Source organism: Balaenoptera ricei, chromosome 16, assembly GCF_028023285.1.
Source record: "Balaenoptera ricei isolate mBalRic1 chromosome 16, mBalRic1.hap2, whole genome shotgun sequence".
Classification (NCBI taxonomy): domain Eukaryota; kingdom Metazoa; phylum Chordata; class Mammalia; order Artiodactyla; family Balaenopteridae; genus Balaenoptera; species Balaenoptera ricei.
Window position 1 is genome coordinate 36,925,984 of NC_082654.1, and position 144,179 is coordinate 37,070,162.

Below are 144,179 nucleotides of genomic sequence, written 5' to 3' on the forward strand. Positions count from 1 at the left end.
AATACTATTAAGTCTATAGTATTTGATTTTATGTCTACAAAATCTTATGGAAAAACCCGAACGAACTCTGTGGCCAACCCAATACTTCACCAGCACTCTTGCTCTTGCTTCTTTCCTTAGTTTAGAGCTTTACTTTGTTTCAACGCCAGCGACTTCTCCTTCATGACTGAAGTTTCCTGGAACCTCGTAAAGTGCCTGATACCTATAAGCTCTCAATAAATGACAGCTTTTACAGGGAGATTTTATGATAAATATATAGATTGCAGATAATGAAAATGAGATTTACAGTGCTGAGTGAACCAGTCTAAGGTAATAAAATTAAGAAAGAGTGTAGCTTAGGCTTGTATCCAGACCTTGAAACCAAAATCCAAGGCACTTTCCAATACGTTGAAGATTCTTGAATGGACTCTTTGGTTGCCTAGAGTTAAGTCTGATCCAAGCACCAGTACTTCTCAGTAGGAATCTAATTTCCAGACCTTGATCTCTCCTAAACTGACCTTCCTCGCAGCTGACCAATTCCTGAATTTCCTATACTGAAAACAAGATGGTGGACCAATGTAAACTGAACTTATCTGTCATGACCTCTCCAGTTAACAGGAAGATCATAAATATATATTCGGGAAAGCTAGAGTTCTGGGAATAATTTAAAGTCCACAGAGTTAGAGCTTAATTACATGATCTAACTATTCATATGAGTTTTGGTTGAATTTGTCACTGACTTTAAGCTCCCACCATAATAAACCACTTGTAGCTCATTCAACATGTTGTAGTAGACAGCTACTATTCCAATTTACCCTACATTCTTGTTCCCTTTCTTTTGGTAGAAAATCTCTCTTTTTTTCCCAAATTAATGGGCACATGACCCCAGCTGGGCTAATTGATATCATTCACCCCAAGAGCTTAGTTCAGTGATTGAACATTTGACTCAAAATAGACCAATCAGAATATTTTCATGGCATTTTTTCCAAACTGGAATCAAGATGGAAAAATATTTTTCTCTGAAATGCCATGATGTATGAGCCCAGGGCAGGTAGTGACCAGATCCCCTGCCCCATGGGGAAAGCTGCTCTCAGAGAATAAAGCCAATAGATTGAGAGAGAGAGAGTAGAGAGACACAGAAGATGGAGAATCTGGTTCCAGTTATACCTTCCCTTCTTGAGGCTTGATTTCCCAGCTTTTCCTTCAATTAAATTTCAAGTAAACTAAGTTTCAAGTAAATTTCTGCATTAGTTTCCTATTACTACTGTTACAAATTACCACAAACTCAGCGGCTTAAAAAATTTATTATCTTTCATTTCTAGAAGTCTGAAGTCCAAAATGAGTGTTACTGGGCTAAAATCAAGGTGTCAGAATGGTTGCATTTCTTTCTAGAGGTTCTAGGGGAGAATTTGTTTCCTTGTCTTTTCCAGCTTCTGGGGACTTCCCATTTTCTTGTCTCATGGATCCCTTCCATCTTCAAAGCCAGCAGTGGCTGGTTAAGTCTTTTCCATTCTGGTTCTTGTGTTTCTGCCTTCCTCTTCTCCGTGTAAAGACCCCTGTAATTACAGTGGGCCTACTTGGATGATCCAGGGTAACCTCATCTTAATTAAATTTAGTTTATTACCAACATTAATCCATCTGCAACCTTAATTTTCCTTTGCTGTGTAACACAACATACTTACAGGTTTCGGAAGTTAGGATGTAGACAGTTTGGGGCTGTCATTATTCTGCCTTCCTACTGTTATTTCCAATAAAAATCCCCTTTTCTTCTCAAATCAGTTTTTCTGATTTTTGTCACTTTCAACCAAGAGATATGAAAAAACACACATGTTGTGCTATTTTGTGCCTCCCCTGACTATAATGTTCTCCTTGGTCTACCTTGAAATGCCTATTAATCATTTTTTTTTAAACATCTTTATTGGAGTATAATTGCTCTACAATGGTGCGTTAGTTTCTGCTGCATAACAAAGTGAATCAGCTATATGTATACACATATCCCCACATCCCCTCCCTCTTGCGTCTCCCTCCCACCCTCTCTATCCCACCCCTCCAGGCAGTCACAAAGCACCGAGCTGATCTCCCTGTGCTATGCAGCTGCTTCCCACTAGCTTTCTATTTTACATTTGGTAGTGTATATATGTCAATGCTACTCTCTAGGCATTGGCCTCCTATTAATCGTTCATGAACCTACTTAAGCCTTATCTCCTCTGTATGTGTATTCCCTGACTTCTCCAGGTAGAAAAAAGTAACTCCTTTCCCCCCACACTCATCATACCTTGTTTTTACTTACCATGCTCTATTGAAATTATTTCCTTACCAGAATATCTCTGTTATGAGCCCATGATTTACTTGCGGGCAGGGACTATGAATTATTCATCACTACATCTGCAACATCAAGCTCATAAAATCTTACTTGGTTCTTAATAGTGTTTGTTAAATGAATAAGTTATCTATGGTTTTCTACCATAGTCTTTAAGGCTAGTATTTTTCTCACTTTATGAGAAAAATAAAATAGCTGCAATGTTAGATAGTAGATCTGCAAATATTTTGTTTTGCCCAGAGAAATATATTTGTATATTAATTAAACAACCATAATTCCCCTAAGACTTTGCCTAAGTGCACGATAAGATTAGTCAGTCTTATGCTGGTCACTGCACTATTGATCAAATGGCAAATGGCTAATCGGATCTAGTCATTTACATGATTAAAATAGCTAGACTGTGTACAGGGTTGCTAAGGTTACAGCATCAGGCCACTTAGTGATCAATTCTTATTTAGTAATTGACCATTATGGTGGCTGATGAAACCAAATTGACAAACATAGAAATCGATTGATTATGCTGAGAAGCAGGAATGAAGTTATGCACAGAGATAAAGGTCATCTCTTTTCTATGATTGTCTCCATTCCAGGAGGAACACAATGTTCCATAATAAAACAACGTAAACACCTTCACATACAAATATGATGGACAAGTGTGCTCTGGACCTGTGTGGCTAAAACAAAATGAATCATTTCTTAAAGAACAGAGATAAAAACTCCTAGACACATAGCAGACAAATATAGTTGTGGGCACTTGTGTAGTAAATTCAAATTAGTTTAATGCGATTTATCAAAATAAGTGAAATAAATTTCAAATATACTTTTTAAAAAGTCTTTTATGGTGGACATCCTACTTAGTGTCAACTTCAACAATTTAGAATACTAGCTGCAGGGTTATAAAACTTGGATCTGTTGTGACAGTGTGAGTGATGTTTTAAAGTCAACTTCCGAAAAATAGCATCTCTTCAAGGATCTAATGCCCAGTGGTCTATCATGTCATCAAAGAATAAGTTTCAGCCATCTGGATGATTTGTCTTCCAGGAGTATTCTGGGTGAAAATATGACATCTATTTTGTTGGGAAGCAAAACTGTATTATTCTGGAGAAAGCTGCCCTGTGGCATTAAGGTATCATTGGCTGCAGATCATCATGTCAACGGTGCTTGTTTGTATTGACCTAATTTCAAATATTTTAAATAGAATGTCTTCTGATCAGTTAGCATTTCCACTGGGTTATTTGTAACGTAGGATGAAATGAAGTGCCCTATACATACAGAGCTGTTTTTTTAAAAGTCACATTGTGCAACCTAATATATACATTTTTTGTCAGTCATATCTCAATAAAGCTGGAAAAATATAAATAAATAAATAAGAAATTCCTTTTCTCCCTTAAGAATTAATGACTATTCCAGTGGTTCTTAATTCAAACTGAGCAATAAAATTAACTGGAAGTTTTTAAGATATTGATGCCAGGACCACACTTCAGATCATTAAAGTCATAACCTCTGGTGGAAACCCTGAATTAGTTGAATTGCTCACATGTTTATGCCACCCATAGTAGAGGCACTGAATTGCCCATCAAAATTCATGTTCGCTTTTCATGCAAAGCAACTGCCCAGCCAGGAACCCCATTTCTCAGCCTCGTGTATCTAGTTGGGTCACATGACTAATTGTCATCAACGGATGGTGAAGGTGGTTAAGGTGTCAACGTGACTTCATTCTTTCTTTCTTGAGGCTGGATAGATGAAGAAGGATCTGAGCCTCTAGAGGATGAAACAGGTATAATATGGGAAGAGCATCAATTCCTGGAAATTCCACATAAAGGAAGGTCATCTGCCACCCAAAATACCCGCATTCGACAGATATGTGAGGGAGAAATAAATTCTATTTTGTTAAGCTACTTTACTGCTGGAAATTATGTGATATAGCAGAGAGCGTTACCCTAATATATGAAGCACCAAGTTTCTCTCTCAGGATTAAGTTGCCTCTTGGTACCTAAGCAACTATAAATATGTACTGTTAGTCTCAAAAATTGTATGGCACCTCAAGTATGTTCCATGCAATGCTACTTCTGCAAATGCTCTGAAAAAAGAGGATCATATAGACAAATAAATTTGAGAATGCTATATACATCAAGATAATAACCACTTTGAGAATATACAATTTAATTTTGTTTAATATGGGACTCCCATGGAACACACCTACTTTATAAAATTCCTAATTAACCTTTCAAGCTCAAGACTTCCAACCAGTCTTTTTTAGTGGTAACAACATAACAGCTTCCTGCAAAGTATACCAAGTTTTGCTTCTTGATCTTAAGGATATGTGAAATTGACTTCTTTTTCTATGTTGACTAATTTCCAATTCCAGATAAGTTATTACATTTAAAATATTGCTTATTATGAGAAATGTCAAATATACAGAATAGCAAAGTGGATAGTGTAATGAGCCCTAGCTTCAACCAATTATAACACTTGGACAATCTGATTTTATGTATACTTCCACCTACTTCTCTCCAAACCATCAGGTTATCTTGAAGAAAATCTCAGATCTCATTTTATCTATAAAAGTTTTAGCAAAAATTTCTAAAACTCTTTAATCTCTAAGACGCTGTCAGATTTATTGAGGTATAATTCACATACAGTAAAAGTCACCCTTTTAAATGTACAGTTCCATGTTTTAGGGTATGTGTATAGTCATGTAAACACCATTAAAATTAAGACATGGAACATTTCCATCACCCCCAAATTTCCATTATGCCTCTTTGTAATTAATCCTCCCACTAACTCCAGCATTACTCATCTGCTTTCTGTTGCATAATTTTGTCCTTTCCAGAATGTAATGTAAATGGAGTCTAGCTTCCTTGACATAGCATAATTGATATTCATCCATGTTGTTTTCCTCATTAATAGTTTGTTCCTTTTAATTGCTGAGAAGTATTCTGTGTTATGGATGTATCACAGATTGTTTATCTACTCACCAGTTGAAGGACTGGGATGTTTCAAGTTTGGGTGATTATGAAGCCACTATCATCATTTGTATTCAGGCTTTTGAGTGAACATAGTTTTCATTAGACTTGGGTAAATGCCAAAGAATGGGATTAATAAGAGCCTATGGTAGGTGCATGTTTAACTTTCTAAGAAACTACCTAACTCTTTTCCAGAGTGACTGGGCCATTTTTTGCCTTCCATCAGTAATGTAAGAAAGTTCCAGGAGGCTTTTTAAACATGTGACTGCCATTATCACATGTGAAAATAATTGAGAATAATTATTTATTTGTTAGTTCTCATGTTTTTGCTTTCTAAATGATTACTTTTGCAGTTTTCTTTGACATTTCTTACCTTCTGTTGTCTTTCAGTTTAAATTTTTTTTAACTATTTGAGTTGGATAGTTAATTAATTTACTGGCATTTTAGAAATCTTTATTAACATAAATTATTTAAGGCTATGTGTTTTCCTCATACCACTGCTTTGATTGGATATAACAATTCAGTAGGGGTGTTGGGTCTTTTTGTTATTGGCATCCATGTTTGTTTGGCTTGGGTTTTCCTAGAACAGCAGTATTATAGGAGTTTGAGTGGTTTACCTGATTTCTGGTGGTTTAAGAATGCCTTCTTCTATTGCTACAGTGGGGTATAATTTCTTTAATAAGTGACATTTTTTTTGGTCTGTTTTCTTCTGAATCTTTGATTTTATCATGTTAAGTTGTGGCTTTTACCTTCAGATGCTTCCTTCTTTCCCTTTACCTCCGAGTCACCAAGAGACACTTGCAGATTCTGTGGTGGTGCCACCTTTTTCCCCAGAAGTGGTGCCTTCCTACAACACTCACTTTCTAAGCCTCCTTCTTTAGACTCCTTAGTAGCCAGGGCTCCTATCCACCAGGTTTCTGAACCTACACTTCATATTATTTCTCCATTCAGAGTAAGACCCAGTCCTTTTGGGGATAAACTTCAACTGATATTATCTGTGTCATAGTGACACTCAGGCACCACTGCCCTCTCTCCAATTCTACAGAATTCCCATCTGATTCTTGACTCTTTTGGACTTCTGAGCAGACTTCACTGTTTTTAGACATGTTCTTTCACCTACATGCAAATTGAAATTTTTGGTATTCTTTTGCCTACTAAAGCTGTAGCTATGAGCTATGGGAGATTTAATTTCCTCTTCTTTTTATCCTTTCTGCATTTTAGAAAGCTAGGTAGAGAGGTTCTAATTTAAGCAGCCTCCATTATCTTCTCCAAAACCCAGAAGCCTCCCCTGGTTGAGTTTAAACTCCATGAATGGACGGTGTTTGCTTTATTCACTAAAGTGTTCTCCACGCCTAGCACAGTGCCTGGCTTATAGTCATCATAGTTGAAATAATACAGTTCAGGTAAGAAAACTGAGAAGATCAACTAGACTTACCTAAATTTACACAGCTGCTAAACAGACTAACTGAAATTCAAATGCAGGCAGACTGGCTCCCCTAGGCAGTCAATATTTGTCAAACGAATGAATGGATAGATGATGCCTTTTAATTCTAGAGGACATTAGTTATGATATTATACAATGGCAGTGTTAACGCAGTGTGTGTCCTGGTGCGTTTGAAATCCTGGAAGCCAAATTCTTTGAGATCTCTTGTCCTAAACATGAGAATAGGTGAGAGTTGAGGGAAAACAATGGTTCAAATAGATTCCACAATATATGAAAGCCACATATGACCTTGAGGATTTCTGCTTAGCACTGTGGCATTTGGAAACTTCTCTACATTAATGCCAGGCAGGAAAGCAGGCTCAGCAGAAACCACACATAAAAGCTCAACTGACAGCTTGGACCACAGAGTCTACCAACTTTTCCACTGCTTTATACCAGGACAGGCAATCATGGAAAACAGCACCTCCATGGGGGGAATTCTGAGAAAATACTCCCAATGCTTAGAACTGTAATCTGGGAAGAGGTATTCTAAAATGTCTGAAGTTCAAACAGCAATGTGAATTAGAGCTGGAAATGGAAATTTTTATGAAGATGCCAATTATTTCTCACATTTCAATTTACACAGAAACTCAGTCACAGTTCAGTACCTCTCTGACAGTTCTGATTTGTGTTAGAAGAAACATTTTGCGCAGAGACAGAGAGACTTAAAGTTAAATAAAATTCTGCATCTATGCTATTTTTGAAAAAAACCCAGACACTAAGTATATGTACTAAAAGTTGAAAAGTCTCCATGAGGCCTATCTTCATGGAGAGTTGGCTACTATTAAGCTTGAGAGTCCACCCAGAAGGGAGATTTTAGTTATGGTCATTGGAAAATCCAGCTATGAGAGTACATAACAGAGGGTAAAAAGATAGCCATCTAGTCAGTTGAAAGTGAGCTAAGAAGAGCAGAGCCAGCTTCTAGTTCTCCTGATATAAAGGATGATATATATTTATATAGAAGACAGTATGTCTAATATGTTTAATTTTAAAAACAGTAATGCAAATCAATAATAAAAATATTTGATAAATTGGCAACTGACATAAAGAGATGATTCAAAAACCGTGCACTAATAGTAAACTTGGAAGATTTTTCAAACTCACGTATCATTAAGAAAATAACTCTATGTATTTAAATCTATAAATATAGATAGATATACTATATTAGTAAATATTTGTAAACAATCAGCGAATATTTTTTAAAAAATTAAAACCATGATGGGTCATGCGAAATCATCATTTTCATATATTGTTAGCCCTCCGAATCTGCAGGTTCCAAATCCGTGGATTCAACCAACTGCAGATTGAAAACATTTTTTTTAATTCCAGAAAGTTCCACAAAGTTCCAAAAAGCAAAACTTGAATTTGCTGCACCCGCCAGCAACTATTTATATAGTATTTACATTGTATTTACAACTATTTACATAACATTTACATTGTATTAGTATTATAAGTGATCTAGAGATAGTTTAAAGGATGTGTGTAGGTTATATGCAAATGCTATGCCATTTTATGTAAGGGACTTGAGGGGGGTTCCCAGAACCAAAACCAAAACCAAAACCTTGTGGCTATCAAGGGACGACTGTATTTCTGGGGGTAGCAATTTGGCAATATATTATTTCTTATAAATATCTCTTCTATCTGACTTAGTGATTCCAATTCTGTGAATTTGTCCTAATAAATCAAAACATGCAGAAATATATAACAGGAAAATTAATAGCATTGTTTATGATGGCAAAAAAGAAACATAAATGATCCAAGATAAATAAATGGTTAAGTAAACTGGTACATTCATTTAATTAAGTCCTTGACAACAGTGTTTATGTTGTGATTTTAATATAACATTAGAAAATCCAACTACGTTAAATAAACAAAGCTTATCCATAGCAAAAAGGCTGAACGTAAATACAGAAAAATTACTAGTTGTTTGTTAGATGAGAACTATGCATTTTTTTCTGTACAAATATCTGTACTTCTAACTTTCTACAATCAACTACATTACTATTATAATTGAAAGAAATTTATCTTTAATGCTACATCCCTTACTGCATTGAAATTACTAAAAAAGAAATACAAACACAACATAAAGTCAAAATGGTATATGTGTATTCCCAGCTCCTAAATTTCTCTTGTCTTCAGCAGAAAATCTACCTACTGATATAGACATTCTGCTCTGATCTGGGCACAGTCTTTGTGGATGGAGACAGCTCTGTCAGTACTTATGTTGTGACTAGTCAGTTCCGTTGATCAGATCAAAATCATAGTTCAGTCTCCACACAAGCTTGTCACTTTAGTTCTTTTCCCTGACAATCAACTCTGCTTCTATAATGGTAGATCAGGCAGGAGATCATCACCCATCACCACCACCACATGGATTATCTTATTATAAATTCACAACCTTGTGTAAGTTGGATGCTATTTTTATTGCCATTTTATAAATAAAGAAATTGACGCATAGAGAAGTTAAATAATGTTCTTAACATGCATGGTTAGTTAGTAGCCGAGCTGGGATATAAACTCCCATCTATTGATCTTAATGACCTTATTCTTAACCTCTAAATGAACATGACCTTAAAATATAACACTTGCCACAAAACGAGCCTTTACTGTGCCAGACACTGCTCTGTGCTTTGCATAAATTATCTCAATTCATCTTTGCAGAAACCCTGGAGATATTCTTTGTCCTCTTCTATAGATGAATGTTCAGTGATTCCTCAGAAACAAATCTTCAGATTTCAACGCCTTAACACAACGCAGGGTTGTCACCACAGCACAGTCCTATGTGGGTTGGGTGGCTTTCCTGTGTTAGTCTTCTCCAAAGAGTGGTTCAGAGATCCATACTTCCTTCAACTCCTGCTTTGCAGAAGAGAAGAAAATGAGCCGAGGATCTCGGGGCAGATTTAAGGGGCCATGTCTGGAAGTTTCCTATCCCCGCAGATAGGACAGGAAGAAAATCCTATAGCCAGAATCTGTCTCAGGCCTCACTCCAACTGCAGGTGGGGTGAGTAAATATAGAGAAGCATGTGGATTTTTCTTTGATATTTCATGAGCAGGGAATAGACTCTGCCAGAGAAACTGAGGCTCAGAGAAGTGAAATGACCCACCAGGTCACAAAGGTAATAAACAGTACAGCCCAGATTCCCATCCAGGACAGTCTGAGATCTGTGTGCCCGAGTCCTTAACCTCCAGCCTCTCTATATAATGGACTAGACACAAGTTTTAGAAATGTTATCCCACAAGGCCTTTCATTTTCAAACTAACACGTCCCTGCCACGTTCCTCATTTTGACTCTGTCCTCTCTATGTCCCAGTTCAAGGACTATGGTCCATTATATTATTGTTCCCAAGTATTCATTCACTTCTGTATAAGAAGAGTACATAACACTACCCCAGCCTGCACGTGACTTTCAGGGCTTCTGTGTTGGTGGCAGATACTTCCTCAGTCTAATATCAGGCTTAGTCAGATGATTTGTTTTGGCCAATGGAATGTAAGCAGTTGTGACATATGCCACGTCTGAAATGAATCATAGCAGTGAGTTTGTGTTTAAATATTGCTTCTTGTGTTTCCTTTCCCACGAGAACGCCATGTCCCAATAAGTGCTTCTCCTTCAGCCTGGATTTGCAGTAAAGGGATGTTGAGACAGAGCTACAGCTGACTCACAGCTAACATGAAATGCGCATAAGAAATAAGCATTTATGTTTGGAAACCATTGAGATTGAAGGGTCATTAATCACCACAGCAAAGCTGATAACTACGACGACAGACTTCCTGCCTCAGGTCCTCTCACTTTGGCACAGCTGAGAGCCCTCTCTCAGGCATCTCCACCAGGCTCTGAGACTTGGGTCACACCCTTGAGGATGTGAGGTGCCAGTTCTTTATGAGGATGCCTTCTTGGATGATGATGACATCAGTTGGGTTTGATTATTTCTTAACAAACCTGAAATCCTGTTGATTACCTCTTAATTAAATACTTTTCCTGTATGTAATTGCTTGATTAAATTCTCAGAGTTTTATCACAGGCTACTATATTTAGTGTGCAATTTCTCAAGATTTGAGAATCTGTTTAACACAACACATCCACGGTTCCTTGTTCATATTTTCTGCCATTCTCACTTTATAAATCTTTGTTCTCAGGTTATATGTCGCAATTCATTATCTTGTAATCATCAGAGCATGGAAATGAGCAGAATCTTATATTCATTTTTATGAAGGGCAGCCAGGTGATTTTGACCTAACCAGCTCTGCATTTGCCCAATCTGCACATTTTTTTTTATGAAAAGAAGTTAAGTGACAAGCAAACATGTTAATATCTGGTATTAATTTTAGAAAGAATTTTCTAGGGCACATGCTCAGGTAGCTAAAGATTCAATGTAAATAGTTTATCTGCTATCTTTTTTTATAGTGCATATAGAAAACTGATATTTAAACTAATTAAATTTTATGCTTTTTCATATCAAGGAAAGCAGTACATTCATTTATTTAATTAAAATACATAGAGTGACTTCTATATATAGTCACTGGGTTAGGTGTTGGGTTTTTAATGGTGAGACTGATTACCATGAAGGTCCTTCCAGACTTGGGGACATAAAGAGGTAAACAGGGAATTTTAGTCCAAAATATAAGCGCTGGGATGAAAGATGTTTACGTCTCAAAGACGTATCAGAGAGGCAGGCAGCACTCTTGGATAAACCCGTGGTGAAGCTGATATCTGAAGGATGGATATGAATTAGTCATGCAATGGGATAGAAAGTGTAGAACGGGAAGACAATGGTCCAGTCAAAGAGACAGCAGGTGCAGAGGCCTGGAGGCCAGGAAGTAGCCAGAGGCTTCTGCAACCTGAAAATCATTTTTCTAATTAGAGGATAGACTGAAGGTGTAGAGATGATGCACGTGTGCCGAGTGGGATTGGGATATAGAGAAGGCTGATGATGTATGACCCTGAAAAGTAAGTATGGTCTAGACCATACTGAAAAGTTTGAATTTTACCCTGAAAGAATAGCCATTGTTCTAAGCAGAGGAGTAAAATTATGAACTTCTCTTTTTAATAATCTCTGCAATTTCAGAAGGAAGAGTGAATTAACCAGGGGTGGGGAAAATAGGGCTGAGTCCACATACACGTATATTCCAAAGATAAATTTTGATAGGCCTTGGTGCTCATGAAATAAGTAAATAGATGGAGTTTGAGCCACATGAAGATTCTGAAATTCCCCGTGACTGTGAAAGATAAGATTAAATGATGTGTTATATAGTGCTTGTGATTTTGCTTAATTTCTGGAAATGTATCATATAATTACCAGTTAACCAGAATGGTCAATTAACTGTTAGTGTCCATTCCTTAATTATTGTGCCAAAATGAGAGTTCACTATATATGTGTGAGCTGAATAGTAATATATGCAATTAATGGAGATTCATGAAGTGAAATAGTTGTGGGCAATCATTTGCAAATGATTTAGCTAGGGAAAGAAATCTGTTTACATTCTAATAACACTGTTTGATTAAGGAGAAAGACTTATAATGGGGAAGGGGAAAGGAAGAAAAACTTATGTAAATTGAACCAACTGAACATTTATTTCCAGTCATTCATGGAATAGAATCCATGGACTAATTTCACAAATATGTACCTTAAAAATATGCAAAGCGCATAGTAAGTGCTCAAAAGACATGGCATTGAAGTAAACAATTCATGTTCTACCTGTCCACAGGTAGAAAAACCTATATTAGTAACATTTGCTTCTGTTTACCTTATATTACTGGACCCAAAGTTAGCAACAAAGCTGGAAGAGTCTATTCTGTTTTAGGCTTGACATCTACTGCACAAATCTGGCCTCATGTAGCAGACTGAGCAAATGGTTTTGGAAGTTGAAAGCTCTTTTCCTGCCATTCATTTTTAGCTTCTTCCACATATATGCATTTACGCCTATGCAGGGGCAATCACTATTCACTCAATTGTACTTTGAAGAAGGTAATAAGCAAAATTCGTTGCAAGAGTAAGAATAGAGCATCAATTGCTTTCTTTGTTCACTCCCTAAGAGCGTCATCTTGCAGACAAAATTATAGGCCTCATACAACATTCAGAAACTGAAGAAGATGAAATTCATGCATCCTGGATTGATCTTGATCATTTCTGCCCAATTCTCCAATCAAGAGAAGGATAAAAAGGTAGCTGACTTTGTGAGTCTGCAATTTGCTAGCTGTTGTAGGATGTCTGACTTTCAAGTTCAAATTGCTGCTCTATTTTCAACCTTTAGAAAACGATTTTTAAAGAAATAGTGACTCTGGTATGCATCATATGTTAGGATATTGTACTCTTTGGGAGTACAAAAGTACACTGATGATTTATAAATATATTCAAGGAAAGAAATAGTTTTTATTCCTTGAGTGTTACTCATGCATAGAGTTATTCTTTACAGCCCCTTTAGAGGTGAATAAAACATTCCAAACAGTAGTCTTGACCATATATACCATAGAAATAATAGATTATTTCTATGACATCCAAATAGTTTAAAGTCATCAGTGTGAGGACATAGGACACCATCGATGTTTGAGCTGCGTGTCATAGAATTCATCAAAATTAAGAACACTTTCCTCTCTGACCATGGTCTTACTTTGACTCCTATAATCACTGTGAAGAAAAAGTTTTCCTAACCCTGTATTTCCTATTCAAGACACTGCAGGGAAATATTCAAATGCCCACACTGCTTCTAAGACTTAACCAAAGTTGATTTTTTTACTTTCCCAAGACCTGACCATTCCCAGATCCTTGGCTGCAATGTTGCACGTAGCATTCAGGTAGACTTGTTCAGGGCTCTGCCTATGACACAAAGCCAAACTCTGTAAGCAAGAATGTAAGCAAGAAACCAACTGTTTCTAAGAGGGGAGATGCTCTGTCTCCTTTTCTTAATCCCAAACTGGGTAGAATTTGTGTTCCTGTGGTAGGGGGACCACATGATTAATATTAAAAACACAGATACTTTTGAAAATGATAAAGGGAGTCACTATTAATAATTACAGCAAAACAACAGGTAAAGACGAGGCCATCCTGGGCAAATAGAGACATTTCATCACTTTCGTCTGAATTGATATCCAGTCATCATTCTCTTACCTCATTTGGGATACTAAAGGAAAAGTTCTTCTGCCTATTCTCTAAGTATAGAAGACAATAAGTGTTTTAATCGGTGACATCCCTATATAGATGTAAAGGCAAATTTATTATGACTGCTTGTTATAATTTCTCTCAATTCAAACAAATGGAGCAATGAAGGGGCCACAGATCATACAGGCAATCTTCCATGAATTTTGTATAGTTTAGCTTTGGATAAAAACTCAGGCACTAGATAATGTCAAGTTATTCCTCTGAAAAATGTTCAGAGTTACATGTATTCTGTATTGCTGATTCTGGACCATCTTTGGTCTTTAAAAACTGGTTGACAATAAAGAGGTTGATCTCTTCTCAAAATTAAGGCCCCCAATCAACACTTCTGTTTGTGTAGAGATTACTCTACCTTTGTTGGTTGGTGGGAATTATTCAGACAGGAACATTGCATAACACAGGAAAGAGTTATAAGTTAGCACCAACAGAGAGTGAATGACTATACAAGACTCAGGTCTAAACCATAGAGTATGATCACAATGATGATTATAGCCCAGGCAATTTTAATATGGAAGTCACCAATCATCCTTAGATTCACCAAAGAAAAACCTTAATGGTGAACACATCAAACTATCTTATTTGGAGAAATACAGCTTTCCAGGATACATTGCATTATGAAATATTCTAAACGACCCAGCCCTAGAGAGTTGGTAGTATAACTCAATGATATTCTCAAGTTGATATCAGGTTTGAGTGATTGAACCCCAGCAATTCTTTCTGTGGACCTTCTTTAGATAATAAAGTGAATTTATTTGTTAAATTTCTAACAAAAATATCTTATTAGCTTAGAGGAAATATTTGGTATCTATTCTCATCATTCCCAAGTAGCTTCAAATTATTAAGAAATAAATTAAAAAGAAGGGAAGCCAGAATAATAACTGCCTTCTATTTCTCAAAATTATTAGCTTATCTGTCCAGGGATAATTTCTGATGGTTGTTTTTCTTAAGACCATATTAAGATCCACCCAAAACAAATGGTCTCATCTAGATTAGCTGTCAGCTCTGCATTTACTTGCATTATCTCCAGAACACAAGCTGTTACTTGGTCGATTCAGTCAAACAATGAATTATTTGAGGAAAGAAAGAAAATCAGTCAACCTGGTTAAGGGAAATGAGTAATTGAAATGACCAGGAAATGGAGTGGTAATGAATAATCCAGGGGTCCCACATGCAAACAGCCTCCATGAATAAAAATTGCCTAGTTGCTGTGAATACCAGACAACAATGATTTAATGTAGCTGCAACTCTGTAAGTAGCTAGAAACTTGTTTTATATTATAAATAATTTGTTTGAATTTGGGAGGCCATTTTGATTTTTTTTTAATTTCAAGGAATGTTTGCCATTATAAATTCTCAGTCCTATTTATCTCCACATCATATAGGGCTGTAGTGTTTATGTGTGCACGTGGTTAGGAAAATAGGAGGGCATGTAACATAAAACTTAGTGGAAACTTCCCTAGAGTTCAGAGACTGGGAAAAATATGGGCCATAGAGCAAAGTTTTTCAAACTGTGGGTTGTTACCCAGTAATTGATATGAGATCAATTTATGGGGTGAATTGTGTCCCCCACAATATTCATGCATTGAAAGCTGAATGCCCAGTGTGATGGTATTGGAGATGGGTCCTTTGGGAGGTAATTAGGTTTAAATGAGGTCATGAGGTACTAGTGTCCTTATTAGAAGAGATGCCAGAGAGCACCAGAGAACTTTCTGTCCCTCTCTCTCTCTCTCTCTCTCTTTCTCTTTCTCTCTCTCTTTCTCTTTCTCTCTCTCTCTCTCTCTGTCTCTGCCATAAGGACACAGTGAGGAGGCAAGCATCTGCAAAGCCAGGAAAAGGGCCCTCATGGGGAACCAAATCTGACCACCCCTTGATCTAGGACTTCCAGCCTCCAGAACTGAGAAACAAATTCCTGTTGTTTAAGCCATCCAGTCTATGGTATTTTGTTATGGCATCCCGAGCAGACTAATATAGGTGGATGTCACTATTTAAAAAAACTAGAATAGACTAGAAAATACATTTTGCATATGTTAAGGGTAATAAACATAAGTGATATTTTTCAGCTTATGTTAATGCATAGGTAAATGAACACAGGATTATAATGGAAAATGTATTTCTTTCTGTGGGATATATTAAAAAGTGTTTGTGCACACTGATAATACTGAAGCATATGGTACAGTAGATACAGAGATGAAGAGGGTGATAAAGGTCCTTTCCTTTGTTATCCACATGGTTCAAATAACCACAAAGTGACTTTTGTCAATAGACTCTCCAGTGCAAACAGGTTAAAATTCTAATAAAATATCATAGGAAAAGGGAGCTGTCACATTAGAATGAAATGAGAGAGGGAGGGAGGAAGAAACAGAGAAAGGGGCAGCTCCCCTTTTCAGCAGAATTCTTAACATTGTATGTGAAATAAATGAAATAGAAAATCATTATTTTCAAAGTCTATAGTATTAATTGATTCAAGGAAGAATCATTACAGATATTTAAACCATTGGCTAAAATGTTTATTTGGGAACAAGATACTTCCATAGTCTAAAAGTATCTCCTCACATATTACTATATTAGATACAATAATATACTTAATAGAGTGAAATAAAGCTTTTATACTATCCTTCATTCTCTTTTTACTGCCAAATCCTGCACAGGATTCATTTTTAACCATATGATCAAAGCTAATGTCACCAATAATGAAACAAAATAACATCACAAAATTCCAGATTTGATGTGCTGAGACGGACACAACATTACTTATGTAGAATTTCTGCAAAAAAAAAAAAAAAAAAAAAAAAAAAAAATTTTTGCCTGGATCTAATCATAAGGAAACCATCCTACAAACACAAACTGAGGGACTTTCTACAAAACAACTGGCCTGTACTCTTCAAAAATGTCTAATTCAATTCAACGAAAGGCTGAAAACTGATCTAGATATAAGGAGACTGAAGAGAATTATTACTATGCTGAGTCTTGAATCAAAAAATATAACTTGTTATGAAGGCCATTACTGGGACAAGTGGTGAAACTTGAACATGGATTATATATTGAAGAATATTCTCATATTTGTGTTGAACTTCTTGATTTGATCATTGCATTGTAATTCTGTAAGGGAATGTCCTTATTCCTAGGAGTGAAGGATTGTGGCACTACAACATTCTCTCAAATGATTCAGCAAAAATTATACATATAAACTTTTCTGTGGGTTTGAAGGTTTTTTTTTAATAAATAGCTTTGTAATAAAAACCTAGTTAGGTCTGAGCAATTTTAGATTAAAGATAGGTATTTTCTTCTTCATTTCTTAGACTCTCTTTACTTGTACTGTCAAACCTGCCACTTCTTTCATCTTCAAGCACCGACCCTGAATTTGTGTGACTGAAATAAACTGGCTTTCACCTGATTTTCATATAATAAGTCAAGGAAGATGGCAAGATATTTCAGCTCCAGCAAAGCAAGAACTACCAAGCTCGGAAGCAGAGAGTCATACGGTGGTCTGGACACTAAGTTATACAAGATAGGCAGAACCAAGCAGATGCTCTGAGTCCAAGCCTGAGACCAGATGCCTCCCTGCTATGGAGGTGACACTGGTCTCCTTTGATAATCCAGTTTTGTGTTTGCAGCCTGGGCTAAGTGCAGCCCCAGACATTCACAGGTCTGCAGAGGAATTCTTCAACCTAAGGCAAGGGCAAAGAAGTATGAACAAACTTTCATTGGGCAAATGCCTCTTCCTTGATGTTCTCTCTACTCCCCTTTCTTGGACACTTTACTTCTATAGCAATAAGTCCCTTCAAGATGGCTATGAAGTTTTGGAGCTCTTGTGTTTAGGGAAAGAAACATGTTTGGGTACCCTGCCAAGGCCTTCCCTGGCCAGGCTCATGGCCGTCTGTGGGGACACAGCATCAATTGATGACAACTCAGAGAAGGAAACAGATGAACAGTGTTTCAGTACCAGGCTGAGTTGAATAGGCATATTCAACACGCACTATCTGTTGTGAGCCTGCCTTTTTGCTCAGTCTACAACTACAAACTCTACTTGGGAATCACTGAGCCAGCCTCCATCACTAATCCTACAGCTTTCAGTTGAGCTTTTCTGCTCTTGTTCCCTAATCATAGGCTGCATCTTATTCATGGTTCACAGGCTTGCTCAGGATCTGCCCTGGTAGCTTACAGGAAAGCACTATAACATTTAATAAAAAATTTTAAAAATCAACTATGTTTTTAGTTAATTATAGGGGTTGGGTGTGTGAAAGAATAGTGGATAGCTCTGTAAGGTGCCCCTGAACAAGCACACAAAAATGATATACAGTCTAGAAAGACAGATGTAAAAAATTTTTACTGACAAAGTATTTTGAAATTATTTTCTCTTGAAAGAAATGAAAGTGACAGCATGCCAAAATAAATATATCTGCTGTATAAATTGCAGGCATTCTGTGAAATTTCTTCAGGAAGAAAGCAAAACAAATAATGATGCGTGTAAGAAATATTAAGTCAAGAAACAAATAAAGGGTAAGAGGAAAGTTTCAGGAAAAGAAATGTCTCTCTCCTCTCTCCCTTTCCCCCATAAGCATATTTGTGTAGTGTACACCTATAAAGGTGTGTGTGCATGTAGCACAAAACTGGGTCTTTGCTCCCAGTATCACAGCGCTTTCAGCCCTGCCCTATCCCTAACCATATCCCAACTATTTCTGGTATTCTGCAAAAGTATTCCACAAGTGGTACTAAATGATTCTGCTCCTACTGGCATCATTGCCCTTCCTCCAGAATCATTTTAGCTCTAAAAAGGAAAAGAAGTCCCTTATTGAGTATTGTTAAAGGATAGTCTTCCAACAAATATAAAATTCTGACTCTCATATAGATATAAAATGAACACGTGTCAAAAATATTTTTGACACATTAAGAAGGGAACAGGGGCTTCCCTGGTGGCGCAGTGGTTGAGAATCTGCCTGCTAATGCAGGGGACACGGGTTCGAGCCCTGGTCTGGGAAGATCCCACATGCCGAGGAGCAACTAGGCCTGTGAGCCACAACTACTGAGCCTGCGCGTCTGGAGCCTGTACTCCGCAACAAGAGAGGCCGCGATAGTGAGAGGCCCGCGCACCGCGATGAAGAGTGGCCCCCGCTTGCCACAACTAGAGAAAGCCCTCGCACAGAAACGAAGACCCAACACAGCCAAAAATAAATAAATAAATTAATTAATTAATTAATTTTTTAAAAAAAGTAACAAATGTTCAAGTACAATTGTTGTCTTAAAAAAAAAAAAAAGAAGGGGACAGGTAAGGTGTTAGAACCGGTCCAAATGAGGATTTGATTTACAGAGATTTATATTCTCTACTGAAAAAAATTCATTTGCATTGCCATGAACAGGAATCATTTGCAGAGCTTTGCATTACCATCCATTTTCTACTAGTTAAATAACAGCCTAGTGAAAGACAACGGTTCACATCCCTGTAAGAGCAGACTATCCGGGGACTCTGGCATTCTGCTGAATAGATATCTAGTAATCCTTTTTCCCTTTCTAAAGTCTTAAATTTTTCCTTACAGAATAATGAACAAAAACAGGTAGATGATAGATAGATAGACAGATAGACAGACAGACAGACAGGGTTGTTTATTTTTTTTAACTCAGGGATTGCTGATAGAATTTTACCTTCAACTGTTGATGAGAATGAACTCACTTCAATCTTAAAGTCAGGTCTCAAACACCTGTGCAAGCAATAAGAACTCTACATAAGTCCTGCCCCTGACCAAGGCTCAGTGCTCTCTCATCTTGAGTATGATTTTTTATTTTTCTTTTTCCAAGGAGAATCAAAGACATTGATTTCCATATCCTTTAGGAACCTCATCATATCCTCATTCCTTTCACCATCTCTTAGATGCTTGAGATTTGTGTCCTTGGTAAGCTAAGACAGTGAGCATTTTTGTTTCATTTGGTTGTATCTGACATTATAAAATCTGAAACTGGTCATATATTTGAGAAATTATAATTAGGAAAAAGAGAGTGAAGCTCAGAAACCTTAGTTAGTCCTGAAAAATAAAAAGAGAGTAATAACCAGAGATTCATCTAAAGGCTGAGCAATGGGGAGAAGCACAGAAATTATGAACCAGTCACAGAAAGATCTGGCTTTGCCTGGCACCAGTTCACATCTGATCATGTCTACATTCAAAATGGATGACAGTGACCAATAGACTTCTCTACTCTATCCCTTTAAATCAGCATCTACTCTATATTATTTTCAGGGAAAAATAATATTAGTTTTAGTTCTGTCTTTTGCATGGGTTCCTTCCAAAATCCAAGTTAAATCATTTTAGATGCTACATTAAAAACAACACAGTGGTAATGATATTTTACTAGCATGATTCCTTTTTATGAAATTACCTCTGAATTACAAATTATCTCTATGCTAAGGAACTCTACCTCTGTAGTTTTAAAAATACATCATACCGGAATCTTCTCTGAAAGCCTGTGGTGGATTTTAGTCCACAGCAACAAAAAAATCTGAGGATATGACTACAGAATTGATCCACATTTCGAGCAATGAGAAGTGATTTATAGGAGAGTGACAAAGAGCTTTTAATATGAGAATAAGAGTTCAGTTCTTCATCCATTTGAAAGTAGAAAGAGGTTTGCAATATTTTAGCATCTTTTCAAAAATTCTTATGAAATATTTCTCCCCTTTATCAGAATCTGGCTTCTTCTATAATGGAAGCAATCAGTATTATTTGATAGTAAATTGCATGTGTGATGATAAGTGTCTTTTCAGATGCCTAACATTTCTCAGCTTCTCTCCAGTTACTAATCCATCTCAATTTATTGCTTCATATGATTTTAAAAATATAGTTAAATGTGATGTTAATGTATCCTAGTTTGACTATCTTGTATTTGATCTATGGAATGTCACTTATTTTTCTGGAACTGATTATAAATTAGGCATAAGTGCCTTTTCTGAAGTCACAGAAACTTTGAAACTCTCATGTTTGATTAGTGGTAAGTGACAGGTTATATTTCACTAGCTGTCCTGATTATTAAAAGAAATCAGTCAATCTCCCTATTTCTCTTCTTTATGGGGCAGAGATTTTGAGAACTGGCCCAAGATGTGATTACAATCGCCAGTCTACATTTCCACGTGGAGCAATAACTTAGATAGCTATGCATGAGCACGCTCCGAGCCTCGGGGCCTGCCCACATACAGAGCACCTCTGTGAAGCCCACATGCGGGGGGGGACATAAGAGCATGGAGTGCTTCCTGATGCATGTGCACAACTGTGACAGACAGTAAGTGTGCACACTCACACGGATAACATCACTCAGCGGGCCTAAGTCAGAGGACGGACAGTGCAGGAGAAGGAAGCTATTTCTGGTGTAACTGGTGGTTATAGTTGGCTGGTTATAGAGTGTGTGTTGCAAGAGGGCCAACCTTCCTCTTGTTCTTTTACCAAGGAATGGTGTCAGTTGAATTTGGGAGAGCCAGATTCAGCCCTCTGTGGAAAGCATGCACTTTGAGCAACTCTGGAAGGAGAGAATTCTCTGGAGAACAAAGACTAATCAAAATGAAGTACCCATTTTGACAGAGACAAGCATGGGAAATGGAATGAGCCGGGACGAGGATCAATGAAGGATGGAGAACATGGATGGCATGGAAAGATGAGGACACAAATGAGGCAGGGTCAGAAGCATTTCTCCCAATCCTTGGGAAGAGGGATGGAAAGTTAGCACTAAACCATATTATGCATTCCATGTAATTTGCTAGGTTAGTTAGATGGAACGCAGCATGTAACTCATACCATAGAGAGGGTTTAGTCTCTCTTAGCAAATACTTTTATTGTTCTCAGTGGAAGATTCACAACTGACTGTGGTTCTGGTTCCCAATGAAGGTCAATCACAGTGTTAAAAATAGATAGACTCTTTCCTGCCTGGGGGTGGCACACAAGTTCATAGCCCATAATGGCACCTGGAACAGGAGAAAAGAGGTAGAGATGACGAGACCCCCTGGTTACAAGGGAGTCCTGGAGCAGGTATGCTCCCAGGAGTGATTGGTAAAGTGATGGTCAGCACTGAAGAAATGTTAACACAGCTCATTCAAATAAATGTCATTGTTTCCACTATTAATCAGAACAATTATATACCCAGTAGAAATAAAGATGTGAAGAGAAGCTGCAGAAGGAAAAAAAGAAGAGGGGCCTTTTAAAAAATGTAGCAAGTTGTGAGTACTAATAATTCATGTTTTATTAAGAAACAGTAATAGAATTTGTCCTGCTTGACTTATTACACCAACAAACTGATGATTCATCCAAATATAGGGTTTCAAAAATGTGAAATTAAGAGAGGGAGGAAACAAAACAATAACAAAAATGGTCTCCTTTTCCCTTCAGTTCCAGGAAAGCTCAAGGGAAAATATTGCATGTCACACAAACTCAGTGAAGCCATAGGTCTTATACAGATGATTTTTTTTTTTTTTTCTGTTGGAACTAAAGAAATTGCCCAACTTGTGTAACTGTGCAATCTTTGAAGATGCCCTTTGGAATATCTGTCTCTTCCTTATGTTTGTCTTGCTTTGGGTGCTTTTATTTTTACACTTTTGGTTCCATAATTTTGGGAAAAAAAATTTATTCCAAAGTTACACACACACACAAAACCCAGCAGGAAGCACAAGTCTTGGAGTCTAGAGTAGGCTCCTATGACATTCTTTCACCTTCTCTTTGCATCCAACTTCTTTTTTTTTTTTTTAATATTTTATTTATTATTTATTTATTATTTTTATTTTTGGCTGTGTTGGGTCTTCGTTTCTGTGCGAGGGCTTTCTCCAGTTGCGGCAAGTGGGGGCCACTCTTCATCGCGGTGCGCGGGCCTCTCACTATCGCAGCCTCTCTTGTTGCGGAGCACAGGCTCCAGACGCTCAGGTTCAGCACTTGTGGCTCACGGGCCCAGTTGCTCCGCGGCATGTGGGATCTTCCCAGACCAGGGCTCGAACCCGTGTCCCCTGCACCGGCAGGCAGACTCTCAACCACTGCGCCACCAGGGAAGCCCCATGCATCCAACTTCTGCTTGCCTCTGGTTGCTTTGCTGATAAATGCTCCTAACTAAAAGGTTGCTCTGCAGAAAGGGAAGTGGCCGGGCCAGCCACAGATGAACTGAAGAGGGAACACAAAGTCTTAGTTCATTTGCCTCAAAGCAATATCTCAATCTGAGGCTTCATCTAACATTGCACCCTTGTCTGTTTCCTTGCCCATCCCTATCCTGCTTCCCTGCTCCTGGGAACACTTTCTTCTTCATCACTTGTACTCAAACTTGGCTCAGGGTCTGCTTCTGGGAGGAAGTACTTCAAGTAGAGTCAGGAAACCCTGACTTACCAGCTGCAAGGCCTTGAAACCTGTCATTTAATCTGGAGGTATGTCAGTTTCCACCTCTAAAAAAAATTCCACAACTCTTATTTTGCTGGGTTCTTGTGAAGATGAAAGGAGGGTGATATATGGGAAGTGCTTAGCATGGGCCTTAGTGTACAGCTGGCACTCAATAAATGTTAGTTGAATGTGACTATTTACTGGCAAGTCTTGGCTTCCACTATTTTAAAATCGACAGTATCATTTTTAGTTTCCCACTGCTCCTCACCAGCTGGTGTGCTAGATTCATACTGATTGCACAGAATTTGTATATCTTTTTCCTGAGTTACTCAGCTCTTGTTGCCTTGTTTATTCATTGTGTTTAGCCGACTTGAGTAGAAGACAGGATTCTATAGTCACAGGCTGGTGGCTTTGACCCCAACATGTGGCTGGATTATGTGAATGGCCTCATCACTCAGCTCATGCTGAACCATAAAATAAGTTAATAAATGAACTAAAGAAATCCAAAAGGTGCTTTTGTCTCAAAAAAATGATGGCTGTATTTCCTTACACAAAATGCAACAAATATTTGGACAATTATCTGGGAAATTCAAGACCAAGAAAAGCTAACATGCTGAATTTCTCTTTAGTTTTCTCTAGTTCCTTACTTGCATGGACTGTGCCTTTTGAAAAAATATTTGTATAATACGGTCTTTGATACCCAGATAATTTTGTTTTGGGGAATAGTGTAAAACCCTCCTATATTTTTACACTTGGCTTATGTTTTGAGCTTAAAACCCTGGGAGCTGAAATACACTCTGAACTGAGAACTTTCTTGGGGGAAAAATTAGAGATCCGTTTTCCACTCTTTGAGGAGATGCATCTAACATAAAATATGGGCATCTGAACAACACTTGTGGTTTGTGATCCTTTTAGCAAGTTGCCCAGGCTTGTTTGCATAATTGTCTTTCCCTTTATTCCTGGAATAGCTACGGACAAAAATCAAAAGAAATAATTATTTAATATTCTCAGGTCATATAATTTGGAAGGGCTTAAGACATCCTAACAGCTTTGAAATGTCACTGTCCTTAAAATAATAACGTGTTTTTTTTTTTATAGCTACTTTATTTATTTATTTATTGGCTGTGTTGGGTCTTCGGTTCGTGCGAGGGCTTTCTCCAGTTGTGGCAAGCGGGGGCCACTCTCTTCATCGCGGTGCGTGGGCCTTTCACTATCGCGGCCCCTCCCGTTGCGGGGCACAGGCTCCAGACGCGCAGGCTCAGTAGTTGTGGCTCACGGGCCCAGCCACTCCGTGGCATGTGGGATCTTCCCAGACCAGGGCTCGAACCCGTGTCCCCTGCATTAGCAGGCAGATTCTCAAGCACTGCGCCATCAGGGAAGCCCTAATAATGTGTTTTGAATATGGGTTTTTAGACTGTGTAGGGGTTTGACGGCATTGATTTTTCAATTCTATTATAAACATTCTTCCCTTTATGAATTTTATCAGCATACATTATTCAAATGTTATTTTTATTTACCTTCAGCTGTTGACAAAGAACATTAGAAAAGAAAGGTTTATGAACATAAAATTGTATTTAAATTGTGATACAAGCAGTAAGTAATAATGTTCCCTTTTGAAAAGATAAAAACTTTATATTTCAAAAAAATTATCCCAAGGCCCAATTACAATGGTTAAGTGGCCTTGTCTTCTGTGATGTGATTCAAAACAAGTGCTAGAAAACAAGCATTTGAGGATTGGTCATTATTTTTCTGGCTTACCTCAATCTTTCACATCACACACGATTGATGAGGCATGTGATTTGACCATTTTTCTTTACTGTGCAGGCAAATTTCCAGATCTTCTCCTGGGGCTGGAAATAGCTGGGTATGACCTGAGGTCTGCCCATCCAGACCTCACCACCTTGGCTTGACCGTCCTAGTCTTACTCTCTTCTTATAACGAGGCAGTTGAGCTGAGTGATGACACAAGGGGCTGGTGACATCATCCAAAGTCAGGATGGAGAGTATGAACAAGGGATGGGGGACTGGTTTGGAGGAAACCAAGGTCTTGAATCCTCAGGGAGCACTCTAGGAGTCTATGTCCACTTAGGAGAGCCATTGCCCTTGCCATTTTGATTGTAGTTGAGGAGAAATGGCTGTGACGTCAGTGGCGAGTGAAATCTAGTGGTTATCTCTCCTTCTGTGCAGGGTGGTGCAGGGTGGATGACATTGCTTTATAGAAAGGGCATGGTCTTCAGAATTCAAACAGGTCAGAGTTCAAATTGCACCTTTGTCCATTCCCAGTTGTATGATGGTGAGCAAATTACTTGAGTTCTCTGAGAGTTTCTATAAAGATTAAATGAGAAAAACATAAGGCTCTTAGCAGAATAATAAATGTTTTGAACTCCATAAATATATATGTTGATGTAGTTGATTTTCTCTGCTCAACCAACCCAATAAAGATGGACTTTTCAATATTACTGTGGCAAAGGAAGAGGTTATTCAGAATGTCTTGAATAGACCTCATTTTAATTTTTTCGGATATAAAGTAAGCAGACCTTAGCTGTACTAGATGCGTTCACAGAGATAACCTTCTTTTAAACTTGGGAAGAGAACAGGAGGAGGAGATGATAATGGCAGTGTTTAATACAGTAATTAATAACTTAAAATTTACTGAGCACTAACTGTCATATGCTAGTCACACATCCCATGGTATTTTTTATTCCCAATACCACACACACACACACACACACACACACACACACACACACACACCTTAAGTAGATACTATTATAATATTCAATTTAAAGACAAGAAATTTGAGGATCAGAGAGGTCAAGCAACTTTCCCAAAATAACACAGCTAGAAAGTGTCAGAGCAGGGATTCAAATAGAACTGAATGAACACAGAGACAAATTTTTGTGCCAGGAGGCTATGCTGCCTGCCTCCTTAAGTGCAGGATCGCCACCAGCCTCATCTGGAGGTGCTGATGATGATTTGGAGCTAGCCAGAACATCAATAGCAAGTTGCCTGCACTATTAGGATTTCCTATGAGTAGAGTATGCACTGAGCAAAAATGGGTTCATGCTGTATGGATGAGTGGAGTATAAATGTCAACTGGATCACATTTCACAGAACAGTGTTCATAAATCAAGACGCTGCCAACTCAGATCAACAACTTGGATGGATTTCTAAAAATGTGACGTAAAATTGCCTGGCATCATAATGACTGGAAACTATAGCTGTGGAGAGGGGGTGGTAGCAAACCTGTGAAGAGGTGATCAACTTCCCTAAGAAGGTCAAGCATGGACCAAGAATAATCTAATTAGTGAAGTACAGTGACTCTCAAAATCTCTTGTCCACCCATTATCAAAGAGCGTAGCTTCCTCTTGAAAGAAACATGAACATTTTTTTCTGAAGAGAATATTTAAATGTGTATAGTATCCTCTCTCATATTCCACTTTCATGGTAGATTTTTAATTGCAGAGGCCTTATGGGGAATAAAGTTGCCGTAATTTCCGTTATGAAAGCCTCAAGTTCCACCTAAAATATTTCCACACTTCTTGGTGGTATGGGGTCAATCAAATGAGAATCACTGGGTAATGGAAAGAGCACTTGGGGTAGGGAAATCTGGGTTCTCGTCCTAGTTCTGACCTAAGCTGGCTTTGTGGGGAAAACCACTTTCCCTCTTGGTATCAATTTTGTCATTTGTCAAGGGAAGAGACAGGTGAATTATATGACCTCCAATGTCCTTTCAATGTTTAATACTCTGTGGTTCTTGGGTATCTTTTCCAGAATAATACTCATCAAAGTAAAAGCTCCTTGAAAGGCTCAAGTTGGTATTTTGTATGTGTTACTACTTACAACTAGGACCAGTGGAGACAGAACTGACCCTTTCTTCTAGGAACCTGCAGCAGAATTTATTAAGGTTGAGGCTTTGATGTAGAACTAGAAGCTTCCAGCATCTGAAACACCAACCAGAGCTGGGAAGGCAGAAATCAAGGTGAGGTTGAAAAAGAACAGGAGAAGAAAGAAGAGGAACCAAAAGGAATAAAGTAGGAGGGGGTAAAAGGAGGAAAAAGGAGGGAGAAGGAGAGAAAGAAGAGGAAGGGGAGGAGAAGGGGAGGATGGAGAGAGAGAAAACAAGAAGAGGAGAAAAGATGGGAAAGGAAATTGAGAGATAAAACAGGTGAGGAGGGAGAAGAAATTGATTCGGGAGGAATCTATGGCCCTACAATCAAGGCCCTAGATCCTTGGCCTCTGAAGTGGATTTGCAAGAGGCCAAGGGCACCTGGCAGCTCTTGTCTAGACCTCCAATAGTTAGCCCTGCCTCAAAGGTGAGCCCCTGCTTCTTAGCCAAGTCTTGACAGGCAAAGCACTTGACATACAACAGGCATTAAATGAATGCTTGTTGAATGCTACAAAGTATTTGCATAAGAGGAATAAATGGTATCATGCCCACAAATTCACTGTAGGCTAACATTCAACAAATATTCCTGATAATATCCTGTGTGTCAGTTATTGCGCTAGGGGTTGTCATGCATACCTCATTGAAGCAGAGGTTTCCACTCTCTTCACTCCGCGCACTCTGGGAGAAATGGTCAGAAGGTACAACTGCCCACTGTACACCCACTGCCTTCCTAGTGGTGGCTGTCTCCCAAGTTGATTTACACAGTGACCTATTTTAATCTAGACAGATTTACGATGCTTGGATTCTAAATTCTGTACATACCTCGTATTATTTAAGGCAACTCTAGCTGCTGTAAAAAAATAAATACCAAAACCTCAGTGGATGAACACAATGTAAGAGGTACTTCTTTCTCATGCAGCAGTCCAGTGTGGATATTGGGTGGATACCTTCCAACAGGTGGCTGATGAACATTCGCTCATTCCCTTTTATGGCTCTATCATCTTCAGCACAATGTTTCCAGGCACATTGCAGAAGGGGGGGAGTGGAGAAGGCAAATGGGCTTCTTCTTTTTTTATTTAATTTTCATTTTATATTGGACTATAGTTGATTTACAATGTTGTGTTAGTTTCAGGTGTACAGCAAAGTGATTCAGTTATACATATAAATATAACCACTCTTTTTCAGATTCTTTTCCCATATAGGTTATTACAGAATATTGAGTAGAGTTTCCTGTGCTATCCAGTATGTCCCTGTTGATTATGTACTTTATATATAGTAGTGTATTTACATTAATCCCAAACTCCTAATTTATCCCTCTCCCCACCACCTTTCCCTTTTGTTAACCATAAATGTTTTTGAAGTCTGTGAGTCTGTTTCTGTTTTGTAAATAAGTTCATTTGTGTCAATTTTTAGATTCCACATATAAGTGATATTATATAATATTTGTCTTTCTCTGTCTGACTTACTTCATTATTGTGATAATCTCTAGTTGCATCCATGTTGCTGCCAATGGCATTATTTCATTTTTTTATGGCTGAGTAATACTCCATTGTATATATGTACCACATCTTCTTTATCCATTCCTCTGTCGATGGACATTTAGGTTGTTTCCATGTCCTGGCTATTGTAAATAGTGCTGCAATGAACAGTGGGGTGCATGTATCTTTCCGAATTATGGTTTTCTTGGGCTATACGGCCAGGAGTGGGATTGCTGGATCATACGATAGTTCTATTTTTAGTTTTTTAAGGAACCTCCATACTGTTCTCCATAGTGGTTGTACCAATGTACATTCCCACCAACAGTGTAGGAGGGTTTCCTTTTTTCCACACCCTCTCCAGCATTTATTGTTTGTAGACTTTTTAATGACGGCCATTCTGACTAGTGTGAGGTGCAAACTGGCTTCTTAATCCCAGTGTTCTGGAACACGGGGAACAAACATTTCTTCTGCTCACAGTTAATTGGCAAGAACAAGTTGCACAAGTTCATACTCAGATGCTGGTGGAGAAGGTGGAGTCAGAGGTGATTGGTGAGAAATGTAGTCCCTGGCTTCAGCTCCTTCCCCAAAATGGCTCTACACCGTGTAAGGGGAGCATGAATCTTGGTGGACAGCTAGCCATTTCTTCCACCCACCCATGTCAGTAAAGAGAATAAGGCTGTGATTTTCAACCAGGGGTTGGAGTTCTACCAAAAGATAAACATGGAAAATTTACTTTATGAGGTCATTTTTCCCTATTAAAACAAAGATATGTTCTAGATTAGAACAAAATTTTCTCTTACACTTTTAAACTAAAACATGAGATTTCAAGCAAATGACGTTTCCATCATCACTTACACACACACACACGGACGAGCATCCATCATCCTTGTTGTAAGCGGAAAGGTTTGAGGGAAATAACTGTTGAAAAACATAGATCATAAATTTTAGCAGTCTCCTTTCCTCCTTTTAAGTATTTCTTCTCTTCCTTTGATAATGTAGTCTTACAACAGATTTCAGAAATGAGAGATTGCCTCCTCTTTTCCTCTTCTCTCAAAGAGGAAGCTCTGCCCAGAGCTTCCTATTGTAGGGAGAGTGGTTCTTCCTTCCTTTTGTCTAAAAGTGGACAGCCGTCATAAAGAAAGGAATAAGATGACAATCCAAAAATCTCAGGGCATTGCATGTAAGTAACTTACAGTCCTAGACTGACTTACAGTCTAGAGGTAGAAGAGAAAAATGGGAGGCAATGGGGGAAGATGTTATAAGACAAAAGGATAGACGTGGAGAGGTGAGCAGGCTGAAGCCTGGGAGTGCACCCCATTGGGGAGGGGATGGCAAGCTGCCCTGGGGGAGGTCACACGGAGGCAGGTGGGGGACTGAGGACCCCAATGAGCCTCTTATTCTTTCTCATCAGCTGCAGACAACTGTGGTATCTGGGTATCTCCCACCTCAAGAGAATACGTTAAATTCCTGCCTCACAAGTGAGGTGTACTCACCTGTAAAACCTGGGGTAGCCAACATTCGTCTGGAAAAGAAAATTTTCTCAAGAGAGAAGAGGGATTTTCAAAGTTCACCTAATTTATCTCTACATATCACAAGAGCAAGGCTTGGCTAGGAGTTGTAGTGTAAACAAGCTGTGATGTGGTGTGAGGGAACCGCCACCTCACAGCAAACAGGTGAAAAGCTTTCTGGTTCTAGAGCCTGGGGAGCCTTATGCAAGTCCTCCTCCTTTCTACATACGCTTCTGAGAGAGAGGAAATGATATAGCGGGCCCAGATATGTCGCAGCAGAGGGAGAAGCTGAGTCAAAAAGAATCCGTGTCCCTCTTCCTGAGAGGAGCCAGCCTCAGAGGATGCAGCCACACAGAGTTAAATGGTGGTGGTGGAGGCGCAGGGGTATTGGGTAGAGAAAGGGCTGCAGATAGGGCACCAGAAGCACCCGTGGCCTCACAGGAGACAGTCAGGTAGCCGGTGACTCTGGTCCAATAAGTGCACTGAATGAGGGCTTCGAGGCAGATGGGCCAGGCCTCGGCTGGTCAGCACGGAGATGGCGGAGCTCCCAGGGAATGTTGCCTGGATTGAGAGAATAGGACATGAGTTTCACCAGCCACGTACCTCAGATAAGAGCCGGTCACTCAGTGGACAAGGACATCTCAACCAGAGGTCAGTAACTCAGCCATTCAAAAGAATGAAATAATGCCATTTGCAGCAATGTGGATGGACCTAGAGATTATCATACTAAGCAAAATAAGTCAGAGAGAGAAGGATAAATGCCATATGATATCACTTATATATGGAATCTAAAATAGGACACAAATGAACTTATCTATGAAACAGAAACAGACTCACAGATATAGAGAACAGACTTAGGGTTGCCAAGGGGAAAAGGGGGTCGGGCAGGGAAGGACTGGGAGTTTGGGATCAACAGATGCAAACAAACTATTATATATAGAATGGATAAATAACAAGGTCCTACTGTATAGCACAGGGAACTATATTCAGTATCCTGTGATAAACCATAATGTAAAAGTATATGAAAAAGAATGTATATATGTACAACTGAGTCACCTTGTTATACAGCAGAAATTAAGCACAACATTGTAAATCAACTATACTTCAATAAAATTAAAAAAAAAAAAGAACTACAGGATGACACAAGGACACATACACCCAACAGCTGCCTCTGTCCTCCAAAGGACGTGAGTGATTTGCCATCCTTACAGATTCCATCTTGGGGAGGCACGGAGGGAGACAATATGAGATGAACACTTGAAAGGGAAACACAACCTGGTAGGGAGATGAACCTTGAACCCAAAAGAGACTGAACTAAACAAGAGGAAACTATTTAGTCCTAGCAGAGACGGAGATACATTGAGTTGTCAAGATGGTTCTTCCAACAACTCTCAGCCCCTCTGGAAGGAAATCTTTCTGATTAATATATATATCAACTCTTTTTTAGACATCTGAGTACATTGTATAAAAAAATGTTGACCCCATGATATCTGCATAACGTACACCTAGCAGAAGACTTATCACATAGCATATGCTCGGAATATATTTGCTGTATAAAGATTTCAGACATAATGCAGACTCCTCTATTTACTTAATCCAAAAAACAAGTTAACACCATGTTCCATCTCTGTATATAGAGGTAACTTTCATAGTCATATGTATATGCATAATATATTTTTTAACTTAAGTCGAAAGCCAAAAATATTTTACCACAACTGATTAAAAGTACTTACAACGACCAAGTCAAAACATTCAGTGTGAAATAATTAAAGTGATATCTGAAAAGTAAAGACCCACACCTCATACTCACCTCAATTCTGCAACTATTTTGAGAAGACTGTAATATTTTGTCCTATATTTTCTGCTCCTTTTTTCATTTCTCTGATTTATTTTGTTACTCAGGCTTGATGAGCCCCAAGGCAGTTTTGAGTCTCGGCACTGATTCTAAATAATGGGATCAAAAGATTTTTTTTAGGTAAAAGCAAAGGGCAAAAGTGGGTTAAGTATATGGAGGCAGTAGTAACTTTTATATTTAACATGTTAACTGCAATCAGCTGGCTTCTCCAATTCCTTTGCAAAAGAAGAATGAATTTCATGCAGGAATGGCTTGAGGATTTTAATATTTACACAAGCATACGGCAATATTTTTACAAAGATAAAACAGAAGTTGATAAAGGTTATCTACACCATAAAATATCCAGTAGAAAATTTAATATTATAAACAAAAGCTTTTGCACACACACAGAAAATAAGAGAGGCTGAAGTTCTCCTGACAAACAAAGCAATTTAAATAAACTATAGAAAATAACAGCTCTAGCAATGGACTTCTGTCTTGACCCATTAACGTACAAGGACAAGGTTAAATAAAATGAAGCTCACAAATAGCACAATAATCTTGAACTGGTTGTTGGTTTGGTTGGTGCGTTTGTTTTTGCAAAATGTTATTTTCCCCTGGTAGCACCAGGCAGGACGTCAGCCCCATTCTATGCCCATACTGACAGAGCAAAGCGGGAGACTGTCGGGTTATCTCATCCATAAAATTGCCCCAATTCTTAATTTTACTCTAGTAGATTATCATTAGTCTTCCTGCTGTAAGGCTCTACTGCATTATGATTCAAGTGTTATAGTGGACTTTTTCTAAGGAGAAAACTGCTTCTCTTTACATATTTCAACCTTATCAACCCATTGGAAGGGTAATTTAGTTTCTCCCCTGTCTAAAGTGATCCATCAGAGCCTGAACTGTTGACACTCTGTGCTGTCAAGTTATTTAAACCGGGTTAGTAATGGGGCCAGCTTGCCAGTGTGGAAGCGTCCATTGACTGCTTGACAATTTTCCTCAGTAAGCCTCCAAATGATCAATGTGCTATCCTGCTGAGAAAATCTATAAAAATCTCTCGTCAGTTGTATAACTCTGATGTGGCCATATGGGCAAGTGAGAAGGATGGAGAGCATAATTTGGCACTTGAAGTTCCTCACGTCCTACTGCACAGATTTTCAGCAGCCATCCAGGATCTTCAAAGCAACTGTGAACTAAATTCCTATAAGATCTATAAGCCTACAGAAGATTTGTTTTTCCAAAGCGGCCTCTCGTGATTCTTTTCTGTTGCCACTCTGTCCTCGTGTTCTCCCACATTCTTGACTATGAAAATAAGAACTTCTGACTAAAGTGATAAAGACATGCAGCCTCATGACAACACAAGAGTCCAAGGGACAGATAAGAGAATTTTTCGGGGCTGCTCAATAAGAATGTTATACAGAAATTCTCTTACCTTTGACTATGAGGATTAGAAGGGACTTCAAGAGTCATATGATCACCTGGAAAAGGAAACCCAAATCCCCTCAATAATCCCTGCTTACTAGAAGTGTCCAGGCTTGAGTCACTCAAGAACTCGCTTTCACTAGAGACAGTGCAATCTTGAGACCTTTCTCACTATTAGGAAACTATTCATGAAACCCGGATTTTCTAGGCATCACCAGCCAACGGAGAGTACAAGTGAAATGCATTTACATTAATTCCATAAAACTCCTGCCCTTAAGACTCCCCATTTGCTCTTTAGTTAGAAATGCTCTTAGCCAGAGAGGAGGGTTGACCTTCCCCAAATAGTTCTGAGATTCCTCCAAAACACGTAATTCAAACGTTTCCCAGGTCTCAGAAATTATGGGTCCTAGATACGATCACTTTCCCTTTTGAAGTCTCCACATCATCAGGTTGAAGGAGGCAGTGATGTCTCAGCATATAAACCAAACTACTGCAACTGCTTCTGTCATGTTCCAGGTCACCTGGAGTCATTGATGACCTCTTCCAGATCACTAAGCTATTTTCGCTGGGTCTGGGAAGGAGAAACATGACTTTGCTTCTTAAACAGTACCTCTTTCAGAGGGAGTTCCTTCAGTAGAGCCATTGAAATCTTACTGATTTAGCTCTTTTATGCCATTACCCCAAGGGTTGGAGGGCTAGATCCTGGTATTGAAGGACGTTAGGCAGTGGAAGAAGCCAGCAAGTACTTCTTTCTGGCATAACTACAAGGGACATCCCTATGGGTTGAGGAAGAGCTCTTTGTTAGTAGATGTTATGGAATGAAAATGCCTGGGTTGCAGGTTACATCACCCTGTTATTTACCCAAGATGTGTCAGGTTTATGTTTGCACAAAATTACAAATTGTGAAAGCTGAAGCTGCTGATGTGTGGAGAAGCTCCATCACCAAAGGAGGATATCCCAGGCCAGCCAGGGTGAGCTCAGCTGAGGCTGTGTAATCAGCTGTGAATGACAAAGAAGTTCTGGATCACCTCTGGCTCTGAGGCAGTCTGTCCCTAGTGCCTGGTTGGACAAACTCCAAACTCTTTTCCTTCAAACAACTCACATCACAGATGGGCAGTAAGGGCCTGGGGAAGCTGACTGGGAGGCAGTCCTCCTTCCGACAAACAAACTTGGTAGTGAGTCCCTCTGGGGGGCACAGGAGGCTTCTCTGCTAACTGTCCCCCTAAGTCCATTTGAAAATATTTAGATTTGTAAGACCAACTACTGCACATTTTTGTTGTTCTAACTGCCTGTGATAAGCACATTTCACCCTGTATCTGTAACCAGAGCACAGAGTACCCGCTGATTCCAGGCCCTGCTCTTCTCTCTGCCCACCTGACGGTAGCCTTTGGCTGTGTGTGTGTGTGTGTGTGTCTGTCTGTCTGTCTGTGTGTGTGTGTGTGTGTGTTTCCCATTCAGCTTTCCATCTAGGAAAGGATATCAAGTCCCTTCCTCACTTTGATCTCTATTTCTCTCAGATCTGCTCCTTGCCCTTTCTCTGCTCTGCTGTGTCTCACTTTGTTTTGCAGGCTCTTGTGTCAGCTGGTTTCTGGCTAAGTTTGGCCTGTGGAAGAACAGGCAGGTGATTGTGGAAAGGAAGGAAGGAAGGAAGGGAGGGAGGGAGGAAGGAAGGAACAGATTTTCCCTTCTCCTTCCCTATGTCGGGCATTGTCTCAGCAATAGCAGTGTCACTTCCATGGCTCCAGCTCCTGCCAAGAAGCAGGAATTCTACTTTCTGCCTGGTGACTCTAGTCCTTGGGCTATAGTAACCCCAGCTCCTTTCTCTGCCCCCACCCCACCCCTGCCTAGGGTTGTCAGCAGCTTCTTGCTATTGCTAATCTCTGAGTTATCTTACTGCTCCCTATATACCTCTTTAGATTCACCACTGGTGATACCCAGTCGCTCTGTTAAATCTTAAATACTTAGAGTATTTTGTTTTCTGGTTGGATCATGACTTATGTCAACGGTAGTAGCTGGATGGAAAACTTTAGGAGGAAGAGTCAATAGAACTTTCTATTTTATTGCATATAGGAGCTGAAGACAGTGACTAATAAAATACGACTCCAATATCTTTGTAATCAATCAATTTCAGTGCCAGAAAATGAACTTGAGAGATAGAGCAGTGATTAAGAAATGAAGACTGCTGTAGGTTTTCCACTAAGAAGTTGGTGTGAGAGGTGGATGGACCTAGAGTCTGTCATACAGAGTGAAGTAAGTCAGAAAGAGAAAAACAAATATTGTATGCTAACACATATATATGGAATCTAAAAAAAAAAATTGTTCTGACGAACCTAGGGGCGGGACAGGAATAAAGGCGCAGACGTAGTGAACGGACTTGAGGACACGGGGAGGGGGAAGGGTAAGCTGGGGTGAAGTGAGAGAGTGGCATTGACATATATACACTACCAAATGTAAAATAGATAGTTAGTGGGAAGCAGCCGCATAACACAGGGAGATCAGCTCAGTGCTTTTTGACTACCTAGAGGGGTGGGATAGGGAGGGTGGGAGGGAGACTCAAGAGAGGGGGGATATGGGATTATAAGTGTACATATAGCTCATTCACTTTGTTATACATCAGAAACTAACACAACATTGTAAAGCAATTATACTCCAATAAAGATGTTAAAAAAAAAAGAATGAATATATGTACATGTATAACTGAATCACTTTGCTGTACACCTGAAACTAAAACAACACTGTAAATCAACTATACTCTAATAAAAATTCTTTTACAAAAGATATATTTAAAAAAAGAAGTTGCTGTGAGTCTAGGGCAGGTTTCAGACCTATCACAGGCCATCAGACCAATCCTTTGAGCAAAATTTTGGGGGGTGAGGGACATCATGGTTGATGACGCTGTAAATTAGTTCAATAAATGTAAAAATAACTGGGTTCTCAAAGTTAATATAAATGAAATCAGAAGAGTGGGGGTGAAGAGAAATGGCATAAGACATAAGGGAGGAAAAGAAGAGACTCAGCAGTGCTGGAAACAATAACCTTTAGACCAGAGGTGGCCAAACCACAGCCCACAGGCCAAATCCACTGGCTGCCTGTTTTTGTCAATAAAGTTTTACTGAAACACAGCCATACCCATTTATTTACACATTATCTATAGCTGCTTTTGAGCTTTAACAACAAAATCGAATAGTTGCAACAGGTAACTATATATCTCTCAGAGCTTAAAATGTTTCCCTTTGATCCTCCACAGAAATTTGCCAATCTCTGCTTTAGTCTCACATGTAGCAGTCCACAAGCCCTTCCTGATGAAGTCCCAACCTTCCAAAGCAGAATTAAACCCACTTGCATCTGTGCTTTCATGGCTCTTTTTATATACAGTGTCATAACACCAATCACATGGTAACTCGAGTCACTGCTGAGATTGTGTTTGCCGTCACCCATCTCCCCATGGGTTAGAGCAAAAGCCAACTTCTTGACCCAAATCTATCTAGCCCCTGCACAAACTGCCAGAATAATCTTTTAAAAACATGAGTCAGGCTATTTCAATTTTCAACAACTCCCCACCACAGCAGCTCCTATCACACTTAGGATAAAATTTCAATGCTTTACCGTGGTCTCGAGGTCCCTGCCTACATCTTTGACCCCATGTCCTTCTCTAGCCACGCTGGCTTGCTTATGGTGTCTCCAACATGCCAAACTTGTTCTTCTCTCATGCCAAACTTGTTTCTTTTGAAATTGTTGCTCCCCTGCATGGAAAACTCCTCTTTCATACACTCACAGCTGGCCGCTTCCTCATATTCAGATCTCAGCATAGATGTCACCTACTCAGAGAAGCTGTTCCTAATGATCCCAGAAAAGTACTATGCTCCCTAGTGTGTCATCTGTATCAATTCACCCACTTTACTTTATTCATAGCTCTCATGGCCATCTGAAATTATCTTGTTTGTTTACTTATTCATTGACTGTTTCCTACAATGCAAGCTTACCAAAGCAGGAACCTTGTACCTTGGGTTCATTGTTGCATTCCCAATGTTTAGAATAATTCCTGACATTTACGTGCTCAATAAAGATGTGTTGAATACATGAATGAATGATTTGCAGAAGCATTCATTTATTTGTATTTTGCATCAAGCCAACATCAAGCTCTTAGAGGCCAGGGATCATACAATTGTTATATGTTCAGCACATAATATGCTGCCGGGAATTGAATTAATGCATTTAATAAATGTTTGTTGAACAAATCATTTACTTATTGAGTGAATACTTAAAGACAATGAAAATGCATGCAGCCATAGAAAATTGGTGTTTCATCCTTGAAATATACAAACTACAATTGAGTTAAATATTAAGGTATTCTTATAAAATGACAGGTATTGATATATTGAACTTTACAAGTTTTGAAAAATTTCAGAGAATGGTAATGGTTCCAATTTACCTAATTGGCCAATTATTTTTGCCTTTAAACTACAACAAATATCTGCAAACATCTTTTTGCAGATTTTTGGTTTGTTTGCACTAGTATGTGCGCATCCATAGGTAAAGCTGACAAATTCTCTCAATTGGTAATAGAAAAGATTGCAAACCTGGCATCTTCTAAAGTGGTGCATTTCAGACCCAGTCATGGAGTTAGATGTCTGACAGTATTGCAATGAAAAAAATAAGAAAAGAGTCTATTTCTCTCTAAGTTCTGTCTTTGATGACACTAATCATGCGTGCTTTTTGTTAGTTCAGGTTTGGTTCAAAATGAATAGGGAATAGAGTAGACAGCTGAATGTCATACTCGTTTTCTTTCTAAGGTAATTTACCCCCTGAAGAAAAAGAAAAATCAGTTTTTGCAGGTGCAAATTCATTCAAAGTCAGCTATCCAAAATCCCAGTGTTATAACTAAAGATACTCTGACTGAGGTTCAGATTCCAGCCATTGAAATGAATTGCTAATGAAAAAAGAAACTGGTCCGAATTCCGTAAGAAGTGGAACCTTAGACGCATCCTACCTTCTATCTGCTCACATGCACGTGTGTCCGGATCTGATGCAGTTACATGCCAGGACACTGAGGTTGGAGAAGGGGTAAATGTGTCATCTGGAGAGGCAGCTGTTGGGCCTGGCAGGGCGCAGTCACGTCTCAGGGTCACAGCATTCCAGCATCTGTTCCTCAGCTTTGCAGATCCAGAAAATGGAATGTGTCAGTGTGCTTGTAGTTGATTAATCCCTGGGAATTTACAAGAGACTGGGGTACAAAGCAGAGTGCCAATTTAGCAATTTATACTAAGAAATGTTACTGCCAAGTGGTTCCAAATGTTTATGTCAGCAGGAGAATGCAGCCTGCTAAAGACAAGAGGAGGTAAATCATAATCTGAAGTTTGCTGGGTGAGCATGGACTTGAGGCAGGAGGAGGAAGTTGGATGGCCTTAAGAACTGGTGTCATTAAGCCTGACACACCCATCTCCAAATTGAGATTGACCTGCCAGGAAGGCACGACACTTGGATTCTCTGGCCAGTGCTGGAAACAGATTAACAATACTTGCTCACTGGCCTTCCTTTGTCTAGATTCCTTGCTGGACACCCGCATATTCTGTCTTCACCTGCATTAATGCCATTGAAGAGCGTCTGTCTTTTTTCTACATTCAATGAGTCCTCATTATTAATAGTCATGAGCTAATATTTATTAAGTGGTAATAAGTGGTGGATGTATGCTCACTCCGCAGTCCGTTCTGCTTAAATGCTTGTTTTGAAAACACAAACTTGTTCCAAAACAATTGATATATTAGGGAACGATTGGAACATAATGAGAATTCATTTGCTTATACACTATTTTGTCTGCAGGAACCTCTAGGCCAAAACAAAAACTCTACTCTGCTGTATCCAACTGTTATGAACACACAAAGCACATACATATACATACATGTAACACCTACCAGCTGCCTCAGTTCCCCACATGTTATGAGTCAACTCAGCCATATCCAGTGTCACAACTTTCCTTCCAATTTCAGGTAACCCTCCATCCACCGCTCCACGATAACCCACAAGCTGCAACACTTTGGACACTCAGTTCCACAGAAAACTCCAGGTCTTTTTCCCCATAAAGGGACATATTTATTGTAGTAGCTATATATTTCTTAACCACTTATCATGTAAAATTGCACTACCATTTTCATTAAAGTGTCCTCTTCTTCTTTTTTGTTGTGTTTCACCGATGTTTTAGTGAAACTCGTCTTTCCTGTAAGCTTGTGGTTTTTATTTTGTAATTTTGCATAGTACAGTGATTTTAGGGAATGCATATGTTATGTTACAGTAGAACTGACTGTATTATTATTATCTTGTTTAATTCTTACAAAAATTATCATTTTTCATAGCAGGACATTGAGATTTGAGGAGTTTGAGTAAACTACCCAAGAACAAAGAGCCGGCAAGTAGTTAAGCAAAGATTCAAACTATCTGCTCTAACATACTCTGAAAGCCTTGGGATCCTGATTTGATAGAAGAGCCAGCCTGTCTTTTAAGGTGGTTTTCACCAAGAATAATAGCTATAATATACTCAGAGGCAGTGCGGTAAAATATGCTTTTTGGAGCCCTGCTGCCTGGGTTCAGATCCTGGCTCTGTCACTTACAACCTGTATAAGAATGGGCGAGTTACATAATATGGCCAATTGTTTCAAAACAGCCCTAAGACTCTCCTTCTTGTATCCTCACCCTTTGTAACATGATTTTCCATCAAGAGGCAGATTCTATTTTCCTCACCCCATGGCTCTCGGCTGGCCTTGTGACTGGCTCTAATGAACAAAATACGGCAGAAATGACATGGTACTAGTCCCAAGGTTAGACCTCAGGAGCCCTTCAATGCTTCACTCGTTCTCCTGGAATGCTGCCACCACCATGTGAACAAGCCCAGACTGGCCTGCTAGGTGATGAAAGATGACATGGCCCAGTCACCCCAGTATCCCCAGATAACAACTCATCAACGGCCAGAAGTGTGAGTGAGTGAGGCCACTGCAGATGCCCCACCCCTCAGTGAGCCAACAGCTACTTACAGATGCATGAACGAGGCCAGCTAAGATCATTTCAGCCACACCCAGATCAGCAGAATTATTATTTTATGCTACTAGATCAGGGGTTATTTGTTACACAGAAAAAAAAACCCACCTGATGCATTTAACTTCTCTCTACATCAACTATCCAATATGTAAAATAGGAAGAATAATAGAGCTAGGAGGATTAAATGAGTTAAGCATACAGAGAGAAACTTAGAACAACACCTTAGGTGTTAAGCTCTGTTCTGGTATAACAAAAATAATGCCTTAAACACCAATAATTTATTTATTATTATTACTATTTCTCAAGGTTCTGAGGGTTGACTGGGCTCAGTTAGGTGGTTCATGCTGGGGGTCTCTCAGACAGATGCAGGTAGACAAGGGTTAGGGCTGGGATCGTCTTGAAAGCTTCTTCACTCACATGGCACCTGGGCTAGAAGACTCAGAAATTGGGCACTGGACCAACTGGAGCTCAGACACCTCTTTCTCTCTCTTTCTTTTTCTTTCTCCCTCTCTCTTTGGGATCTCTCTGAATAGTGAACTTGCATTAGTTAGGCTTCTTACTTGGCAGGTGAAGATTGCCAGAATCCCAGGAGAAGACAGGCAGAAGCTGCATGGTCTTTTCCAACCTAAACTCAAAAGCCATGCTGTGTCCTTTTACCGCATTCTCTTCATCTAGGTCATCACAAAGTTTTGTCCAAGTTTGAGGAGAAGGGACATACACTCCAAGTCTGGAAGGGAACTGTGAATTTGCAATTATGTTTTAAAAACACCATGATCTTTTTTTTTTTTTTTTATCTTTATTGGAGTAGAGTTGCTTTACTATGTTGTGTTAGTTTCTACTGTACAGCAAAGTGAATCAACTATACGTACACATATATCCTCTCTTTTTGGATTTCCTTCCCATTATGTCACCACAGAGCATTGAATAGAGTTCCCTGTGCTATACAGTAGGTTCTCATTAGTTATCTATTTTATACATAATATCAATAGTGTATATATGTCAATCCCAATCTCCCAATTCATCCACCCCCCCTTTTCTCCCTTGGGATCCATTTACGTCTGTGTCTCTATCTCTGCTTTGTAAATAAGGTCGTCTATATCAATTTTTTTTCAGATTCCACATATATGCATTAATATACAATATATGTTTTTCTCTTTCTGACTGACTTCACTCTGTATGACAGTCTCTAGCTCCATCTATGTCTCTACAAATGACCCAATTTCATTCCTTTTTATGGCTGAGTAATATGCCATTGTATATATGTACCACATCTTCTTTATCCATTCATCTGTCAATGGACATTTAGGTTGCTTCCATGACCTGGCTATTGTAAATAGTGCTGCAATGAACATTGGGGTGCATGTGTCTTTTTGAATTATGGTTTTCTCTGGGTATATGCCCAGGAGTGGGATTGCTGGTTCACATGGTAGTTCTATTTTTAGTTTTTTAAGGAACCTCCATACTGTTCTGCATAGTGGCTGTATCAATTTACATTCCCACCAACAGTGTAAGAGTGTTCCCTTTTCTCCACACCCTCTCCAGCATTTAATGTTTGTAGATTTTGTGATGATGGCCATTCTGACCAGTGTGAGGTGATATCTAATTGTAGTTTTGATTTGCATTTCTCTAATAATTTTTTTTCATGTGTTTGTTGGTCATCTGTATGTCTTCTTTGGAGAAATGTCTATTTAGGTCTTCCACCCATTTTTTGATTGGGTTGTTTGTTTTTTTTGATATTGAGCTGCATGAGCTGTTTGTATATTTTGGAGATTAATCCTTTGTCAGTTGCTTCATTTGCAAATATTTTCTCCCATTCTGAGGGTTGTCTTTTCATCTTTTTTATGGTTTCCTCTGCTGTGCAAAAGCTTTTAATTTAATTAGGTCCCATTTGCTTATTTTATTCTCATTACCCTAGGAGGTGGGTCAAAAAAGATCTTGCTGAGATTTATATCAAAGAGTGTCCTGCCTGTTTTCCTCTAAGAGTTTTACAGTATCTGGCCTTACATTTAGGTCTTTAATCCATTTGGAGTTTATTTTTGTGTATGGTGTTAAGGAGGGTTCTAATTTCATTCTTTTACATGTAGTTGTCCATTTTTCCCAGCACCACTTATTGAAGAGGCTGTCTTTGCTCCATTGCATATTCTTGCCTCCTTTGTCATAGATTAGGTGACCATAGGTGCGTGGGTTTATCTCTGGGCTTTCTGCCCTGTTCCATTGATCTCTATTTCTGTTTTTGTGCCAGTACCATACTTGATTACTGTAGCCCTGTAGTATAGTCTGAAGTCAGGGAGCCTGATTCCTCCAGCTCCGTTTTTTTTTTTTTTTTTTTTCCCCCCCAAGATTGCTTTTGCTATTTGAGGTCTTCTGTGTTTCCATACAAATTGTGAAATTTTTTGTTCTAGTTCTGTGAAAAATGCCATTGGTAGTTTGACAGGGATTGCATTGAATCTGTAGATTGCTTTCTGTAGTATAGTCATTTTCACAATTGATTCTTCCAATCCGAGAACATGGTATATCTCTCCATTTGTTTGTGTCGTCTTTGACTTCTTTCATCAGTATCTTATAATTTTCTGCATACAGGTCTGTTGCCTCCTTAGGTAGGTTTATTCCTAGGTATTTTATTCTTTTTGTTGCAATGATAAATGGGATTGTTTCCTTAATTTCCCTTTCTGATCTTTCATTGTTAGTGTATAGGAATGCAAGAGATTTCTGTGTATTAATTTTTTATACTGTGACTTTACCAAATTCATTGATTAGCTCTAGTAGTTTTCTGGTAGCATCTTTAGGATTTTCCATGTATAGTATCATACATCCATAATTAGATCCTTCTCACAGCAACACTAATAAGGTTAGTAAAAACAGTATATCCATATCTTTTACTGTTTGAAGACTTATTTTTACACAGCTTTAGGTTCATAGCAAAATTGAGAGAAAGGTAGAGACTTCCCATAAATCCCCTACCCCCACACATGCACAGACGCCCCCATTATCAACATCTCCTACCACAGTGGTACCTTTGTTACAACTGATGAATGGAGATTGACACATCTGTGTATCCATTTTTAACATGAGGAAATCCTGACTCAGAAAGATTAAATAGTTTGCTGAAAGTCACAAAACTGGACATTCTCAGAGCTTTCACTCCACCCAGGATGTTTTTACCCAAAGATACTTTTAACCCACATGTGATACTACTAATCTCACTTATCACATCTAGGTTTCATGACCATCACATTGAGTGAGCACAAAAACCTTTGAGTTGAGAAAAAAGCAACTGTCACTCCCACATGGAACACCGTATATACTAATGGACACATAAATAGCTAATCAAGCCCTTTTTCTGGACCTTCCTCACAAGCCTGTTTATACTCTGCTGTCACAAAAATTGTTAGTTTCCTAGAAAGATGAAGAAGAAAGCTGTGAGGCATCAAACTTGAGAATTCTTTCTTCCTTCTAACGGAGAGGCTCACATATCTCCTACCCACACAGTCTGATTCTTTTTGGACTCTTAACCCAAGCTTATGCCCTATAAACATGCGGGAAACATCTGCACGGGGGTCAAAATTACAAAACTACTGGTTTACTACAGATAGAGAAGCATCAAACAGTAGACAGTTATGAATTTAGAGACAGAGGAAGCAGAAGAGACAGGGCAAAGGTAAAAAGAGGCAGCCTAGTATAGATAAAATTAACACAATATAATTCCTTATATTTATACTAGTATTTTAGAAGTCAGGTTTACATGGATTATTTCACTTACCAGCAACGAAAAGAAAAGAAGGCGATATTATTTTATTCAACATCTGTGAATGGACAAAAATAAATCTCATAGGCACACAGATGGTAACGACAGAGCTGGGTCTGTAACTCAGGCATTGAATCCTAGTCCTGACCACTGCCTACTACCCACAGGGTGGGGTTGGGGTAACTCATTCTAGTCTTGTTGGATGTGCCATTTAACTTCTTCTGCCCGAGTTTCCTTGTCTTTATACTTTGAGGGGGTTGTTCCAAATGGCTTTTAAGGTCCCTTCTCTGATATTGCATATGTCATGATGAAAGTGTCATGGTGTGCTCTGATGCCAGCAGAAGGTAAGAATGAGCCTGATCAAAATTATCCTTAAAAATCCCTAAGTAGGGTGCCATATTGGAAACTGATACACATCACTCTTTAAGAGCAGTTTTCTTCCCTGTGTTTTTTCCTGTTGGGGTTTCCTTTGATGAGCCCTAGATGAAGTCAATGACTTCAGCTAAGGGTTAAGGGTCCATTTGAAATACATTCAACATAGAGACGTGCTCAGCGTGGAAACTGAGACTAGCAAAAGGGGCAATTGATTCATTTCTCTATGTAACAGTCACAACCTCAATGGAGTGGCTGGCAGATAAAACTATAGTACGAAATTGCTATTTAACATTGGGTTATTGGATTTTCATTTGTTTGTTGTTTTTTCCTTTTGTTTGTTTTTGTTTTTTCTATTTTTTTTTTCTCTTAAAGGGGGGCTGAGCACATAGAGATCACTTAAGTATCATTCAATACTATTATTAAGTAAATATAAAGAATTATGAGCCACCGTTAGACAGAAGAAGAATAATCTATCTATATACATGGAGCATATGAACTGAGAGATAAACACCTAGATTCAAAATCAGACTCTTCTTCTAATTCCTTGGTAATCTTGGAATTGGAATCTGTAAAACTGAAACAACAACACCTACACGTGGGCTTGTAAAGAGAAGTAAATGAAATAATATGCATAAAGTGCTTAACACAGAATCTGGCATACCATAAATGCTCAGAAATGTCACTTAAAATAATTATTTTTATATTATCACCAAAGGGCGAGAATTTGGGCAGGAAGTAGCCCAAGGAAAGAATATTGTAGAAGCCATAAATAAGCCTAGGGATATACAAAAATGTATCATCCCATCAAGAATTATCCTTTCAGATGGGGTAAGCAAATGTTTCTGTGAGTAGATATTTTGGGAAGATGGTACTTGAGTGTGTGTTGCTGATGTCTTATTCTTTCCAAGTCCCATTCTGCATTATCTCCAAAGCAAAACAACAACTAAAATGGGCACCCTGGAATAGCCTTTATGACACACCTGCTATAAAGTTAAAGGCAAGAACAGAACTTAGTTTACCTCTGCATTAGGCAGGAGCTACAGTCCCAGAAGTGGAGAGGCCTAGGGCAAGCATTTGAAGGTTGAAGTTCTTTGAGAGGGTTGGCCATCAAAGAAATATCCCTGGGAATTTGTGTAGCTGTGTGTGTTTGTGTGTGTGTGTGTGGTGTGTATGTGTGAGAGAGAGAGGAGGTTTTCTGACCCCTTGGGAACTCCAAGGGATCAGAGAAGTTATGCATTTGAGCCAAAAACTATACTCCAAACCTGAGGCTAAGGAAAAGCAAATCCTACAGCATTGCAATTGGAGAAACAGGGAAGCAGAGAAACTTTTCCCCAGTGTTTCAAGAGGGGACAAATTCATGCAAATTAATATGACTACCTCACAGGGGCAAAGAATAATGTGCCTTCTACCACTCTAGGGTTTGCTGTAGCTAGAAGACCCAATACCTTGATCTGACCACTTCTCATAACAGAACTTCCAGTATTATGCCAACAGATCCTCAACCATTTTTCATTTTTACCCAAGACCTCAATCAAGGAAGGAGTGAGATGCGGTAGAAGAAAAAAGAGAGTGAGAGGGGAAGAAATCTCCCACATTCAGATTGAACAGCCCACTAGGAACTAGTCTGTTGAATACTGTATTTATCTGGGTCATGAAGACCATGTCACATATGGTGCAGCGGTGGAAGAAGATTTATCTTAAGAGAAATGGGTAATGCCAGTGTCAGTAAGGCTGAGGTGAAAATGGGTTGTCTTTATCCTAGGAAAAAGGAAAAGAATCATTAAACTCTGCAATCCAAAGGATGGTACCCTCTGACTACAAGATAAAAAGGTGTGGAAGTATGGCATTAGAAGGAGAAACAACACTCTAATACAGGGGTCCCAACCCCCGGAACTGGTCTGTGGCCTGTTGGGAACCAGGCCACACAGCAGGAGGTGAGCGGCAGGTGAGTGAGAGAAGCTTCATCTGTGTTTACAACCGCTCCCCATCACTCGCCATTACCGCCTGAGCTCCGCCTCCTGCCAGATCAGCGGCGGCATTAGATTCCCATCGGAGTGCAAACCCTAGCGTGAACTGTGCATGCAAGGGGTCTAGGTTGCGCACTTCTTATGAGAATCCAATGCCTGATGATCTGAAGTGGGGCTGAGGCGGTGATGCTAGCCCTGGGCAGTGGCTGCAAATACAGATTATCATTAGCAGAGAGGTTTGACTGTACAGAGACCATAATAAATCAATTGCTTGCAGACTCATATCAAAACCCCATCAGTGGGTGGCAAGTGACAATTAAGCTGCATCTTACGGAGCAGACTGGACATAAGCAACACACTTCGGGTGTCACTGTCTCCCATCACTCCCAGATGGAACCATCTAGTTGCAGGAAAACAAGCTCAGGGCTCCCACTGATTCTGCATTATGGTGAGTTGTATAACTATTTCATTATATATTACAATGTAATAATAATAGAAATAAAGTGCACAATAATTGTAATACACTTGAATCATCCTGAAACCACCCCCCCACCCCCACCCCGCCAGTCCATGGAAAAATTGTCTTCCATGAAACCGGTCCCTGGTGCCAAAAAGTCTGGGGACCGCTGCTCTAATACATGGGATCCTGTCAAGAGCTAAGGCTCTAGAGTTTAGGGTCAGTGACTACTTAAAGCAACCATTTAATATGACAGGATAAGTTATTCTCAGCCCTATACTTGTGCTCTTCACATGCATTCATTTAGGTTGTATTAAGTGGCCTTTGCTATGTGTGGTCAGCAATGGAATTGTTTGCATATATTCCTATTCTATGACCCGGTGTCAGGATCGCCCTTCTCTTCCCGCTTTGAGGTTAGATGTGGTCCCATGACTTGCTTTTCAATTATGAGCAGAACTAACACGTGTCACTTTCTGGCAGAAACTTTAAGAAAGATGATTTACTGCATCATCTTTCCTTGCTTTGGTGACTATAAAAACATGTATCAAGATAGAGCCTCCATCACCCTGTGTCCCTAAGTGGCTACAATGAGCGGGACACGCCTGCTGACCTGAGATGGATATGTACTGTGAATGACAAGTAGGCATTTACTATGTTGGGTCATTAAAATGACTGCTCATTATCTCCTCCCCATTTCACAGTTGTGAGATTGCTTTAGAAACCACCACTTGTGCAAGTCGCTAAGACTAGTGTGTATTGCATCTGAAATTAAAACTTAAATCTTATTTCCTCTGGCTCACTAAATCTCCCTTCCTCCCACAAATGCCTTCAGATGGGTCAGTTGCCAAAATCCTGTGAGTTTATGATGTCCATGCCTCAAATCCATTGTCTTCGGTTAGCAAGTCTAAATTTAGATGGTAACTTACATTTGCTTCCATTATTAAAAATAAAAGTGAACCTCAAAAAATTATGGAATGAACTCCACATACAGCTGTCTAAACCTTTACCCTTTCACCAAAGAGTCTTCAAAACCATGACCTCCTTACATTATGCCTTTAGTGAAAATTTCGTCCACACAGAACCACAGGTGACATCTAAGCAATTACATATTTTTCAGTGCTTGTCTTTTCGATGTTCCCATCTTCAAGTTCTTTTCTTGTGTCAAAGCTGATTTTCTGTTTCCCTGTTCCTCCCACATGCCACTTTAGGAAGCTTTGTATTAAAGGCTGCTTTCCAAGCCATGGAAGAGGAAGCAGGACAGTTTCCACCCCTTTAGACACATGGAAGAATCCTCTTGCACTTCACGCGTCTTCAGAAAGGAGTCTTAAAAGTCCAAAAGAATAGTTTAAAAGCTTTGCCAATTGCTAGTGACCATGACTCTTTCCATCTAATTTATCTCAATCTGCAAGGCCTGCATTAGTCTCTATTCCTTAATCCAGCGCCTTAGACCGCTCAGCCACGCTACCTCCTAGTCTCTATTCCTATAGCAAAGTAACAGACTGTCTTTAAGGCTTTCATTTCTTATTTTTATATTATTTTCTCTCTCACAACACTTTTTTCATTTTCCCTAAACCTTTTTTTCTGTACACTTCTCCAACTCTACAGTCATCTTGACAAGAAACAGGGAAGTAACTTGGAGGAAAGAAGGACAAGGAGAAAAAGGGAAAAGAGAAGAAGTGGTTACCTGCTTTCACCAAGAGAAGTAACAGCACATTCCCATCTGCGTTTGCCTGGGGATGAAGACACTTATGAATCAATGACCAAAACTGAGAGAAGTATTGCTAATAGGAATGAGAAGAACAGGTAAACTCTAGATTCCTCTCAATTATATTGAACTATATATAGTGTATATAGTGTGTATCTATTGCTATACTGGACCCACAGAATGGTTTGAGGTCGAATATGGTTTTTAAAACAATCTTACACAATTCAAAAAAACACTTGGGCATTCTACTCCAACAAATTCTTTATATATACAATTCAATCTTGAATAGGTGGGGGTTTTTTCATTGAAATATAGTTGATTTATAGGATTGTGTTAGTTTCAGGTATAGAGCATAGTGATTCAGTATTTTTGCAGATTATATTCCATTATACGTTATTGCAAGATAATGGGTATAATTCTCTGTACTATAAGTAAATCCTTGTTGCTTATCTATTTTAGATATAGTAGTTTATATACTTTATTCCCATATTCCTAATTTATCTTTCCCCCCGCCTCCCATTTGGTAACCACAAATTTATTTTCTATGTCTGTGAGTCTGTTTCTGTTTTACATATACATTTATTTGTATTGTGTTTTTAGATTCAGGTGGATTATTTTTACATCATTTAGTTATTCACCGAGAAAATTGCCTAACAGTCTTATGACTGTACATATCACAAAAGGTCATCAGACCATGGAATTACAAACCTGACTGTGCACAAGAGCCACCCGTGGAATTTTTTTTAAATTTTGACTTCCAGATCCTTCCCCCTTTATTTTTAATGAGTTCCATGTGTGATTCTGATGTACATCCAGCTTGAGAATCACTAGTTTGGTCTATCTCTCTCCAAATTGTTCATCTTCAGTCTTGAAAAATTAAAATTCCCAAAGTGTGAATGCTTATAGTATGAATCAACTTCTTACTCATCATATTAGTATTTCAGTTTAAGAACACAAAAGCTCTCCTTGATGACTGTAAGCTGTCTAGATCATTTTATGAGTGTAAAGTACGTTACTAGAACAGTTGTTTATTTTACCATTTTTTTTAACATCTTCATTGGAGTATAATTGCTTTACATTGTTGTGTTAGTTTCTGATGTACAACAAAGTAAATCAGCTATATGTACACTTATAATCCCATATCCCCCCCTCTCTTGAGTCTCCCTCCCACCCTCCCTATCCCACCCCTCTAGGTAGTCACAAAGCACTGAGCTGATCTCCCTGTGTTATGCGGCTGCTTCCCACTAGCTATCTATTTTACATTTGATAGTGTATATATGTCAATGCCACTCTCTCACTTCATCCCAGCTTACCCTTCCCCCTCCCCGTGTCCTTAAGTCCATTCTCTACATCTGTGTCCTTATTCCTGTCCAGCCCCTAGGTTCTTCACAAACTTTTTTTTTTTTTTTTTTTAGATTCCATATACATATGTTAGCATACAGTGTTTGTTTTTCTCTCTCTGACTTACTTCACTCTGTATGACAGACTCTAGGTCCATCCACCTCACTACAAATAACTCAATTTCGTTTCTTTTTATGGCTGAGTAATATTGCATTGTATATATGTGCCACATCTTCTTTATCCATTCATCTGTCGATGGACACTTAGGTTGCTTCCATGTCCTGGCTATTGTAAATAGTGCTGCAATGAACATTGTGGTACGTGACTCTTTTTGAAATTAGAACGTTCCCTAACACCATATACAAAAATAAACTCAAAATGGGTTAAAGACCTAAATGTAAGGCCAGACACTATAAAACTCTTAGAGGAAAATTTAGGAAGAATACTCTATGACTTAAATCACAGCAAGATCCTTTTTTACCCACCTCCTAGAGAAATGGAAATAAAAACAAAAATAAACAAATGGGACCTAATGAAACTTAAAAGCTTTTGCACAGCAAAGGAAACCATAAACAAGATGAAAAGACAACACTCAGAATGGGAGAAAATATTTGCAAATGAATCAACTGACAAAGGATTAATCTCCAAAATATACAAGCAGCTCAATATCAGAAAAAACAAACAACCCAATCCAAAAATGGGCAGGAGACCTAAATAGACATTTCTCCAAAGAAGATATACAAATGGCCAACAAACACATGAAAGGATGCTCAACATCACTAATCATTAGAGAAATGCAAATCAAAACTACAATGAGGTATCACCTCACACAGGTCAGAATGGCCATCATCAAAAAATCTACAAACAATAAATGCTGGAGAGGATGTGGAGAAAAGGGAACCCTCTTGCACTGTTAGTGGGAATGTAAATTGATACAGCTACTATGGAAAACAGTATGGAGGTTCCTTAAAAAACTAAAAATAGAACTACCATATGACCCAGCAATCCCACTACTGGGCATATACCCTGAGAGCAGTTGCTTATAAGCTGCAGGGCCCCATTTTGTATGATGGTAAGTGTTTTAACTACTCCTTAAACATAAATTGCTGGGTAAATTTCACTTTTAAAGAATTGTATTCACTCTTTCAGATCAGCTGGATACCACCTAATAAAGTTTAGCATCCCTGGTCACGGTCAAAAATGTAACATTTTCCCCCAAAACAAGTTGAAATCAATATTTTGAGAATAGTGAGTTATTAAATATCTGGTCTCTAGCAGGAAGAGAGGAAATGGAGATTCTCCTCCACATAAGGAGAGTAAAAACATAACAGGAAATGCACAGGCAGGAGAACAGTCCACTTAGATCTCAGGCAGAACTTGTCAATCCCTTGAATCCTCTTTCTTCTTCCCACAGTTGCACTAAAATCATTCCCCAATCACACTGCATTCTCTCCCACTCCGATGCCTCAGAACAGACTGTTCTGTACTCCTTGATGAAGTCCTGGTCTCTTAAGACCAGCTGAAATGTTACCGCTTCTGTGGAGGTTTCTTCAGTTCTCCAGGTCTGTCCTCTGCCCCCTCAAAGTCTCTATTTAGCTTCCATGACAGTGTAACTATCTGGTTTGATGTCAGTGTCCCCTGTTTGGCTATCAATTACATGAGAGCATTTCTGAATTTCCAGTTCCTAGCACAGCGCCAGACACCCAAAACCTGCTCAGTAAATGCTCACTGAATAAATATGAAATAATTTGCTTAATTAAATTTCCATTCTACTGGATCTAATCTGACCTAATTGTCTCTTAAAGTGGCAACTAGAAAGGGCTAGTTGTCCCCTAGGGTTCCATGACACAACAGTAAATCCGCTGGCCTTTTGAAACAATAGACAGAAGTCCCTGTCTGGCAGCTGCATTCAGCAACTTGCCAACAGAATTCTGTGACTGGATTGCTGTGGTTTGGACCCAGGAAGAGACAGATGATAGATGATAGAGGAAAAACCTGGAGTGAAAAAGCCAGGAGTGTGTAACCAGGTGAGACAAATGAGCAGTTTGAAAACCGAGGAATATCAGCTGTATTCTGGCAGTAGGTATTGAGAACTGTCCCAAACCAAGAGGAGGACAGAGATAAAAGGTCAGGGACATAGCCATGGATCCCAAGTCCCTGTATAGGTTACAGGGACTAGGGAATGATGATCCCGGTTTACTAGAACTAAAAGACTATCAATAGCCAGGACCCTAGAGTTACAAGTGATAAAAATCAGAAAATGAATGTAACTGCAAAAGAAGATATGGAAGAAGATATGTCCCTCCACTAGAACCTCAAAGCCCTCTCTGGTTGTCCTTACAATGTATCATATTGTATTATCACCCTACCAGACTGTGAGCCCCTCAAGAAAAGCCATTTCAACCTATTCTTCCTTCTGTTCCCAACACCCACTAGGAACCCAGCATGTCTGATGCTTAATTTACACCTAACATATTTTGCTGTTGAACTGACCTCTAAAAATGGAGAAGTGTCTAACTTACACCCACCAAGTCCTAGAGCTAAAGACAAGATTTTAACCCAATGTGTTTTACTATATGAATTTCAGGCTACTTCAGGAGTTCCTTGATTCTGTCATTATGAGACATTTTCCCCCTAAATTACATGTGATGACTAGGGCTTCATACATTATAGAAATAAACAGATATGAGCAGAAGAGGGAAAATACACAGAAAGAAGGTACTTTTTCTTAGTAATGATACACTCAAACATTTCTAGTGCCTGAGAAAGTAAAAGCTTCTTTAATTCCACTGCAGTTTTGAAATGAAATCTGCCACTGTACTGACTGTTCGTTGCTCCAAACAAGCTTGGGTGTGCTGGCTGATATTTGGTACAGCAACTCTGATACAGTGTAAGATTTCTGAGTGACAGAATGATATCAGCCTTTTGCAGAAGTTAGCTGCAATTTTATTGGAAAAAAAGTTATCTGAGGAGATTGAGCAGTAACTGAATATGCATATATATGCCCCAGCAGTCAAAGAGCTGTAAAGTATCCACTTTTTCAAATTGACTTATGCAATAGAGAGAAAAACTCCTATGTTTCTTCAGGCCTTATACATCATGAAATGGGCACTATAAAACATTGCTTTCCTTTCTTGCTTTTTATCACTACGAGTCCAGACATAAGGTTATTTTAACAGTAAATGGACATTCTATCCTATGCTTTCTTCACAAGGAGAATGTCAAATTTTTAGTTATTGAAACACAGCACATCCTGAACTCTCCACAGGCTGGCCTGTAACTTGCAACACTGTGCCTTCTAGAATTGCACTTCCTCTGCTATTCCCAAGTAAACTCAAGTTCAGAAACCCCATTGAAGGCTCTGGCCTAGAGTTTTCTCTTGTCCTGTCTTTGCCACCCGACCAAAAACTGGAGCTTCCTCTGTGGGCCTGCATGGCATGCAGTGGCTCCCCTCTGGGATCTCCATGTGGCTGACGGTCTTGGTGCTCCGGCCGGGTGGCAGGCCTACGACTATGACATGCGAGAGCCAAGTTGAGGACATTGGACAACCAGAGACCTCCAAGCCCCACGTAATACAATCGACGAGAGCTCTCCCACATATCTACATATCAACGCTAAGACCCAGCTCCACTCAACGACCCGCAAGCTCCAGTGCTTGACACCACATGCCAAACAACTAGCAAGACAGGAACACAACTGCACCCATTAGCAGAGAGGATGCCTAAAATCATAATAAGTTCACAGACACAGCAAAACACACCACCGGACGCGGTCCTGCCCACCAGAAAGACAAGATCCAGCCTCATCCACCAGAACACAGGCACCAGCCCCCTCCACCAGGAAGCCTACACAACCCACTGAACCAACCTTACCCACTGGAGGGAGACAACAAAAACAATGGGAACTCCAAACCTGCAGCCTGCGAAAAGGAGACCCCAAACACAGTAAGTTAAGCAAAATGAGAAGACAGAGAAATACACAGCAGATGAAGAAGCAAGGTAAAAACCCACCAGACCAAACAAATGAAGAGGAAATAGGCAGTCTATCTGAAAAAGAATTCAGAGTAATAATAGGAAAGATGATGCAAAATCTTGGAAATAGAATGGAGAAAATACAAGAAATGTTTAACAAGGACCTAGAAGAACTAAAGAGCAAACAAACAATGATGAACACCACAATAAATGAAATTAAAAATTCTCTAAAAGGGATCAATAGCAGAATAACTGAGGCAGAAGAACGTATAAGTGACCTGGAAGATAAAATAGTGGAAATAACTACTGCAGAGCAGAATAAAGAAAAAAGAAGGAAAAGAATTGAAGACATTCTCAGAGACCTTTGGGACAACATTAAACGCCCCAACATTCAAATTATAGGGGTCCCTGAAGAAGAAGAGAAAAAGAAAGGGACTGAGAAAATATTTGAAGAGATTATAGTTGAAAACTTCCCGAATATGGGAAAGGAAATAGTCAATCAAGTGCAGGAAGCACAGAGAGTCCCATACGGCACAAATCCAAGGAGAAACATGCCAAGACACATATTAATCAAAAAATCAAAAATTAAATCCAAAGAAAAAATATTAAAAGCAGCAAGGGAAAAGCAACAAATAACATACAAGGGAATACCCATAAGGTTAACAGCTGATCTTTCAGCAGAAACTCTGTAAGCCAGAAGGGAGTGGCAGGACATATTTAAAGTGATGAAAGGGAAAATCCTACAACCAAGATTACTCTACCCACCAAGGATCTCATTCAGATTTGATGGAGAAATCCAAACCTTAACAGACAAGCAAAAGCTAAGAGAATTCAGCACCACAAAACCAGCTTTACAAAAAAGGCTAAAGGAACTTCTCTAGGCAGGAAACACAAGAGAAGGAAAAGACCTACAATAACAAACCCAAAACAATTAAGAAAATGGTAATAGAACACACATATCAATAATTACCTTAAATGTAAATGGATTAAATGCTCCAACCAAAAGACATAGACTGGCTGAATGGATACAAAAACAAGACCCGTATATATGCTGTCTACAAGAGACCCACTTCAGATCTAGGGACACATACAGACTGAAAGTGAGGGGATGGAAAAAGACATTCCATGTAAATGGAAATCAAAAGAAAGCTGGAGTAGCAATTCTCATATCAGACAAAATAGACTTTAAGATAAAGACTATTACAAGAGACAAAGAAGGACACTACATAATGATCAAGGGATCAATCCAAGAAGATGATGGAACATTCTCCAGGATAGATCATATCTTGGGTCACAAATCAAGCCTTGGTAAAATTAAGAAAACTGAAATCATATCAAGTATCTCTTCTGACCACAACGCTATGAGACTAGATATCAATTTCAGGAAAAAAAGTGTAAAAAATACAAACACGTGGAGGGTAAACAATACACTACAAAATAACCAAGAGATCACTGAAGAAATCAAAGAGGAAATCAAAAAATATGTAGAAACAAATGACAATGAAAACATGATGACCCAAAACCTATGGGATACAGCAAAAGCAGCTCTAAGAGGGAAGTTTACAGCAATACAATCCTGCCTCAACAAACAAGAAAAATCTCAAACAACCTAAGCTTACACCTAAAGCAATTAGAGAAAGAAGAACAAAAAACCCCAAAGTTAGCAGAAAGAAAGAAATCCTATAAAACAGATCAGAAGTAAATGAAAAAGAAATGAAGGAAACAATAGCAAAGATCAGTAAAACTGAAAGCTGCTTCTTTGAGAAGAGAAACAAAATTGATAAACCATTAGCTAGACTCATCAAGAAAAAAAGGAAGACTCAAATCAACAGAATTAGAAATGAAAAATGAGAAGTAACAACTGACACTGCAGAAATACAAAGGATCATGAGAGAGTACTACAGGCAACTATATGCCAATAAAATGGACAACCTGGAAGAAATGGACAAATTCTTAGAAAAGCACAACCTTCTGAGACTGAACCAGGAAGAAATAGAAAATATAAACAGACCAATCACAAGCACTGAAATTGAAACTGTGATTAAAAATCTTCCAACAAACAAAAGCCCAGGACCAGATGGCTTCACAGGTGAATTCTATCAAACATTTAGAGACGAGCTAACACCTATTCTTATCAAACTCTTTCAAAATATAGCAGAGGGAGGAACACTCCCAAACTCATTCTATGAGGCCACCATCACCCTGATACCAAAACCAGGAAAAGATGTCACAAAAAAAGAAAACTACGGGCCAATATCACTGATGAATACAGATGCAAAATCGTCAAGAAAATACTGGCAAACAGAATCCAACAGCACATTAAAAGGATCATACACCATGATCAAGTGGGATTTATCCCAGGGATGCAAGGATTCTTCAATATATGCAAATCAATCAATGTCATAAACCATATTAACAAATTGAAGGATAAAAACCATATGATCATCTCAATAGATGCAGAAAAAGTGTTTGACAAAATTCAACACTGATTTATGATAAAAATCCTCCAGAAGTAGGCATAGAGGGAACTTACCTCAACATAATAAAGGCCATATATGACAAACCCACAGCCAACATCGTCCTCAATGGTGAAAAACTGAAACCATTTCCACTAAGATCAGGAACAAGACAAGGTTGCCCACTCTCACCACTATTTTTCAACATAGTTTTGGAAGTTTTAGCCATGGCAATCAGAGAAGAAAAAGAAATAAAGGAATCCAAATCGGAAAAGAAGAAGTAAAACTGTTACTGTTTGCAGGTGACATGATACTATACATAGAGAATCCTAAAGATGCTACCAGAAAACTACTAGAGCTAATCAATGAATTTGGTAAAGTAGCAGGATACAAAATTAAGGCACAGAAATCTCTTGCATTCCTATACACTAATGATGGAAAATCTGAAAGAGAAATTAAGGAAACATTCCCATTTACCATTGCAACAAAAATAATAAAATACCTAGGAATAAACCTACCTAAGTAGACAAAAGATCTGTATGCAGAAAACTATAAGACACTGATGAAGGAAATTAAAGATGATACAAACAGATGGAGAGATATACCATGTTCTTGGATTGGAAGAATCAACATTGTGAAAATGACTATAGTACCCAAAGCAATCTACAGATTCAATACAATCCCTATCAAGCTACCAATGGCATTTTTCACAGAACTAGAACAAAAAATTTCACAATATCTATGGAAACACAAAAGACTCCAAATAGCCAAAGCAATGTTGAGAAAGAAAAACGGACCTGGAGGAATCAGGCTCCCTGACTTCAGAGTATACTACAAAGCTACAGTAATCAAGACAGTACGGTACTGGCACAAAAACAGAAATATAGATCAATGGAACAGGATAGATAGCCCAGAGATAAACCCACGCACATATGGTCACCTTATTTTTGATAAAGGAGGCAAGAATATACAATGGAGAAAAGACAGCCTCTTCCATACGTGGTGCTGGAAAAACTGGAGAGCTACATGTAAAAGAATGAAATTAGAACACTCTCTAGGGCTTCCCTGGTGGCGCAGTGGTTAAGAATCCGCCTGCCAATGCAGTGACACGGGTTCAAGCCCTGGTCCAGGAAGGTCCCACATGCCGCGGGGCAACTGAGCCCGTGTGCCACAACTCTGAAGCCCATGAACCTAGAGCCTGTGCTCCACAACAAGAGAAGCCACCACAATGCGAAACCCACGCACCACAACAAAGAGTAACCCCCACTCGCTGCAACTAGAGAAAAGACCACGCGCAGCAACAAAGACCCAATCCAGCCAAAAATAAAATAAATAAATTAACACTCTCTAATACCATACACAAAAATAAAATCAAAATTGATTAAAGACCTAAATGTAAAGCCAGACACTATAAAAATCTCTTAGAGGAAAACATAGGCAAAGCACTCTATGACTTAAATCACAGCAAGATCCTTTTTGACCCACCTCCTAGAGAAATGGAAATAAAAACAAAAATAAAGAAATGGTACCTAATGAAACTGAAAAGATTTTGCACAGCAAAGGAAACCATAATCAAGATGAAAAGACAACCCTCAGAATGGGAGAAATATTTGCAACCGAAGCAACTGACAAAGGATTAATCTCCAAAATATATAAGCAGCTCATGCAGCTCAATATCGAAAAAAAAACAACCCAATCCAAAAATGGGCAGAAGACCTAAATAGACATTTCTCCAAAGAAGATAAACAGATTGCCAACAGACACATGAAAGGATGCGCAACGTCACTAATCGTTAGAGAAATGCAAATAAAAATTACAATGAGGTATCACCTCACACAGGTCAGAATGGCCATCATCAAAATATCTACAAACAATAAATACTGGAGAGGATGTGGAGAAAAGGGAACTCTCTTGCACTGTTGGTGGGAATGTTAACTGATACAACCACTATGGGGAACAGTATGGAGGTTCCTTAAAAAACTAAAAATAGAACTACCATATGACCCAGCAATCCCCCTACTGGGCATATACCCTGAGAAAACCATAATTCAAAAAGACACATGCACCCCAATGTTTATTGCAGCACTATTTACAATAGCCAGGACATGGAAGCAACCTAAGTGTCCATTGACAGATGAATGGATAAAGAAGATGTGGCACATATATACAATGGAATATTACTCAGCCATAAAAAGAAATGAAATTGAGTTATTTGTAGTGAGGTGGATGGACCTAGAGTTTGTCATACAGAGTGAAGTAAGTCAGAAGAGAAAAACACATACTGTATGCTAACACATACATATATGGAATATAAAAAATAAAAAAAGGTTCTGAAGAACTTAGGAGCAGGACAGTCATAAAGACACAGATGTAGAGAATGGACTTGAGGACACGGGGATGGGGAAGAGTAAGCTGGGACGAAGTGAGAGGGTGGCATTGACATATGTACACTACCAAATGTAAAATAGACAGCTAGTGGGAAGCAGCCGCATAGCACAGGGAGGTCTGCTCGATGCTTTGTGACAACATAGAGCAGTGGGATAGGGAGGGTGGGAGGGAGACGCAAGAGGGAGGGGATATGTGGTTATATGTATTCATATACAAATTCAAATTCAAATCCATGAAGTAGAGCCTAAAACAAATTTACTTTCTGAAGGAGTGATTCCAAGCCCTAGATGTTCCCAATTATGCAAAGAGTTATCACAAGAGATATTCAAATAAATTTATAAGAATAAATATATTACTTTAAAACATTAACATGTATAATATCGTATTTTTAGGAAGTATATATTTAAGACATATAAAAGATATTGTGAAATGAGAAAGTGATAAGATGTTACAACGGCGAAATCTTTAGATTCTAAAGAGATTCCAATTCCACATTCTAGAATAAAGATTCTAGTTTTGCCCAGGATGGTTACTGTGGCTATTTTGAGGTGAACGGGGAGGCTCTGAGCCATGTCAAAGTGGAGGAGTGTGGGCCAATGGGAAACTTTATTATATTGATACAAGCAACACACATTCATTGTAGAAAAAGTAGAGAATACCAGGAAGCAAAAGGATTTTTTTTAAAAAAACCCTATAACCCCATAACTTATTATATAACCATATTAGTAAGCTTTTAAAGTATACTTTCTAGAATTTTTTCATATGCTTTAGTTGCAAAAAAAAAAAAAAAAAAGGAATTATACCTACATATAATACTTTTGTAACCTGTTTCCATTGACTTCACAGTACATTTCAAGCTGAGTGGTATAGCATTGTTGAAATTTATACCATGATTTATTTAACCAGTACTATAAGTACCCTATTGTTGGCTAGTTTGATGGCTTCTGATTTCTCTCTATCATAAATAATTTTACAATGAAAATCTTTGTAAATGAATCTTTACACACATCCTAAATTCCATTAGGATACATTTTTAGAAATGGAATTGAGGAGCGAAGGGATGGGCACATTTTTATATTTTCTCAAAGTATTCCCAAATTTTCCTACAGAAAGTTGGTATCAGCAAAGTAGGAGACTGCTCATACCCGTAGGCTGTTTATTTGTATTCATGGATGCTATTTTCTTGTACTAACTTGTGTCACTCATAGTGCCACAATATTCCAATAATGACTGAAGGGATCTTGGACATTCCAAAGCTCACCACAGCAGTAGAGAGTAAGGTTCATTTCCTTGGAAACCTCTTTCTTTTTCCTGAGTAGTTACACATGGCTATCACATGATCTTTTTCAGATATCCCCAATCAGTTAACAACAGTTTAACACAAATGAGAGTATTTCACTTATAGATGATCATTACAATAGGCTACAATTTATGCTAAATCACGTGTGAGATTTCTCAATGAGAAAAATGTATACTGAGAACAGATCTTGAATGATTTAGTATTTGAACACCAGCACTCACACACTGCACCATGTAGATTATGCAAAATTTTGGTTCAGGAGAGAGATGCTTGAAAACACTTTTGTTTCTCTTTGAGGCCAGTAGTTGAACGTGTTTTAAACACTTATTTCATTAAAATCAATTAATTGGTTAATTTCCCTAGCCCCAGAAGGAAATGTTGAGAGGAAAAGTCAGTTTCAATCTGTGGGGAAAATGATGGCAATGCCACTTTTAACAACTAATCATAGGAATTGTCTTCTAGAACCCCTGGGCTGCAGTCTCGAACTAGATTCCTTCTGCTGCTTTTTATTCTTTTCTTTTGATTGTTTTTTAACAAGAAAGAAGAAATTACAACAGGCAATTCTGTCTAAGAAAAGGAAAGGATTAAAAAAGAGAAGGCTTCATTTTGAAGCATCCACAGGACACCATGGAAAGCTCCCAAGCACTAGAAAAGAAAATCTCATTCCACAGACATAAATAAGAATAAATCCTTCTGGACAGAGCTTAAGACAGGAGGTGGGGGTGATAAAATTACAGTGCATTTTTAAAGCATGGGCTTTGCAAGCTGCATGTCCTCAAGAAAAAACTAACTTTAAGGAATTGAGGTGAATTCAGCATGTGGAGATTGTGTCACTTCCTACTATTGTTCTATGGTCTTTTAATTATGGTAGGATCTGGTGTCTGGCCCGGGAATGCATAGGTTCTACTGTTTGATGAGACATTTGTTCCTCATATGCATTCTGACCCAACAGCTACGGATGCAGGTACCATGACCCAGGACTGAGCTGGAAGGAGGAGACTGTACAACCATTGGTAACACAGCCAGTTTAACAGGATTGTCAGTCCTCTGATTTTCCAGCGACAGTTCTTGAATCATTCTATAAGCAGCTTGCTGAACCACAAACGTATTTCAAGCATTTTCTCTTTGCCAAAAGGGTTCTCTATTTTCAAACTTTCACAGACCTCAATTTCAACTTAAAGTCATAGTTTTAATTATATTCCACCAAATTAAATTTTAATTTATAAGTCTTCCAGAAAAAAAGCATCTAAGATCTATCAAATAGATAACACAATTCAGTGTCTTTACAAAAACGCTTTTAAAATTCAGCATAAAAATCAACACCACATAAAATAAGTCCTTTTCATTTCTAAATGGTTCATAAGAGAAAACAGTACAAATAAATCACAAATGCAAGTACATTTTTTCCTTCAATGCATCAACCATCTTTTACCTGCAAAATTGCCTTTACTTCTTTGGGAGAAAAGTCAGGTGATACAACAAAAAGAATAAACTACTTTTGATTTGCTAGTTATTTTGCTGACTCTAAAGATATCAAATATCATTTCAAAGAGAAAATGGTTTGTTGCAGAGATAACAGTAGTAGTCACCATCCTTTATATGTGTGTTATGTTAAAATGTATAACTTAAACCTGCTTATTAGCTACTTAAGCTGGTAACAGTTCTTTGAAGCATTATGTTTCCCATTTTACATGAGTAAACAAGCTCAGAGATGTTAAATTATTTGCTAATATGTGACAGTCATATATGAATTAAGATATGGCTCTGAAATGTGTTACAGCTAATGTGTCACAAAGGCTATGTCACCAAACTTTCTGTCGTGTCTCAGTTTTTCCATGGTCACCTCAGCCTTCCTCTGAAAATGGTGATGCAGTTTAGAAAACATCCCAGGTCCTTCCTTCTCACCTATCTGTCTAGTTATAAATTCATTTCTTCAACAGATAATTAATGATTACTGTATTTGGCACTGTAGAAACAAGAGGACTGATTTTATGGTCACGACCTCCAAGATCTCAGTTTGGTGAGCCAAATATACAGATTTAAAAAAAATTAGTTAAAAGAGCCTAGGATAAGTGAATGTGATGGTAGAAGGTACTATGAGAGCCCAGAGAAGAGGAGGAATACATTTAAAAGACAGGAAAACCTTAACCAAGGAGACATTGATTTTGCTGAGTTTTAGACCATAAATAAGGGTTTGTTGGTATTTTCAACCTCCATTCCTTGCCTTTTACTTAATTCAGTATGTAATTGGACAAATTCAGAATATCCTTCACAAGTGGTGTCTTCTTTATGTAAGCTTTAAATCACAGTTTCAGTGGGTTTCCTTTGGTCATTCAAAGGAATGGAAGAAAGACAACTTGTTCTAGAGAAAATATTAGAGTTCTTTAGGCAGTGTCTGTTGATAGTAAAAGAAAAGGGCATTTCTTTCTTTCAGAGAAGGCTGAGGGCCCTCGGTTTGAGCTGAAGTTTGGGGGGTTTATTGTTGATGTATGTTTTGTTTTGTTTGTTCGTCTAGGGTTCATTATTAGTAAAGTCTGGTGTCCTTAATTTCAGAGTAGTTGTCTATAGAGTTAAGACTAAGGAATGCATCAAATCTAGAGAGGGTAAGAAATGTGGAGTTTCTTTAACAAAGTTGCATTTTGTTCTTTGTGTCTTTTACTCTAGTTGAAACTATTTGCATAATGTTTCCTGTTAGAAGAGGGGAAAGGTGTTTTGTTTATTTGTTTGTTTTTGTAATGGATCTGCTAACCAGGAACTCCAAAAGATGTAGAGACCCTGTCTTTTTCAAGTCTTTACTGCTTTGCAGTGGGCTTTGCAGTGTGGGTGCTTGCTAAACGTAGGGTGACCAAACAGGAGATCCCAACCCAAGCTCCCTCCTTTCAGATTTTATTTCCACTCTCAGACAAATTTGCTTCCCCTGCCACCTATTGGCAGGAGGAAACATCGTCTGGCTTAGCTCATCCTAAACACACAAACCTCAACTCAGATGAAGATTATTAACCAAGAAACTGATGTCACTGTACATTATCCCCTCCTCTGGATGTGTTATAGATCAGGAGAAGAAAATATTGATGGCAAAAGTGAGTTTTGGGTTTGGAGAATTAACCTAGCCATTACTTCTCTGTGCATTATATTTACAGTACTATACTGAGCACCCTCACCCTGATTTTTCCTCCAGTAAGTGCTTCAGCTTTTATGAGCCTCAGTTTCCTGCTGTATCAAAATAATATAAGGATATCTTCACTGGCCAATTCACAATGAGGTTTGGAGACAAATGTGATAAAGTTATGTGACCGCTGAATTATATAGCCCCATGGATTTTCCCCTCTTCACCTCCCCTCTAAAAAAAAATTCTTGGAAATAGCGGTTAAGTTCATTTGCTTCATTTTCCAGAGGAGACAACAGAGCCCCAGAGAGATGATGCTCCATGGCATTTTAGTGAACTTGAAGAGATAAAGGATAGGTCTGGCCTAATGGTTAGAACTGAGAAGTAGCTTAAAGACCCACAACAGAACAGCTGCAACCCCTCACATTTTGTATCTTTATTTGTGGCTCATATAACATTCTGAGCCATGGTGCGTATGTGTGTAGCCCTTATAGAAATGTGTCTTCTACACACTGCAGAATTGGGCACTTTATAAATATTAAATGGATGAACTGGTGAATGCAATAAGCTGAGATTATTTAGCACAATACATTTACTATGTAGATGGGTCAACTGAGGCCCCCAAAGTCTCAGTGATCTGTTCAGTATGACAGAGTAAATCAGAACTGGGGCCAGAAGTCACTCTGAGGTTCTGATTCTAGGCCCTTTACCTTTTCCCCCATTGTTCCTCTCTTCCAGTGGGAACTCCAGACTGCCGACATCTTGAAGTAGATTGGTCTCCTCTGGTCCTCTGAAGTTCTGGAGACTGTGGTCCTTTCTTTCCCCAGAACCTATATGAATCAGTGCAGGCTGTGTTGGAATGGGGTGGGGCGGGGGAGGTGCTTCAAGAGTAGAAACTGATGGGATTCAAACTAGTATAAGATGAGATGGGCAGAAACCAAGCACAGGGGTCAGCCAAACCTGCAACTGGCTGAAGGCAGTGGGATTGGTTTGTACAGGACCAAGCACAGCAAATATGATGACCTATGTTGGACATGACAATCTTTGGTCTGGATAAATCCAGCTCTGGGAAGGTAACACATTTGGATATAATTGCTTGTAAGAGTAGGGATTAGTTGAAACAGTGCAGGTTGTTTCCCACAACATATGTCTACCATAAGAAAGATAATTCAGGGAGCATCTTTTCTTAGGCATAGCCATATCATCTGTGTAAGAAACAACTTTACTATATGTATAATGCTGGTGACAGCTCAGGGCCTCTTGGCTAGCTTTATTTCTGAAAGGTATACACAACGAAAACCAAATTTGATACATTTTATTGGTGGTTAGGTAAATGTACTATTAATAATTTAGGGGTCAGTTTGGTTATTGCTTATATATCTCTGAGCACAAATTATATTTAATATTATTTAGGGCAATAAATAGCATTGTGCTAAATACTTATGCTTTATTTAATCATCACAACAATCGTATGTGGTTGACATTGCAGATGAGGAACCTGAGGTTCAGATACGTCAAAGGATTTGCCTGGGGATGTACAGGTAGGAAATGATAGAGACAAGCATAGACTATCTGCCGACCCCTTGCCCTTAACCAATATCCTGTCAAATCCAACTTTAAGTTTCTGTTACCTGTGCACTTGACTTATCCCTCCCACTAGACAGCAAGATCTTAGAAACCAGGTCTTACTGTGTTCCCTCAGAAAGCATCTGTCACAATGCTTTACAGAAATGTGTCCTAAAATGGCAGGATGGTCAAACACAGAGATTTTGCAAGTTGATGCATAGACGGATGGATGGATGGATGGATAGATAGATATAGGAAAGGTTCAATTATTTGGGGAAGGGGAAATGAGAGAAGGAAGAGAATCAGTGGACTAGCAAAGGGAAGAAAAAAAGACATTTCAAATTTAATACTTGAGTTCTAACTTATATCAGCCAACTCTAGTAATAAAGTATGTCCTTGCAGAGAAATGGCTAACATCTCTCCTGATTTACACATAAAAGGATTTATTGCTGTTCTTGCCTCTGTAAAGCAATGTTAAGATCAACAGGATTAGTGGCATTATACTGTGCTCTCTGCAGAGTTTAATGCCATTTCAAGCTGTTAAAAATTTATAGAAACAAATAAGAGAGTCCAAAATCAGCTGAAGAGCTAATCCCCTCGAAGTAAAGGATTGTTCCTAGGTTACCATTTCCCTTGCAAATGTAAACTCAAGTGATTGCAGTTTGCAGATAACATTACCTTCCTCTTCAGCCAAGGCTGGGCATTCGTGGAAGAGTGACTGAAGGCAGTATAGTGTATCCGTCTGCCTCATTTCTTTATTAAGTCCATACGTATAGCAAGCAAGGAATACAGGGTGACAGTAAAATGATCCTTCCTATCCAAGCGTGAAAGGAAATTGGACACCCGAGAAATTATCATCTCTGGTGCGATGATAGGTATAAAATCATCCCACCAGAGTGGATAGGTGAAGTCCCTTGAAGGAGGCACAGTGACTTCTAGGCCATTCATATTTATTCATTCACCCATTCATTTGTACATTCATAAGTTTAGAAGATAAAATGTATCTCTCAGAAAGGAGATTCATAAACAATGGAAGGCTAGAAAACCAAGTGTTTCTAAAATAAGTATGCATGGTGTCCCACATAGGGAGCAGGAAATCTGTCCCAAAGACTGACGGGTCTGGTCCCAGTGGCACTTACACCTTAGCATGGACAGAGATGCATCAGGTCACTCCAACATGTGATTCGTTTGATTCTCTCTACTTATCATACATCATAGAATGTAAGACTTAAAGAATCAGTTCAAAGATGTATTCTATTTTATATACCACTAAAGAAAAAGAAGAGCTACAATTACGCTAAGCTATACTTTTTGAGTTTTATTTTAACTGAATATAGTTGATTTACAATATTGTGTTAGTTTCAGTTATACAGCAAAGTGATTCAGTTATTTTTTTCAAATTATTTTCCATTATAGGTTATTATAAGATATTGAATATAGTCCCCTGTACTATACAGTAAATCCTTGTTGCTTATCTGTTTCATGTGTAATAGTCTGTATCTGTTAATCCCATACTCCTAATTTCTCCCTCCCCAAACCCTTTCCCCTTTGGTAACCATAAATTTGTTTTCTATGTCTGTGAGTCTGTTTCTGTTTTGTATATAGATTCATTTGCATTATTTTTTAGATTCCACATGTAAGTGATTTATGATGTTTGTCTTTCTCTGACATCTCACTAAGCATAGAATTTTCTGGGTCCATCCATGTTGCTGCCAGTGGCAGTATTACATTCTTTTTCATGGCTGAGTAATATTCAATTGTATAAATATATACCACATCTTCTTAAACCAATTGTCTGTTGATGGGCAGTTGGATTGTTTCCACGTCTTAGCAATTATGAATACTGCTGCTATGAATATTGGGATGCATGTATCTTTTCAAATTAGAGTTTTCATCTTTTCCAGATATATGCCCAGGAGTAGGATTGCTATATCATTTTCCATAGTGGCTGCACCAATTTACATTCCCACCAGCAGTGTGGGAGGGTTCCCTTTTCTCCACACTCTCTCCAGGGTTTATTATTTGTAGATGTTTTGATGATGGCCATGCTGACCAGTGGGAGGTGATACCTCATTGTGGTTTTGATTTGCATTTCTCTAATAATTATTGATGTTGAGCATCTTTTCATGTGCCTGTTGGCCATCTGTATGTCTTCTTTCAAGAGATGTCTATTTAGGTCTTCTGCCCATTTTTTTTATTAGAGTTGATTTACAATGTTGTGCCAATCTCTGCTGTACAGCAATGTGACTCAGTTGTACACACAGAGACATTTTTTTATATTATTTTTCATTACTGTTTATCCCAGGAGACTGTATATAGTTCCCTGTGCTATACAGTAGGACCTTGTTTATCCATTCTAAATATAATAGTTTGCCTCTACCAACCCCAAACTCCCAGTCCATCCCTCTATGTCCCCCACCCCTGTTCTGCCCATTTTTTTAATTGGGTTGGGTTTTTTGTTTTGTTGGGTTTTTTTGATATTGAGTTGTATGAGCTGTTAGTATATTTTGGAAATTAATCCCTTGTTGGTCTCATCCTTTGCAAATATTTTCTCCCATTTCATAGGTCATCTTTTTGTTTTATTGATGGGTTCCTTTGATGCAAAAGCTTTTAAGTTTGATTAGTTGCCATTTGTTTATTTTTGCTTTTAATTCTTCTGCCATGGGAGGCTGATCTAAGAAAATATTGCTATGATTTATGTCAGAGGTGGTTTTGCCTGTGTTCTCTTCTAGGAGTTTTATGGTGCCATGTCTTATATTTAGGTCTTTAAACCATTTTGAGTTTATTTTTTGTATATGGTTTGAGGGAGTGTTCTAATTTTATTGATTTACATGCAGCTGTCCAGCTTCCCCAACACCATTTGCTGAAGAGACTGTCTTTTCTCCGTTGTATATTTTTGTCATAGATTAATTAACCATAGGTGTATGGCTTTATTCCTGGGCTCTTAATTCTGTTTCATTGATTTATGTGTCTGTTTTTGTGCTAATACCACACTGTTTTGATTACTGTAGCTTTGTAGTATTGTCTGCAGTCTGTGAGGGTTATGCCTCCAGCTTTATTTTTTTCCCTCAGGATTGCTCTGGCAATTCTGGGTCTTTTGTGATTCCATATAAATTTTAGGATTATTTGTCCTAATTCTGTGAAAAATGTCATGGGTATTTTGATAAGGGATCACAGTAAATCTGTAGATTGCTTTGAGTAGTATGGTCATTTTAAAAATTCAAGAGCATGGGATTTATTTTCATTTCTTAGAATCATAGTCAATTTCCTTTGTCAATATTTTAGAGTTTTCAGTGTATATAGGTCTTTCACCTCCTTGGTTAAGATTTGGTTAAGATTGTTCCTAGGTATTTTATTATTTTTGACAATTTTAAATGGGATTTTTTTTTAACTTTCTGATATTTAATTGTTAGTATAAAGAAATGCAACAGATATCTGTATATTAATCTTGTATCCTGCTACATTGCTGAATTTAGTTATTAGTTCTAATAGTTTTTGTGTGGAGTCTCTAGGGTTCTCTATATAGAGTATCATGTCATCTTCAGTGACAGTTTTACCTCTTCCCTTCCGATTTGGATACCTTTTATTTCTTTTTCTTGTCTGATTGCTGTGACTAGGACTTCCAATACTATGTTGAATAGAAGTGGTGAGAGTGGGCATCCTTGTCTTGTTCTAGATTTTAGTGGGAAGGCGTTCAGCTTTTCACCATTGAGTATTATATTGGCTGTGGGTTTGGCATAAATAGCTTTTATTATGTTGAGATATATTCCCTCTATACCCATATTGTTGACAGTTTTTATCATGAATGGATGTTGAATTTTATTGTTTTTTTTTTTCTGTGTCTACTGAGAATGATCATATGTTTTTTGTCTTTTGTTAACGTGGTGTATCACATTGATAGATCTGGGTATGTAGAACCATGCTTGCAACACTGGAATGAATCCAATTTGATCATGGTATATGATCCTTCTCATGTATTGTTGGATTCAGTTTGCTAATATTTTGTTGAGGTTTTTTGCATCTGTAGTCATCAAAGATATTGGCCTATAATTTTTTTTTTTTTTTGGTAGTATCTTCTGGTTTTGGTATCAGGGTGATGGTGGCTTCATAGAATGAATTTGGGAGTGTTCTCTCCTCTTCAATCTTTTGGAATAGTTTGAGAAGGATTGGTATAAGTTCTTTGTATATTTGGTAGAATTCCCCAGTGAAGCCATCCAGTCCTGGACTTTTGTTTGCAGGGAGTTTTTTTTAATTACAAATTCTATTTCACATCTAGTGACTGGTCTGTTCCAATTATCTATTTCTTCTTGACTCAATTTTGGCAGGTTGTATGTTTCTAGAAACTTGTCCATTTCTTCTAAGCTGTCCAAATTGTTGACATATAGCTGTTTATAGTATTCTTTTATGATTTTTTTGTATCTGCAGTATAGGTCGTTATTCCTCTTCTTTTATTTCTTATCTTTATTTGGTTCCTCTCTCTTTTCTTCTTGTTGAGTCTGGCTAGAGGTTTGTTGATTTTATCTTTTCAAAAAATTAGCTCTTGGTTTTTTCTATCTTTTCTATTGTTTTTTGATCTCTAGTTTATTTATTTCCTCTCTGATCTTTATTATTTCCTTCCTTCTGCTGACTTGGGGTTTTGTTTGTTCTTCTTTTTCTAATTCTTTCAGGTGGTAGGTTAGGTTGTTTATTTTTCTTCGTTCTTGAGGAAGGCCTGTATTGCTATGAAGTTCCCTTTTAGAAGCGGTTTTGCTGCATCCCATAGATTTTGTAAAGTTGTGTTTTCATTGTCATTTGTCTCGAGGTATTTTCTGATTTCCTCTTTTGATTTCATCATTGACCCATTAATTTTTTAGTAGCATGTTGTTTAGTCTCCATGTGATTTTTTTTTTCTGTTTTTTTTTTGTGTGTGTGTGTGTGTGTGGTTGATTTCTAGTTTGATGACATTGTGGTTAGGAAATAATGCTTGAAATAATTTCTATCCTCTTAAATTTGTTGAGGCTTATTTTGTGTCCTAGTATGTGGGCAATTCTAGAGAATGTTCCATGCACACTTGAAAAGAATGTGTATTCTGGCTTTTTTGAAAGTAGTGCCCTTTAGATATCAACTAAGTCTCACTGTTCTATTGTGTCATTTAGGATCTCTTGCTTTATGTCTGGAAGATCTGTCTGTTGATATCAGTGGGGTGTTAAAATTCCCTGTTATTGTATTCTTGTCAATTTCAATTTCTCCCTTTATGTCTGTATTTGTTTTATATATTTAGGTGCTCCTATATTGGGTGTAATATCATCCTCTTGTATTGATCCCTTTATCATTACATAGTGTCCTTCTTTTTCTTTCTTTATGGCCTTTGTTTTAAAGTATGTTTTGTCCGATATGAGTATTGCTACCCCTGCTTTTTTGTCATTTTCTTTGGCATGAAATATCTTTTTCCATCCTCTCACTTTCAATATATGTGTGTCTTTCACCCTGAAGTGAGTTTCTTGTAAGCAGCATATTGTATATTCTTGTTTTTTTAATCCAATCTGCCACTCGTGTTTTGATCAGAGCACTTAGTCCATTAACATTGAAGGTAATTATTGATATGCATGTATTTATTGCCAAACCTTGTTGTCCAGTTGATTTTATAATTCTTTCTTCATTTGTTCTTTTTGTTTTTCCTTTCATGGTTTGATAGTTTTCTTTTGTATTATGCTTGAATTCCTTTCTTTTTGTTCTTTGTGAATCTACTGTATGTTTTTGATTTGTGGTTACTCTGGTTTTCATGTATATTAACCCATAACTATATCTATTTCTTTAGACTGATGGTCATATAAGTTCAAACGCATTCTAAAAGATCTACATTTTCTTTACTCCCTTCCCCCACATTTTGTGATTTTGATGTCCTATTTTACATCTTCATGTTTACTTTCTGCTGTTAATTGTGGTTACAATCACTTTTACAAAAAAAAAATTTATTGGCTTTTAATCTTTCTACTGACTTATTTGATACTCAATCTTTTTTATCTATTTGCCTTTCCTATTGTGATTTTTCCTTTCCTATAGATTCTTACTTCTTTTCTATTTAGAGAAGAAATAGAATATTTCTTTTAGGTTAGGTTTAGTACTGCTGTAATCTTTTAGTTTTTGCTTGTCTGAGAAATTCTTTCTCTCTCCTTCTATTCTAAATGATAATCTTGCTGGGTAGAGTATCTTAGGTTGCAGGTTTTTCCTTTTCAGGACTTTGAATATATCATGCAACTCCCTTCTGCCCTGCAAAATTTTTGCAGAGAAATCAGCTGATAGCCTTATGGGAATTCCCTTGTAACTGACTCTTTGTTTTCTCTTACTGCCTTTAGAATATTTAACTTTTGCCTTTTAAATATAATATGTCACGGGACTTCCCTGGCCATCCAGTGGTCAAGACTTCGCCTTCCAATGCAGGGGGTGCAGGTTCGATCCCTGGTCGGGGAGCCAAGATTCCACATGCCTTGTAGCCAAAAACATCAAACAGAAGCAATATTGTAAGAAATTCAATAAAGAGTTTAAAAATGGTCCACATCACACACACACACACACACACACACACACAAAAAAAAATATATATATATATATATATGATATGTCTCAGTGTGGGTCTGTTTGGGACCCTCTGTGTTTACTGTACCTGGATATCTGTTTTCTTCAAATCCATTTTTAATCCCTTTCTCTCTCTCATCTCCTTCTGGAACACCTATTATGCAGAGGTTGGCATGCTTTATATTATCTCATTAATCTTGTATGTTGCTTTCTTTTTTTTCCATTTGTCTTTCTGTTGTTCTGATTGGGTGCTTTCCATTATCCTATCTTCCAGATCACTTATTCGTTCTTCTCTGTTATTTAGTCTGCTATTCATTGCTTCTAGATTGGTTTTTATCTCAGTAATTGAGTTGTCTAATTTTGATTGGTTCCTAGAAAGATAGTTTCTAGTTCCTTGTTACACTGATCTGAATTTCTATCAATAATTCTTAATTCCTTTAGCATTTTATTACTTCCTTTCTGAACTCAGGGTCTAGTAGACTGGCAAGGTCATTTTCATTATTCTTTTGGGGTATTTCTCTTGTTCTTTTAATTGGAAGTAGTTTCTCTGCTTTTTCATTTAACTTAACTATTCTTCCTAAATTCATAGAAACAGAGAAAGTTATCTACTATGGTCTTAAAGTGTTGTTATTATGTGGGAGTGTCCCTGTATAGACTGTGTTTGTTAGTCCAATATTTTTATGCAAGGGCTGTTTTTGGTATGGATGCTGCCACATCTTTCCTCAGAGTATGATGGCTGTTATCCCCTTGATAGGGGATGTGATTGATGTTGTGGTGTCTAGAGCCTGCAATGGATACTGGGCGGGGTCTCCTCTTTGTTCCATGACTGTCACAGCCCTGGCAGGGTCTGTGCTCCAGTTGTTGAAGTAGAAGCCCTGAGAGTCAGGTTCAATAAGGGTCCCTTAAGTGTGTGCTTAAGTGTGTGTTCTGTCCCCAAGGAGGTTAGTGCTGAAGCAAGTGATGCCCATGTGGTCACAGTGAACCTGTGCAGCACCTGTGCAGGTAGCCACAGTTCTGCCCAGAAGCAGCCCAAGGTCATATTCCTTTCTCTACTGTGTTCATTCCAGACCTAGTTCTGGGCTGGCACCAGAGCCTGGGGCATGGCGCCTGCAGGAATCAAGGCAGTTTTGCTGTTGCCTGAGACCTGAGCTGCCTCTCTGTTAGGGCTTTCCCAGGACCTGTCTGCCCCAGATCCATCTCCAAGCTGCAGTGTGAGGTAGGTGGAACCAGAGTGTTCCCACCAGGAAAGGAACCCCTGCATACTCCTCTCCAGGGGCTTTCCACTGGACTTGTGCAAATCTGTGATGCTGTCGACTACCCGGTGTACATGCCAACAAAGTCCACAGGTGCTGGACCCACCCTCAGATCTCCCCTCTGCCCCAAGTCTGTGAGTGCTGATAATGGGCTCAGATGTCAGCCCTGCCCCAGCCATGTGCATGCTAACAAAGTCTGCCACCTCAGGAGCCGTGCCCTGCTCTAGGCACCTTGACAATGGGCTCTAAGGTTCAGCCCCGACCACAGGGTTTGTCTGCCCAATTTTCAGCACGTAGGTGCTGTGTGTATTAGCAGCCCCACAGGGCTCATGTTTGGGGCTAGGTGGCAGCCATCAGCACTGGTCTCTCTGTACCCTGATTGCTAGCAAGCTAGTACACAGGCACTCCTCGTGGACAGAGTCCAGGCTCCTACAACCCCTCTATCTGTCCCAGGCTACAGGGAGGCTTCCCAGGATGAGGGCCTGCCTGTGGGGACCCTCCCTCCTTCACACATCCCTCCTAGGGATGTCAGTCCCATCCTGAAGCCTTTTTTTTTTTTGCCTACCTGGATACATGGCGGGGTGGGGGTTGTCTTTCTTGCAGCTTTGGTTGTATAAGAGATCTTCTGCCAGTTTCCAGCTGATTTTCTGTGAAAATTGTTCCACTTGTGGATTGATTTTTGATGTGTTTGTTGGGGGGAGGTAAGGTCCACATCCTCCTACGTTGCCATCTTGATCCCATCCACTGTTGAGTTTCTGTTGTTACCTGTACACTTGACTTATCCCTTCTCCTAAACTGCAAGCTCTTAGGAACCAAAGATTAAGTAGTCTTATAATTGAGCTTTGTTTTTTATTTTATACTAAAGCAGAGTGCTGATTAAGGCTTTATTTTGTATATCTTCCTGTTGCCCACCACCACTCCAAAATCTACTCCTCACCTTTCTCCATGCTGCCTTCTGACCCAGGGGAATGATCTGGATAGGCTACCTCAGCAGTTCTCAAAGTATAGTCCCCAAACCCCTGGGTTTCCTCAAGACTTTTTCAGGAGGTACACAGGTCAGAAATATTTTTATAAGAAAACTAAGACGGTACTTGCCTTTTTCAATTTGAATTGATGGTGCAAAAATCAAAGGTGGATAAAACTTCTGGAGCCTTAGCAGGAATCAAGGCAGTGGCACCAACCGGCTGGTAGTCACTGTGTTCTTCACTATCCCAATTTTTTAAGAAATGCCAGTTTCATTTAAGAATGCCCGTGACAAAACAGCAAAAAAACAGTATTAATTTCACTCAGTCTCACATCTTTTGCGTCCATGTCTTTTTAATATTCCATGTAATGAAATGGGAGTATGCATAAAGCATACTTCTGTGATATATCAAAGCATGATGGTTATTTCCAAGAAAAGCATCGACAGGATTGTTTCAACTGCAGGCTGAATACCTGCTTTTCTCATGGAACACCATTTGGAAATAAGACTAACAGATAAACTGTAGTTATTCAGAATTGGCTTTTGGCAGGTATTTTCTTGAAAATAACACAAGTGAGTCTGTCATTTTGAGAAAGACATATTTGTTGCCAATGATAAAACTTGAGCTTTTAAGCAAATATTAGAATTTTTGAAACATATCTGCCACAGTGAGATGGACAATTTCCCAAAGTTTAGAGATTTTTCAGATGAGATTGGTGGTGATGTTAACAAATGTTATTTTTTTTGATATTGTATATTCAAATGTGTCAATATGTAGTAGATCTGCCTAATTCACTAAACCAATATTTTCCAAACGACCAAGGACCAAAGCATAAAACTACAAAATCATGCATGGGTAAAAGGTACATTCAAAGTGTAATACAGACCAATGGATTTTAATGTAACCAAATACAAAAAGTTCATTGTTATAATTTCAGATTCCACATTTCACTAACCTTTAAGAAACTACTTGCTGAGCTTTGGTGCATTATTAAAGTAGACTATACATGATTTTTGGAAAAGATACTTAAAAGATCCCTTTTCTAACTGCATGTAGGTATGAGGCTATACCTTCTTCATACACTTCAATCAAAATAATATGTCACCACATTCTGAATGCAGAAATCAATATGAAAATCCAGCTGTCCTCCATGAAGCCAAACATTAGCATTTCTCCAAAATGTAAAACAATGCCACATACTCACTAGTTTTTGAAACAAGGAGCTGTTTTTCATTGAAATGTTTCTTATATTAACATACAATGGGTTTATTATTTTTTAATTGAATTAATAATTTTTTTTAGTTTCTTAGCTTTCATTTCTAATATGGTAAGTATCAATGGATATAAGCTACATAAACAGAAGTTCTCAATAATTTTTAAGAGTGTAGTGGAGTTCTGAGACCAAAAAGCTTGAAAATTGGTAGGTTACGTAAATGGATCCTCTTACCTCCGACTTCCAACTGGGTTTGACCAATGGGGAGCCCCTGCAAGAGATCAGAGAATGAGGGAGAGAGAGGTGGGGATGTTTATTCCCCCAACTCTCTCCCTGCAGGGTCACTTGTGCTGCTTGTACCCCTCCTCCTAAGCCCTGTCTCACAACTCTCTCACTCTGGCCTCTAGTTTGCACCCCAGCCCTTTGCCCAGTGGTGGCAAAGGCTTTGCTGTTACCATTCCCAGGTCACAGTACTATTCCACTACCCCTGTGTTTCCCTACCGCATGTGTAAATAGCCTCTTGTTGAGTCTTAGCTGATAGAAACTGATTTAGGCATTTTTATCTTCTACCCACATAAATTGAAAAATATAAGTGAAATAAAAACTCTTTTTGAGATTTCTTCACAATGCAAGCCTGATTCTTCCTAAGCACTTTCTGTGTAAGAGCCACTCATGTTCTTTTCCACCCCCTGTGCCATCAATGTCATGGCGAGTTCACATTTCTTAAAACAGTTATTCACATTTGTCTCCAGATTTTCTCCCAAGGTGCTAACCTATTTTGCAAGTTTTTTGGTATTTTTAATTGGGATATAGTTGCTTTACAATGTTGTTAGTTTCTGCTGTACAACAAAGTGAATCAGCTATATGTATACATATATTCCCTCCCTCTTGGACCTCCTTCACTCCCCCACCCCACCCATCTAGGTCACCACAAACCACCAAGCTGAGCTCCCTGTGCTATACAGCAGGTTCCCACTAGCTATCTGTTTTACACATGGCAGGGCACATATGTCAATCCCAATCTCCCAATTCATCCCACCCTCCTCTCTCCACCATGTCCACATGTCCATTCTCTACATCTGTGTCTCTATTCCTGCCCTGTAAACAGGTTCATCTGTACCATTTTTCTAGATTCCACATATGTCCATTAATATACCGGTATGTTGAAAAGGGAACCCTCTTGCACTGTTAGTGGGAATGTAAATTGATACAGCCACTATGGAGAACAGTACGGAGGTTCCTTAAAAAACTAAAAATAGAACTCCCATATGACCCAACAATCCCACTACTGGGCATATACCCTGAGAAAACCCTAATTCAAAAAGACACATGCACCCATTATGCAAGTTTTGATGCTGGCACTTTTGACTTTATGTGTATGCAGATTTTAACAAGCCACATCTCGACTGCTGCCTGGCCAGCATGATAATAAGACACCATTGTCTAATACATATCATAATTTTAGAGATATTAAAATGTGATAATATATGTATCTTAGAAGTAATGAAATATAATCGTTTAATTCCATGCTCAGCCAGCAACCTCTAATTATTTGGCTTCATATGAAACATCATCCACTCCCAAATCCTTCCATTATTGCAACCTTAGTTCACTCATTTCACAGGTGCTTTAGAAATGAAGATCAACTTGCAAAATTACAAGGAATTTTGAAATTCCTGGCTCTAGGGAAAGAGGGAGATTACTAGTCCATAGCTGTCACCAACTTGTGCTTAGCATGTTTTTACAGGTGAGCAGGACTTTTCAGTTTGAGGCTATTTCACTCCCAGAGAAGATAGGACCCGTCTTCCCTGAGCTTTGAGGATGCCTGGTCCTTTCTGGTGAGATCTGGTGTGAGTCTCCTGTCCCAGGCACAGCTTTAGGCCGCTAAGTGGGTTGCTCAACCCTCAGGTATCCATACATCCAACAGGATTCCATCCAACAGGAATTCCTGGTCCCTCTCCACCGCAGCTATGCACCCTAGTCCTAGGACAGATTCCACAGGGAGATTTTCTCTTTGAATTTTTCTCACTTTTTACCTCATTTTTTCTTCTGACTCTTTCCTCTTTTTTTTTTTTTTTTTTTTTGAAAAAACGCTTGTCATTCTGGACAGCCCGTCCAACTGCTCATCTTAATTAAATTTACTCTGTTTACCTCAGGCCTTCTCTTCATAATTAGTTTGCAATTTCTGCTTTCCAATAGCAGTCAGTCACCTTTTCTCCCTATTCCTCGAAATCTAAGATGCCAAATCCTTGTTTTCCAATTTTTGTCAGTACATTTCTGGTCCATCATAAAGCCATCATTCACAAAGCCCCATTTTTCATCAACACGCATAAACTCATTTTTCAGATAATGAAGAAAGGGACTGGCTACAGTGGGCATAGAATGCAACAAGAAGCAACATAGTTCTTAACATTTAACAAACATTGATCCAGGCAACAGGTATTATTATGCTGAGAACTGTGTGCGAGTTTATCATATAATCCTAAAAACAAACAACTAATAATAAACTCTGAAATTTGGAGAGGTTGCTAATTCATCCAAAGTCACATAGCTAATGGGTCCAGCAGCCCAGACTGTGTCTGTGTTTCTGGACACAGAGCCTAGGCTTTTTTACCTGATTTCCTGAACACCTGATTGACAAGACACCGTTCTAGGCACCGAGAGGGAGACAGAAAAGCAGGGAGAAAGTGATCCCTCCTCCCAGGCAGTTTACGTTCCAGCAGGGGAAAACAGACTATGTATAATAATACCAGTGCCTGGTAGAATGCAGTCTGCACCCAGTGAAATCCAAACCAAACACAGAGCACAGAGAATTCCAACTGCACAGACAGGAGGGCTTCGAGGAGAAACTGGCAATTGAACTGCACTTGAGTGATGGGTAGAATATAATGAGAAAGCTGTTAAAAGGAGCAGAAAGTAGGCTGAACGCCTAAGGGTCTAGGGGAGGGAAGAAAGGGAAGCTGGGCAAGAGTTATTTATTACCGCCTGTCACTATTTGTGATTCTGCTTCTTAGGTTCACGGTCAGTCCAAAGTCAAGCTCGGCGAGGACAGCCCGCCCCTCCCACCAGCCAGTCAGGTAGGTCTGTGAGCTGCTGCCTGCCATTCCCCAAGCAGCGGCAGCTCTGCCCTGGTGCCGGAGGCTGTCAATGAATTCTTAAAAGGTTTCTCCTGTCTCCCTGCCTGCGATCCCCACTCTGGCTGTCACTTCGTTCTTCACACTTGCCTAGCCTGAAAGAGATGGTCTGTGCTAACAATGGAATTATCACCACGGAATGACAGAACCGCGGGACCCTGCAGGATCACTGGGACCAGGGGTTATACAAAGAAAAACAAAACACCTGACAGCCTCTGGGCAAATCTGACCCCCACTGCTCAGCTGGCACAGAGTATTGAAAAGGTTGGTATGCCTCAGGTGGGGCAGGGGCTCTCCATTCCCCGAAGTACCCACCTCTGCCTTTGTCTTACAGAGTTCCTTGGACCCCTGAAAGCACTGAGCTCTGATTTCTGAACTGATCAACACTTGACTTTTAAAAGAACAAATGCCCCAAAGCCCTGATCAAGGTAATACTGTTAGTTGACACCAAAGCTAACAATTAAAGCCCAGAATTTCCTCTCACTCCAGTGATCTTCCCAGCTATACCGCCCCTATCCACCTTGTAAGGGAAGCAGGGTCTTACAGGATTTGCAGAGAAATTTTGACATAATATTCCAATGGCCAGAGAGCTTACACAAGGAATCAACAAATACATACCTCTGTCCTTTTGCTTGTGTCGACCTGCCACCCTACAGACAGCAGCCACTTATTTATTGATATCCAGTTATATTCCAAAAAAGATTTACATTATCTATCAAAGACATATATGTCAAGATAAGAAATTAGAGATAGATGATGACGATAAAGCACAGGAATACAATAGTAATGAAATGAGGCTGATATAAAATACCTTTCATGAAGCACTATTTGCCCGTTATAGGAAAGTGGCACATTTGCCTCCAAATTTTCTAACGGTTAAATTTTTTTGCCCATCATATGATTCTGCTTCCCAAAGATAAAATCAAACTATTTGCCAAGAAGAAAAGCAATAGTTTTTCATAAATAAAGTGAAAAATTTCACTGAAGGGGTCTGGCATTGTGTGACATAACAAACCAGGCCCTCAGCCCCCTCCAAGAGATGTTTTTGTTTTTCATCTGGTGATCGCACAGCATAATTTACTTAGGTTACTCTGTGACTTCCAGCTTCTGCACAACAAATTCCTGGGGAAACTTAAAGTTTTTGCAAAGGTAGTGCCCATATATTTATGCCATAAATAATTGTCTCACTCACTGATATATGAACAATGTTCAAATATGTATAGATATTATTATGATTGTAAAATGCACTTAAATTTGGTACAGAATTCGTGGAGGCTTGTTTTCTCATTCTCTACTTGACAATAGACACTAGAAGTAAAATTATTATCATGTGGAAATGGTGGGAGAGGGGCTCCACATGACTTCACAATATGCAAACAAACTCCATCTTCAAAGACACAGCCCGTATAGTATAGTCCTTTACAGCCACAATCCATCCCGACTGGTCAGTGCAAGTGCTGTACCAGGTGTCAAAGAGCAACGTTGTTTTTAATAAATACTAATTTTATTATCTCCCTTGTTAAAGAGAAATTGAGAAGCACTCATTTGGAGGACTTAATAGATTGTCTATCCTACAAGCCCTTCTCTACAAATATTTTTCTCTTGACTAAGTGTTTGAATAGAGCTCAAGAGAATTCAGATTTGTAATCCTTGACAATTACCTGGCTTGGGCACTTTAAACTTGCAGCTGAGTTAGAGGATCAGTTGACATTCTTTTGTGAAATTTGAGAAGTCTAACAAGGATATACATCTCACCTCCATTCTGCGAGGGGATTCAGGCAATATGTGGGAAGAAAGTTGAGTTTGTATTCATCTTTATATCTGCATCCCTCTACCTTAACCTCACAGACTAAAAAGCAATCTACATTCCAGAAGGCTCTAAATAGAATGGCCAGAATTGCTTAAGCCAGAATACTCCACAGCCAAATGACTGCTCCACCATTTTAAAATGTCATTCACGGAATGCCTAATTTTGAGAAATGTTATTTCCTGCTATTTCTTACATGAGAAACATGGACCAAGAGCACTGAGGTGACTTGCTATGCAAAATTATTAAATATGAATTAATTAAAAAGTAATTCTCGGGCTTCCCTGGTGGCGCAGTGGTTGAGAATCTGCCTGCCAATGCAGGGGACATGGGTTCGAGCCCTGGTCTGGGAAGATCCCACATGCCGCGGAGCAACTGGGCCCGTGAGCCACAACTACTGAGCCTGTGCGTCTGGAGCCTGTGCTCCACAACAAGAGAGGCCGCGATAGTGAGAGTCCCGCGCACCGCGATGAAGAGTGGCCCCCACTTGCCACAACTAGAGAAAGCCCTCGCACAGAAACGAAGACCCAACACAGCCATTAAAAAAAAAAAAAAAAAAAAAAAAAACAGTAATTCTCTGCAAAATAGTTTTCCTTTTAGGATACACAATCTGTAGTTTTTCTCTTCTGTAATAATTAGATGGCATGTTAGGTTGTCTACTAAGATCTCTCCTAGATCACAATATTGAAAACACAGCAGCCTTACATAAAAGAATGTTCATCCCAGTGTGTTATCAGATGATAAGAAACTAATTAAAATGAAGGGAAGTCAGGACATAGCCATGCTTTGTCTCACTGAAAAAGCTTGCCTATTTGATTAAGGGGCACCCCTACTCACTTGGAGTCTTGTGGAATATTATTTTCAGATTCTTCATAAGCATCAGTAGGTGAGCATTGGGGGAGAGAGAGAGAAAGGTATTTTGAATTGATTTAATCAATTTTTTGTTCACAACCAAAAGCTGACTGAAGGTCAATAAAAATGACAAATAGTTCTATATTATTCCTGATAGAATCCTGTATGAAGTGACTATTATCCCCATAGAACAGCAGTGGCTAAATCCCACAGGCCCTTCATCTAAAATATTAGCTTGAGAAACTCATAGTTTCAAAAAGTAAAGTGGCCAGTATTTTGAACGGAATGTGTTTTAAGTAACAGGTTTTAGTTAGGAGCTGTAATGTTTATCTCTTCAAAAAATGTAGTCTATTATACTTTGGTCATAACCAAATTGTGCCATATCTATAATCTATCAAAGGCAAATAAATCAGCAAAAAACACGGCACCATTCAGCACATGCTCTGAACTTAGGCTGGTGCAGGCGGCATTTCCTAGGTGATTTATTTACTTTGAGCTTCATGATCACAGGTACTGGGGAAGAAAAGTGGGTCAGCAATTAAGTAACTTCATTTTTCTTAACTGTTTTTTTTTTTTTTTTTTTTGCAGTATAGTTGATTCACAATATAATAGTTTCAGGTATACAACATAGTGATTCAAAGATTTTATAGATAATAGTCTAAAATATTGGCTATATTCCCTGTGCTGTATAGTATATCCTTGTAGCTTATTTATTTTATACATAGTAGTTTGTACCTCTTAATCCTCTACCACTATCTTGCTCATCCCCACTTCTTTCTCTCCACTGGTAACCACTAGTTTGTTCTCTGTGAGTCTGTTTCTGTTTTGATATATTCATTCATGTGCTTTATTTTTTAGATTCCACATATTAAATGATAACATCCAGTATTTGTCTTTCTCTGTCTGACTTATTTCACCAAGCATAATACTCTCCAGGTCCATCCATGTTGTTGCAAATGGCAAATTTTCACTTTTTATGGCCATGTAGTATTCCACTGCATATGTATACACATCTTCTTTATCCAGTTATCTGTTGATGGGTACTTAGATTGCTTCCATATCTTGGCTATTGTAAATAACACTGCTATGAACATTGGGATGCATGTATCTTTCTGAATTATTGTTTTTATTTTCTTTGGGTATACACCTAGGAGTGGAATTGCTGGATCATAGGGTAGTTCTATTTTTAGTTTTTTGAGGAACCTCCATGCTGTTTTCTGTAATGGCTGCACCAAATTTCTTTCCCAGTGTACGAGGGTTCCTTTTTCTTCACATCCTCACCAACATTTGTTATTTGTGGTCTTTTTGATGATAAGTCATTCTGCAGGTGCGAGGTGCATATCTCATTGTGGTTTTGATTTGCCTTTCTCTGATAATTGGCGATGCTGAGCACCTTTTCATGTGCATATTGGCCATCTGTATGTCTTCTTTGGAAAAATGTCTATTCAGGTCTTCAACCCATTTTTTAATCAGATTGTTTCTATTTTTCATATTGAGTTATATGAGCTTTTTATATATTTTGCATATTAACCCCTAATCTGTTATGTCATTTGCAAGTATTTTCTCCCATTCAGTAGGTTGTCTTTTCATTTTGTCCATGGTTTCCTTTGCTGTGCAAAAGCTTTTACGTTTAATTAGGTCCCACTTGTTTATTTTTGCTTTTGTTTCCTTGCCTTAGGAGGCAGTTCCAAAAAATTACTGCTGTGACTTATGTCAGAGTGTTCTGCCTATATTTTACTCTAGGATTTTTATGGTTTCCAGTCTAAAATGTATTTACTCCATTTTGAGTTTATTTTTATATATGGTATAAGAAATTGTTCTAATTTCATTCTTTTACATGTAGCTGTCCAGTTCTTCCAACATCACTGATTAAAGAGACTGTCTTTTCTCCATTGTATATTCTTGCCTCCTTTGTCACAATTGCATTGGCTTATTTCTGGGCCTTCTATTCTATTCCACTGATCTATGTGTGTATTTTTGTGCCAGTACCATAGGGTTTTGATTACTATAGTTTTTTTTAGTATACTCTGAAGTCTGGGAACATGATACCTCTGGCTCTGTTCTTCTTTCTCAAGACTGTTTTGGCTATTCAGAGTCTTCTGTGTTTCCATACAAATTTTAAAATTATTTGTTCTAGTTCTGTGAAAAATGTCATTGGTATTTTGATAGATACTGCATTGACTCTGTAGACTGCCTTGGGTAGTATGGTCATTTTAAAAATATTAATTCTTCCAATCCATGAACACAGTATATCTCTCCATCTGTTTGTGTCACTTCAATTTCTTTCATCAGTGTCTTATAGTTTTATAGTTTTCCAAGTACAGGTCTTTTACCTCCTTAGTTAGATTTATTCATAGGCATTTTATTCTTTTCGATGTGATTATAAATGGGATTGTTTCCTTAATTTCTCTTTCTGGTAGTTCATTATTAGTGTAAAGAGATACAATGGACTTCTGTATATTAATTTTATATCCTGCAACTTAACTGAATTCATTGATGAGCTCTAGTAGTCATTGATGAGCTCTAGTAGTTTTTGGTAGCATTTTTAGGATTTTCTATGTATAGTATGATGTCATCTGCAAACATTGATTGTTGCTTGGACTGAGGTGTCCCAGTACTGCTGCCTACAGCCTGGTGGGCAGGGGTGGGTCTGGGTCCTGAGGCTAATAAGCTAGAGGGAGGATTCCAAAATGGTGGTTGTTAGCACCAGTGTCCTCCTGTTAGAAGAGCACTCAAAAAGGGCTGCCACCAGTGTCTATGTCCCCAGGGTGAGTCCCACTTGCCTCCTGCCTCTCTGGGAGATGCTCAAGATCGGCAGGTGGGTCTGACCCAGGCTCCTTTCAAATCACTGCTTCTGCCCTGGGTCCCAGAGCATGTGATATTTTGTGAGCCATTTAAGAGTGGAGTCTCTATTTCCCACAGCTCTCTGGGCCTCCCGAAAGTAAGCCTCATTGGCCACCAAAGCCAAACGTTCTGGGAGCTCTGCCGGCTGGTGCAGGAACCCCAGGCTGGGGAGCACGGCGTGGGGCTCAGACCCCTCGCTCCTTGGGGAGAACTTCTGCAATTGTAGTTATTCTCCCATTTGTGGGTTGCCCACCTAGGGGTATGGACCTTGACTATACTGCGGCTCTGCCACTCCAGCCTGTCTTGTTGTGGTTCCTTGTTTATAGCTTCATTTGTAGAAGGTCTTTTCTGGTAACTTCCAGTCTTTCTCATCAATAGATTCTCTGTAAATAGTTGTAAGTTTGGAGTGCCTGTGAGAGGAAGTGAGCTCAGGATCTTCCCACTCTGCCATCTTGAGAACTCTCCAAGTAACTTGCTTTAGATGGACCTCATAACTGCAATGTAGAACTTGCCTCTTCTGGGATATAGTCAATGGCTAAATTTCCAAGCAAAAGTACCCTTCCTATTCCTTGCTTCCCTTTGCTCTATCGAATATACAGCACTACCACAATGAGATACCACTTCATACAATTAGCATGGCTAGTATCAAAAACAAAAAAACCCAGAAAATAACAAGTGTTGGCAAGGATGTGGAAAAATTGGAACCCTCATGCACATCTGACAGTAATATAAAATGGTGCAACCTTCATGGAAAATAGTTTTATATTCCCTCAAAAAGTTAAACATAGAATGACTGTATGATCCAGCAATTCCACTTCTGGATATATACCCAGAAGAATTGAAAGCAAGGACTTAAAAGATACTTGTACACCAATATTTATAGCAACATTATTCACAACAGAAAAAGGCAACGACCCAACTGTCCATCAACAGGTGAATGGATAAACAAACGGTAGCATATCATATAATGGAATATTATTTAGCCATAAAAAGAAATGAAATTCTGACACATACTATGACATGGCTGAACCTTGAGAACATACTAAGTGAAATAAGCCAGACACAAAAGGACAAATATTGCATGATTCCACTTATATGTGGTAATTAAAATAGGCAAATTCAGAGAAACAGAAAGTAGAATAGAGGGTACTAGGGCCTGGGAGAGGAGGGAATAGAGATATTGTTTAATGGGTACAGAGTGTCCATATGGGATGATTAGAAAGTTCTGGAAATGGACACTGGTGATAGTTACATAATTTTGTGAAGTATTTAATGCCACCAAGTTGTACACTTAAAAATGGTTCAAATGGTAACGGTTGTTATGTATACTTTACCACAATTTTTTTTTTAGAAATACAGCACTAGAAGCCACTATGCCCACTCCTGACTCTCCCCCATGCCAGATATTGTACAAACCATGATTCTGTTAGCATTTGCTGCATCCTATCCGAGGACCACTGAAAGCATCCCAAACTGTCTGTGCTGGGCAACCCTGATAAATCCCCTGTGAGGACAAGCATGTCCCTGATAGGAAATACTGGGATGGTTTCAGGAGGCCACTGCGCTCCTGGGCCCTGCAGTTTTAAACAAGTTATTATGAAACAATGGCTTGAATTGTGTATTGGCAAGCATTGTATGACCCTTCAAATTCAATGGGTTTAATTAGGTTATAAGAGAATTAGTATTATGAGTATACACCTGATAGAATAATTTAAATCTTTAAAGCATTTGAATGTTACTGGTTGAAAAAGTGGGCATTTGAAATAGAACCCCCACTGCCAGAAAAATTTGACCCTAAGGAAAAAGTTATCCATTAATAAATGAAAGCTTCCGTCAAGGAGCTACATTGGCCTAAGCAAAACGATGCTTTAAGCACACCTGGAAGGACAGGTAATGAGTGCCTGAATCTAAAGAAAAATTCTCTGCTATCATCCAATTTATCATCCAACTAGCAGTTAGAAACAAACCTTATCCCTCAGACAGGTGACTGCTCCACCTCATTCCTGCCACAGATAAAACAGTTCTATCCTCTCTGCCTTCCCCATTTCTCCTCATCTTGAGGTAAGGGGCAACGTCGAAATCCAGGAATCATAATAGCAAAGCACACAAAAGTGCAATGGAACTACTGGCTACTGTGCTTTCCTTTGCCATGACAAAGGAGGTTTCCTGGTAAGACACTAGGTAAGTAAGAACCTAGTGACTCCCTCTAAGGTACAGAAACATCCTCGTGCAAATTAAAGTATTTACCACCCAAGTGATAACTCTGTATCTTCTACCTCTCTTGGCCACAGTGGTAGTTGAACCAGGAAGAACTCCTCAGCACCTGCTGTGCTCTGAGGTGTCCCTTACTCCACGCATTAGCTTTTCTCAATGGGTAAGAAAATACCTGGAAGCAATAACATCACCAGTACTGGAGTAAGATGACCAGAAATCAACCATTCTTAGAACCAGGAGGACCTCTAAGCCTATGTGGTCTAACTCTTTCATTTTACAAATGAAGAAACTGAGGCAAGGAAAATTGAAAAAACCTTCCTGGCGTCATAGTTTTCATTAGTGATGGATAAGGGACTGACCTTGAAAGGTCCCCACTCTTCATTTGATGAACTCACCTTAAGAATAGGTTTCTGTTGCAGACACGATAGAAGCCATCCAGTTCTGGAAGGTAGTCATGACGTGGGTAGGTTCATTTCATTTGAATAATGGCTCCAAGTAGAGAGAAAATATGTTTTTCTCTCTTCAAGCTATTTACTCTGAGTCACTGCTCAGGACGGTGGCCTCCCTCTGAATGATTCATGTCATGACAGCCACTACAGACTTGAAACTCTTAAAATGTCATTGGGCCTATGATGTATTGGATTTTACTTAAAACAGGGAAAATGCAAGTTGTTCAAAAGTGATATTTTTCTATCCCTCTGTGGCTGGGATTTGGTGAATAGCACATAAGAAATTCCAAATGGCAGCTTTCAGTTTTTGGGGTTTTTTTTCCCCCCTACTAGCACAATTTGACTAGTGATACAGATTTGGCTTTCTAGTTTGTTTTGTAAATTATTAAAATATGGTCACAATTGAGTTTGTGGCCTAGACTCCACCAGTTTACCAATGCTCTATGATTTGTTTCTTATCCCAATGGACAGCCTTCTCTACAAAGTCTCATATGTTACCAAGAAGAAAAAGACTAGATTCAAGTCCAAGTTTTACCTCTACCACCCCCTGCAGCCTTAGAAGAACCATCAGCTTTTCTGTATCCTGGGTTTCTCATCCCTGAATTTTTGATAGCAGTTCTGATCTTGGGCTACGTCATTAGGGATATTGTATAGGCTAGCTGAGATTAACACATTCACATTAAAATCCCAATTTATTTCTGATCTGATTCTTGTACTTAGTCGCCAATACCAGAAATGTTGTCAGAACATGACCCTTAAATCTGGCCTTAGGTAACAACTTCTTTACTTATCAGGACACTGAGTTTTAAAAGTCAGAAGCCCATTTAAACATGGAAACTATGATTGTGGCAGCCTTTTCTGCTGACTTCAGCTGACTCCCTCTGTCCCAAAAATAAATGTACTTTAATCAATACATTAGGCAGATATCATTCAGTTGCAAGATACAGAAGTCAAACTCATATTGACTGAAAGAAAAAGTATTTTATTGGCTTCCTAACGAAACTGTGTGCTGGGGAAGGTCATGGAAGCGAAGAAAGATGTGCAGGAATCAGGATCTTAGGCTCTATCTGAATTTCTACTTGGCTTCCTGATTGGCTTCATCTATAGACTCTCTGTGAGACAGTAGACGAGATGGCTACCAGTGGTCTCAGACCCAAATCCTCTGATGTGATAACCCATTAGGAAAAAAATATGCTTTCTTCCAATTTCAATCCTGGTGAAAAGTCATAGCTGGTTAGTCCTGGGTTCTGTTCCCACTCCTCTGGTGGTTATGGGGCAAGTGGAGGAGAAGAGGGACAGAGCAGGTTAGCAGAAGAAGGATTAAGGGAAAGTTTGTTGGACAAATACTTTAGCCACCACTGTCCACTGTATTCACAAAACTCATCAATCAATTAGCCACAACTACACAGTAGAAAAGATACTGCTGTCTTTCACAATTAGAAACAGACATTGCCACAGAGCAATGTCTGGTGAGATTTTCTGAACTTCAATAGGACTTTAAATACCAAAGCAAAGCCTGAACCCCCATCACAACTTCCTATCAGTTATTCATTCATTCATTTATTATTTTATTCAACAAATATTTGTTAAGTGGCTACCATCTCCCAAGCATTGAGTTAGGTGCTGGCTGTGCATCAGTAAGCAGCATAGCCGTGATCTTCACCTTCATACAATTAAACAAGTAATCCCATTAAGTGAAATAAGTGGTCTGATAAGTAATGTACCTTATTCTACCAGACGATACTTGGGCGGTGCATAACATATTTTGGGGTTGAGGATGGAGGTGAAGTATTCAGGGAAGACTTCTTGGGAGAAATAACATTTAAAATGATATCTATATGATGAGTAACAGTTATCCAAGTCTGAGGGGCAGAGTGAAGTCCCTTTAAACATGCAAATGTCCTGTGTCAATAAGGTCATGACACGTGGAAAAATGAACAAGTTAAAGACAGCCAGCCTTTCTATTTCCATTCAGTAGCATTGTTTTCACTTACTTTCTTCTGAGAAGGATAAAACACCCCAGCACATTTCTACTTCATTGCTTTCCCTCCAGGTCCCTTTTTATTATCCCTAAAGCTAGAAGTGGGCCAAATGGGGAAATGCTGCAGTTTAGGAATCAGTGGAAGTGACCAAACAGGTTTCTTTTCCATTCACCTTCAACCCATAATTTCAAGCAATATCCTACTGCCTCTAAGTGTCACTGCTCCTCCTGTCCCATGAAATGGCCTCTGAGAGAATAACAGACAGGCAATAACAGCTGGCATTTTCCCTAGAAATAGTTGGCCTTGCCTCAAATGTGATTTTTCCTCATGCAGCTTGACACTCATAAGAGCAGTTGACCTGCATCAGAATTATGTCCTTGCCTGTGTCTTCTTGTTAGATGTGAGATGGGCTGTTACTAAGCTCTGTCCAAGTAATGGGGGCCATGCATAAAAAATAAATAATTGAGCATGACTAAAATGAATAATCTATTATCAAGTATTAAATATTTGCATATTTAAGCTTGCTCCAAAAAATTGGCAGAGCACAAACCAGCAAAATGGCATTGCATAATATCGACCACAAAGCCCTGGAATGTGATTCTAGCAAAACACAAGGAAGTCAAAGCTCTGTGTGTACAGATTAGATAAACGCTTCAGCTCAGTGACTGGAGAACAAACAACATGCTTAGAATTTTTTTTAATGTAGCTTCTTCTTTTCATTCAGAATAATAGGACTTCTGACCAAGAATGGAGGCTTGGGAGAGGCAAATTATACCAACAGCAAGAAGCCAGGTTGGTTGTCAGAAGACCTGGGGCCTAGTCTCAGTTGCATCTCTGATGTGTTTCTGATGTCCTCTAGCCAGACACATAGCCATGCTTTGCTTCCACTTCATTTCTAAAATGGTGTAGCAGTAGATTCTCCACCTACCTAATGGACTATAAAAAGCACAAAGAAAGCACAGAGATATCTGCCCTGGCTCCCATCCCACTGTAGGAACACAAGCAGCCTCTGAAGGCCCACATCTTCACCCTGGAGTTGGTGGTGGGCATGCGTTTGCTGTATGCTCTATGGCAATTCATCTTGAACTGGAATAGTTGTCCTTCTGACCTTTCCTCTGCCTGCTTCTCATATTGGAGAGAAGCATCAGAACCAGCAGCAAACAAAGGCCTAGGGCTCTAAATCAGTATTTCTTTTAAAGGAATTTCTAAGAGGGAAATACAGTTGAGAAAGGCTGTGTGGTCTCCTCTAATAACCTAGAAAGGCAGAAGTTGGAAAGTCAAGGAGTAGTTATCAGGGTATCCTAGTATTGACAGAAAAACTATCAGCTTAAAGAAAACCCCAGACTTCTGTTTTTTTCTTTTCAACTTCAGCCTTTTTACAACACCAAGAAGAGAAAGCAGGCCACAGGCCAACATTTATATTGCCACGGTTCCTGTTTGGTTTTGTGAGAAGAAATTCTACTCAGAAGCATGATCTATCAACGACATCTGTCACACACTGGTTACCAGGCTGATTTAATTTCTCTCTCCTTTCTCATGCTTCCTACTAAAGCTGCCTTCTAGGTCAAAGAAGACAAACTTCTGAAATAATGAGGACCAAATTCTATCAATATCATATGATATTCACATGTCACTAATTTAAATGGCACCATTTTATTTATTATACTCTGCTAGGAGGCCTCAAATCAGTTAAAATGGCTTCATAGAGATCATTTCAAAGGCCTTCTTCAATATCTGATGAAATTCAATTATCCAAATCAAGTTGTGGTCTCATGGAGTGGAAATGTATGTCCTTCAGTAGGGTGAGTAACTGTTGGGGATATTGCAGTAGACCTAAGTGAAGAACAAGAAATGAGAGAGTGGAGGGCAGTGATGACAGAGAGTGGGGGTCTGTTCAAACCATGCAGAACCCTGGGGTGAGGGGGGGCAGAGTCAAGGTGGGAGGAGCCTCTTCCATGGGACCAGAGATCAAAGGTCTGCACTGTGAGTCCTTCAGAGTGAGACTGTCTCGTTGAGAGTGAGAGAGTCTCTCAGGCGCCTCTGTGTCAGCCTCTTAAAAGTGGCCAGCAAGATACAACTGAAGAATTGGAATGGGAGAAGTAAGAGTAGAAAAGGAGAGGTGAATGTGAGAAAGATGGGAAAGAAAGAAACTAACATCACTGATTTCTCCATCATGCCTTTCCTACCAGCTACAGGAGTTGAGAAAGAAGGCAAAAAAAAAAAAAAAAAAAAGGGAAACCTCTTGCAGAGAAGGACACCATTATATAAAGATTCACTGGGATGATCTAAATAAAAAGGGATACAAAACATTGCCTGGCACGTTGTTACATGGTAGAAATGCCTATTATTGATTTCACTAGGATGGACCCAAGAGACCCGCTTGCAGCAATTCAAATCTCTGGAAATAAGTGATTCAGTGTGAGCCACAAAGCATTAGAAAATTTGGATTTTGAAGAGTATTAAAAGAAAAAGAATGAGCCAGTGAGAGAGCATACTTTGAAAGCTAAGATTAAAAACATGTTTTTTTCTCTCCAGGGAGGAAACAATTGCTGTAGGAGGCATTGTGATTGTTTTCAAAGGCATTATGATGGACCGGCAGTCTCAATAAAAGGAGTGGCAGACTTGAAGTCTGAACTTGGAAACGAAAAACTGAAAGGCAACAGTGGAAAATATTCGCCACATACTTTCATCTTAGGGGTCCAATATTAAAGCTTTATTAAGGACAGTAAATATATGCTAGAGCTGGGGCTTGAAGAAAATCTGAGAGCTTTGTACGGACAGGAAAAATGTTTCTGGTGTAAAAATATTCCTTCATGTTTGTACAAAATTCCTTCTTTCCTTGACACTCTTAGATTCCAGCTATTGCACCACTTACCCTTTCTCATCTCCGATCTGTTGACCCTCATGGTCTACTCACTATGTTCACTAAAGACCTTGCCTGTGGCTCATGATCTTTCTATGTGCCTCATGACTCCTCTATCATCCTGAACAACTTCAATCCCTCCAGACACCTACGAGGTAGACAAGTCTTTGGCCTTCTCAATTCTGGTGACTTTCAACTCCACCTCTATTCTGCCACACAGAACCATAAACACACCATGGCTTTTACTGTCATTGGAATTTTCTACCTGTGAAATTTCAATCTTTCATTTACTCATTCATTTTACAAATGCCTACTGAATACCTTCCTTGTGCCGACCACTGTGCTAGTCACTGTAAAAGTAGTTGCAGTTAAAAAAGACAATATTTCTTCCTTTGTGGAACTTACAAACTAATGAAGGAGACAGAAATTACAATAGACAATTACAAGAGGCAATTACAATAGAATGACATAAATGCTTTGCTGGCAAAGCCACAGGAAGAACATCTGATCTGGATATAGGTTATCATGCAAGGCTTCCTGTACAAGTGAAGTCTAAGCTGAAACTTTAAGAATGAGTATAAGCGCTAATTATTAGAGAGATGCAAATCAAAACTACAATGAGGTACCACCATTAAAAAGTCTACAAATAACAAATGCTGAAGAGGGTGTGGAGAAAAGGGAACCCTCCTACACTGTTGGTGGGAATGTAAGTTGGTACAGTCACTATGGAAAACAGTATGGAGGTTCCTAAAAAAACTAAAAATGGAGCTACCATGTGATCTAGCAACCCCACTCTTGGGCGTATATCCAGACAAAACTCTAATTCGAAAAGTTAAATGCACCCCTATGTTCATAGCAGCACTATTCACAATAGCCAAGACATGGAAACAACCTAAATGTCCATCGACAGAGGAATGGATAAAGAAGAGGTGGTACATGTATACACAGGAATACAACTCAGCCATGAAACAGAATGAAATAATGCCACGTACAGCAACATGGATAGACCTACAGATTATCATACTAAATGAAGTAAGCCAGAGAAAGAGAAATACCATATGAGACCACTTATATGTGGAATCTAAAATATGACACAAATGAATTTATCTATGAAACAGAAACAGACTCACAGATATAGAGAACAGAATTGTGCTTTCCAAGGGGGAGGGGGTGGAGGAGGGATGGATTGGGAGTTTGGGATTGACAGATGCAAGCTGTTATGTGTGGAATGGATGAACAACAAGGTCCTACTGTATAGCACAAGAAACTACTTTCAATATCCTGTAATAAACCATAATAGAAAAGAATATGAGAAAGAATATATACATATGTATAATGGAATCACTTCAGAAATTAATACAACATTGTAAATCAATTATACTTCAATAAAATAAAAGAAGAAAAAGAATGAGTATGAGGAGGCCAAGAGGAGGGACAGGATCCAGATCAAGATGGTGGAGTATGGAGATCCTGAGCTCACCACTCCCCACAAACACATCAAAACTACAACATCTATCTCTGAAAATGACCTGAAGAACAGCAGAACACATTTTTAAAACTAAGGATATAAAGAAAAGGCCACATCAAGACAGGTGGGAGGGACAGAGACATGGTCTATTCAAAACCCATACCCCTGTTGTAGCAATTCAGAAGCAGAAGGGATATCACAACCATGGAGGTCCCCCCTGAGGTATGAGGGGTCCAAGCCTCATGTAAGGCTCCCCAACTTGGGGGACCTGCACCAGGAAGATGAGCCCCCATAATGTCTGGCTTTGAAAACCAGTGGGGCTTACATCCAGGAGAGCCAGAGGGCTGTGGGAAACTGAGATTGCACTCTTGAAGGACTCTTGTACAAACTCACTCATTCTAAGTCCCAATGCAGAGGCTGCAGCTGAGCCATACAAGCACCTGGGCCATGCAAGAAAATTTACTGACTAATTTTAGGGTGTGTGATAGAAGGATAGTGATCTGGCAGAAATTCTTCCAGAGACAGAAGCACTAGCAGGTGACATTTTCTTTTTTTTTTTTTAACTCTTCTTTCACCTAGCTGGTCCTGCACTGGCAGGTGCCATTTCTGTCATTCTCCATCAAATTAGCTAACACTGGACACCTTGTGTTCCCCTGAGAAATAACCGACTCAACCCAGCCAGCCCCTCCAAAGCGACTCCCACCCTCCTCCACCCAGTGGGCAGCCCTGGCTGGCACTGGCACCTCTCCAAAGTGGCTCCTGCTCTGAGATTCACTTCAGATCTAATGACACACACAAGACTGAAAGTGAAATAATGGAAAAGATATTCCATGAAAACTAAAATTTTTTTTAAAAGGCTGGAGTAGCAGTAATTAACATCAGACAAAGTTGACTTTAAAACAAACACTATAACAAAACACATATATAAGTGCATTACATAATGATAAAGGAATCAATCCAACAATAAGATATAACACCTGTAAATATCTATGCATCAACCTAGGAGCACCTCAATACTTAAGAAAATATTAATAAACATAAAGAGAGATACAAGAATACAATAATAGTAGGGGACTTTAACCCCACTTACATCAATGAACAGATCATTCAGATAAAACTCACTAAGAAAACGTTGGCCTTGGGACTTCCCTGGTGGTCCAGTGGCTAAGACTCTGCGCTCCCAATGCAGGGGACCCAGGTTCGATCCCTGGTCAGGGAACTAGAGCCTGCATGCTGAAGCTAAGAGATCACACGATCCTGTATGCCGCCACTAAAAAAGGTCCTGCGTGCCACAACTAAGACTCGGTGCAGCCAAATAAATAAGTAAATATTTTAAAAAAAGAAAGAAAGAAAACATTGGCCTTAAATGAAACATTTGACTCAATGGATTTAATAAATATAAACAAAACCTTCCACGCCAAAACAGCAAAATACACATTATTTTTGACTGCACATGGAACATTATCTGGAATAGGTTACATATTATGCTACAAAACAAGTCTCAATTCATTAAAAATATTGAGATCATATCAACCATCTCTTCCACCACAATGGTATGAGACTAGAAATCAAGTGCAAGAAGAAAACTGCAAAAACCACAAACACATGGAGGCTTAACCACATGCTACTAAACAGCCAAAGGGTCAACAAAGAAATAAAAGTCATAAAATACCTTGAGACAAATTAAAATGGAAACAAAATGTTCCAAAATCTATGGTATGCAGCAAAAGAAATTCTAAGAGGGATGTTTATAGCAATACAGGACTACCTCAAGAAACAAACAAAAATCTCAAATACATAATCTAACCTTACACCCAAAAGAACTGTAAAAAGACGAACAAGCAAAGCCCAAAATTAGTAGAAAGAAGGAATAATAAAGATCAGAGCAGAAATCAATGAAATAGAGACTAAAAAAGTAAATAAATAACAATAAAACCAGAAAAGATCAATGAAAGTAAGAACTGGTTGTTTGAAAAGATAAACAAAATTGATAAACCTTTAAACAGCCTCATTGAGAAAAAAGAGAGGATCCAAATAAATACAATCAGAAATGAAAAAGAAGTTATAACCAATACCACAGAAATACAGAGGATCAAAATGCATCACAACAATTATATGCCAACAAGTTCAACAACCTAGAAGAAATGGATAAATTCCTAAAAACATACAATCTTCCAATACTGAAACAGGAAGAAATAGAAAAGCTGAACAGATCACTAGTAATGAAACTGATTCAGTAATCAAAAAACTCCCAACAAACAAAACATTAAGACAAGATGGTTTTACATGTGAATTTTACCAAACATTTAAAGAAGACTTAATACTTATCTTTCACAAACTATTCCAAAAAATTGAAGAGGAAAGAATGCTTCCAAACTCATTCTACAAGGCCAACATTACCCTGACACCAATACCAGATAAAAACACTCAAAAAAAAAAAAAAGAAAAATCATGGGCCAATATCCCTGATGAACATAAATGCAAAAATCCTCAACAAAATATTAGCAAACTAAATTCAACAATACATTAAAAGGATCATAAACTATGATCAAGTGGAATTTATTCCAGGTAGGCAAGCAAGAATGACTCAATATCTACAAATTAATTAACATGATATATCACATTAACAACACAAAAAATAAAAATCATATGATTATCTCAATAGATGCAGAAGAAAACATTTGACAAAATTCAATATCCATTTATGATTAAAACTCTCAACAAAGTTTGGATACAGGAAACATACCTCGACATAATAAAGGTCATATATGACAAACCCACAGCTAATGTCACACTCAATGGTGAAAAGCTAAAAGCATTTCCTCCATGATTAGGAACAAGACAAGGATGTCCACTCCCACTACTTTTATTCAGCATAGTATTGGAAGTCTTAGCCATGGCAATCAGAGAAGAAAAAGAGATAAAAGCCATCCAAACTGCAAAGAAGTAGAACTGTCACTACTTGCAGATGCCGTGGGGCAACTAAGCCTGTGTGCCACAACTACTGAGCTCACGTGCCTCAACTAAAGCCCACGTGCCACAAACTACAGAGCCCATGCACTCTGGAACCCACACACCACAACTACAGAGCCCACGTACCCTGGAGCCTGCGCTCCACAGCTAGGGAAGAGAAAACCCGCACACCACAAGCCCGTGTGCCACAATCCTGCATGCCTCAACAAAGATCCTGCATGCCGCAGCTAAGGCCCAACACAGCCAAAAATAAATAAAAATAAATAAATAAATAAATAAATAAATAAATAAAAAATAGATCTTTTAAAAAAAAAAGACTTATGCACCTCTATGTTCACTGCAGCATTATTCACAGTAGCCAAGTTATGGACAAAACTTAAGTGCCCATTGATAGATGAATGGCTAAAGAAGATATGGTTGATGCACATGCACACGCGCACACACACACACACACACACACACACACACTGGAATATTACTCAGCCATAAAAAAGAATGAAATCTTGCCATTTGCAACAACATGGATGGATATGGAGGGTATTATGCTAAGTGAAAATAAGTCAGACAGAGAAAGACAAGTACCATATGATTTCACTTTTATGTGTAATCTAAAAGATGAAACAAATGAACAAACAAAACAAAAGAGAATGTGACTCATAGATGTGGAGAATAAATTGATGGTTACCAGAGGGGAAGGGGGTGGGAGGTTAGGCAAAATGGGTGAAGGAGTTTAAGAGGTACAACTTACAGTTATAAAATAGATGTCACCAGGATGTAATGTACAGCAGAGAGAATATAGTCAGTAATGTTACAATGACTTTTTGTGGTGATAGCCAATTACTAGACTTGTCGTAGTGATCAATTCACAATGTATATAAATCTCAAATCACTAGGTTGTACACCTGAAACTAATATAATATCGTATGTCAACTGTAAGTCAATTAAAAAATAGAAAGAAACCAAAAAGTGAGTATGAGTTAGCCAAGCTAAGGTGGGTAATGTGTGAGAGAGGAACCCTGTTCCAGACAGAGGAAATAAACATTCAGAGATAAAAGGAGTCACGGGGGCTTCCCTGGTGGCGCAGTGGTTGAGAGTCTGCCTGCCAATGCAGGGGACATGGGTTCGAGCCCTGGTCTGGGAGGATCCCACGTGCCGCGGAGCAACTAGGCCCGTGAGCCACAATTACTGAGCCTGCGCGTCTGGAGCCTGCGCTCCGCAACAGGAGAGGCCGTGATGATGAGGGGCCCGTGCACCGTGATGAAGAGTGGCCCCTGCTTGCTGCAGCTGGAGAAAGCCCTCGCACAGAAACGAAGACCCAACACAGCCATAAATTAATTAATTAATTAATTAAAAAAAAAAAAAAGGAGTCACGGCATATTTAGGATTTTGAAAGTTGTTCAGAATGGCCAGACTTGGTAACTGATGGATATATATGTTTGTTGAGGGACAGGATATACTAAGATGTTCCCCAACTTTTGGATGAACAGTTAGGTGAGTGTTGGTGTCATCTACTGAGGAGGGAATGGTAGAAGAAATGCAGAACTAGAGAAAAAGATAAGAGTTTAATTTAGGATATGTTGAGTCCTATCAGTATGACATCCATGTGGAGATGTTGACTCTTACTCATCATCACGTCCCACCTCCACTCACCTCTACCTGCCAATACACAAGAACACACAAATACTTCATTACCTGCCTATGTCTTCTCAACAACTAAAACTCAGTTTAGATGGTACCATTTCTAGAAAATATACTATGATGACCACTGCACATTCATGCCATCCCACGTTTACCTCTGTTGTATCACACTGTGCTACAGTTTGCTCTTTGCTTATCTGTCTCTGCTACTAGTCTGTAAATTCTCTAAGCAATGGAAAGGTTGTTGTTGGTGGTGGTGTTTTTCAAGCAGTAGCCTTAACAAATGTGATTTCTTTCTTTTATCATTCATATTTTAGTTTTATTTTTTAGCCCTTATGCTAGCGGGAATTCCTAAAGCTATGAGACAATTCATTTCTTTCCTTCTTATTCTAAATCTTCCTTCTTAATGCAATAGATACGAAATCATAACACATAATAGCTAATAGCACCACTTAAAAAACTATTTGACACAATTTTTGCCTTTCTTTTGCTTCACCATGTTTAATGGACACTAAATAGGTACTTGTTAAAGTTTAATGAATGAATGATTACTTGCATAAACAAAGCAGAGTGAATAAACTATCATTTTAATAGCTTTTTAGGAGGGAACTATCTTTGGGTAGGAAAAGTGAATCTACACGTTACACTTTGGAAGGCTGTACTGCAACAAAGAATTAACTAAACTGCTGTCCAAATGAATCAAACAGGAATTGTGGGTTTCAGAACAGAGAGGAGGAGATAGAGTAAGAAGAAGAGGACACAGCTGAGGCACCTGGTGGGAGAAAGATGCCCAGTGAGGAAATTCTGAAGGTGGAGTGACTGGGTATTTTTTAAAAAATAGAACTATCGACTATATAATTTTGATTTATGGCACTGATATAGTATACAATTTCTGTTTCCCATCCCATCTGTAGGTCTAGCTATCTTCAAATGCCTTATGTGAATTTGCACAAAAAAGGTTCATTCTTTCTCTGTATCAGCGTGGAAGAGAAGTTAAAAAAAAAAAAAAAAAAAAAGTAAAGAGTTCATTGAGAACAAGACCTCAGATCCATAAAACACCAAGGGAAGGTGAGTCCTGAGGGATTCACCAGGTCTTGGATGCCTACCAGATATGGATGAGCAGTTGAGGTAATTTTATTGAACTCTCTGAGATGGCTAGTTTTACGTGTCAGTTTAACTGGACCACAGAGTGACCAGATATCTCGTTAAACATTATTCTGGGTGTGCCTGTGAGGATGTTTCTGGATGAGATTAACATTTGAATAGATAGACTGTGTAAAGCAGATTGCCCTCCCCAATGTGGGTGGGCCCCATCCAATCTGTTGAACGCCTGAATAGAACAAAATTGCTGAGTGAGACTCTCTCTGGCTATCTTGTCTTCAAGCTGGAACATCAGTCTACTCCTGCCTTCGGACTTGACTAAAACTGAAGTTTACACCATTGGCTCTCCTGGATTTACAGCTTGCTGACTGCAGATCCTGGGACTTCTCAGCCTCCAAAACCACATGAGCCAATTCCTTATTTTTTATTAGGAATACATACATATATTGTTTCTTTGGAGAACCCAGACTAATACATTCTTCCCCTTTTTAACCTCTGGAACTACAAAGGACCTACTCAGACAAATTTCCTAAGAACTGGCCATATTCAGACAGCCTGAGTAAGCTGGGATATCAGCCTGAATGAATGCAGAAGAGATACATGGGCCAATAAGAACACAGTAAGATACGACTCCAGGAACAGCTCAATGAATATAAAGAAGAAACTTTATGTTCCAAGAGGAAAATAAATAAAAGGAAAAGGGGAAGAGTCTAGCAATGAAAAAGAGCTACCATGAGAAAAGTGTAGGAAGAAAATTGTTCTTGCAGAAGAAAACAGACAAAGGTACCTGCCTCAGTAGGAGCAGCTCTGTCAAAAACCCAGAGAGAATGAATGGAAGTGAGGAGAAAAGATGCAAGGGGATTAATGTAGAGGGAGACCAAAGCCAAAGAGAACAACAGGCCCATTGCAGATGGAACTTGAGTCCAAAAGAATGTGGAATACCCCAACCTAAATGAGGGCAAGAAGCACAGCAAGAGACAGAGAAAAAGAAAGCTTAGAGGAGTACTTGACAGAGTAAGAAAAATCACGTGAACTTGGGACAAAAGCACAATTCACAACAGGAACATGTAACAGATGTGCCAAAGGAACTCAAGGTTCCTATAGGTCTCTGAGGGAAGACGATACTAATGTAGACTCTGTGAGAAAAACAAGATGGAACATGAAGAAGGGAGTTTGCTGTTTCCAAAATACTATATTGGAGGCTCTTCACTTCTTAATAACATGACTTTGTCACAGTTCTTCTAGTGCTACCAGAAAGTAATTGAAGCTGCCTTAGGAAAGGGAAGAAAAAGTTATTTGGAGGATATTGAGTAACACACCAAGCTCAAGGATAGCCAGACCTCAGGGGCTTTGGAAACAGGAAAGTTACCAAGAAAACCAGCCAGGCTTTCCATTCCTACTTCTGAGAGTTCACTTCCTTTTCCCAGCACAGAAGGTGGTGGAAGATGACTTTCTCACAGCTTTGTCATTTCAAGACACCCACACAGGCTCACTCACAGAGAGAAAATATGACTGGACATCCAGATCAGGTGTTTTGGCAAAGGGACAGAGTCATACAGATTGTCTGCAAAGACCCTTCCCTACTGGTGGGGACAGTTCTCAGAGAAATGAAGTTGTTATGAGCTAAGAATCATCCTGAAGTCACTAGTGCATTAGAAAATGGAAACATCAAAATGAGAAGGTAAATAGAGATATATTTAAATATATATCATATATATATACACATATATATACACACATATATATACATAATATACACACATATATACATATATATATACATATATGTATATAAATGATATCACATAGATGAGATTTGAAAAAGGGATACTGGTAATTAAAATACAGGGGGAAAAAGTAAGCATCTAAAACGACATCATGTGACAAAGATAAAGTCTAACCAATAGTTAAGAAGCATAATTATTTTTCTGCTTATGCTCCCTAGTTAGCTGTGGATCTTTAGCTGTAAAACGATTCTACCTGGTGAAATGGAAGCTATAATTACCAAACAAGAAAAGACTGAATACTTTCCAATGCCAACTGTTAGTCTCACTGAGATCCTAGCAGTGAGGCTGGCATGCTGTGAGCTGGGGACCCCTGCCATGTCATCCTCATGAGGCCACAGTGGAGCCTTCACCTCAAGACAAACTATTCTAAAAACAAAGTCATAAAATAAATAAAAATTGATGCAAGACTGAGTGACAAAGTTTGCATCCCTAAAAAAAAAGGTTCAGAAGAGAATTATGCAAAGAATTATTTTAAACTATACTTATAAAAATAGAAACTGATGGATTTCTTAATAAATAAATTTTTAAGAGGATGTGTACCAGGCAAATTAAGACAAAACAAAAGGCCATGGGGTATTTTACAAAATCAGGTGCTGGCTAAAACATTGTACATGAAATTGGAGGAGGAATACACCCTTACCAAAGGAAAGGAATGGGGGAGAAGGAAACAAACAAAAGACTTGATAGTCATTGGACAAGGTAACGGAAATAAATGGCAGGGGCGTACCCAGAAGTATCATCTTAAAAGAGGTAACAAAAATATATTTATCTTCTTATATTTCATTATTTTCTAATAAGAAATTAAATTTGTAATATTCATGAGCCAAAGGAAGATAAAACAGATTATAAGTAAGTGGGTAACCAGAAGGCATGGATATAAGCTGAATCCAAGAATGAGGTTAATTACAAACCAGAAATGAGGTTAAATTTTATAATTATGCATTTTCTATAAATGGGAAACAAATTTATCTCTATGATTTTTAGCTAACAACAAAAATGGGGAAATGTGCTCAATTACGTAACCCATAATATTCACAAGATACAAACAGAACAATTTTCCAAGAGAAGTTCAACCATTCCTAGTAGAGTGTAATTGTATTTTATGAGAACTTCAAGTAATGCAATATAAAACTAGTAATAAACTCCCACTTTTGCACAAATTTTGGAATAGTGGTTCCCCCAATTTTTTAGTGCATAACTTCATGATTGTTGTGTCAAGTGAATTATAGACTGTGGTCATGCTATTGCCTCCTAGTGGTGCCAAGTGAGGTTGCAAACAGAAATATCCACCATCTTCTGTCTCATTCACTCTTAAGATATGAGTACAGTATATTAAAATAGACATTGGATTCACAGAACAAATTATTGCCCCTGTCATCTACTGAAGTTGCCTTATACCAAGACAAGACAGGAATTTCTAACTAGGGTCCCCATATAAAGACAATGAGTAATGAAACAGACACTATCCTAAATAGCATCCTTTCCAGCACAAATGTCAATATATTATGTGGGCTCTTTCTTAATGGGTCCTAATGTATCTGCTGATTCCCCCACTCCAAAGTTTAGATTCTAAAAGGGGCCAATGCAAAATAATCGCGGATTATAGCACTCTGCTCCTGTAACTAAATTCAGGGATAGAAATAGGATTTTCTAGAAGAGAGTTTTTTCAGATCATTTTCCATAACTAGCCAAGATTTTTCACTGACCTCATGTAGCGCAAAACCATATGTAAAAGTCCTTGGTATTTATATTTTTGCAGATTCTTTTGGTTATAAGACCTGAAACCCAATTCCAACCAATTTAGGCTCAAAGAAGGGATTTGGATTAACTACCATGTGGCCACTTATAACATTTTTGAGCAATACCTAATGGTACTGAAATTGCTCATGACATTAAGTGCAAAAAAAGCAAATTTCAAATAAAAGTTCATACTGTATATCCCAATATATAGATTTTTTTAATAAATATATATTGGGGCGCCTTCAAGATGGCAGAGGAGTAAGATGTGGAGATCACCTTCCTCCTCACAAATACATAAAAACTACATCTACATGTGGAACAACTCCTACAGAACACCTACTGAACACAGGCAGAAGACCTCAGACTTCCCAAAAGGCAAGGAACTCCCCACGTACCTGGGTAGGGCAAAAGAAAAAAGGAAAAACAGAGACAAAAGAATAGGGATGGGACCTGCACCTCTGGGAGGGAGCTGTGAAGGAGGAAAAGTTTCCACACACTAGGAAGCCCCTTCACTGGTGGGGATGAGGAGTGGGGGGGGGGGGAAGCTTCAGAGCCATGGAGGAGAGCCCAGCAACAGTGGTGCAGAGGGCAAAGTGGAGAGATTCCTGCACAGAGTATTGGTGCCAACCAGCACTCACCAGCCTGAGAGCCTAGTCTGCTCACCCACTGGGACGGGCGGGGGCTGGGAGCTGAGGCTCAGGCTTCAGAGGTCAGATCCCAGGGAGAGGACTGGGGTTGGTGGCGTGAACACAGCCTGAAGGGGGCTAGGGCGCCACAGCTAGCCAGGAGGCAGTCCAGGAAAAGTCTGGACCTGCCTAAGAGACAAGAGACCATTGTTTCAGGGTGCGCTAGGAGAGGGGATTCAGAGCACCGCCTAAACGAGCTCCAGAGACAGGTGTGAGCCACGGCTATCAGCGCAGACCCCAGAGATGGGCATGAGACATTAAGGCTGCTGCTGCACCACCAAGAAGGCTGTGTGCAAGCACATGTCACTATTCACACCTCCCCTCCCAGGAGCCTGTGCAGCCCACCACTGCCAGGGTCCCATGATCCAGGGACAACTTTCCCCAGGAGAACGCACGGTATGCCTCACGCTGTTGCAAGGTCATGCTGGCTTCTGATACCGCAGGCTTGCCCCGCATTCCGTACCCCTCCCTCCCCCCGGCTTGAGTGAACCAGAGCCCCCTAATTAGCTGCTACTTTAACACCATCCTGTCTGGGCGGGAACAGACGCCCTCAGGCGACCTGCAGGGCCAATCCAAAGCTGAATCCCAGGAGCTGTTCAAACAAAGAAGAGAAAGGGAAGTTTCTCCCAGCAGCCTCAGGAGCAGCGGATTAAATCTCCACAATCAACTTGATGTTCCTGTATCTGTGGAATACCTGAATAGACATCGAATCATCCCACAATTGAGGCAGTGGACTTTGGGAGCAACTGTAGTCTTGGGATTTCATTTCTGCATCTAATTTGTTTCTGGTTTTATGTGTATCTTATTTAGTATTTAGAGCTTGTTATCATTGGTAGATTTGTTTATTGACTTGGTTGCTCTCTTCCTTTTTTTATTTTATATATATATATATATATATATATATATATATATTCCTTTTTCTCTTTCTGTGAGTGTGTATGTGTATGCTTCTTTGTGTGATTTTGTCTGTATAGCTTTGCTTTTGCCATTTGTACTAGAGTTCTGACTGTCCGTTTTTTTGTTTGTTTGTTTTTTATTTTATAGTATAGTTTTTAGTGCTTGTTATTATTGGTAGATTTGTTTTTAGTTTGGTTGCTCTTTTCTTTCTTTTATTTTTTTATTTTTAATAATTTTTTTCCATTTTACTAACTTTATTTTATTTTATTTATTCTTTCTTCTGTTCCTTCCTTCTTTCCTTCTTTCTTTCTTTTTCTCCCTTTTCTTCTGAACAGTGTGGCTAACAGGGTCTTTCTGCTCTGGCTGTGTGTCAGGCCTGAGCCTCTGAGGTGGGAGAGCTGAGTTCAGGACATTGGTCCACCAGAGACCTCCCGGCTCCACGTAATATCAAATGGTGAAAGCTCTACCAGAGATCTCCATCTCAACGCTAAGACCCAGATCGACTCGATGACCAGCAAGCTACAGTGCTGGACACCCTATGCCAAACAACTAGCAAGACAGGAACACAACCCCACCCATTAGCAGAGAGGCTGCTTAAAATCATAATAAGTTCACAGACACCCCAAAACGCAACACCGGACGTGGTCCTGCCCACCAGAAAGACAAGATCCAGCCTCATCCACCAGAATACAGACACCAGTCCCCTCCACCAAGAAGCATACACAACCCACTGAACCAACCTTACCCAATGGGAGCAGACACCAAAAACAATGAGAACTATGAACCTGCAGCCTACAAAATGGAGACCCCAGAGAAAGTTAAGCAAAATGAGAAGACAGAGAAATACACAACAGATGAAGGAGCGAGGTAAAAACCCAGCAGACCAAAGAAATGAAGAGGAAATAGGCAGCCTACCTGAAAAAGAATTCAAAGTAATGATAGTAAAGATGATCCAAAATCTTGGAAATAGAATGGAGAAAACACAAGAAACGTTTAATAAGGACAAAGAAGAACTAAAGAGCAAACAAACAATGATGAACACCACAATAAATGAAATTGAAAATTCTCTAGAAGGAATCAATAGCAGAATAACTGAGGCAGGAGAATGGATAAGTGACCTGGAAGATAAAATAGTGGAAATAATTACCACAGAGCAGAATAAAGAAAAATGAATGGAAAGAATTGAGGACAGTCTCAGAGACCTCTGGGACAACATTAAATGCACAAACATTCGAATTATAGGGGTCCTAGAAGAAAAAGAGAAAAAGGGACTGAGAAAATATTATAGAGATTATAGTTGAAAAATTCCCTAACATGGGTAAGGAAATAGGCAATCAAGTCCAGGAAGCACAGAGAGTCCCATACAGGACAAACGCAAGGAGAAACACGCCAAGTTAATGAAACTATCAAAAATTAATACAAAGAAAAAATATTAAAAGAAGCAAGGGAAAAGCAACAATTAACATACAAGGGAATCCCCATAAGGTTAACAGCTGATCATTCAGCAGAAACTCTGCAAGCCAGAAGGGAGTGGCAGGACATATTTAAACTGATGAAAGGGAAAAACCTGCAGCCAAGATTACTCTACCCAGCAAAGATCTCATTCAGATTCGATGGAGAAATTAAAACCTTTACAGACAAGCAAAAGCTAAGAGAATTCAGCAGCACCAAACCAGCTTTACAATAAATGCTACAGGAACTTCTCTAGGCAGGAAACACAAGAGAAAGAAAAGACTTACAATAATAAACCCAAAATAATTAAGAAAACGGTAATAGGAACATACATATCAATAACTACCTTAAACGTAAATGGATTAAATGCTCCAACCAAAAGACAAAGACTGGCTGAATCAATATAAAAACATGACCTGTACATATGCTGTCTACAAGAGACCCACTTCAGACCTAGGGACACATACAGACTGAAAGTGAGGGGATGGAAAAAGATATTCCATGCAAATGGAAATCAACAGGAAGAGGGAATAGCAATTCTCTTACCAGACAAAATAAACTTTAAAATAAAGACGATTTCAAGAGACAAAGAAGGACACTACATAATGATCAAAGGATCAATCCAAGAAGAAGATATAACAACACTATGAGACTAGATATCAATTACAGGAAAAAATCTGTAAAAAATACAAACACATGGAGGCTAAACAATACACTACTAAATAAACAAGAGATCACTGAAGAAATCAAAGAGGAAATCAAAAAATAACTAGAAACAAATGACAGTGAAACACAATGACCCAAAACCTATGGGATGCAGCAAAAGCAGTTCTGAGAGGGAAGTTTATAGCAATACAATCCTACCTCAAGAAACAAGAAACATCTCAAATAAACAACCTAACCTTACACCTAAAACAATTAGAGAAAGAAGAATAAAAAAACCCCAAAGTTAGCAGAAGGAAAGAAATCATAAAGACCAGATCAGAAATAAATGAAAAAGAAATAAAGGAAATGATAGCAAAGATCAATAAAACTAAAAGCTGGTTCTTTGAGAAGATAAACAAAATTGATAAACCATTAGCTAGACTCATCAAGAAAAAAAGGGAAAGGACTCAAATCAATAGAATTAGAAATGAAAAAGGAGAAGTAACAACTGACACTGAAGAGATACACAGGATTATGAGAGATTATTATAAGCAACCATATGCCAATAAAATGGACAACCTGGAAGAAATGGACAAATTCTTAGAAAAGCACAACCTTCCAAGACTGGACCAGGAAGAAATAGAAAATATAAATGGACCAATCACAAGTACTGAAATTGAAACTGTGATTAAAAATCTTCCAACAAACAAAAGCCCAGGACCAGATGGCTTCACAGGTGAATTCTATCAAACATTTAGAGAAGAGCTAACACCTATTTTATCAAACTCTTTCAAAATATAGTAGAGGGAGGAACACTCCCAAACTCATTCTATGAGGCCACCATCACCCTGATACCAAAACCAGGAAAAGATGTGACAAAACAAGAAAACTACAGGCCAATATCACTGATGAATATAGATGCCAAAATCGTCAACAAAATACTAGCAAACAGAATCTGACAGCACATTAAAAGGATCATACACCATGATCAAGTGGGATTTATCCCAGGGATGCAAGGATTCTTCAATATATGCATATCAATCAATGTGATAAACCATATTAACAAATTGAAGGATAAAAACCATACGATCATCTCAATAGATGCAGAAAAAGCGTTTGACAAAATTCAACACCCATTTATGATAAAAACCCTTCAGAAGTAGGCATAGAGGGAACTTACCTCAACATAATAAAGGCCATATATGACAAACCCACAGCTAACATCATTCTCAATGGTGAAAAACTGAAACCATTTGCACTAAGATCAGGAACAAGACAAGGTTGCCCACTGTCACCACTATTTTCCAACATAGTTTTGGAAGTTTTACCCATGGCAATCAGAGAAGAAAAAGAAATAAAAGGAATCCTAATCGGAAAAGAAGAAGTAAAACTGTCACTGTTTACAGGTGACATGATACTATACATAGAGAATCCTAAAGATGCTACCAGAAAACTACTAGAGCTAATCAATGAATTTGGTAAAGTAGCAGGATATAAAATTAAGGCACAGAAATCTCTTGCATTCCTATACACTAATGATGAAAAATCTGAAAGAGGAATTAGGGAAACAATCCCATTTACCACTGCAACAAAATGAATAAAATACCTAGGAAAAAACCTACCTAAGAAGGCAAAAGACCTGTACTCAGAAAATATAAAACACTGATGAAAGAAATCAAAGATAACATAAACAGATGGAGAGATATACTATGCTCCTGGACTGGAAGAATCAATATTGTGAAAATGACTCTACTACCCAAAGCAATCTACAGAATCAATGCCATCCCTATCAAACTACCAATGGCATTTTTCACAGAACTAAAACAAAAAATTTCCCAATTTGTATGGAAACACAAAAGACCCCAAATAGCCAAAGTAATCTTGAGAAAGAAAAATGGAGCTGGAGGAATCAGGCTCCCTGACTTCAGACTATACTACAAAGCTACAGTAATCAAGACAGCATGATACTGGCACAAAAACAGAAATATAGATCAATGGAACAGGATAGAAAGCCCAGAGATAAACCCATGCACATATGGTCACCTTATCTTTGATAAGGCAGGCAAGAATATACAACGGAGAAAAGACAGCCTCTTCAATAAGTGGTGCTGGGAAAAATGGACAGCTACATGTAAAAGAATGAAATTAGAACACTCCCTAACAGCATACACACAAAAAAAACTCAAAATGGATTAAAGACCTAAATGTAAGGCCAGACACTATAAAACTCTTAGAGGAAAACATAGGCAGAACACTCCATGACATAAATCACAGCAAGATCCGTTTTGACCCACCTCCTAGAGAAATGGAAATAAAAACAAAAATAAACAAATGGGACCTAATGAAATTTAAACGCTTTTGTACAGCATAGGAAACCATAAACAAAATGAAAAGACAACCCTCAGAATGAAAGAAAATATTTGCAAACAAATCAACGGACAAAGGATTAATCTTCAAAATACATGAACAGCTCATGCAGCTCAATATCAAAAAAACAAACAACCCAATCCAAAAATGGGCAGAAGACCTAAATACACATTTCTCCAAAGAAGATATACAGATTGCCAACAATCTGAACATGTGAAAGGATGCTCAACATCACTAATCATTAGAAAATTGAAAATCAAAACTACAATGAGGTATCACCTCACACAGGTCAGAATGGCCATCATCAAAAAATCTACAAACAATAAATGCTGGAGAGGATGTGAAGAAAAGGGAACCCTCTTGCACTGTTGGTGGCGATGTAAATTGATACAGTCACTATGGAGAATAGTATGGAGGTTCCTCAAAAACTAAATATAGTACTACCATACGACCCAGCAATCCCACTACTGGGTATATACCCTGAGAAAACCATAATTCAAAAAGAGTCATGTACCACAATATTCATTGCAGCACTATTTACAATAGCCAGGACATGGAAGCAACCTAAGTGTCCACTGACAGATGAATGGATAAAGAAGATGTGGCACATATATACAATGGAATATTACTCAGCCATAAAAGAAACAAAATTGAGTTATTTGCAGTGAGTTAAATGGACCTAGAGACTGTCATACAGAGTGAAGTAAGTCAGAAAGAGAAAAACAAATACCGTATCCTAACACATATATATGGAATCTAAAAAAAAAAAAAAAAAATGGTTCTGAAGAACCTAGGGGCAGGACAGGAATAAAGATGCAGATGTAGAGAATGGACTTGAGGACACAAGGAGGGGAAGGGTAAGCTGCGACGAAGTGAGAGAGTGGCACGGACATATATACACTACCAAATGTAAAATAGATTGCTAGTGGGAAGCAGCTGCATAGCACAAGGAGATCATCTCAGTGCTTTGTGTCTACCTAGAGGGGTGGGATAGGGAGGGTGGGAGTGAGATTCAAGAGGGAGGAGATATGGGGATGTATGTATATGTGTAGCTGATTCACTTTGTTATACAGCAGAAACTAACACACCATTTTAAAGCAATTATACTCCAATAAAGATGTTAAAAAATTAAACAAACAAATTCATAGAAAAAGAGACCAGATTTGTGGTTATCAACGGTGGGGGGAGGGGGAGGGAGATTGGATTAGGTAGTCATAAGGTACAAATTTACAAGATAAAGAAATAGGGATATAATGTACAACATGATAAATATAATTAACACTGGTGTAAGTTATATATGAAAGTTATGAGTAAATCCTGAGTTCTCATCACAAGGAAGAATATGTATTCTTCTATCTCCTTCATTTTGTGTCTGTATGAGATGGATGTTCACTAAACGTACTGTGATAATCACTTCATGATGTACGTAAGTCAAATCATGATGTTGCACACCTTAAACTTATACAGTGCTGTATGTCGATTACATCTCAGTAAAACTGGAAGAAAAAAAATTCATAAACTCTTCTTTTTGAGGTAACTAGTTCTATTCATCTGGATACTGTTCATGCTAGGCATCTGAAACTGGGGCTAATGTTTGTGGGTGGGGTTCCTTTTAGATTATTGTACTATTTTTATGACTTTATTGAGGAATAATTGATACAATAAAGTGCACATATTTAAAGAGTACAATTTGATGAGTTTGACACAAGTCTATACCCATGAAACCATCATGGCAATCAAGATAATAAATATCCTTCACCCGTCAAAAAAATAAAAAATAAAAAAATATATATATTACACTAAAAGCCAGAGATAATGCAACTTATATTAATGACTTGCTGACTGATGGTCAGTAGTTTTATACTTTCTTTGCCATATTTATGTTTTCCAAATTCTCCACAATATGTACTACAACTTTAAGAAAAAATTCAGATTTTTATAAAATATTTAAATTCACATTAACAGAGACAGATGAACAATTGAGTTCCCAAACTTCTACTCTACCAAGCACAGATTCAATAAATTTACCATGTAGTTTAAGTCAAGCTAATTCCTAATATACCCATATATCCACAATGAACTAAGTTAAAGATATATATACCAAGCTAAGTAAATGAGATTAAATTGCTATGAAGGCTACTGTCTGTTTATTCAGCATGTATTTGTTGAGCATCTACTGTGTTCCAGGCTTCAGCTAAATCATAAAGATGCAATAATGAACAACTCAGGCATATTCCCAGCCTCATGAAAATTATATTCTACTATGACAACAAAAGCAAGAGAATTGAAAAACACAGTGACAAATTCTAACAAGCACCTGAGGGAGGGAAAAGTTCATCATACAGTGTAACATATTTGATGGTTCATGAGGGCCTCACTTAGGAGGTGGCATTTAAACTGAAGGGGGGAGATGAAAAGAAAGGAACAAGATATGTGAAAGCTTGGAAGCAGGAACATGTTTGTAGAACCGAAAGAATATTAATGCCAAGTGAGTGATGGGAGAAGGGGATGGATAGAACTGCAAAGAGATGACATCTATAACATCTATAACCAGGCAAAATCTGAGTACAGCTACCAAAATCATAACTTTTCAGATTCATAACTCTGAATCAACTTCTAGAACAGCTGATCTGTGACCCTTCTCCAAAGCAGGGCCAACTCTCGGTTGAAGCTGCTGCTTGCTTTAACAATGAAACCACCTTCCATCTGCAAATACAGTGTTTGCCAATAGCGTTGATTCTTGATCTTGAGGGAGAGTCCCCATGCGTGGGCAGAATGCAGAAGCCTAGCATAGGGTAAGAAGAGTCAGAAGAAGAAACAGCCAGAAAATCAAACCAAAATTAAGGAGAGGAACAGAAATAAAAGTAAAATAATGAAACTTTAAATAAATTAAGTATATGAGAAATGACAGATAACATTGCAAGGCTAAATGGTGTGCACAATTCTTTGCAATTTTTCTCATATAATGCTTTCTATCATTTATTTAATGTCCCCATAATACATTTGTTCTATTACTAGGAGAGAGGCATAAATACTAAATATGTGATATACAATGTGTGAATTTCTTATATACCTGGTGGTACAGAAATGTTGAGTATATCATATGTTAAGTGTCTTCTTTTAATCCTCTGAGGATCTACATAAAAAATATAATTATCAAATGAAAAGAAAGATAAAAAAAAAGGGACTGAGGAGACAAATTTTTCCACCACAGTCCTCCCACCGCAACCACAAACGCTCTCAGGGATTTGAGAGAACAGAGCCTACCCTCTCTGATATCCACGTAAGGTGTGCAAAATTCTGAGATAGAAACCCCATGCCTTGCTACGTGTTATATTAAGATTGCCCCAAGCTGTACAAATGGTTGTTCAGGATCTGGTATCCTCTCTCAGTCTGTTTTTTTTTTAAAAAGGAAGATGAAATAAGCAAGTTAGTCAATTATATAAAAAGAACTCATCTATTCATTGAAATCAAAAAAAGCTTATTACTGAAAAACACTGGAACACAATGAAACTGATCTTTCTTTATTGGTGCTGCCAAAAAACTTAGCATGAGCTCTGAAGTCCTGGGCCAAAGAGAATTCTGAATTTGTTGGAAAGGAAATGCGACACAGATCTAAGGCTTAAGCAGAACATTCTATGGCTCCTTTGTGGAATGGGTAACACTCTGTTTGCAATGAAACCTGCCTGTGAAAGCCCCCCAAAAGTAAACAGAAGAGGGGAGACAGGACATGGGCTAGTGACTCTGCAGCCACTCCCACTAAACTGAAATCTCTTAAATGGAATAAGAAATTATTATTAAGGAATAATATTAAAAATCCTGCAGATGATAATGATAAGAAAGCCGAATAGGCCCTATAACAGAGAACTTTCAAACTTTCCGTCTTCCCTCCTCTCTGCCAAGGCTCCGCAAGGCAGATGACCTGGAATGGTCAGGCATTTATATAATGTTCTTCCTTTTGCCTCAAATAATTGCTTTAAACACTACCTTTAATATCACCTCCCTGATGAAAATCAGTCCAGCCAATAATTCGGAACCTATTGGTGATTTTGCAAATCATAGAAAGATCTCAGGATGTGACAAGATTCCCAATTAAGATAGAATCTGAACCATCTCTTTTCTCTTTTATTATGTGGATCACCACGTGTGTGGGGAGGGATAGAATTGGTAGAAGAATTGGGGATGGTGAGTCGTTGGGGTATTTTAACATGCTGGCTTGAAGCTGAGCATTACCCAGCCCCTCTGCACAGGAGAAAGTCGGGCCAAAGACATCTCTTAAGAATCTTCCATTTCATTCACCATAGGATGCCAAATGGCCATAGCTACTAAAACAGGAGGAACAGGGCTACTAACTAAAAGAATTCATGTTTCTATATCTTCATTTCCCCTTCAGTACTTAAGACAAGGCTCTGCAGAAAGGAACTCATTAAGTGTATGTTGAATGAATTCATTAAACAAAACTGACAGCCAAATTGCAGAATTCATACCAGACACCGTTGGTTGCCTCAGATGAATGACTTACGGCCCTTGGAATATGGATAATTATTTCTACCTCCATTTTTCAGCATTAACATGCCTCAGATGGAGTTGCCACAGGCCTGGACTTGAGCCTGGTAATGCAGGTAAACTTTGATGGGGGAGACACACACAGGAAACCCGGGCCAGGCCTCTGTCCTCAACTTTACGATCAGCTGAGAATGCTTAAGGCCTTGAAGGTTGTACCTCCTTGTGGGCCTTTAGGGGAGCATTACTTTCTTAATGCCTTATATTGCTGGAATCTCTACTTGGAAAACCAGCATATCTGGTGCTTAGATACCATTGGATTCCTTGAAATAACAGGCTTCTGCCATGCGTTAAAAATAGGATTTCACAATTTCGTAACTTTGAAAAATGATTACAAAAGATTATAAAATACCTAAATGTTACATAAAATAACAAATAGATACTCAGTGTCCCAGTGGTCATCCACCTTCAGGTCAGTCTGATGTTTACTTGTCAAACATCTCATATATACACAAAGAGAAACACCATGGGATTAACCATGTTTGAGCAATTCCCCAAGTTTTGATAACTTTTGGAGGACACCGGTATGCCCATATCACAACTTCTGAAGCTACACAGATTTAGTCTGTATCAGGCCTCTGAGGGATCTGTTTTATTCTTAGGTTCACCCACTGATAGGAAAATCAGGGGATATGTTTGTTTTGTTTATGTTTTTATTATAAAAAGCAGTCCTTCATTGAACAGTAAAATACAAAACTCCTTAAAATGATTACATGAAGACAAGAATGAGGACCCTGAAAACTTACTCTGCTGAAGGAAGAGACCCCTCTCAGTGGAAAGGATACTGGATGGGTCCCTAATGTTGGAAGTTTAGCATGTAGTGTCACGTGATGCAAGCAGCAGCATAGAAGGTTCAGCCTTTCCCCTGAGAGAGCCCAGGGTCCAGCACATCACTTCCCAAGGGGTGTTCTCGTTCATGCTAATTCACTGTAAATCATTCAAATTCACTCTAAGGAGAAATCGAATTTTTAAGGTCTATGAAGTGGGCCCCAAGCTTCATAGACGGATCCCTTCAAAAGTATTTTTCCTTTGTTCTAGATTCATTTTCTCTTGTTCTGCCTTGGGTCCCTGAATTTGACCAAAGAAGGTTGGAAAATGCTGCCCAGAGCTGTGGCATTCCTCTGCCATTTGGGATCAGGTTAGACTGTGAGGAACTTAAAGGGCTCACCAATCCAGTAGCTCCTACACCAGAGTACTTTTGCTATTTTTTCCTGGTGAACAATCACTTCATTGCAAAGGGTCAGTTGGTTTATGAAGGAAAAGCAGTATTGACTTAGGTTCTCAGGGTGAAAAGCAGAGGAAGGAAAAGGGAGAAATTCCAGAAAGTTTCCTTCTAGCCCATGATCTGTAGAATATAGCCAAGCCAATGGTGTTCTGCACGTGTTTAGTTTCTCTGTGCCTCATGTTTAGAGCTCATAGCTGCCTTACCCCGTGAGATGTACCCTACCAAATTATCAGGCAGAGTTTAGCCTGATATTTGCTAAATGGGTTTTCTCTACTAGCCTGCAGCTAAATATAAATAAATGTAATAGGATGCATTTATTTATGAAATGGGAAAATGCCAAAGAACCTAGTGCAAAATGAGTTCCAGGGGATTTACATTCATTTGCATCTGCTCATCCTGTGCCGGCTATATAGTCAGAACGTCTGTCTTATCTATAGCAAAAAAAAAAAAAAAAAAAAAAAAACCCTAAAAACTATATTGAAGTATTTGATATACTTATTACTTTCTGAATACTCAGACTTGTCACTTTTTTAACTGCTACATCTAAATAATCAAATGATCATTAATTTTTTCTAATTATTTTATATAATATGTTATATAAAACATATGTTATATATATGATCTTATGGCTGAGAACTTTATGTTTTCAAACTTCAACAACAATACACTATCAATAAATTAAAAAGCACTATGGAAACAAATTGTTCAAGTTAGTTCCCCTTGGCAAAGCATATACTGACATTAATATACCAATGTTAACTTGGTATTTAAATTGGTTTCTGTGCTCTTTTCTTGAGACAATATCTTGCTTTTACCTCTATACTCAAAAGTGTCTTTTCCTCAGAGCACATGGCTTAATTATGCATTGGCATTGTTGATGGAAAAGGAAAAGATGGCAAGTAAATTTCTACATAATCACAGCCTAGTAGCTCTTAAAATGGCAGTGAATTGAGGAAAATTAATAGCAATTTCACAAACGCAATAGAGTGCATAGAAAATACCCTGCTAATACTCATATCCAAATGCTTTCCTTTTTGAGGCAGCCTTTGAATTAAAGGGGAAATATTCTTAGACTCCATTGACTATACAATACTGAATCCAATTGAGGATTTAATGAAAATTTCAATAAAGAGTTTAGTAAAGAAGTTATCTACCTAGGGGCATGCTCTTCATTCATTCAGGGAATATCTATGTAGCACTTAATTATACCAGACTGTATTCCATGAAGGTTCAAGAACCAACTTGTAGTAAAATCTAGAACCTAGAATGGAATCTACTTCTGTGGCCAGTCTCTTTCCTCAGAGGACAGTGGGCATATTCTCAAAGTGTCACATAAAATTGGGAGGTGGAATTCCAACAAAGGCAAAATAACTTGGGGATTAATATTGTTGGCATAGATTTGGACTGCCTGGGTTCAAATCATTGCTCTGTCACTCACCAACTGAGTGACCCTGGGCAGCTTACAGAAACTTTCTGAGCTTCAATTTTCTCATTTGTGTCATAATAAAAGTACCTACCTCTTACCGTTCTTGAGCATGAAAAATGACAGCATACATTCTAAGTTGTGTTAGCTTTAGTTATTCTGAATGCTTAATGTTATCCCATTGGATTCTGGGACAAAGAACCTGAGCCTCTGAAGCTGTTTTATTTTCCTGGTAGGTCTGTGTGCAAAGACAATTCAGGCAGACTCAATAATGTATGTCATATGCATCCTTCAGATTCTGACTTGAAACCCCTCTGGCAGATTGGGGAACAAGGCTGAAACCAGCCTATTAACATCAGTAATTTTTATATGACAAAAGGAAACGCTTGAACTGATGGGTAAGTGTAGAAAATAATGAGATGCTCTATCATTTCGACCCCTGAGCAATCTTCTGCACAAACTCTTTTAGTTTTTAATCTCCAAAGCTTTCTGATTTTAAAAGATGTTAAGAGCTAACACACATATAACAAACAATTGAAACCCCATGAGTTCAAAATTATATATCTTTATATAATTTTCTACCAAGGTTATATTTCATTGTCTTTGGAGAATAGTTTGAAATAAATTTCAAAACCATTTCCATAAAAACTAGGTATTAGAATAGACCGGGCTGTGCCCAGGAGACATTACAGAGAACAGAGAACTTCAAGATCTATCCATCTGATCATTTTATTTTTTAATCATCTGAAATATAGCTCATGGAAGTTTGACCATGGTGCTGGTATCCGTCATGAAGAAGACAAATGACTGAGACAAAGACTACTTATACACACAAATACAAAATAAAGATTGGACAATTACCTAGCTCATTTTAGTCAATAAAGTCTTCCTAAACTCCCACTCTGTACTAAGGACTGGGCTGAATTAAAATAACACACAAAACCTGCCCTCAAGGCGCTTATAAGCCAAGTACATAAATGAAACACATACACAAATATCCACAGTCCTAGGTATGTGGTTTGTGCAAAATAATCATCACCAATTAAGTAGACTAGAAATGCAAAGAAGAAATCTTTGCTGAGATGTTCCTGGAAAGCTTAAATGAGATGGTACCATTGATTGAGCTGTAAAGGTGGAATAGAGTTTTTCACAGAATATCGTAGGCTTTCAAATAGTATTTGATAAAATAATGATTCATTCACTACTTTTTATCAACCAAAATGTAGGGTAGCCATTTTAAGTGGAGAGACCTGCATGAGTCAAGGCTTATAGAAATCTTATACAGCCTTCAAGATCCAACACAAATGACATCTCTTTTGTGATTATTTCTGATTCCCCCGATACTATTTATAACGGATTTCCACTGTTACAGTCTACTTGGCATGGTAGAAATGCCCGTGCTTATTTTATGCCCCATTATTCAGTAAGCCATAAGCTCCTAAGAGCAGCATTCTCATCCTATTCTTCATCCATAAATACCCCCTTGACACAAGCAATAATTTGTTTAAAGAATGAAGGAACCCAGGAACAAACTTCAAAGAGTGGTGAATACTCTAAAGATAACCCAAGACCCGCACATTTTGCGCTACGATGTAGCCAATTTCAGAAAAGTACAAAATTGAATTGGAGCGCACTACAAGAGCAGTTTAGAGAATGGATCTGTTTATTCTCAAGCTTTCTCCTCAGAGATAAAATCTCTGAATTGAGTCATATCGTTTGAACTAGTTGATCCTGATTTATCTTTATGACTCTTGGTTCCATTTATATAAAGAAAAGAGAGGAATTGGGCAAAGACCCAATAGGTTGAATCAATGTCAAAAATCAATTTTGAACGCCCTTTTCTTCCCCTTCAGTAGCAGATTATTTTTATTTTTCCCTGAACTGCTCAAATGACAAGGTGAAATTTCTATTTCACTTTTCCTGGTGATATACAACCTATTAGCTGAAGCTAAATCTTTGCTACATGTACACACACCTACCCAGAATCCCAAGGTCCAAAAACAGAGAGAGAAATGAAGTGAGAATTATTGGTAACTATAGATCATATAGACCAAGAATCTGAATTATTCAAGCCAAAAATACTATCTGTTTCCATTATTACAGTGTGAAAAGAGCCACTAGAAGTTGGGCAACCAGGGGTTTTATTTGTGTACTGCCATTTTCCACAATCTGTAGGACCTGGGACAAGTCATCTAGTTATATATTCACTCAGTTTCCCCATTTATAAAACCTATTTCCCTTCCAACGCTGAGATTTTATGACTGTAAAGGTGAAGCCTCTTCCCTGCAGCTGTAAAAATCAGCTAAAATACTGGGCTTACAGTATCATGGTCCAACCCATTATAGCAGTTCCTACTTTTTAATATCTCCCATATGAGGCTTCATTTTATAAGTACAAATACACTTCACTATTCAGCCTTTTCATCTGGAAAGTTTTAGAAACCAGTCAGCAGTTTTTGTCTTTTATTTTGTAACTTTTTTGCAATTTGAGTGAATAGAACATGAAACAATTTTACGTAGCAGATAACAGAGAGCAGTGTTGGCTTCAGCAAAACTATTAAATAGGCCAAATTAGTTTCACCCCAGTTTACCTTTCTCCTGTCAGTGCACGTTTGTGCAGATTCAGCTCTCAAGATATATTTCCTGGGCTTCCCTGGTGGCGCAGTGGTTGAGAATCTGCCTGTCAATGCAGGGGACACGGGTTCGAGCCCTGGTCTGGGAGGATTCCACATGCCACGGAACAACTAGGTCCATGAGCCACAACTACTGAGCCTGCGCGTCTGGAGCCTGTGCTCCACAACAAGAGAGGCCGCGATAATGAGAGGCCCGCGCACTGCGATGAAGAGTGGCCCCCACTTGCCACAACTAGAGAAAGCCCTTGCACAGAAACGAAGACCCAACACAGCCATAAATAAATAAATAAATAAACCCAAAGTTTAAAAAAAAAAAAAATATATATATATATATATTTCCTACGCTGAATAATTCTTCACTTAACCCATTAGTAAACCAGGGGTTTCCATCTCAAATGTCTACCAGGGCCAGAAAGTCAACATTATTGGGTTGAGTATAGTACAAGAAAAGGAAGTAGTAGGGTGAAACAGAGTACATACCATACCTAAATACATTTAAATCAATTTAAAATAAAAAACAGAACAAAAATAAAAACATGTCAGCCAAATAAAATAATTCTTCCTGTCCAATTTAGCCAGTTTGTAATCCTTGTTATAAACTTTTTAAAATCAGGGACCATATTATTCAGCTTTATAGCTCCAGCATCGTCTAAGAGAGTGTCTTACCTATATTAAGTACTCAATAAATATTTGTTGAATTGAATTAATTTACCTGAGGAACATCCCTGGAAATTTAGATATACTGACCCCTGGTGGTGGGGAATAGGGATCGCTATGACTGTAGGGTTAGAAGCCACAGAACTTTCTTAGAGCCAACATTTGCCAAATGTTTAAGTAAGGGTTTCACATGGATCTCATCTGATTCTCACAAAAGCTCCAAGAACTAAATACCATAATTACCACATTTAAAACTGATGAAACCAGGTCTTCAGTTAAGACATTGCCCAAGGTCATTAGCAAAGGGACTGAGATTTGGTTGGAATTCTGTCTGAATTTGAGCTTTAGGATTAAGGGGGAAAATATTTAGACTTTTTTCCTGTGTCATATGAAAAATAGTGAAAAAATGTTTATCAAACAACTTCACCTTAACACCTTAAGTTATTAGAACTTTCATGGAATATTCAAAACCAAATGTGTTTCTCTTATTCTTTTGTTAGATAAAGCTTTGTTTCTATAACTGCCTACTCTAATTCTTATAATTCTCTCTAGTGCTTAACAGGGTGTCAAAAGTCCCCCCAAAAGTTGGTTCTAAACTCCTCCTCAGACTTATTTCATACCACAGTTGAAAGTGCAGAGAGGAAAAATAGTATTCAGCCATGAGAAAGAAACAACTCCTACCATTTGTAACAATGTGGATGGAACTTGAGGGCAATATGCTAAAAACACGCCAGACAGAGAAAAACAAATACTGCATGGTATCACTTACATGTGGAACATGAAAAAAAATCAAACTCATAGAAAGAAAGGTAGAAAAGTGGCTGTCGGGATCTAGAGGGTGAGGGAAATAGGGAGAGGTTGGTAAAAAGGGTACAAACTTTCAGCTATAAAATGGTTAAGGCCTAAGAATCTAATGGAAAACATGGTGACTATAGTTGATAACACTGAACTGCTTAATTGAAATTTGCTAAGAGAGTAGAACTTAAATATTCTCACCAAAAAAAAAAAAAAAGAGATAAACATGTGAGGTGATGGATGCATTAATTAACTGGATGGGATGAGGGGAATCTTTTCATAATGTCTGTATATATCAAATCGCCAGGATGTACACTTTAAATACCTTATAACTTTATATGTCAATGATACCTCAATAAAGCTGAATTTAAAAAAAAGAACAAAGTGGAGGGAGGAGAAAAGTGGAGCCTTCTATGACTTGTCTGATTTTCCTTTTAGGCTAAAATTAAAATGTTGGTCCTCCAGACACCTCCTACCTGCTCAACATCTGTTCACTCCTGGTCAGGATGCCTTTTCTTGGTTCTTTTTCCTACCGAACTCTATTTATAGAAGTGTTATTTCTGTTCCAGAGCTCACATCTCATTTGTAGATTCCAACAGTCACACTGACCCTTCTAGTTTATTCATCCCCATCTTCCTCCTCCTGCCTACTAGTTAATCAACAGACAATGACTGTAGGTAATTTAACAGTCTTCCTTAGCTCCAGAGCCCCCTCAAATGAAAACCACAAAGAGTTTTTCCCTAGATATCCCAAAGGAAGGCAGTATAACATCATGGGCATGAAAATAGACTTTCATGTGGAGAAAAGGGAACCCTCCTATACTGCTGATGGGAATGTAAATTGATACAACCACTACGGAAAACAGTATGGAGGTTCCTTAAAAAACTAAATATAGAACTACCATATGATCCAGCAATCCCACTTCTAGGCATATATCCAGAGAAAACCATAATCTGAAAGGATACATGCACCCCAATGTTCATTGTAGCACTATGTACAATAGCCAAGACATGGAAGCAACCTAAATGTCCATCGACAGAGGAATGGACAAAGAAGATGTGGTGCATACATACCACATGTATTCCACAATGGAATATCACTCAGCTATAAAAAAGAATGAAATAATGCCATCTGCAGCAACATGGATGGACCTAGAGATTATCATACTAAGTGAAGTAAGTCAGACAAAGACAAATATCATATCACTCATATGTGGAATCTAATTTTTAAAAAGATACAAATGAACTTATTTACAAAACAGAAGCAGACTTATGGATATCAAAAACAAACTTGTGATTACCAAAGGGGAACATTTTTGGGGGGGGGGTGGATAAATCAGGAGCTTAGGATGAACACACACACACACACTACTATATATGAGGTAGATAACCGACAAGGACCTACTGTATAGCATAGGGAACTCTACCCAATATTCTGTGATAACCATATGAGAAAAGAATCTAAAAAAGAATGAATATATATATATGTATGACTGAATCACTTTGCTGTACACCTGAAACTCACACAACATTATAAATCAATATACTCCAATAAAATTAAAATACTAAAAAAAGAGTACAATTCTAGTTACAAGAGACATGGATTGGGGTCTTGCCCTGCACCTCAGATGTCTCAGCTGCAAAACCCCATGTGGCTACAGCCAGCATGCATGAATCTGTTGTGAACTGGGAAAAGGCCCTTAAACCCCCCAGTGGACACAGTCTGGGGAGTGGAACAGAAGCTGGATTTCATGCCCCACTTACCCCTTTGCCCAACTGTATGCAGCCACCCTGGGAATAATCCAGTACTTATTTCATAGGTGTTTTGAGATACAAAGTGCTTAGCCTAGTGCTTGGCACATGGTAAGCACCCAACATATAGTAGCTTTTTCTTTCTATCCATCAGACACAGCACTGCCAGGGCCCTATTCTCTAATCTTGTTCTTCCATTTCACAACAAACAAATATTGAAACCTTCATATAAGTGGAATGTTTTACCAACTCATCTGAAAAACTCACTGAAAATATTTTGAATGTTATGAAGGGAAACTGGAAATGTTTATAAAAAGACTTCATCAGTATTTCCCCAAATTAAATGGAAGTGGAGAATGGATAAAGAATATTCTTTTTATCGCTTTCTGGTGTTAAAACAAGACAACATCCCCTAAATGGAGTCACTTAGGAGACCCCTGTCACAAACTGAGACTTAACTACAACTTCAGCTCTCCCAGAAATGGAATCTTAAACCAGACAATCAAGAATCACCAGATCAGTACTAGTTAGGTAATCTGCCTGATACACCCCTGCCATCCCCTAAAGGAAAGTAACTTTGCAATAACCAACCTGCTTTTTTGCCTACTATAACTTCCTGGTTCCTGCTCCCTTCTGGCTATAAAAGTCTTTCATTTTGTGTGGTTCTGTGGAGCTCCTTTTTCTCTGCTAGATTGGATGCTGTCTGATTCAAATTTATTTTTGCTCAAACTCTTCAAGTTTTTAATATGCCTTAGTTTATCTTTTAACATTGGACAGTGTCAAATAACTTGACATTTTCCAAAGAAAATCATCTACAGAACATTCAGTGGTTTCTTGAAACAAAGTTTTCTTGAACAAAAGTTTTAAAATATGAGCTTAATATTATATGATGTTAAGAAACTACTATTGTTTGTTAGGTATGATAGATACTGGTATTGTGGTTATGTAGGAAAATATTATTTTTGGAGATGCATGCTAAAAAATTTAAGAATGAAGTATATCATTAATTTACTTCAAAATAGTTCAGCAATAATGTCTGTCATGTCAATAGAAAGTTTACATAAAAATAATTCAGCTGAGAAATGAAGTAAATATGGAAAAATGTTAACATTTATTGACTGGAGGAGATGGATATTGCACATTTATTGTGGTATTCTTTCTATATTCTGTGTCTGAAATTTTTCATTAAACAGGAAAAAATAATAAGGTGAAAAAACCAAGTCCCTGGCCAAAAAAATTTTTTTAAGAAATCAGTTCTTAATATCCAACTCTATCTCAGAAAGTGTTTAAATAGCATTTGACCTTTTTGACTATGTGCACAGAGGAATCAAAATTCTCTATCAACCAAAACACAGAATTCTCTCGATAATGAATCCTCATAATTATCCAAAGTAAGCAACAGTGACCAGATTGCTTCTATTACTAATTGATTATCATTGGCTCCTTTCTTCTCAAGAGGGACTTATCCTCAAGCATGCATTTTTATACATCAATTTAATATTGAAGGAGAGCAGAATATACCACCTCAAATATGCCTCTTTGGCATAAGGATTATTGTAGGCTGATTATTTTTAGGCAACAGCAGACATAAGAAGAGTTCTGAAAACTGAGTAGAAGTTACCCTTTTGTGAGAGACATTTACATCTACAAGGGGAATCTCTATCTGTAAGGGGGTCTCCCTCTCTTAACCAGGAGGCGATGGATGACTCAATCTCTAGAAACTCTTATCAATGAAGAAGGCAATGACTTAGACCTGCCCAGCAACCTTACCCTTGTTTACTGTGCTTTTCCGGGTAACCTCCCATATTTGATTCCTCTCCCTCCCCAATATCTTCTTTTGTCTTTAGCTAGAGATGTTAAGTGAGGGGTTGGACCACTTTAGGGAGTTTTCAGTTTCCCTAGGCACCTTCCATGTTACAGGAGGTACACGTGTTATTAAATTTCTGTTTGTTTTTCCCCTGTTGGCCTGTCTTTTTATTACAGGGGTGCCTCAGCCAAGAACCTAGATGGGTAGAGGGATAATTATTTTTTCTCCCTCACAATATATAATTGCCTGTATTTCACTATTTATTTTTAGTTTATTTTTTAATTTATTTTATTAATAACTTTGCTTCATTCTACTGAATTTCATGATTATTTTCTATTTATGGCAAGTGATCCTTATTTTCCCTTTACAGTAATTTCCTTTTCAAATAAGTTTATTTAAGCAAAAAATGTTCCATAAAACATTAGTCTCAAAATATGTTCCCAGAAGAAAAAAAATGCTTCTCAGTAAAATGAGTTTGGGAAAAGCTGTCTACTACATCACCCTCTAAGAAATTCACAATGCACATTAGCATATTAAAAGCTTGGAGAAGGTCTGCAATAAAGAAGCTCATTTAATTTTGAAAACTGCTCACGTAAATGTATTTGACCAGAAAAAAATTTTTTTTCTTAAATAAAGCTATTAACATTGAGATACATTTTAGGAACCGCTAGTGGTAAGGGATTTCATGTTTAGAGAAGAAGGGCTTGCCTGGATTAATGAGGGATAGACATCACCTGGGGCCTGCCTTTCTCCTTCTCCTCCCAAGCTTGGTCCTTTCTGAGGACCAGAGGCCAGATAAGCTGACAAAACACCAGGGGCTGATATGGAAGAGAGAACACCCAAATAAGAGACAAGATGTTGACTAGCTCAGCAGCAGGTCAGATCCCATAACAGAAATAACTCAGCAGGAATCTCAGTGGTAGTTGACTCTGCATAAGCAGACCAGAGGGGAGGAGGATTGAAGGCTGAGTTAAGGGAAAATGAAGTTGCTCCGTGAGTTACAAAAGTAAATCAGTAGAATTCAAGTTTGAGTTTTAGGAGTCTTGCTTGCTTTCAAAATGCATTCTAGACATTAACCCTCAAATACGGGTTACCATTTGATTTTCTGACATCTGCTTACTCTGTGCCATGTACTTGAAAATAATCTAAGTGATGAAAACTCCTGGCTAAATGGTGAAAAAGTGCTCATAAAATTAAAAAAGAACTTTAAAGAATTATTTTCAATGTCTGTTTAAGGTTTGTTCAAATCTGCCTGTTTAGTAAAAATGTTTTTAAAAAGTATCAAAAGGTCCAAAATTCAGAGAGAAATATATGAGTGGAATGAAGAAGAAGAAGATCATCTGAAATATCTGGAAATGGGTTCATTTTGTAGGCCCAAGATGCAAAATGCAAAGAAGACATGGAAAAGAGTTTCATCTTATAAACCTTGAAATGGTAAACACAATAGCATTGGACCAGGAACACTGAGACTCCCTGGGATGAACAGCACTCAACTATGAAAGGCTTGATGCATTTCCAAAGAAAAGAAGAGAAGCCCAAAAGACATCTATGTGCTAACACATAGCAAGCATGTTGTAAACATCAGCCATTAATTTCTTCACAGAAACCATTTTGTCCATTTTTTTCCCCAATATCTCTCGGTGTGATATGCCTGGGAGGGCTTATATTCTTCCATTATGTTGGAAAGAAAAAGGAAATGATATGACTTGAGAAATTCAAGCTGATTCATTGCAGTAGACAACAGCTGAAGAATTGGGGAAGGAAGCCAACATTTTCCCAAAACACGTAAATTAAAGAAATCTGAAAGAGAAGAAAAAATTCCTAAGTTTCCCTTGTTTTTCTAAATATGAATGTGCTAGAAGCAGACTATGAATTACTGACAGTGTGAGAACCAGCAATGTCAATCATTTTCACATACTGGGAGCTCTACATGATGCCTGCTTATCCCCATAAAATCTTATAGTCTTTCCATATAACCAACCAGACTTGTTTTCTCCTGGAGTGGGTATGAAGGCAGAGATGTCATGAGTAAGCTTGGTGCGTAGTGACATTGCATGTGACACTGTTACAACATAATGGGATTTTAGGGCCCACCAACATCACACCATCCATGCTCAACTTCACTTAGGAGTGAACTGCAGAAGTAAAGAGAAAAATACAGTTCAAGTGGAGTTGAACAATCTTATAGATCTTCTGGAATGGTCTGAGTCTACAAGCCAAGATCACTTTCTCATCCTTCAAGTCTGTTCACCCTGCCTCTCAGAGCTGAGAACACATTCTCTGTTCATCCATTTTCCCATCTGCAAAACGAAAGTAGTGAATGGATGGTACCTCTCAGGCATTTCCAGGTTTTTAACGCTATAGAAGTTTCTTTGTCTAGATTTATTTTGCTTTTCTTTTTTTTTTAGGCCTCCCAACCTCAGTCAGAAACTCTCCTTGGATGTCTTCTGTAATCACCACCAGCAAAATGACTTCACCACACTTGCTTTACATAATGATCAGTGAGGAAGCAGTTAACACACAGCTGAGAGAACACTGAATCCCAAATGCAATTGCTCTGACATGGCATTTCCTAGATTCCACAATCACTAGAGACCAGAGACAGAGTATCTGGGCATGGAGCTTCCTCTATGAAAAGAAATAAGCTACTTGTCTCCTCTCTCCTACTCTAGACCCTAACACTTACCTCAGCTGGGCTGTGCCCTTAGGTGAATATTGGACTGTGTGTTCTTTAAGGCACCTTTGGGATTCAACAATCTGTGATTCTAAGCTGACTTCATCATTTCTGGACTCTTATTCTAGTTCCATGGGATATAGTAACACATCTAGGGCTTGCTAATTAGCCTAGGGCATGAGTCCTCAGAGCCAGGGAAAGAAGAGGTTCACCCTTTGGGTAATGTTTGGGGAACTTTGAGCCAAAAATTTAAAACAAGCTTATCACATACTGACAGTATGGTCAGAAAAATCTGCTTCCCTCCAATGGATTTGAACTAAGATCATGAAGGCATTTTCAGCAAGCCCAACTCTCCAAAACCATCAAATCACATCCTTCTTGTTAGGAAAACAAGGTTTTCTGTTTTGTTTTGTCTTTGTCTTTATTTCCAAAATCAGCTGCCTATATCTGAATGGTGTAGAGACGAATATAAATTACATAAAGTAAGAGGCTCAATTCTCCCTGTTGAAAATAAGGGAATAAATAGACTTCCCCCTAGAATTTCCTTTACCTAGGGCATTTACCTTAGAAAATGTATAATTCTAAGTTCTTTCTCTGTCTTTTTGAAATGTATATAAATCTTTTTAGACACTACATAATGCTGGGCACAGCATGACCCATGACCCTAAGTGTCTGCTATGATTAAGTGTGATCATGCCCCAGGAAAACTCGGCTTCACATGCTATGCTTTTGAAAAAAAAAGAGTTCAAATGACTCAAAGTGCCTAGAACAGTGCTTGACACTTGCTAGCTATTATTTTCATCATCCTTGAAACCAGCAGTTCTCTCCCTGCTATACCCAGTCTTTGGGCTCTGAGAAGCCTGTTAGAAAATCCAAGTTGTGGATCTGCACAGCTGAGGACCAGACCCTAAACTCCAGTGACCTCCACCAAGGCTCAATCACCCTAGTGCATCCAAAGAAACAGCACATTCACATCCACGGCTTTTTTGGTCATCTCCTTAACTTTAATATATTGAAATAAAGAAAAACACAGACTTAAGACCCAATTGATCTAATTAATCAGACTGTGCTTAGCTATATTTTTTCATATTTAACAAAATCATGGAAAAATTCCCTAAGACATTAGGACTGAGACACTGAAAAAGTCTTTTCTGTAAGATGACATAGGTCAACTTTTTGGCTAAGACCTAAGCAACAACAATTCCCTGGCTTCTCTCAAAGCCCCTGTCTTAGTTAGTATCAACTTATTCTCTTTCCAGGGTGGAGTTATCATTAGGGTGACCATAAATTGTACTGTCCAATCACAACAAGCATAAGGGGAGCTATAAGTAATTATGCCAAAACAACAGGCATGAGCCACAATGGTTCTTCCGCAGATATATGATTATCCTACCCTCTGAAAAGTTTGTCTGAACCATCCCCCATTTAGGACATTTGCTCTCCTCCATGTGTTGGTCAAGTCCCTGTCTCCAGTTCAGTAGAAGAGATGGGTTTTTTGAGATAAGAATACAATAAGCAATTCCACATCAAAGGGTCATTCTCCATTTCCGTGGCTACCACACAATGAACATATTAATTTATAATTTACTCCTGCCTGTTCCAAAAATATTTAAAGGTGTCTTATGGCCACTTAAAATTGAACAAGATACATAAATTCCAAGTATGTAAGAAAAAAATAATAATGTTTGTAGAGTGGTTACTCTGGAATGAGCACAGTGCCAGACACTTTATATACACGATCTCAATTAAACATCCTAGAATCAATACTTTCCGCCTGAGGAAAGCAGAGCATAAACAGGGTGAGCCCTTCATCCAAAGTCACATAGCTTGTAAATGTCAGAACCTGGATGTGTTTTACTGCAGTGATGTGTTCTTCAATAAAAATTTCTAATTTGGTTATCTTTGTGTTCTGTTTCATTTTTATCAGTATTTAAAACTGGATATGCTCTTACTTCTAAATAAGTCCTTTTTTTCTTGAGATGAGTAAACATATTATGATTGAATTAAGCGATAAATTAGCATTTTACTTCTTTCACTAACACAAGGGCCCATGGGATATTTTACTTAAAGGATTGTTAATGATCTTTGGTAGTTCCTACAATGATTAGTGATAAAATGCCTCAAAATGTTTTGGAACAAAATTAATTTCTTTTTCAAAAAAAATTTAATTGTATAAGCTGTCATTAAGTTCTATAAAATCCTCAAATTGCTTTCCTAAGATTAAGAGCAACTTGGAAGTATGTATACTCAATTTAATGAGTTTATATAACATAAATCATATTCTTTATTTCTGTGTTCCTGAAAATCAGTAACTTTGTTGATATCCATAGCCTCAAAAAATGATGAATTTGCAGATTGTGTGTTTTTGCCTGTGAAAATCTAATTCATCCACAATACTGAAGAAGGAAAGTCATTAACCTGAAGTTGGAAGATGAAATGGGAAATGTTAAAAGCATAAATAAACCATCTTTCCGTTTATCAAGCACCAACAGTCACATCAGAGAGATGTACAGAGTCTTCAAGAGCTGTCCTGGCTGTCCAAAAAAAAGTGACATCACTTTTCCAAATCCTGATCTCCTAGAGTTAAAGTGTCACCTCATCCGTAAATACCCCTGATCTCTAATAACCTCTAACCCCACTCCCTGGAGCCTGGTAATGTAAAAGTAAGTGCTTTTTCCTCAGTGTCCGAAAGAGCTTATCTGCTCCCTGGATGTGCAATAACCTTGTTACAAATGTCACCTGTGTTAGTAAGGAATTGATCCTGGATTACTTTAATCCTTTTTACTTCAACATGGTCTGATCAAATTGAGCATTTTAAAAGAGGAAAGTGGACAGAGAAAAAACGCAACACCAATCATCCATCTCTCCCATTCTTTTATCCTACTCTCAGGAAAGGATATACCAATGACCTAGGCTTTCTGAAGATGAAGATAGATGGTGATGGATACAGTATCCCCACCCCACCCCCAACCCCACCCCGCTCCTAAACTGTGATTAGGCTGGATTGAGCTTTACCTGACAAAGCACTTGGTTAGGAGAAAGTTGGAAGAATACGGTGGGATCTCAGAAGACCAGAGGATGGATCCGGTTGTCCTCCAAGGCCCACCATGTGACTGTGGTGTAGTCCTTTCATGGTCTGGTCCACATTCTCTGTTCCACTGGTTCCTTCCATTAGGCCCAGTTTGTTTGTCCACCCCCACTAATGTGTGAGAAATTGAGGTTTACTGCTCACTGACTTACTCAATGACTGTTCAAAGAAGGTCCAGTGATTAGTAGTTCAACTGCTTTATCTTGCTTAGAAAGACCTAGTTTATTAGGCAGTAAAACCTAAAGCAATTGTGGCCGTGATAGGCTGACCAGTTAAAATCTGTATTTACTCTATGTACTTAAAGGGGTATGTTATCAACCAACACATATTCAACATCTAAACCCAAACCTATGTAGGGAGGGATCTAATTTTACCTTTCCTCAAGGTATGATAATCTCAACTTTTTGATAGAAATATTCTCCTATAAACATTTAGGATCTTCTACTTTATTCTAAAATTTCAGTCAGGCATATGTGTACCCAATAGTGTCCTGAATGAACAAAGATAAGATAGGTATCAATGTTTAATTTTCCCATGTTTAACAGCAATGGCTCACATTCCCAGAAGTCACTGTGTTGAAGAAGGAGGTTCTTTGGTTGCAAAGGAGCTTGTGCTTCTTTTCAGGAGCTCTGAAAGCTCCCAGCTGTGCCAGACTTACTCTACCACTAGAGTCTTTGCATGTCATTTCCCTGCCCTGCCGTGGTACTGTGAGGAGGCGCTATAGCAATCCATATGACAGCCCTTTGATTCTAGGAATGGAGAAAACATGGAGCCCAGCTCTGCCATTACTTTTCTGAGCCCTACTTACCCCATTAGTGAGCTAGAATGTCCAATAATGGCCAGCATTCACTAAGTGCTATGTGTTATGCCCAGATCTAAATCTTTACTGCCATTGTCTCAGCTAACCCTTCTAAACAACTCCATGAGGTTGCTCTTATTATAAACCTGTCCTATGATGAGATCAACAAAGCCAAGAGAAATTAAACAGTTCACCCCCAGGTCACACAGCCAGTGAGAGGGAGAGCTGGGATTGGAACCCAGGTGATCTGACTCCATGGATGAGCTTTCGAACCCTACACTCTATGTCTACAGTGGTTCCTTCTAGCAGAGTCAACCCAAAAGCCTAAAAGATGTACTATACTGTGTTTTTAAATCTTGGAATAATTTCCTTTATATCGTCTATCATCTCCAGGCAGGTATTATTTGCCTGCTAATTCTCACTCTGCCCTGCTGACTTCTCCACCTTGGTCTAGTCCTACGCCCTGACAACATCTGTGGTCGGGATCCCTAGCCTCAGATAATCCATGAGCACACATTCATCAGAACCCAGCAGCACCTCTGAGCCTGAAGAAACCTGCTCACCACCAGGAAACTCTGTATTCCAAAAGGCCGAAGATCTTCCAGAGACATTCTATTTGAAGAATAAGTGTCTTGCCCTGGATCTGAAAAGTCTACAAATCCTGAACATCTTTTTCCTGCAGTTCAAATATTTGAAACTGTTTTTGCAGCTTAAATTGCCTCTTACCCCAGGGCAAGAGCAAGATTAGTCAAAGAGCTAATTATGCAGATATCTCTATTAGATTTCTTCAGCCTAACAGATTCTGAAAGCACTTGCCTATCTACTATGGAGAAAACATTGATTTCCGTGGTTAGGCACGCACTGGGCAGAAATTTCAGAACAGGCCCCGCTGTGTTATACGTGGATTTGAATAATAATGCTGGCTGGAGTGGCCACTGCAAAGACCCAATTTGAGGCTGTCTGAAGCTGTTTTATTATAGTCAGGCAGCTACTTACCCCCTTACCCACTGGCCCACCAGCAGTCAGAGTATGCTAGGAATAGCACAGAATCCTCACTGGATTTTTTGGCTTCCTTTCTCCTTGGTGGGAGGATGGGCTGGCAAAACATTTGAGTGGGTTGGAATGCTTTCATAATTACGTAGCAGCAATCCAAGGGTCTGTTTCTTTCCAATATTAAAAAAAAAATTTAAACTCTCGGTATGTGTTTGAGAGTTAATGGACACAAGTTTAAAGACCCTTTTATACCCAAAAGCTAAACTGTACAAATAAAAGAGTAACATTCGAAAAAAGAGAAGAAACTTAAGACCAGCAACACAGCCAAAGTCACTGTGAATGTGCTTTTCATTTATCAGCTGAATCTCCACTTCCCGTGACCAGCTTGTTTAAGGATGCCTAAGTTGTAGCACAACCTCTGCTACAAATTAGTTATATAATTTTGACCAAGTCACTAAACTGCCTGACTTCTGCTTACTTATTAAAAACGAGAGGCGTGACAACCTCAAAAACATAACTCATCTGAAAATAGGGGCTTTGAGTCAATATAGGTCTGGTGTTTTTTTCTGACATCTTTATTGGAGTATAATTGCTTTACAATGGTGTGTTAGTTTCTGCTATATAATGAAGTGAAATCAGCTATACATACACATATATCCCCATAGCCCCTCCCTCTTGCGTCTCCCTCCCACCCTCCCTATCCCACCCCTCTAGGTGGTCACAAAGCACTGAGCTGATCTCCCTGTGCTATGCAGCTGCTTCCCACTAGCTATTTTACATTTGGTAGGTGATATGTCAGTGCTACTCTCTCACTTCGTTCCAGTTTACCCTTCCCCCTCCCACTGTCCTCAAGTCTATTCTCTATGTCTGCATCTTTATTCCTGTCCTGCCCCTAGGTTCTTCAGAACTTTTCTTTTTTAGATTCCATATATATGTGTTAGCATACGGTACTTGTTTTTCTCTTTCTGACCTCATTCAAATCCTGGCTTCCACATGTATTACCTATGTGACTCTAGTAAAGTATAACTGCTGTAAGCCTCAGTCTTTTCACCTACGAAATGGGCACTAATACATCTGCCTTGCAGGGTATTGTAAGGAATGAACTAGATAATGCACATCAAGTGTCTGGCACAGTGGTTCTTACCAGGGGCAACTGTGCCCCCACCCACACAGGATATATTCAACAATGTCTGAAAACACTTGAGGTTGTCACAATGGGAGATGCTAATGGCACCTGGTGAGTAGAGGCAAAGAATGCTTCTCAACATCCTATGTGCACAGAAAAGCATCCCACAGCAAAATGTCAATCTTGTGAAGGTTGAGAACCCCGGAACATAACATCTGTCTGGCTCACCGCAAGCACTCAGTAAACGGTGGTGATGATGGTTCTTGTTGGCTCCAGAGACCAACAAATTGGAAACAGCACAAATATCTTGGAGCATGTAAACATTCTATGAGGGGACATTTTCCTTTTGAAGAAAGACAGTTTTGCTTTTAGGGCTCTTCTCTGAACAGATCAGAAAAGCTCTGGGTCTGGCATGAGGGCTGTGTCTTCACACCTAAGTCCTACAGACACCAACACAGCGTTTATCCCATATCCCAAGTCCAAATTCAGCCAATAAAATAAGGCCCTGGAATTTTCCACTATTCTATCAACCTAATCAGAAAGGGCTCCAAATTTAATTAATTTGCATTAAAATTCCTCCCTTTTCAAATTAATAATCTACTGTAGGTCAACCATAAATCATTTACTCCAAAAAGTCCTATGCAGTAATTACTCCTTTCCAATTCAGTGCACTAAATTAGATGATAATTATTAGTCACACTTGGAGCTTTTATTTAGACTCCAACTCCAGCCAACACAAAACAGTGTTTAGAATGTTTAGAAGCACTTTCTTTCTATTTAACTTGGCAGGCTTTTTTGTTTGTTTGTTTGTTTTTAAACATTCGATAGAAATCATTCTATAAAAGTTGGGTTTGCTTGACGTCATGCAAATTACAAGAATGAACAATCTGGCTGACACCCACGCACACAGTTCCTTCACCCCCGTGGACTGGGAAACCAGAAGAAGGGGATGTTATCAAAGGGTAATAAGAGGTCCACTGGCCCTAGATTTGCCTTCCAATGGGTCTATAAGACAACCTGAAATTCTCGTGTGTTTATTTGTGCTTTACTGTTAGTGTCTATGCCCACCGTAGCACGGTGATAAGAAGAATGAACTATGAAGTCAGGGTTCATTATACCTGTCCTAACCTGTTCATCTACCAGCAATAGGGCCTTGGGAATATCCTTCTTCAAGATTCAACTTCTCATTTGAAAATTGCATATTATATTAACAGTATCTATATCAGAGTTGTGGCGAGAGTGAAATAAAATAATACCCAGGACCTAGTAAAAGCTTAATAAATATTGCCCACTATTGTGCCATTATTAGGGCAAGGACTATGTCTGCTCTGTTCACCACTGTAGACTTTAGTCCCCAGTTCACTGCTTGCAGAGATTATGGGCTCAATTAACAGTTGTTGAATGACTGAATGTCAGACTGAATGCCTGAATGACAGGCAGGGTGACCCTGGGCAGCTTACTCAGCCTCCTTCCACCTCTATTTATTTATCTACACGGGGAAAAGGTTTATTATGAAAATGAAACGAGATTGTATTTGTGTCAATGCTTGACACAGAGCATTTGTTATTATTATTAAAATTACTACCGTTATTAACTGTGTGTGCCTTAAATAAATCTCTTAATTCTGAGCTCTGGTTTCCTTATGTGAAAAAAGAGACATTGGTTCAATTTCTCAGGGAGCTGGTCTAAGACAGTGTGGAAGGTTCGTCAAGAAGATGCGATGACAGGAGGGAGGGACAACTAATGGAGTGACGGTATTTACAAAAGACTTATAATGAGGAACTATGGAGAGTACGAATGGCAGTGAGGAGGCAAAGGGTAAATCGATAAGGAAAACTCTGTGGCCTCACTGGAGTGGAGTCCTCCTGTTCTCTGCTGAAGTGAGAATGCTAGCAGGCTGGCAGTCAGATGGGATGCTTGAAATGAGCTTTTGGAAGAGGGATGGGTAGAGGTGCAATGCCAATTCCTCCCATAATACTTTATACACATTAGCATGCCAAAAACTTTGTTGTTGAATAATTATCTGGAGCCATTCTTTTTTCTGGAAGAGTTTGCGAGAAATTTTTCAACCATCAACGAAAATGTTTCCCACACACTCCTTGCTGTCCTACTGATGTGCAGAATCAGTGCTGCTTCTATATTATTCAATCAATAAATACTCATTGAGGGCCTACTATGTACCAGGCACGGTTCTATATTCTTGGGACATCATACTGTATTCATTTCCCAAAATGGAATTTCATTTTATATGGTTCAATTGAATTTTCATGAACCTAAAAAAGATCTCTGCCTGTGTGGCACTTACATTCTAATGGAGAAACATGGGATGATGAACAATAAACTTAAGTTATTAATAAGTTATGTATAACATACAGAAAAGATAAGCATTATGGAAAAGGTAGAGTAGAGCCAACAAAAGAGGATCAAGGAGTGTTACTGAGTCTGATTTTAAATAGGATGTTCAGGGTAAGCTTCACTGAGGTGACCATTAAGTAGTATTCAAAGGAAAAAATTCAACTCTGTCTTCTGTTGGGGATCAAACCTTTTTTTTTTTTCTTTGCCGCTAATGTGACTGAGCAGCTGACTACTCAAGGCATCCTTCTAGCTCTCAGCATTTGGGTGGTCCAGATCATCACTATTTGTTCCCCTATTTCTAAACATGATTTTCTCTCTCCAGCAGAATAAAATTCCCATCATGAAGAAGCTATGATAAAACCCATTATGTAATCCCCTAACACTGCTGAAGAAAACACCACGCCTAGTTTGTCAGGATAACGTCAGCTCTTCAGATGGCCAATTCTCCCTCTCGGGCTCTGGGGATGGGACCATGTACCTATGGCAATATGAAACTGGCACCAGCAGTACCAGCAGTGTACTGATTATGCACTACCCATCTAAAAACCACGTGGGCTTCTCTGGCTCCTAAAATAACGACAAGATAGAATACAGTAGGTGTGAAAGTATACCTTTCAGGAATAGACCTGGGTCCATTTCTCACCCAATTATATCAACCATAGAGGAGACTAGAAACAAGTTACCATTAGCCCAGTGACCCCCCCTGGGGCCTCTGCAGGAATAAATGCAGACTATCCCTGGAAGATCAATGAGGATAAGATCCCATTAACTTCACCTGAAAGGGATATTAGCAATTACTATTGGTTTAGTGAAACATGGATACCAAGAAACGAACAGAAGACCTGAAGCAAGAAGTGACAAACAGTGGTGCCAGGAATACACCCCAATCGATAACCCCATCTGGTACATGGATGCTCAGACACTGTTTACCAGCTTCTCAATTTGATACCAGAGAAGTAACAGCTAGAAGCCTCCAAAAGTAACTCCTGAGAAACGAAGAAACTGAGTTTTAATAAAGAGATATTTCTCCACTCAACTAATAAAGCTTACCTGTAAATGTTTAGAAGAAACACCTGTAAAAAATACATATGTCAGGGTGATTGCCACAAGAGTAAGAAAGCAAGCAAACATCTATCCATCTAATTAATTTAATCAGGACAAAAAACTCAACTAGACAATTTGAGCCTCTAAAGAAGAAATCGTTCCTGTCTAGTATGCAATTAAGATAAGAGTTTAAATAGTTTAAGCTAGTTCTTATATATTTACATAATTGCTTCATCCCTCGCTTTCCAGCCACACTGTGAATGTTTTTTGAGTTGGGAAGATTCTTCACTCACTCACCTCAGTATTCTTCTTAATGCCTAAAACAAAATCAGTTAAAATCTCAAGAGTAGAATCACTTTCAAAGCATTTTTAATGCAACCTCAATTTTGATTTGATAATTCAAGATCAATTCTGCATGCATAATTGTTTGAGCTTTGGGCTTCCTGTTACTCTACAAAGCATACCAAAACTGTTGGGAGTTTTCCAGTATGAAGGAGAAAATGAGTTTTTTAATCTTTTAAAGAAAATAATAAAATATTTCTTGCAATTGAACCAGTCACTTAAGCGAGTGCAAGCATATGGTTTAAAAATCAATAAGATAAAGATTGAATAAATGCTTTTCTTTTTTGAAACGGTACTGAATCAATATTCACCTGGGCTAGGCTTAGAAATAATCTAGTCTAGGAGTTCTTGTCCTCTTTTGGGTCAGGGACCCCTTTTGAGAAACTAATAGAGGAGATCCTCTCCCTCCAAAATCCACATATGTATAATTTCAAAAGGTTCATGGACCTAGGGGCTCTGTGGAATCTATATCCAAAATTCTATAATCAAGATCAAAACCTTTGTTTTTTGATTAAAATAATCTATGGCTTATAAAAGATAAGGAATTTAATGTCAAACAAGTACTTAAAATGGAAGCGCAAGGTTAACCTAATTCCCAGAACCTATTTCCTACTATGCCACATCATCTCTGAGAAGGAACGACAAAGCCACTGTCTCTCACAATTCTCTTATTTTCTCCTCAAGTTTTACTCAAATATAGAAACCCAATAGAATAGTATTTTCCATGCTGACATACCATGGGACAGCTAGCGAGGGGGAAAAAAGGAACTTAATAATTAATTTCCACTTCCTGGAGATTTACAAAGAACCTCAACATATTAAAGGTTCTGAGGAGTCCTGCTGCAAGGTTTCTTAAGACCTAGACTGAAATCCCTGAATGTCACTTCTACTACAGTCTGTTAGTCAAGCCAATCACTAAGGCCAGCCTGTATCAAAGGGGAGGGAAGTTAGACACCACCTCTTGAGGAAGGAACAGTAAAGAGCCTGTAACATTTTATTTCACACCTAACACATGTTACTTTGTATTAGAATTGCCTGTTTACTTGACCCTCTGTCCTATTATATTCTCTTTGGGGGTATTACTCTTTGGGGGTGCCTTGGTCATTACTGTATTCTAATAGGAATCATATAGCTGTTTGTTAAATGTTTACATACAGAAAGAAAAGAGATAATAGAGTGGTTGAAATTACAGGAAGGAGAACAAATGATGGGTAGAACCAAGTTCCTTATGAGATCAAAAGGACGTGAACAAGGTGTAGGAATTAATCTTAGGAAAGAGGAGAAACAGCTCCACAAAAGAGAAAGGAAAGACTGTAAGCGTGAGATAAGCTTGTGATCAGAAACAGGGGCAATGGAGAATTACACAGCTTGAGGGGATCTATGTAAAATAGGGAAGGAAAGTAGAGCTGCATTCTAGCTCATAATGCCCTAATTTCTTCAGGGACTTACTCATTTATTATTGCTACATGCCAACTAGGTATGCATTCGGTAGAACACTGCTACAGGCTAGTGATTTCTGCCAATAGCGGGGTGAGCATATCAATTTCCAAACATTTTGAAGGACTCCTCAATCTTGATTATAGACATTTTTTATAAAATCACTCTGGTTATTTAAATGTCCATTATTTAGAAGCAAAATGAATTTGGGGAAAAGTCTTAAGGCACCCCACTACTGCCTGCCCTTCAACCTCCCCTTGACTCTGACATATTACCACAAAGCCACAAAGAAATTTGTGGTTGAGTAGCTTCAGAAAGAACATAGGGAGTGGGGTGAGATGATTTTAATGAATAACCAATGACACATTGTAAGCAAAATATATACACTAAATTCCTCCTCCTAGAATCCAGAGTCAGGAAAAATATTACATCCTTTAATGAACTCTTCTTTTTCTTTAATTTGTTAAGTATTGTTTCTTTTTTAACCACAAGTAATAACAGAGCTTAACTAAGGACATGATTACAATAATTATCTCATCCTAAGTATCTAATATAACTATACCTCTCCTTTTTTAATTTCATTTCTGGTATTTTTTTTTTTTTTTGCAGCAAAACAAGTTTTGTTTTACAGTATGCCAAATAATTTTCTTAAACTTTTCAACCGTTTTGTTTGATATCACATATAATTAACATCCTCAAGTATACTGATCCTTTACACGGTCTGCATAAACAATTTATCCCTTCTAATATCAACATTAATCTTTTTCTTTAAATTTATTTTTATGTTTATAAACATCTTTATTGGAGTATAATTGCTTTACAATGTTAGTTTCTGCTGCATAACAAAGTGAATCAGCTATACATATACATATACCCCATATACCCTCCCTCTTGCATCTCCCTCCCACCCTCCCTACCCCACCCCTCTAGGTGGTCACAAAGCACCCAGCTGATCTCCCTGTGCTATGCGGCTGCTTCCCACTAGCTATCTATTTTACATTTGGTAGTGTATATAGGTCAATGCTACTATCTAACTTCGTCCCAGCTTACCCTTCCCCCTCCCCATGTCCTCAAGTCCATTCTCTACGTCTGTGACTTTATTCCTGTCCTGCCCCTAGGTTCTTTAGAACCTTTTTTTTTTTTTTTAAGATTCCATACATGTGTGTTAGCATACGGTATTTGTTTTTCTCTTTCTGACTTACTTCACTCTGTATGACAGACTCTAGGTTCACCCACCTCACTACAAATAGCTCAATTTTGTTTCTTTTCATGGCTGAGTAATATTCCATTGTATGTATGTGCCACATCTTCTTTATCCATTCATCTGTCGATGGACACTTAGGTTGCTTCCATGTCCTGACTATTGTAAATAGAGCTGCAATGAACATTGTGGTACATGTCTCTTTTTGAATTATGGTTTTCTCAGGGTATATGCCCAGTAGTGGGATTGCTGGGTCATATGGTAGTTCTATTTTTAGTTTTTTAAGGAACCTCCATACTGGTCTCCATAGTGGCTCTATCAGTTTACATCCCCACCAACAATGCAAGAGGGTTCCCTTTTCTCCATACTCTCTCCAGCATTTGATGATGGCCATTCTGACTGGTGTGAGGTGATAACTCATTGTAGATTTGATTTGAATTTCGCTGATGATTAGTGATGTTGAGCATCCTTTCATGTGTTTGCTGGCAATCTGTATATCTTCTTTGAAGAAATGTCTATTTAGGTCTTCTGCCCATTTTTGGATTGGGTTGTTTGTTTTTTTTTTGCTGTTGAGCTTCATGAGCTGCTTATATATTTTGAAGATTAATCCTTTGTTAGTTGCTTCATTTGCAAATATTTTCTCCCATTTTAAGGGTTGTCTTTTCATCTTGTTTATGGTTTCCTTTGCTGTGCAAACGCTTTTAAGTTTCATCAGGTCCCATTTGTTTATTTTTGTTTTTAATTCCATTTCTCTAGGAGGTGGGTCAAAAATGATCTTGCTGTGATTTGTCATAGAGCGTTCTGCCTATGTTTTCCTCTAAGAGTTTTATACTGTCTGGCCTTAGATTTAGATCTTTAATCCATTTTGACTTTATTTTTGTGTATGGTGTTAGGAAGTATTCTAATTTCATTCTTTTACATGGTCCAGTTTTCCCAGCACCACTTATTGAAGAGGCTGTCTTTTCTCCATTGTATATTCTTGCCTCCTTTATCAAAGATAGGGTGACCATATGTGCATGGGTTTATCTCTGGGCTTTCTACTCTGTTCCATTGACCTATATTTCTGTTTTTGTGCCAGTACCATACTGTCTTGATTACTGTAGCTTTGTAGTATAGTCTAAAGTCGGGGAGCCTGATTCCTCCAGCTCTGTTTTTTTTTCTCAAGATTGCATTGGCTATTTGGGGTCTTTTGTGTTTCCATAAAAAATGTGAAATGTTTTGTTCAAGTTCTGTGAAAATTGCCATTGGTAGTTTGATAGGGATTGCACTGAATCTGTAGATTGCTTTGGGTAGTATACACATTTTCACAATGTTGATTCTTCCAATCCAAGAACATGGTATATCTCACCATCTGTTTGCATCATCCTTAAAGTCTTTCATCAGTGTCTTATAGTTTTCTGCATACAGGTCTTTTGTCCTCTTCGGTAGGTTTATTCCTAGGTATTTTATTCTTTTTGTTGCAGTGGTAAATGGGAGTGTTTCCTTAATTTCTCTTCCAGATTTTTTGTCATTAGTAAATAGGAATGCAAGAGATTTCCATGCATTAATTTTGTATCCTGCTACTTTACCAAATTCATTGATTAGCTCTAGCAGTTTTCTGGTAGCATCTTTAGGATACTCTATATATAGTACCATGTCATCTGCAAACAGTGATGGTTTTACTTCTTCTTTTACGATTTGGATACTTTTTCTTTTTCTTCTCAGATTGCTGTGGCCAAAACTTCCAAAAGTATGTTGAATAACAGTGGTGAGACTGGGCAGCCTTGTCTTGCTCCTGATCTTAGTGGAAATGGTTTCAGAGTTTCACCATTGAGAATGTTGTTGGCTGTAGGTTTGTCATATATGGCCTTTATTATGTTGAGGTACTTTCCTTCTATGCCTACTTTCTGGAGAGATTTTATCATAAATGGGTGTTGAATTTTGTCGAAAGCTTTTTTCTGCATCTACTGAGATTATCATATGGTTATTTTCCTTCCATTTGTTAATATAGTGTATCACATTGGTTGATTTGCATATATTGAAAAATCCTTGCCTTCCTGGGATATACCCCACGTGACCACAGTGTATGATCCTTTTAACGTGCTGTTGTATTCTGTTTGCTGGTATTTTGTTGAGAATTTTTGCATCTATGTTCATCAGTGATATTGGCCTGTAGTTTTCTTTGTGACATCTTTGTCTGGTTTTGGTATCAGGGTGATGGTGGCCTCGTAGAATGAGTATGGGAGTGTTCCTCCCTCTCCTATATTTTGGAAGAGTTTGAGAAGGACAGGTATTAGCTCTTCTCTAAACATTTGATAGTATTCACCTGTGAAACCATCTGGTCATGGGCTTTTGTTTGTTGGAAGATTTTTAATCACAGTTTCAATTTTAATGCTTGTGACTGGTCTGTTGATATTTTCTATTTCTTCCTCGTTCAGTCTTGGAAGGTTGTGCTTTTCTAAGGATTTGTCCATTTCTTCCAGGTTCTCCATTTTATTGGCATAGAGTTGCTTGTAGTAATCTCTCATGATCCTTTGTATTTCTGCAGTATCAGTTGTTACTTCTCATTTTTTATTTCTAATTCTGTTGATTTGAGTCTTCTCCCTTTTTTTCTTGATGAGTCTAGCTAATGGTTTATCAATTTTGTTTATCTTCTCAAAGAACCAGCTTTTAGTTTTATTGATATTTGCTATTGTTTCCTTCATTTCTTTTTCATTTATTGCTGATCTGATCTTTATGATTTCTTTCCTTCTGCTAACTGGATTTTTTTTGTTCTTCTTTCTCTAATTGCTTTAGGTATAAGCTTAGGTTGTTTGAGATTTTTCTTGTTTCTTAAGGTAGGATTGTACTGCTATAAAATTCCCTCTTAGAACTGCTTTTGCTGAATCCCAGAGGTTTTGGGTCGTCGTGTTTTCATTGTCATTTGTTTCTAGGTATTTTTTGATTTCCCCTTTGATTTCTTCAGTGATCTCTTGGTTATTTAGTAACGTATTGTTTAGTATCTATGTGTTTGTATGTTTTAAAGTTTTTTTCCTGTAAATGATATCTAGTCTCACAGAGTTGTGGTCAGAAAACATACTTAATACGATTCTTAAATTTACCAAGACTTCATTTGTGACCCAAGATATGATCTATCCTGGAGAATGTTCCAGGAGCACTTGAGAAGAAAGTGTATTCTGTTGTTTTTGGATAGAATGTCCTATAAATATCAAAGAAGTCTATTTGGTCTATTGAGTCATTTAAAGCTTGTGTTTATTTATTTTCATTTTGGATGATCTGTCCATTGGTGAAAGTGGGGTGGTAAAGTCCCCTACTATGATTGTGTTACTGTCAATTTTCCCTTTTATGGCTGTTAATATTTGCCTTATGTATTGAGGTGCTCCTATATTGGGTGCATAAATATTTACAATTATTATATCTTCTTCTTGGATTGATCCCTTGATCATTATGTAGTATCCTTCTTTGTCTCTTGTAATAGTCTTTATTTTAAAATCTATTTTGTCTGATATGAGAATTGCTGCTCCAGCTTTCTTTTGATTTCCATTTGCATAGAATATCTCTTTCCATCCCCTCACTGTCAGTCTGTATGTGTCCCTAGGTTTGAAGTGGGTCTCTTGTAGACAGCATATATACGGGTCTTGTTTTTGTATCCATTCAGCCAGTCTATGTCTTTTGGTTGGAACATTTAATCCATTTACATTTAAGGTAATTATTGATATGTATGTTCCTTTTACCATTTTCTTAATTGTTTTGGGTTTGTTTTGGTACATCTTTTCTTCTCTTGTGTTTCCTGCCTAGAGAAGTTCCTTTATCATTTGTTGTAAATCTGGTTTGGTGGTGCTGACTTCTCTTAACTTTTGCTTGCCTGTAAAGGTTTTAATTTCTCCATCACATCTGAATGAGAGATCCTTGCTGGGTAGAGTAATCTTGATTGTAGGTTTTTTCCCTTTCATCCCTTTAAATATGTCCTGCTACTCCCTTCTGGCTTGCAGAGTTTCTGCTGAAAGATCAGCTGTTAACCTTATGGGTATTCCCTTGTATATTATTTGTTGCTTTTCCCTTACTGCTTTTAATATTTTTTCTTATAATTTTTGATAGTTTGATTAATATGTGTCTTGGCATGTTTCTCCTTGGATTTGCCCTGTATGGGACTCTCTGTGTTTCCTGGACTTGATTATTTCCTTTCCCATATTAGGGAAGTTTTCAACTATAAACTCTTCAAATATTTTCTCAGTCCCTTTCTTTTTCTCTTCTTCTTCCGGGACCCCTATAATTTGAATGTTAGTGCATTTAATGTTGTCCCAGAGGTCTCTGAGACTGTCCTCAATCCTTTTCATTCTTTTTTCTTTATTCTGCTCTGTGGTAGTTATTTCCACTATTTTATCTTCCAGCTCACTTATCTGTTTTTCTGCCTCAGTTATTCTGCTACCGATTGCTTCTAGAGCATTTTTAATTGCATTTATTGTGTTGTTCATCATTGTTTGCTCTTTAGTTCTTCTAGGTCCTCGTTAAACGTTTCTTGTATTTTCTCCATTCTATTTCCAAGATTTTGGATCATTTTTACTATCATTACTCTGAATTCTTTTTCAGGTAGACTATTTCCTCTTCATTTGTTTGGTCAGTTGGGTTTTTACCTTGTTCCTTCATCTGCTGCATATTTCTCTGTCTTCTCATTTTGTTTAACTTACTGTGTTTGGGGTCTCATTTTCACATGCTGCAGGTTCATAGTTCCCATTGTTTCTGGTGTCTGTCCCCAGTGGGTGAGGTTGGTTCAGTGGCTTGTGTAGGCTTCCTGGTGGAGGGGACTTGTGCCTGTGTTCTGGTGGGTGGGCCTGGATCTCGTCTTTCTCGTGGGCAGTGTCACGTCCAACAGTGTTTTGGGGTGTCTGTGAACTTAGTATGATTTTAGGCACCCTCCCTGCTAATGGGTGGCATTTTGTTCCTGTCTTGCTAGTCCAGCACTGGAGCTTGCTGGCCGTTGGGTGGAGCTGGGTCTTAGCGTTGAAACGGAGATCTCTGGGAGAGCTCTTGACAATTGATATTATGTGGGGCCGGGATGTCTCTGGTGGTCCAGTGTCCTGAACTCAGCTCTCCCACCTCAGAGGCTCAGGCCTGACACCAGGCCAGAGCACCAAGACCCTGTCAGCTGTATGGCTACATCACACAGCAAGCTTGTAATAGGGCTGAACTTGGAACTCAGGTCCCCTGGTGCACTTCACTTTCCACTATGCCATGCCAGCTTCTATGTTCTACTTTGTGATGATGCATTGCGATGCCTCACTGCTGGGACTGCAAACTGCAGGTCCCCTGGATTTGTTTTCCTGGTTTCTGATATTTTAAATAGTATTTTTATTTTCTGCTTGTTGGGATTAAGCGTGGAAGTTATTTCAAAATTGCACTGAAAGAAGCCAGGGTAAACATTAATTTTTAAAGAAATGCTGAACACAATTAGGAGAATGGCTGGCCACTAAGGTAGTCAATCTATCAGCCCTGAAGCAATGCTTTTCTTTTTTTTTTTTAATTATTATTTATTTATTTATTTATTTATTTTTTGGCTGTGTTGGGTCTTCGTTTCTGTGCGAGGGCTTCCTCTAGCTGCGGCAAGTGGGGTCCACTCTTCATCGCGGTGCGCAGGCCTCACTATCGTGGCCTTTCGTTGCGGAGCACAGGCTCCAGACGCGCAGGCTCAGTAGTTGTGGCTCACGGGCCTAGTTGCACTGCGGCATGTGGGATCTTCCCAGACCAGGGCTCGAACCCGTGTTCCCTGCATTAGCAGGCAGATTCTCAACCACTGCGCCACCGGGGAAGCCCGCAATGCTTTTCTTAATACAACTCCACCAAGCTGAACATACAAGAAAAATTGATGACAAAAGGTCATGGAAATAGTTGCTATGAGTCATGTAAGAAGTTAATTCATGGAGCTCTCAGTCTGGTAAAATGAAGAAATGCTTCCAGTATTCTAGAAAGCACTTAATGCAGTTCAAAAAGAGCTACCTCTTGCATCATACCATATCTTTACACAAGTGTTGGTCTGATCCTTTAGAATTCATTAGACATTTCCCCATTCCGTTATAGGTTGAGCAGATTGCTCAAGGCTAAGGCTGCAGACTAAATGTAAACAGAGATGCAGTAATACATAATTCATAGATTTATTTACTTATACCACAATAACTTATTTATTGACTATTAGTTAATATTAGTTAAATGGATTGGGTACAGTGCTGGAAACTAGGGATTTATCAAGAGAGAAAAGGATATGATCTTGACTTCAAGTTTAGGAAATAAAACAACCAGATATTTGGTAGGAGGGCTGGTACAAGAAATGAGCTAAATGGTGGGCCCAAAGATAGGGCCACATTCTAATCCTTGGAACCTGTGAATATTACATTTTATGGCAAAGGATGTGATTAAGTTGAACATGTAGACAGAAGGAACTTACCGTGAATAAGCTGAGTCAACCCTAAGTGTAATCTCATGTATCCTTATATAAAAGAAAGGCAGAAGGAGATTAGACAGACACATAGAGAAGGAGATGTGAGGATGGAGGCAGAGAATGGAGTGATGTAGCCACAAGCCAAGGAACACAAAGGAATGGCTACAATCACCAGGAACTAGATGGGGCAAAGAACAGATT